At 41.9% G+C, this 121,896-nt stretch overlaps 3 protein-coding genes across 6 annotated transcripts; 2 read left to right on the forward strand and 1 right to left on the reverse strand.

Moving 5' to 3' along the window:
• Window positions 1-1,740: 1,740 nt before the first annotated feature.
• REG4 (regenerating family member 4) lies at window positions 1,741-15,987 on the forward strand (the record flags this gene model as incomplete). The annotated part of the gene is made up of 5 exons (XM_081308746.1): window positions 1,741-1,807; window positions 7,419-7,516; window positions 8,785-8,922; window positions 11,885-11,990; window positions 15,920-15,987. 5 exons carry the CDS (start codon window positions 1,741-1,743, stop codon window positions 15,985-15,987), a joined length of 477 nt encoding a protein of 158 aa, XP_081164872.1.
• A 27,336-nt stretch (window positions 15,988-43,323) lies between these two features.
• On the forward strand, window positions 43,324-64,729 carry HMGCS2 (3-hydroxy-3-methylglutaryl-CoA synthase 2). Its single transcript, XM_081306085.1, has 10 exons — window positions 43,324-43,493; window positions 50,058-50,512; window positions 53,404-53,529; window positions 54,093-54,257; window positions 55,928-56,090; window positions 58,552-58,722; window positions 59,905-60,011; window positions 60,573-60,698; window positions 62,143-62,251; window positions 64,253-64,729. Exons 1-9 carry the CDS (start codon window positions 43,390-43,392, stop codon window positions 62,247-62,249), a joined length of 1,524 nt encoding a protein of 507 aa, XP_081162211.1. The 5' UTR covers window positions 43,324-43,389; the 3' UTR covers window positions 62,250-62,251; window positions 64,253-64,729.
• A 3,480-nt stretch (window positions 64,730-68,209) lies between these two features.
• Window positions 68,210-120,610, reverse strand: PHGDH (phosphoglycerate dehydrogenase). 4 transcript variants are annotated; one of them, XM_081307446.1, is made up of 14 exons: window positions 103,736-103,799; window positions 102,691-102,769; window positions 95,601-95,752; window positions 91,194-91,259; window positions 91,031-91,093; window positions 89,920-89,974; window positions 89,728-89,826; window positions 80,141-80,273; window positions 79,497-79,645; window positions 77,649-77,801; window positions 73,560-73,692; window positions 72,249-72,379; window positions 69,341-69,581; window positions 68,210-68,528 (listed from the first exon to the last, which is right to left on the reverse strand). In XM_081307446.1, the coding sequence occupies exons 1-14, from the start codon at window positions 103,771-103,773 to the stop codon at window positions 68,374-68,376; spliced, it is 1,647 nt and encodes a 548-aa protein (XP_081163572.1). In that variant the 5' UTR covers window positions 103,774-103,799; the 3' UTR covers window positions 68,210-68,373. The 4 variants fall into 4 exon arrangements, with proteins under 4 accessions (XP_081163572.1, XP_081163574.1, XP_081163571.1 ...); XM_081307448.1 differs by lacking the exons at window positions 102,691-102,769; window positions 103,736-103,799 and adding an exon at window positions 120,473-120,610; XM_081307445.1 differs by lacking the exon at window positions 103,736-103,799 and having other exon boundaries at window positions 102,691-103,628.
• Window positions 120,611-121,896: the final 1,286 nt, after the last annotated feature.

Consider the following 121,896-nt stretch of genomic DNA (forward strand, 5'->3'; position numbering starts at 1 on the left):
GACCATGTGTCCTGACTTTTTACCATAAATTATGGTCAAATAAAAACTGAATGGGTCATTCACTTAAATAATTATTTGACAAAGAAAATCTAGAACCCAGTTTCAGACTTACACTAACATAAAGCCTAGATAGATGAAAAAGAAGGGAATAAGGATGACTATTTTAAACTTATGCAACAGTGACGGTCAGATAGTCTGATATAAATTCCAAAAATTCTAAGGGAGATCATACATAGGACAATGTAATTTTTTGAAAATTTTAGAATGGTAAAAAAATATGAACCAGAGAAAAATAGAAACTGGGAAACACTGTTAATAGCATATAAAAGACATACAAAAAGGTCTCACAAATCATGATCAAAAAGAAGGATGAATGCACAGTGGCGTACGCCTGTAATCCCAGCAGCTCTGGAAGTTGAGGCAGGAGGATCGCGAGTTCAAAGCCAGCCTCGGCAAAATTAAGGTGCTAAGTAACTCAGTGAAACCCTGTCTCTAAACAAAATACAAAATAGGACTGGGATGTGGCTTGGTGGTCAAGTACCACCTCCAAAAAATGATGAAATAGAAAAATATTAAAAACTGTCCACTTAAAATTCACAAAAGAAAAACAAAAAGCTAATCATTATAAAAAAGATGATTTTATTAGCAACTTTAATATAGTGACAAAATACTGATGTTTTCTTTAATATACCTAAATTAGGGGGAAAAAAAGTTGGTGGGGGGTGTGGGATTTTGGTGTAGAGGTTGGAGAAACCAACATCCCTGAAAACTACTGGTGGAATACTTGGTAAAACCTTTCAGAAGGAATTTTAGCAGAGTTTCAAAACAAAAATGTGCACACTCTGTTAAGTTGCAACCTGGCATAAGTGAACTGATATGAGAATCAAAACTGCATGAGGAAATGTGACTACAAGAACACCATTAAAATCGATCTGTTTCTGAGAAACAAAATCATAATAATGAAATTTATATAAAATTGTACAAAGAGATTCATAGAAAAATGTCTGTAAGGCTATTCACTGAATAGTTTAGTTCTGAGCAATGGTATTTAATTTTTATTTTCTGGTTTTGCATTGATGTTTTAATAACGTATACTTTTTGATAATGGAGGAAGATAACAAAGCTACTAAAAAGTGATGTCAACAAACTATAAAGGAAAAAGTGCTGGGTTGAAGTCAGATCTAGCTGTAACTAGTAAAAATGAGACTTCATAGCTATAGACCTCAGGTTTTTTTACCTTTAAAATTTGAATGTTGGGCCTTATGTTTAGTTTGAACCTTAACATTAGTGTTGGAACCATTTGATTTGCTTTTCTTGACTTTAGAAAGCCCATCACTATCTAGTTGAGAAAGCTCTCCCTCTGCTGGCTCTCCTGAAAATAACAGAAACCGGCTTTCCTGTAGTTATTAATTGCCTTCTCCATTTAGACTATTAAACTGTTCAGACTGCTGTAGTTAGGTCTCAGGCACTGGTCCAGAATGCCTTGCAGGAAAGAACAAAATCGTTTAAATTAAGTTTTCCTATCTCTACATTAACTTGATATTCTCTTCATTGCAAAATCTGGATTTCACCAGAAAAATATTATTTTCCTCCATTAAATTCCTAGGTCCTTTACATTGGTGCAAATGTGTTCTGATTGCAGATCTAGGAAAATCTAGGAGTTGCAAAGAAAAACTAACAAGGACTCTGAGATTCTTGGAGTTGAAGTATCAAAAGTACTGTCCTCAGGGGAAGAGGAAGATGGCATCCAGAAGTATGCGACTGCTCCTGCTGCTGAGCTGTGTGCTCAGCCCTGAAGTCCTAGGTGGTGAGTAAGGCCATTGAGTGGGACCTGAGCCCATGGTTGATCCCACAATGCTCATGATACAGTCATGGACTTTCCCTCTCCTGCCCCCACCTCCAAAGAGCACTGCAGGAAATACATATTAAAGGTGCAAATGAACAACAATGTGCTAAAAAGTTCAAGGGCTCTCAAATCAAACCAACCCTAGATGGTTGTAAGCCAGACTTAAATAGAATAAATTTTGAAAGTTTATTGTGAAGGATATAGAAACTGTTGAAAACACCATACACCTAGCAGACCGCCAATAAATGATAGCTATCGTCAGAACTTTGTAATATTTAGGCAATGTTTTCTTAGAGTTCCACTGAGCAGGAACTCCAGTTTGCAAGAAATCTGCAACCTATTTGTAGAGATGACTCTTCCACACTTACAGGCCAGGAGTCAAGTACAAAGTAGCATGTCAACAAAATGGGAAGCAATGCTATAGAATCTACCAATGGAGAAAGTGGGGGATGGGGAACTGAGTGTGCTAAGAATAAATATCATGGAATATCTGAAATCTTCCATTTCCATAAAATGTGGGTTTATGTGATGTAACTCTTTTGTTCTACTTATGAGAAAAATGAGGTCCAGAGAAATGTGGAGACTTGCCCAAGATCACACAACAAGATGATGTTTTCCTCTGGCTGGCTCCTGGCCCTAAGTGTCTGGTATCATACCATGTGGCCTTCTGGGAGTTGTATGTGGAAGAGTGAAGAATCCTGACTTGAGCATCACTTCTGTTGAGAAGAAGGGCTTCTAAGGGATCCTTAACTTAGCATTGTTCCCACTTACCTTGTGAAGGAAATCTGAAGGAAAGCAAGCATTCTTGGGTACCATGTTGGCCCCCACAGTTGAAATCTGTGGACCTTGCTATCTTCTACTCTTTATACGTCCTTGTACTATGTGGTTCTCTGTCCTCAACCTCACAACTATTTCTAGCTACTAATTCTTTCAACCATTTATGGGTGTTCAGATTCTGGGAACTCAGTCATCTTTTCTCTTCTTTCTTTCTTTCTTTCTTTTTTTTTTAGAGAGAGAGAGAGAGAATTCTTTAATATTTATTTATTTTTTTTAGTTTTCGGTGGACATATATCTTTATTTTATTTTTATGTGGTGTTGAGGATCGAACCCAGTGCCCCATGCATGCTGGGCAAGCACGTTACTGCTTGAGCCACATCCCCAGCCCTTCCTAATATTTCTTATTGGTGCATTATAATTACACAGAATGGTGAAATTCATTGTTAAATATTTATATACGCACATGATACATCAGTATAATTTGGCCAATAGCATTCCTTATTATTTTCCCTTTTCCTCCCCTCTTTCCTCCTCCTAATCCTTTTCCTCTACTCCACTGATATCCCTTTAATTTTCATGAGATCGTCCCCCCCCCCACTACCTTTCCTTTCCTTTTTCCTCTGTGGCTTCCGTACATGACAGAAACATCCAACCCTTAACTTTACAAGTCTGGCTTATTTCACTTAACACAATGTTTTCAACTTCCATTCCTTTTCTTGCAAATGGCATAATTCTATTCTTCTTTATGGTTGAATAAAACCCCATTGTGTATACATTTTCTTTGTCCATTCATCCATTGATGGGCATCAGCCACTTTTCTGAACTGGGCAAGAGTATGCAGGACTGCCCTGAACGCCCCTGCACGGTTACCTTCGTGGCCATTTCTACATGGACAGGTGGTTTCTTGCTGCTCTGGTGCTGGGCTGACCTCAGACTGGGGCTTGGCATTTGCATCTGCTATCTCCTGGGGAATAATAAGCAAACCCATATTTCAGATTTCACCAACCTCTCTAGTTTCCCTCTTTAGGAGCCTATGTTGTAAATATGTCATATAGAGAGTCTGTATACTCTCTGTGCTATGGCTTACGGGAAAAGTCTGATCTTGCACTTAAAGGAAGTATGGAGAACTTAGAAATGAATTTTCTCTCTCAACAGGACCTATGGTCATGATTGTAACTCTTATTGTTTCTGCAATGATTTCTTTGTTCTGGACTGTGTCTGTCCTTCACCTTGGAGCAATGCACAGGACCAATTCAATGGTTAGAGAGCCATAGAGCATCATGATTCAGAGACAACAAAAAAAGGCTTCATCTGGTTAATATTTTCAACAATATCACACTGACTACAGTAATAATGATGATTTTAATAGCAGTGATTCTATCAGCTAGTATTTATTGAACAATTACAATACACTAGGTTCTGTGCTAATCATCGTATATTCGTTAAACTAATTAATCCTCCCAGGAACTCTCTGAAGAAGATATATATTGTTAACCCCACTCTGCAGACAAGAAAACAAGACCAGAGGAGGTTAAACAATGTTCCTAACATTGCTCCTCTGGCAAGAGAAGCAGTGCCTCAGCATAACACTTCTGGTAAAGAAGTTGGTCTCTGGTGGAGAAAGACGGTCAGAGAAGTACAGACCAGATGTCAACAGCTGAGACTTCTTGTCACTGCATGCATATAATGGGGAGCTCTAGCATCATGAGAGGTGGGATCTGGGGTCTAGGGCTGCTGGAAAAACATTGATCCCTTCCTGAGGGTCCACTACACTCCCCATCTGGTGACTTCAGAGGGTCTTTCTGAGGAGGTCTCTTCATCTGTACAATGAAATACCCATCCCTATGTCTCAGGGAGGGTCTGGTACTTAGGGCATTCTGAAAAAAATGTGGTTGGTTTTAAAACAAATAGCTTCAGAATAGTGACTAAGATGACAGGAGCTTCTCCTTGGAGTCAGACTCTCTGGGGTGAAATCTTGTCTCTGTCTTTGCTCTGTGATCCTAGGACATGACCATTTCATTTTCTCATCTGGATCATGGGGATGAGTATCTAACTCATAGGGTTATTGTGGGGATGATTGGAATATATGTAGATCATCTGGAACAGTACCTGGTACACAGCAAATGCTCCATGAATGTGTGGAGCAGTAGGAGGCACAGCAGTGCCTCAGCAGAGCAGCAGTTGGTTGCATTTTCTAGGAGCTGAAATGTCTCCACCAGGGGGCACATGGCCAGAGCTGCACTCCTGCGGGGCCGAGGGGAGAGGAGGGGAAGATGGAGAAAGAACAGAAGGCGAATACAGAATTGCAGATAAAGAGAGACATACAAGCCCTTGTCATTAGGAGGGAAAGTAGCTAAGTCATCTTTAAAGAGTAATAATGAAGAATCTTGCTTTAAAAAAAAAAAAGAGTGACACACAGAGCACAGAGACAAAAGAGAAAGAGAGAGAGAGAGAGAGAGAGAGAGAGAGAGAGAGAGAGACATGGAAACAGAGAAAGAGAAAACAACACTTAGAAAGACCTGGAGATGCACAGAGACAGAATGGGGAAAATAACTGAGATGGTCAGAGATGGAGAGAAACCCTCAAAGAAACAGACACAGAGAAAGGAATGAGGGGAGAAGAGATTACTGATTGTCTGGCCTGAAATGTAACATTAGGTCTCCTTTTCCCGACCCCCCCACACACACTCTGGATCCTCTGCCTGCGCCCCTGGGATCTCTGCTGTCACTACCCAGAGTCAGGAGAAGAAAAGGCCACCGCGGTGGAGGTTCTGTCCTGACCCATTTGCCCACAGAACCCCAAGGATTCTGGCATTTCAGGATTAATGAGAAATTCCGATCCAACTGCACCAAGAATATTTGGTGTGAGGTCAGGGCTCTTTGTCCTCAGACTTAGGGTGGAAGACTTGGGCTCTTCTTGACCCTTCTTTCAGGATATCCCCACCAATACTAAGACAGAAGCTTTGCTTCTGAATGTGTCTTCAGGCTGCCCCTTTCAGACATCAGAGCCCAGTTCATCAGCTCTGTCTTTACGGATGATGATCAATGGTCAGCCTCCTTCTTAAGAAGATCAGCTTTAACTTCAAGGGTCAAGGATCTTCTTTGCTTTCTTTCCTCCTGATGTCGTAAGCGAGGCATCCCAACCTGCTGATCATTTCTGTTACTAAATTCCTAATTTCTAATTATGTCATATTTATTGAAGGTTGTGAGAGTTAGTGGCGGGAACATGGAATTTTAAGTCTTAGAACTGAATCTGAAAAGCAGCTTTTCCACGTTACTGTGTGACCCTGAGCAGGTGACCACCTCAGCCTGTTTCCTCATCTCCCTAAATTATTCTGATAAAAACATAATATGGATAAGCCCCTTTGCCTAGTACCTGGCACCAAGTAAATGATTCCTATGTAGAATTTGGTGATAGTGGTGACAGCATTAGGAGCAGAAGTGGTATAAAGTTTTTCTTTTTCACGTAACATAAAATTTTGTCCAATTTTCTAGAGGTAGTTGAACACAAGGCATTTAAATAAATGAATATCTTTGCTGCTTTGTCTCAGTGCATTTCTGGTACCCCTCAGCACTTTTCCTTCTTAGCTGGGTGATCATTACCCATCATTCATAGACACAAGAGCACATGAGAAGAATCTAAATCTATCATGAGCATCTTGTTCTAAGCCACAGCTGGGACTGCAGTACAGGAAGATGTGGCTGGATACTAGATTGAGAAAGTCCTTATATGCTAATGAACAAGAGTTTATGTGAAAGCAGTGGGGAGCACCTGGAGATGAAACAGATCAGAAGGGCAGGGCAAACCAATGACAACAGTGTCAACTGATTGGGAAGAGAAGAATGTTACTATGATAACTAGTCCGTGGACAGCCACTGTGGGAGGAAAGACCCTTGTACCCATCCATCCAGGGTGTCAGAGCGTAGCCACATTATCACAAAGCCCAGACTGCTAGCTTGACATTGCCTTTGTTACCTAGCCCCCTCTGCACTTCCATCCATATCCCCTTCATAAACTTCCAAGTCAAGTGATGTGGCCCATTCACCAGTTGGTGAACAGAAAGAGTGTGAGTTGCCCTGAATCATGGCTTTCTTTGCCTCAAGGCCTCTTCTGCCCAACCCATCCCCTTTTCTTAACATGTCCCCTCCCCTTGCAACAGAAGCACAGCCCACCTGTGCCTGCTTCCAGCCAAGTTGCCTTTGAACCTGTTCCATGTATCTCCACCTAAAGGTTTCTTTCCTCTCACTGATACCTAAACCCACCACTTTATACCCCTCCTCCAGGCCTGTGCTGCCTGAATCATAGTTGTTTGGTCTCAGATACCAACGTGGTTTTCTGCCAGATGTTGAGTATGTTTACCCAGTTATGCATTTTAGATCTGAGGAAATGACCACAGTTGGTTAGGGGACCCACTGTGAGACAGACCTGAGCCAAAATTCCATTGTTCACCTGACCTCTATAAGCCCCACTCTTGACGGCTAGGCCCCAGTATCATTTTGGGTCTCCTAGAATTAGTGTCAGTTCAGAGTCAGGGTCCAGCAGTCCCAGAAAGCTCTGACTATTTTCTTTTCTCCACTGCACAGCTCTTCTGGTAAAAGGCCACCAGTCCCTTTGAAGAAGGCTGAGGGAAAGATTAACAGTGTACATTTTTAGCAATGCAGCAGGGTCCTTCTGAAGAAAGGACTCTTCTATCTTTTCATTCAAAGGGTTCTCAATCTATAAGCTGCATCAAGTCTGGGCTTGATTATTTTTGCTGTCATGACTTTAAATTTTTCTTACTTTTGTTTTTGAACAGATATCATCATGAGACCCAGCTGTGCTACCGGATGGTTTTACTACAGGTCCAATTGCTATGGATACTTCCGGAAGCTGAGAAACTGGTCTGATGCTGAGGTAAGGGATTTGAGCATTTGGCTTCTCTCAAGCAAGGGGTCGTCCAGAGCCCCAGATCTCATTTGATTCAGAATGAGGAAGAGATCTCCCTTGGCATTTTGAGGAGAAGCCACCTGGATGGTGAAATATAGAGAAGAGGGTTACTGTGTTCAACTCATTCCATATTGTGAGTACTGATAAAGCAGATAGGATATGCTCAGGCCCTGGATGGGCTGCAAGGACACAAGAATGAATAGGAAACAGCCCCTGACCTCAACATAGAACAAAGGAGAATGAAAAGACCAGGAGCTTGCAGGAAAAATTAATTGAATTCTTGAGTGAGGTTTACCAGAAAGAGAGTAATATGTAGAAAGGCATGGAACAGAGGCCTCGGAACTGCCTAAAGAAATGGAAGTAATCCCAATAAATGGGAGGTTTCATTGCTCTACACAACCCCAAAATGTACTGATGTTGTTTCATTGAGACTTTGTGTGCAGCATCCCCAAATAACCAGTCCCAGTAAGTGGAGATTCACTGTTGCCTCTGAATGTGGTTTATTGAAGCGACTGGCTGGGGAGGCCATGGGGGGTGTGATGTGGCATGATCTGGTCTCAGAGTCCCTGCACATAACTTAAAAGAAATAAAGCAAGGGTGCAGCACTTACCACGTGATAGCTACTGAGGACTCCAAAAGTAATCTATGGCTTTAAAAAGTACAGGATGAGTGAGGATTGTGACATTTGAACAGAAAATGCCAACACAGCATGAGCATAGATGACTTTTCTAAGATTATACCAAAAATGACTAATAGGGAAAACCCAGGGAAGTCTGCAGTAATGCAGTGCTTTCCTGAGCTGCGTCCTGAATAACCAGAGAGAGAGAGTGTGTGTGTGTGTGTGTGCGCACGCATGCAATGGAGGGAAGGAGGGAGAGAAAGAATGTGTGAGAGAGCATTAAGCAAAGGAATTTCCCAAACTGCAATTTTGAGGAAACTGTACCTCAGAGAGGTGAAGTAACTTGTCAAGGTCACAAGCACTAACAAAAGGCAAGACCAGGTCCTCAGGCACTTCCTCTGCTTCACCTTGCGGTGCCTGTTCCTCACAGACCTGACTCTGTGGCATTGTTTTTTCCCACGGTGACAGGAGTCTCCTCTGGGATTTAGGTCTTAGTTGCTGGAGGAGTAAGAGGGGGCTACGTGAGTCCCTTCTGCTTGGCACACTAAGGTTCCAAGGAGAGGGCTGTGCTTTGGGACGTCAAGGCATCATTAATGGGACCTCTCCTTGTGTGCAGCTTGAGTGTCAGTCTTATGGAAACGGAGCCCACTTGGCATCTATCCTGAATCTAAAGGAAGCCAGCGTCATAGCAGAGTACATAAGTGGCTATCAAAGAACCCAGCCTGTATGGATTGGCCTGCATGACCCACAGAAGGTAACCCCAGACATGGCTCACAAATGCCTTTTGAAAAAGCCAGGAAGATAGCCCCTTTCTGGGAAATGGCCTCATGGCCCACTAATAGGGGCACAGGTAGTGGCTCTTCTGTCAGGTGCCTCTAACCGATAAAAGCCAAGACATCAGGGTCAGGAACCCAGATCTGGCCTACAGTGGAGGATATAATTTAAATAGTATCATTTTACAAACTTCTATCTAATTAAGGTCCTCTTGAATCTGAAAATGTGAAATTATCAGCTTTCTAGACCCTTTCAAAAAAGAAATTAGGTTGGTGTCAGTATGTGTGTGTCTGTCTGTGTGTGTGCGCGTGTGTGTGCGCGTGTGTGTGTGTGCGCGCGTGTGTGTGTGTGTGTGTGTGTGTGTGTGCAGGGAGACTTATCATGAAACTCAGATTTATTACATCTTCATTAGATCTAGAATGAAAATTGAAAACTCTTTGCTGATCTTTTTCTCAGATGCTGTTATTTCTTTTCATTATCCTTGAGTTTTTTCCCACTGAACTCTGGCTGTACCTTCCATCAATACTTCATTGTAAGACATGCCGTGTGAGGTCTCCGAAAGGTTGCTGAGGTCTGCAGTTTATAGATATTTTGTGGAGCTTTGGTTCTTAACTCATAGGGACACAGGAGAAAACCCCAAAACTTTGTTTCTTGGTCACATTGCAAGAGATACCAGACATTCATATCACATCTGTGGTGAATGCATATTTATCCTTTAGAATGTACCATAAATATCTTCCTGTTTTTTCTCCTCTTGAATAGTATGAGAAAACCAGTAACCTTTGGTCATAGTTGCTACAAATATTTTATACAGTTACTCATCCTTTAATGATGTTTCTTTGATTATCATAAATTTTACATTTTTATCTATTCATAATTGCTGTTAAATAGAATTCTGCTCTTCAGAGATAGGATAAATATTTACATCTATTTCTAGAAGAGCTTTGTAGTTTAATGTTTTATATTTGTGACCCAGAAAAATAAGTGACAAATAAACATTTTAAAAATTGAGTAATGTCTCTTGCAGTCAAATAATGTAAATTAAGATAATATAATTTAACTTGTTAGATTGTCTAATTTTTGCTTTGTCTTGATGAATATTTTAAAGTATATTGAGAAATTGTTCTTATGCCGGGTTTGTAAGCATGTACTTCTACAACTGAACTATTTTGAAACATACTTTGTCAATTCATATCAATAATCTCAAAATATTCATACCCTTTAACCCATTAATTCTACTTCTGAAATTCTATCATAAGGAAATAATTTAAAATATGAAACGGCTTTATGAACTATTCATAAAGTATTTAGAGCAGTATTCTTTATAATAATTTAATTTGGAAATAATATAAATGTCAATAGAAGAAAATAAAGGGAAATTATTGTACATTTTTGCCATTAAAATATTTGGAAAGCAAGTTACAAATTGAATATATATTTTAATTTATTGAATATATATTTACAACATTGGGAAAATACTTCAAAACAATGATATGGGAAAAGTTGTTGTTTTTTTTTTTTTGGATAGGACCCAAAAAAGCAAAGGCAAAAATAGAGGAATAATCTCTGAAGAGTAAAGTTCTGTTTAATAGTAATTATGAATAGATAAAAATATAAAATTTATAATAGTCAAATAATCATCAAACTAACAAGCTTCCCTGTAGCAAAAGAAACCATCAACAGAATGAAGAGACAGCCTGCAGAATGGGAGGACATATTTACAAACTATTCATCTGACAAGGGATTAATATCCAGAATATATGAGGAACTCAACAAACTTAACAAAAAAATCTAATTAAAAAATGGGCTAAAAATCTGAATAGATGTTTTTCAAAAGAAGACATGCAAATGATCGATGAGTGCTGGAAAATATTCAGCATCACAAATCATCAGGGAAATGCAAATCAAAACCACCTGTCACCTCACCGCCATGAGAATGGACATTATCAAATAGAACCAATAATAAAGGCAACGGTTAGGATCTGGGGGAAGAGGGAACCCTGGAACACTGTTAATGGGAATACAAATTAGTACAGCCATTATGGAAAACAGTATGGGGGTTCCTTTGCAATTAAAAATTGAGTTATGATAGGGCCCAGAAATCCCACTATTGGGTATTTAGCCAAAGGAAAAGAAACTATTATGTCAAGGAGATACCTGTACTCTCAAGTTTATTGCAGCACTATTCAAGTTATGGAATCAACCTAAGGATCAATAGATAAGGAAAACGTGGCCCTGTATACAATGGAATTTTATTTATCCATAAGAAAATAAAATCCTCCCGTGTGCAGCAACATAGTTGGAACTGGAGATTGCTAGGTTAAGTGAAATAAGACAGACACAGAAAAATGCCACACCTTCTCACTCCTCTGTAGAAGCTGTGAAGAATGGAGTGGAACAGTGGTCACTAGAGACAGGAAAAAGCAAGTCTTCCTGCCCTCCAGGAGAGGGAAATGATTGAAAATTGGGCGCCAAAACACAGATTAGAGGAATTTTTTTCTGTCTTTCCATAGTACAATAGGGTGACTGTTGTCTACAGCAATCCCTGACATATTTCAAAATAACTTGAAGGTTATGAACATTCTGAACACATAGAGATGATTAATATTTGAAGACATGGAAGTGCCTTTACCCTAACCGATTATTACACATTATATATGTATGGATTTGATTATCACATTATAAGTATATACAAATATTATTTCTTTATGAGTAAACAGAGAAATGTAATGATCCATGAAAATATTCACTTCAGAAGTAAGTTTGCTGAAATAGCAGCATTTTTCTCCTCTCAGTGTTTGAGGGTAGTAGCTTTTCTATTTTTCATTCTTTACATATTCCTGTACTTCCCAGTTTTTACAGTGAAAACTACTTTCAAAAAGCCTACTAGGGTTCGGGCTTGGGAAGGTAGGCTGGCTAACTTCTGTCTCCTGTCATTGCAGAAGCAGCAGTGGCAGTGGATTGATGGGGCCTCATACCTGTACAGACCCTGGAGCGGAAGGTCCCTGGGTGGGAACAAGCACTGCACCGAGATGGGCTACAGAAACAGTAAGTGCACCTGCATTCTGTACCTCTCCCCAAAGCACGGCTCCTTCCCTTGATCTGTTGAGAGCAAAGATGGACATCGTCACATTTTCCCTGTCACACCAACAATTTTCTCCTACAGGACAATGGCATTGCCAAAGCAAATGTTTACCAAACTTCAGTCGTCTGTGACCACTGAACAATCTTTGTCATGCCAGTATACAAGCTGTTCAACAATTTACTCTGTATTTTCTTTAAATCCACTCATATATTTTCTTAAATATATTTATTTTAAAATCATACTGTATACCCTGAAGGGGACACATGTCCCGCTTTGGTAAATCCAGGCTGAATCTCAGCTGCAAACTGCATACACTCAGTCACTTGGGGTTCAGGCTTGCCTTTGCTTGCTTTCATTCTTCTCTCTTTATGATACTAAGTTATATTTTCCAACCTTAATACCAAGGACCAATGATGTGGAATGGAGATTCATTGTTGTGGGTGGGTGGGGGGGCGGCTATCCCGTATAATCTGGGAGGTTTAGTAGCACCCCTGGTCTCTCTAGTCCATAGATCCCATAAGCACCACTCTCCTTCCCAGGATGTGCCTACCAAAAAAATCTCTCCAGATATTGCTAAGTGTCCTCTCTGGGGTCAGATTCACTGGGCATTGAGAACCACAGCCAGTAAGTGAATGGAAGTTTTCAGTGGCAAAATAAGAACACAGAGTTTTAAAGGTGAAAGAATATGTATATTTGAGAACATCTTTGCGAGTCTAAAGATCACCATAAGTGACACCAGACCCCTCTCTTAGCCAAAACGTGGACTGGTGCAGGGACTGGGTCAAGTACTCAGCAACTGGGTCTAGGGTAGAAAATGGACCAGGTGCTTTGGTTCACTACTAACTGAGGGATGAAGCTCATAAGAACAACAACAAAAAAGAGTGAGGAAACTTTCTAACAGCAAAGGGGGGGAGGGTGGACATGAGGAGACAGACTTGAGGAAGACCCTCAGAGACAGAAAGCTGGAGAGGGGAATTTCACTGACCATCAGAGTCCATACTACTGTACAAGGCATCCGTCAGCTCAGCTGAAAGAAACACAGTCAGGACCCATCAGCAGAAGCTACCAAAATGTGGATGCCTACCCATATGAAGGAGAAAGCAGAGCTTTCAGCACCATCCAAACACACCACAGGCTCGCCCAGGAAGTTGTGATAAACCCATTGCTAGAGCCAACTAAGCAAAAGGTGGACATCATAGTTTTCATTGTAGTTGAAACATTCAGACTGTTTGACGAGAAGCTTAATGACACACAAAAGATCCACCAAGGAGCATATTAAACTACAAATTCCAGGTATTCATTTCAGATCTACAACATAAGACTCTCCGGGGCTGGAAGATGGACCAGCTTTGGGGAAGTGGTATACCAGATGCCTCCCAGAGTCCCTCGCAGACTCAGGTTTCTGAGGTTTCCACTGGTCAAAGTTCTCAAACAAAAAAAGTCTTTTCCCTGTCAGCCCTTGATCAGATGAGAAAAAAAAAAAATTCCATAGTGATGTCGCCTCAGGTTCTTGGGAGCATCTGGTCTGTTGCATCTCCTTCTTTCACTGTATTTACTTACCTCAACTTGACTCTTAGAGAACAGGCTCCCAGAAAGAAACTACAAGCAAGGAACCAAGGCTGAGTGAAAACCACGTGGAAGGTAGAATTGGAAAGGACATGGTCTTCAACCCCATCAGTGTCGTTTCCTATGTGGAAAATGGATTTTTGCCCCCAGATTCCCTTTCTAGTTTTTAATTTTAAAATTTAAAGTGTGTAATATTAATTCCCCAATTCATAGTGACATACACATTCTCCTCTCTCACTGACAAGGCTCATTCCTTTTTCTGATATCTATTTAGAAAAAAACAACAACAGAAAAAAAATAGGATATTTTATTCTGTGTGGCCTTTGGTCATCCTCTGGGACCTTCTGCTTTTATACCACGGTGTAACTGTTTTGTGACTCCCTGGTGGTGTTGTGTTTCCTGACTTTTCTTTGGTTCACTTTGAGACATTTAATAATGGTAACTACAATTTGCAGCTTATAAAGAAATTCCACATTCAATCTGGTTTGTGGTCAAGAGCAGGAGTTCTGTATTCTAAGTGCCCAGGTAGAATTCCAGCTCTTCCCATTCCTTTGTACCTCAGATGCCTGAAGGAAACAACAACTTCACCAACACATGAAGTGCTTCCACTGCAGTGCAGGCTGGGCTCAGACTCCTGTGCCCCAAAGTGGAGGAGTTTGATCTTTACCCCCCCCCCTTTCCCTGCACTTCCCCTCCCAGGATGGAGAAGGGAAGACAGATGTCTCTCTAGGTGGGTGCCTGGGGTGAGCTGGCTGCTCTTGGTTGCTTGAAGCTTCAGTTACAGTTTATTTATGGAATCTGTGGGTGTCAACTCAAAAGGACCCAGTAAGAACACCCTCCATCTCAAGCAGCACCCAAAGCATTTATGCTCCAAACCAGACTCAACCAGACCCCCTTGGGGTAAATTCCATGCTAGTGACCTCATGCACCATCTTTTTGCCCTGCACTGTGAAAATGCCCAATAAGCCTGCCATCCCCATTGCATTTACACTATGTGTCTCCAACTTTGGGCTACATGGATGCGAACATGGGCAGTCCCTTCTCTGTGCTTCCTGAGATCTTGGAATGGGAGAGGGAATGGAGCAACATCCCTCCCTCCTAGGCTTTCTCACACCCAAGAAACACACACACTGCCAACAAGATCATGTCTGCTGGCCAAAGCCCAAGCAGACTCCTAATTGGGGAAAGATGCGCATGCCTGTAGCAGAACACCCTGGAATGACAGGGGACTCTGAAGAGCTTGATTTGGGGGGAGTGAAATAGTTGAGCCTCTCCTCAAAAACATCTCAAGTCCTTCAAAAGGCTACCCGCTCCTGGCTCCATTCATCTTTATAAATGGGTAGCCTGGTGGGATGTGACTGGCTTCAGCAGCTTCCAGTTCTTTGAGAAGAAGCTTCTTAGAGATCAACTATGGACTTTACGAAGGAGCACCCCCAAGTCCTCACTGTACCCTTTGTCAAACATGAGACATTTTCAGTAGATTCATGTCAAGCCTTGCCTTCCTCCAAAACAGGATGGAATGGAGCTTTTGCAAGTGCGTGTAACCTTTAAATGGTTCTTCTTTCTGTTGGTATTTGCATTAGTAAGGGATCTCCAGAGAAACACAAATAAAAGGATGTATGTATATAGAGAGATTTATTTAAAGGAAGTGGCACATGCAATTGTGAGGACTGGTCAGTCTGAAGCATGCAGGGCAGGTTGGCAGACTGAAAATTCCTGCAAGAGTCAACACTTCATTCTCGAGCCTAATGACAGTCCAGAGGCAGAATTCCTTTTGCTTTAGGGGACCTTAGTCTTTCCTCTTAAAACCTTCAACTTATTAGATAAGGTTCACCCACATTATGGAGGGTAACTTGCTTTACTCAAAGTCTACTAATTTAAATGTCTGTCGTAACCAAAAAAAAATACTGTCACCACAGCATCTAGACAGCTAGACAACTAGCAACTGCTAGACATCTGGACCAAAAAACTGGACCTCATATCCCGGCCAAGTTGATACATAAAATAGATATAATTAGCCAGGTGCAGTGGCGCATGCCTGTAATCCCAGTGGCTTGGGGGGCTGAGGCAGGAAGATCACAAGTTCAAAGCCAATCTCAGCAATTTAGTGAAACCCTGTCTATAAATAAAATGCAAAAAAAAAAAAAAAAAGGACTGGGGATGTGGCTGTTTAGTTAAATTCTCTGATACCAAAAATACAAAAATAGAAAAATAGCCATCACTGGGCTTTCCCCATGACTAAAAGCAAAACAACAAGACAACATGGGAAAGCTCTGTACTGAACTGGATTGATGATTGATTTAAATGTCTGTTTATTCTCTTACAGACTTTGTAACTTGGAACAAAAATGAATGCAGCAAGCGTCAACACTTCTTGTGCAAGTACCGACCATAGGGCAAGAATCAAGATTCTGCCAGCCCTTTCACAGACTTCTTGCTCTTCCTTCTCTGCCCTGCTGTCTAAATCTGATCATTGTCTCAGACAGTAGACATAGCCACTAAGGTGGATAAGGTCTCTGGTGCATAAATTTTATTAGGCCTAGAGACAGAGATCTCAGGATTGGTATGCCAGTGGCTTCTAGCACTAAATGCTCACCCCACAATCTCTTTCCATTTTACTCTTTTTTCCTCCTCCCCTCTCTCTGATTGTCTCAAGCAGGCTAGGGGTGTGCATCCCCAACTGAGGAAACAGCTAGGTCTTTGGCTGTGAGTGTAAAGATTCAAAGACAGCAGAAAGACAAGAATGAGCTTCTACCCACTTCAGCTTCTCCACCCTCTCCATAGCTCATGCCCACTCCATCAGCCATCCGCCTATTCTTCCTTTTACCGTGAAAACGTTCATCACTAGAGTCCCTGGTAGACTGAGCTGGGCTATGAATTCTTTTAATAAATAGTTACATACGTAGGAAGCTTCTGTGTTCCAATCCAGTGAGTGGAAAGGTAATAATAGACTCAGAAATACTCCCAAGCATTTCTTCATTTTCCTCCTTTGAGTCTCTGCCTCTCACCTGCTCAGCAGTAGCCCTGGTTTGAATAGGGGAGAAAAGGAGGTGACATGCCTGCCAACCTGAGCAGGGATGAGTGAGTGGGGGGTCGTTGGATTATGGGTACTTCAGATCTGGGAGCTGAGAAGACAATCACAGATAGTGCAGCCTAGTGGGCCTAGGAGTCACCTACATGGCCTTTCTCAATTCTCTTTTGCTTTGACAGTTGAAATTATTGTGTGGTTACTTCAATTATGAGGAAGTAATTGTACCCTCAAACAGACTACGTCCCCTAGATCATAAATCTGCATAGCAATCTAAGAAGAAATAAAAAGGACTTGATTATAGAAAGTTTTTCTTTGGCAGGATCACATTCATATTTCTTAGAGGCAAAAGCAATGGGACGGTCTTGGAGCCCCACCTTGCAGTCAGGCTGGGAGAAGGCAGCTGCTACCTCTACTGGCACAGCAGCCAGTAAACATGCAGACTCTGCTACCCTAATTTGAAAACACTCCTTATCACCTCAGCAGTCCAAGACCACCCGCTGAGTGCTGGCTGAAAGAAGGGTTCAGGGAAGAAAGGACCATACTCTTCCTTGTCAAAGAAGAAAACATCAAAAGAAATGAATTATTCCTCTGAAGCATTAGAAAGGATAGTCCATATAAAAGATAAATCTGTTAATAGTGAGATTTCAGATGAGATGATAGGCAGGTGGCAAAGGGTCATCCTTTGGAAGAATAGAGTTAGTTTTAGCAAAATAGCAACTACCAGTTCCTAAAAGGTCCCGAGTAGGTTGCCGCTGGGGAAAGAAAAGTACCAGATTCTTGGATAAAGAAAATAGATAAATTCAGACTGTCAGACTGATGTGAGCCAGAGAAGCCTGCCGAGTTAAATGCCACATATGTCAAGGAAATATGGGTGAAAATATCCCCTCAAAGTAGGTCTCATTTTTTTTTTCCTAAGACACATACCAAGAGATAAAAGAAAATATGGCCCACCTTCCCTTCTTAATTTATTTACATTTCCAGGAGAAATAATGCCTCATGATAGTAAAAGTAAGGATGAGCAACTTGAAAAGCCCAAAAATAATAGTACATACATCAAAATAAAGTAAAATCTGTTATTCTGTAAATATACTAAAAATATTTAAAATATATTTTACACCAATGAAAACTCAAAACCAAAAAAAAAGCTAATAAAATAAAATTGAAAAAAATATTTTAAAGTAATTCCAATTGAAAAGCATGGCCACCTTAACAGTCTTGGTGATGTAATAATAATACAGCACTCTCCCTGGAATTGCTGAAATGCCAAAGAAGATCTGCATGTACACATTGGGATCCCCATGACATTGCTAAGAATTGACAAGTAGTCACCTTTCTTACTATAAGGAGGCTTGGGCTGGAGGTATAGCTCAGTGGTGGAACACTTGCCTACAATATGTGAGGTCCTGGGTTCAATCCTTAGTACCACAAAAAAGAAAAAGAGAAAGAGCACTAGGCTAGTCCATGGTTAACTCTAGAACTGTGATGATTTTCACGTATGCATATGAAATTTCAGTTATCCTTAGTGATTCACTGAGTAGTTACATCATTCAGCAAAAATTTATTTAATACAAATTGTGTACAAGAACTCGTTTTCGGGGCTGAGAATCCAGCACTGAACAAAACAGATAAAATTCTTTGTTAACATGGAGCACACATTTCAGCAGGAGAGGAGAGTAGAAGCAGACAAGTACTAAACTAAATAAAAAATACAGTATGAGAAGATGGAAGGTTCTATAGTGAAAATATAAGGCCAAGACAGGGTGCAGGAAATAGAAATGTGTTCGGGTATGTATGGAATAGCTTATGATAACCAAATGAGAAGAAAATTTATTGGTTTATGCTATTTCACATTCTATAAACAGATGGGAGATTCTGGTATAACTTGACCAATGGCTCAATAGAATCACCAGGATAGGTTTTGTTTTTTGTTTTTCAAAGAGAGTAAAATTTGGGGGGGAGCTAATTAGGATTGTAAACAGAAAAAAACAGATTCAAGTAGTTTGAAAATGTGCTGAGGTTTCACAAATTAGCAGATGTATATATAGCTTTAAACCACAGGAGCATTGGAAATTACATCTCTTAAATGTTTTTTTTTCCTGGTGCATTATAATTATACATAATAGTGGGATGCATTGTGACATATTTTACATGCACATAACATAATTTGGCCAATTCCATTCCCTAGTACCTCTCCTTTCCCCTCACCTCCTCCCTTCCCTGGTCTCTTTCCTCTATTCAACTAGTTTTCCTTCTGTTTTCAAAAGATTCCTTCATACCCTCTTCCCTCTTTGTTCACCCTAGCTTCCACATAATGAGAAAAAACATACAACACCCAACTTTCTGAGTCTGGCTACTTTAAAAAATTTTTATTTTTATTTACTTATATGTTTTTTATTTGTTTGTTTTTTATTCAAATTTGTTATACATGACAGCAGAATGCATTATAATTCATATTAATATAGAGAGCACAAATTTTCATATCTCTGGTTGTATACAAAGTATATATTCACTCCATTCATGTCTTCATACATGTGCTTAGTTAGAGTAATGCTGTCCATCTCATTCTACCATCTTTTTTACTCCCATGCCTCCTTCCTTCCCCTCCCACCCCTTTGCCCTATCTAGAGTTCGTCTGGCTACTTTTTCTTAACATAATGCTGTCAAGTTCAAGGTTAAGGTTTTCTATGTTCATTTTTTGGTCATTTTTGCTGGGAATTGGCTTCATTATCAGGCTCCATCTAGTTGCAAGATGGCTATAGCAGCTCCAGCACTCATCCCTACCAGAAGAGAGGTCCTTGTCCCTCACACAAAAGCCTCCAAATGAAGTCTCATTAGCCAGGAATAGCCTGACCTGAGTTATGTGTCATTCCCCCAACCAATCACCACAGCCAGGAAGATAGAATGTGATGATTAAGTTAGCCAAGTTATACCACATGTAACTCCTGTACAGCTCAGAAATCTACTCGGCTTACCTGGAAAGAGAGGACCACTCCTAGCCCACATGATGACTTGGTAGAAATTGAGAAGAGATCACTCCTTATTTTCATGGGAAAAAACAAACCCATGGGCTCATAGGACCAAAGCAGACTGGATTTTAGCCACCATTTGCCCTCTTAGCCATGTATTCTTGTATTGTGTACAAAGTCCACAGCCCTATTCTGGGACTTTGCTGACATACATGGGCTGAGAGTGGGTCAGAGTGATTCTTTACCCAAATAGCCAAGAGTCCTTTGAGAAATTCTATCCTAGCTTTCCACTACAAGACCTGAGACTTGGGAGTCTAAACTAAAACTGGAGAAGCACCTGATGTGAGAAAGAGAAAATTCAGGTAGGTGTGATTTCATGAGATGGGTCCAGTTACGTAAGAGTCCCATCTCAACCCATGGGAGTGAATTACAGTAGGAAGAACAGAGGATCTGTCTGGATCTGTCTGACATCCTCAAACTGGTTGTGTGACCTAGAGCTTCATTTCTCGATATTTGTCTTCTTTTCTCAGGGATTTGTGCATTAAATTAGTTAAGATATGAGAAGAGTTTGGAATGAGGACAAACATTATTGTCCTCTATGGAAGTCACAGGAGCAGTCATAATTAGCTGCTAGACCACAGCAGCTGGCGAACTATAATCAAGCCCCCTCTACTGGAGTATGGGAGGACTGCAACAGGAAAACCGTGGGCTCCAGCAGGCTCTGTGGACAGAGGGGGCAGTATAGACACAAGACAGCCGAAGAAAGGGAAGACTGAGCATTATCTCAAAAGTACAATGAGCACTTCCACCAGATTTATTTATGTGAAGTCTTTGAATCAATAAGTACAAAGTAACCTGATCACATCAAGACAGTCACAAACCATTGATTTTTAGATTAAAAATGGGTGAAAATTTGTGTGTGATCTCAGGTGACATTTCTTAGGACACAAAAAGCACAAGGCATAAAAGAAAAAAAAATTGATAAATTTGGCTTTGAAATGTAAATCTTTGCTCTTAAAATACACTGTGAAAAATCTGAAAGACAAGCTGGAGAATGGGGGTGGAAAACAGTTGTACCACACATGTCCGGTAAAGGACTGTGACCAACAAGGGAAAAAAAAAACAACACTTCAGGTTTAAATCTATCTATTGACAAAAGCCCACCCTGATCATGTTGCGTACCCCTCATCCTCATCCCTTGTCAGAATAATTGTTTTGTTTTTATTAGTGCATATAGTTACACATGATCTGGGGGATTGTTTTGGCACAATCATATCTGCATGGGATAAAATTTGCTGTCCTCAGGACTTCCCTCATCAGAACTCATTATTTTCCTTTTATTTATTTATTTATTTATTTTATTGGTTGTTCACAACATTACAAAGCTCTTGACATATCATATTTCATACATTAGATTGAAGTGGGTTATGAACCCCCAATTTTATCCCAAATGCAGATTGCAGAATCACGTCGGTTACACATCCACAATTTTACATAATGCCCTATTAGTAATTGTTGTATTCTGGCTGGAGTCTTACTTAAGTGGGCTCTTCTCAGGAAGTAACTCCTATCCACAGAGTGTACACAAGGAGGGCAGGGATGTACACTCTGTGGATAGGAGTTACTTCCTGAGAAGAGCCCACTTAAGTAAGACTCCAGCCAGGGCCTACTGCAGTTTATTACAGTAGGAGGAGCAAAGGGTTTGGAGTTAAGCTGTTCTGGATCTGACAGTCCCAGACTAGCTGTGTGACCTTGTGCCTACTTTCTTAACCAAAATACCAAGGCACTTAACCTTGGCAACTTCTCAAAGAGCCCCGGTGAAGTGAAATGAGAAACCCATGGATTAATCACCCTTTCTCCTTTAAAACACATCATGACTTGTAGTGGAAATCCCCAGAACTCCTCCAACTGCTATTGCCGATGAAGTGTCCCACCCCCTCTAGGCACCTATACTGCTTCTGCTAGCCTGTTTCTCTTAGCTGCTAGAGCACAGGGCCTCTAACTATTTAATTGTCATTTCTGATATATGACTCTTTCCCAAACCTCAGTGTCATTATCTGTAAAATGAGGTCCTTGATCTAAACTCCAGCACTTATAGGGTCTTAGGTGTGAATAAGTGTAGTGCTCTGGTGTCAGGTAATTAGGATTGGGAAGCTAGCATTAAAATTTATTTCTTTCAACTAGGTGTGATCCAAACACAGTGGGTGTGTTGCACTTTGCCCCTGAGGGTAAGTTGATAACCCTGGAATGAACAATCCCTCTGGCTCCAATGCTCTCTTGTTCATTTGTATCATGAACATGTCATAGCATTCCCTGTCCAGGATCAGTCTCTGAAGTCATTAGGAACTTTTATAAAAGTAACCGTGACCATAAAATAAAAGAACATATACCTTAATGAAGGATTGATATGTTTTATTAGCAGTCAATCCAGGCTATGTTGCAAACAACACAGCACAGGTGAACAGATTATGAAAGCAGAAGTTTATGACCAGGCTTAAGGCCCTACCCTGCAGCCTGAGGGCCCCATGCAGGCAATTGGAAAGGAAGATTTAGGGATAAAGTTCAGGCAAAAAGGAAGCTGAGGTGGAAGCCTAGATTTGAGAGTATTGCTTTGAATTTAAGGCTGTTTAAGATTCTAGAATATAGTGCTACACCACAGTAAATACATAGTAAATACCTGATTGATTGCATCTAATTAAAACCCTTATTGCTTCAAAAATTTCCGAGGATGACACTCAGACAAGGAACGGGTCTAGAATCTAATAACCTAGAATGGTATGTTATAGGCAATGCATAGATTTTCTTTGAAACACAATTTTTTTCTACATTAATAATTAAAATGAAATCATCACAACACCTATGAGTAATTTATTGCAAAAGAAAAGAGGAAGGCTGGGGATATAATTCAGTTGATAGAGTGCTTGTCCCGCATGTACAAAGCCCTGGATTCAATCCCCAGGACCACAAAAAAAGAAAAAAAAAAGTGAAGAAGAGATTATTAACCTGGAGGGTAAAAAAAAAAAATCTATCCCAAGAGGAATTGCTTAAGGAGGAAACAAGGATAAATCAAAATAAATAATTCCACATTTATTCAAATAAATTACAGATAATATGTTAAGAACTCCATGACTAACTCTCAAAAAGAGATCGAAAGAGAAATACAAGAGAATTCTAGGAAAAGAAAGAAAGAAAGAAAGTGCTATAGTTTGGTCCTTAAATATTCCCCAAAGGCTCATGTGTTTGGAAGCCAGATCCTTAGTGTGATCCTTTTTGGAAGATGATATAACATTTAAAAGGTGAGGCCTAGTGGGAAATCTTCAGTTTATTGAGGGTATGCCCTCTAAGGGGATTATGGGTCCTCAGTCTCTTCTTCTTTCTCTTTTCTTTTTGCTACCCAACCATGAGGTAAACAGTTTTACCCTGCCTTATGCTCCTACCATGATATGCCACCAAAGGCTCAAAGCTTTGGGGGTTCAATCAATCATGCACTAAAACCTCTAAAACTGTGAATCAAAGTAAACCTTTTCTCTTTGTAAATTTTTTTTCTTAGATATTTGTAATCATAATGGAAAGTTGACTCACACAGAATGAATGTAGCACTAAGATGAGAGCTAGAGTAGCAACGATTAAAAGGAGAAAAATATTTCTAAGAAAATGACGTAGCATGGTGACTTGGCTAGAGGAAATCACATAAAGAAAAGAAAAATATCCTCACATATTTAAGTGTTAGAGAAAAGGTGACAGGTATGGAAAACATAAAAGAATAAATGTGTGATTTTTTTGTTCCTGAAGAAGAGACCAGAACATACAGAACAGAAAAAAAAATTTCAAAGATAAACTACAAGAAAATTTAAACTCCAGAATAGAATCTGCTCACTGAAAAGACACAAATGTTCCCTTGAAAAGATGATCCAATTTTTACTTCTCAGGTCTGAGGATTAAAAAAAAAAATCCCAGTGGATATGCAGGCAAAAATAAAGTCAAATGTATAAAATACATTGCTAATCTCCAACTTCTTGACAGCAATGCTCAATGTCAAAATTCATTGAAGTTAAAATGCCTATAGTCCAGACATTCAAGAGGCGAAGTCAGCAGGATCACTTGAGCCCAGGAGTTGGAGACCAGTCTGGGCAAGGTAGTGAGACCCTATATATAAAAAAAAAAAAAATCAGTGAAGTAACACTTAAAAACTTGTGGAGGAAAGAAATATAGCCAATAGTTGTATACACAAAGTAAAAAAGGTACTAAACACTGAAGCATGCAAAATCTCAGGAGATCCAGACCCTATGAGCCTCTTTCCTGGAAAGAATATCCAGTAATGAAATATAAAAAATCAAAAGAGAAAACAAAATAAAGAGCTCAGCAATGGAAAAAAACATAATTCAAAATAACAGTAGTGATTAATTAAAATCAAGATTGTCACTATTGGTACTCATTGACTCCATAAAACTAGGACTGAGCAACTATGTGAATTATGGTAATTGAATGGTATGCAAGTGTTTTTAACCTCAACAACATGAAAAACATTAATATAATATTAGAAATATGAAGGGGAGGAAATGAAGTACAAATGTATAAATTATCTCATTTTTTTTTAGTAAGGAGCTAATATGTACTCTCTAGAATTGAAATGTGTATTTCTTACAATAAAAGTTGTTAGGGTTCTCAAGATTGTTTTAAAATTATTCTTCAGATAGTAATATTTTCTATCAGAAAGAACATTTATCCAAACTTGAATTCCTTTAATTTCACTGTGCAGTTATTTCTTTTCTATAAAAACCAAACTTGACACTTTTGTTTAAAATGTTGTATTTGGTATGATCTCATATCTGTAAAATTATTTCCCTCCCCTTCCATTTGCATGTTTGTAGAGAGATATTTAAAACCATGCTTATCATTAGCAATGTTTATTTTTGCAGTAGTGGGATTGAAGTACACTTTTAAAAAATTACTTTCTCTGTATTTTTTTTAGAATTAATTTTTATAACATGCTCATCTTTTTTTCCAACAAGGTAAAGCTTTTAGACTTTAATTTTAAAACATTTTAAAATTTGAATTATGTTCAGATTTTATAGAGAGGAAAAATTTTGTAGATCTCCAGTATATGAGAAAATCATCTTCTTATGTTAAAAATAGGCAATCATGAAACTAAGAAATATATCCTTGAAGCTTGTGGCTCTTATAAAACCAAAAAATGACATAGTAAGGAGGAATAAACTACATTTCTAGTAAATTTCAAACTCACATCAATTTGATTTAGAGGATGTGAGTTTGCTGTAACTAAACTTGGCTTATGAAAGGAGCCTAGAATGTCTTGCTCTGGCTCAGGTTCTCTTGGAGTTCAACAATCACTCTGGCTCAAACATCAGTTTATTTTTCTCTATCCAGACCATGTGGGGTTTTCATTCTCCATGACCTCTACATCACAACACTTGGGAAGTGAGCTATTCAAGTAGAGTATTCAAGTAAACACTTGGGAAGTGAGCTATTCAAGTGAGTATTCAAGTAAGATACATCACTTGGCGCCAGGGAATCTCATCATAAATGCAAAACAGCATGAAAATCTCTGGAAATTACTCAGAAAGTAATCAAAGTAACCAAAGTAATCTAGAAATTTCCTTTGTTTCCCCCCCACCCACATTATCAGTAAAATGAAAATAGACTTAAAAAGGGGCAGAAGGGGCACATTGGGAGACAATGTACAACTTTGTTACATTGATTAGCATGATGGTTTTTCTTTAAACACATCAAGTTGTACATACAAAAAAAATATATAGTATTTTATGTCAATAATACCTCAAGCACTTTTTAAATATAATTTTTTAAAGATTATTTTTCCCCAGAAAATCAGCAGCAAACACAAAATATTCCTACAGAACACAAGGTTTTGCAAAACACCATTCTTCGGTGTTTTAGGTTCGGAAGACAAGTCTCCATATTCTCTTCTTTCATGTCCATAGACAAGGAAAAAGAATGAATTTTGTAGTCAAACACACTTGGGTCCCCATCTCAGCTTTACCAACTGATGTCTGTGTGACTTTAAACAGTCTTTCTTTCCTATCTGGAAAATGCAAAAATATATGACTTTGTAAGGGGTCATCAAATAGATTTAATGAACTTGTTTATCAAGGCAGGTATTCAATGGGAACACGGTGACACCAACTGTGCTAGTTCGAGAGAACAAATCTGAAGGCTGTCCTCAAGGGTATGTTGCTCCAGGCAGTCTTTGTTCTAGGATAAGAATTTAACAGAAAGTTCTGAGACTTGATTAAAATTCCCGAGTCTCATTATGAAAAGTTGTTGCAGCAAAGAAGTGACTCTGCATCCGCAGCTCCAGCGCAGGGATAGTAGTATGCTCCAGAGAGTGGAGAATGGCCTCAGCCCAGCTTGCGACTGAGTCAGCCAGCTCCAGGAAAGTCGCTCTCTCAACACAGTGGTTGGGCTTCGGGTTCCTGGTAGAGCATGAGCAGGGAACCTGAGAGAGTGGTGAGCTTAGAGCCCACCCCTGAACCACCCTTGGCCAAGTCCCCTTCCCCAGAAGCGAACCCAATATGTCAACTGAATATGCCTAGCCATCCTCTTATAGGCTGAACAAAGTGAGACCAAGAGCAATGGCAGCAATAATCCAGAATTTAGCAGAGAGCTTCCCTGGGAAGGATTCACATGCAGGGGTGATGTGGAGGCTCAGAGCTACTGCACAGCTGGGGAAAAAAACTGTGGACTGTGATGAGATGGAGTTTAAAGGAACCTACTGGGAGACCATTTTAAATTGAGACAAATATAAAATGGTTTGCAAAATTATTCACAGAAAAGGCTAATAAAACTTAATTAGGATATTTATTTTTTTATTTCTGGTGTGGTAATAGAGGTGAAAAATAACTAGAAAGTGAACTTTTAAGATCCTAACTTCATCCAATTTTTTTTTTTTTAAGATGAATCCTCTTCTTGGGACATGAATACATATAATTGTGGCCTGAGTTGCAAAAGCATGCCTTTTGCCCAAACCGGGGACAACCAACAGACATGGGAGCTGGCAGGTGGACAGTCAGGATAAAAATTCACTCAGCTGAATGGAAATGCTGAGATGATAAGAAGAATGACCCCATCATCCTGTGATAGTAGGAGCAAATGTGACTCCATTTTGTTTTATGACTTCATCCTGTAAAACAACCATGCCAAGTAGAAGAGTCATGACTGGGGCAAGATGTTCTTTTCCTTTTGCTATAGAAACCTTTAAGAACACTGAACTACCTAATGGGGTATTGTTTCTGAACTAGGGTAACGGGGCTCTGTTTCTGTAACTGGGGTGACTGGGCTAACTGAGATTGGCTAGGCTTCCCTCCACTTGACTGCACTGTCCCGCTTCTGTAACCTGGCTTGCTTGCATTGGTTAGACCCCTGAACGTCCCTTTTGCGGTTTTCAGGCTTATAAGGAGTGCCCTTGCAATTGTTCGGGTCTGATCAGGGGAACAGCTTTATGTTCTGGTCAGCCGCCACCGGTGTGTTTCAATAAAGGCTTGATTCGATTATACATGAGTGGTGGAAGTCAGTTTATGAAACCGTGGGATGAAGCTTTAACTATAACAATCCCACTAACCCCCAAGAAAGAAATCCTTGCAACTTGACTGGAAAGAGCGCTGAAATGTTAGAGAAAGCAGATATCGGGGAGAACGAGAAGAGACTAACACAGTTCAGCCTCCGCAGCTGGAGGGCAGTTTTTGGAAACCCATCATGCAGAGCTGCCAAATAATTCTGTTAAACTTCTCATAGCAGAGATGAGAACCTCTCAGCCTTACAGTCTTTTGGAGGATTGCCTGAATTCATGATATAAATCTTTGACATACATGTTCAGTAAGGAAAGAAATTCATGTACTCTATTCCAACACAGCTGACTTTTGCAATGAGCCTGGAACCAGATCTTGTGAACCATGACCTGGTCATGTCAATGGGAAAATTGGGCTCTGCTGGATCAAGCCCTCCAGAAGGAATTTATGGAGGCATTATCGAAGAAACTTGCCTTCACCAGAGAATTGTTGGGCCATATGAATATTCACTTTTAGTGAAAACAATTCAAGAGGAATAAGAAAGCACAGCAGTATTGGCTGCCCTCAGATGATAAAAATCAGAATAAAGTGGAACTGGAGATGCCTCTGATGCCAGATCCTTGCCAGCAAGGTCCTAGGGGGTAAGGAGAAATAAGTCCTCATCTCTGGTCAAAAGGCCGCATGGAGAATTATATCGTTGTTAACAAATTACCACCAATTTATAGTGATTTCATTAGCTTCACATTTATTAATCTCAGGATTTCTGTGGGTCCAGAACCCACAGAAATGGCTTACCTGGGTCCTCTTGCTCAAGGTATCATGAGGCTGCAACCATGATGTTAGCAGGGCTGCCTTCTCATCTGGAGCTTGACATAAAAAGAATCCACTTCCAGAATTACTCTGAGTGTTGCCAGAATTTCTTTCCTGGTGGTTGCAGGTCTGAGGTCCCTGTTTTCTTGCTGGAGATCAGACCCAACTTCTAGAGGACAATGGCAGTTTTGTTCTATGATCTTCTCAGGTGTCTCAAACATGGCAGTCTGCTTCTTTCCAAGCAGCAGTAATCTTTCCCTGGTCTACTGTATGGAACGTAATCCCAGGAGTGACCAGCTTATCAATTCTGCCATATTCAGTTGGATAGAAGGAAGTCACAAGTTCCATACATACATCCATACATACATACATACATACTCAGGGGAGGGTTTATGCAAAGGCCATGACTCCTTGGGAGTCACTTCAGGGGATATCTGTCACACACTAATATACTTTATTGTATTGTGTGTGTGTGTGTGTGCACACTGGCATGTGCGTGTTACAGGTGAGGTAGTTCACCACTTTTGTTTCTAGTTCCCAGATTTGATTTGGACTCCGTAACAGAGAAGTTCAAGTGGAGCAGTTCTATTTGGGAGATGATCTAGGAGACATCTTCAAGGGATATAGGGGGTTGGAGAATTGAGATAGGGAAAGAAAGGCAACCCATAAAGGATTTCAACAAATTACAAATGATGGGCAACTTGAGCTTGAATTCCTCTGGGGAGCTCAGGAGCCCACATAATACAAGTTCCCTAGAGTATTATCCAAAGTATTATCCTCCGGCAAAGGAGCTGAGGTATTTACTGGCTTTTTGACTTTTTATTGAGGCAGGACTGAGAGGATCCAAAGCCCAGACAGATACTTCACACTCATGTCATAGATGTTATCACTAGACATGCACCCTTCATGCACCCTTTGGACTTAATGTCTAACTTCTCTGAGAGAAGGAAAGGAAGGAGCAGGAGGAAGTTTGGACTATAAATTAGTGGAATCTTGTCTAATCCATACCCTGAGAAGAGGATTCGTGAATCCAAAATTATGAATGTTTGCAAATGTGCTTTTTAGGTGAGGATGTGATGAGATGAAGAACATTTTATTCACGAAAACTATGAAAAAGCATAGGACAGAAGGTCAGGCAAGGTTGTTGTCTAAGAGACAATCAGAAGACCAGCCCCCTCTGGGGAGCTAGACAGGACAGGGCTGGTGGTGTGTGTGTAGCAGGAGCAGAGAAGCCACAGAAGGCTTCTGAGTACAAGGTAGGAGAGATGCTCAGGAGGGACTTTAGGAAGGGCAATAATGTCTGATAAAGTTTCTTTGACTTTTTTTTGTGTGTGTGTGTGTGGGGGGTACACTGGACACTCGACCACTGAGCCACATCCCCAAACCCTAGTTTGTATTTTATTTAGAGACACTGTCTCACTGAGTTGCTTAGCGCCTCCCTTTTGTCCAGGCTGGCTTTGAACTCACCATCCTCCTGCCTCAGCCTCCCGAGCCGCTGGTATTATAGGCATGTGCCACCACACCTGGCTTTTTGACTTTTTATTGATGTATATAATATACAAACAAAAGTGCATTTGTATAAAAAAAATTCACCCCTGGTACATTTTCACCAATAGAACACACACACAGAACTAGAGCTCTAGAAGCTGTCCTCTTTGTCCTCTTGCACTCAGGACCCCTCACATAGGGTAACCAGCATTGTGACTTAGAACAACATGGGTTAGTTTTGCCTGTTTTGTATTCCATGTAGAACCCTAGAGTAGGTGTTTGTTTTTGCCCAACTTCTTTGACTCAGTGTTGTTTGTGAGATCACCCATGCTGTTGTGCAATTGTACATCACTCACTCTCAGGCTGTGTAGCAATTCCATTCTGCACTTAACACTTATTTTGCTTGTTCATTTTACAGATGATGGGCATTGGGGTCATTTCTTAGCAGTATTTTAGTTTGTTTACTCTGGGCATGCAATAGTTTTCTTCTCTGTCTCAGTGCAGCATCTTTCTTTAAGGATGTGATACATGAGGGAGTTCTGCAAGGGATTGTGAAGCAGTGTCAAGTCCAGTCCTGGGTTGGTGTGGGAAAGGGGAGAAGCCATGTGAAAACCAGCCACATCAGGTTGAAATTTTTTGTTCTAATGTTTTAAGTTACTTATTAGATGGCTTTCAACAAAAGTGCATTGAATCTTAGGATGGCAGGAAGTGGGCAGATCTGGAGAAAGTCTGGTGGATATCTTGTGGTTTTTCTTCTTTGTTTCTCTTTTTGAGAAATTCTGTGCAGTCTACAGCTGCTGATTATAAAATCTCACTTGTTTCTCAATAGAATGGACATGTGACCTCAAAAGACCAATTGAATCTTCCTTTCCAGGGATTTTTCTTTTTCTTTTTCTTTCTTTCTTTTTTTTTTTTTTTAACAGATCCTGCCTCTGGATTTATTTGTACAAAAGCACAGGAGGACACCAGTCTGTAGACAGGGGCCCAGGGGTCACACCAGTCCTTCTGTCCTCATATTCACAGACAGAGGCTTTTATCATGGAGCCTTCGCAGGGACCTGGGCACCCTTGGGGGCCTGGGAACCTTTGGGAGCAAGAGCTGAAGCTGGAGCCAGAGCTGATACTGGATCTTGGGCTTGGGCTTTGGCCTTTAGCCGGCAGAGTCTATAACCCCTGGCCATGTGGGCACAAGCACACTTCCCAAGCTTAAGGTGGGCAAGGAAGGCAAGGCGATCAAGCTTTCTGCTGGTACCCTTTATCATTTGGGGCTTAATCTCCTTGGGCTTTACCAGGGCATGTGCACTCATCACCTTGGTTTGCCTGCATCTTGTTCAGGGCTTTCTTGTTATGCTTTTTGGCAAAACGCATATTTCTCAGGAATTTGGGGTGTACCCCCTTAAGAAATTCATATCTAACAGGGAGTGGTGGTGCACGATTGTAATCCCAGCAGCTTGGGGGTTAGGAGTTAGGCAGGAGAATCGAATCGCAAGTGCAAAACCAGCCTCAGCAACAGCGAGGCACTAAGCAGCTCAGTGAGAAACTGTCTCTATATAAAATATAAACTAGGGCTGGAGAGGTGGCTCAGTGGTCGAGTGCCCCTAAATTCAATCCCAAATACCCTCCCCCCGCCAAAATTTATATCTTTGTGATCAGGGTTTCTTGATGCCGTTTCTGTGCCATTTGGGGACTGGTTGTATGTGGTGTGGTTCCTGGACTTGGCCATGTCTGCACCATAAGCTGCTTCCTTCCCAGGGATTTTAATATTTAGAATTAAAATGTGTTTGGAACTGTGTTACCTAATGTGCACCCTCAACAGATGGTTCTTGAACTGTGTTTCTACAATTCCCTTTGGGTCCCTGGCTCCTACCCTTCCTAAGTCATGAACAGCCCTTTCTTCTAGTCTGCTTAGAGTTTAATTTGCCACCAAAGACCTGAATGATTAAAGCATCTCTGACCAAAAACCTCCCCCACCACACCCAGCCTGAAATCTTTTGAAATTCCCATATTAGTGATTCCTTAAGGAAGTTACACAGTGAAAATCAATGAAATACAGCTGTCATAGGAAAGCACTGAGAAAGGGAACTCTGTTAAGCTAAAATCAATTACTAAGTCATTAGTTGTCAAAGCTTTATATCAGCTTTCATTTAGGGCCATGAAGGAATAGAGAGTGGAAGGAGGTGCAGAAGACAACTACCCTTAACATCACAGCTTGCCTTAGTTCTCTGTAACTCCTGGCAGCTGGTCATGAGTGTCATCTCCTATCCAGAATAAATGGCTCAGGAAGAGCATTTTCTGGCTTTGCTCTATTCTGGTGGATGCTCATGTGCGGCAGGTTTGGAATCCAAAGAGTTAACATGACTTCTTATAATAACATTGCGTGGGATATTGCCCTGTGCTTTCTATTGCTCATTTTATATAACAGTTTTCCTGAATTTTTGGAAGGTGGTATGATTTAAAGTAGCTGTTGGAAGTTTTGCAGAGCTCCCTAATTCGTTTTGTTTTTGTATGGTGCTCAGAAATACAGTAGACGGTTCTCTGTGATTTCCTGGCTCTGTTCCACCCCTCTCAGATTTCCTGGCTCTGGCCCATTCTTTTTCCTTCTCTGTTTCATTCCCCAATAAGTAGAAAAGAAGGTTGAGATTCCTTTCCTTTGTTACGGTTGTCCTTATTCTGCTTTTTCGTCCTTCACCCTCAGTGGTTTCTGTGGCCAGTCATGGAAGAGAGCCCTGGTTCTTTCCATTGTTCACAGTGGGCTCCCACTTTACAAGAATCAATTGTATACAGCTCTTTTCAACTTTATGTTCATGTTGATAGCTGGCAGTTCACTATGATGACAGTGTTTACACTATAGAAATCAGCCAATGCTACCAATCAGACAGTTAAACAATAACCTGCACACCAGTGGTGGTGCTATTCCAGCCTGCAGGGCGTGGAGCCTCATTAGCAGTGGGTGGGTCAGATCACTCCCGGTGGGGGCTGCAGCTCCTCAGTGGGCTCTCACAGGCTCTTTAGAGGTTCTCCAGTTCTCAGATGCCTCAGACATACCATAGTGTCTGTCCTGTGCTTTCTCCCTCACAGATGCCACCACAGCTTTCATGGCTGTTGGTTTATGCTCACCCACTTGCATTTGGGGGATCATGGGGATATACTGTCAATCACATTATTGCAAATGTTTTTGAAATTCTGACATTCCTCTATTTATTTTTAAATGGGGATTCAAAGATTCAAAAATTATGCTACTGTCATCTTCCCAGAATCTATTAGTTGGATAACTTCTCAGATTCATTCCAGTTCTGAAATCAACTGGGTTCAGATCACTGAAATCTCTTTTGTCAAAGAGTGACTTGGACTTAGAGCTATCATTGGCCTCCCCTGTGGCCCCTGCGGGCCTCCTGGGGGCAAGGACTAAAGTACTACTGGCCTTTTTAGTGGGGGCCGGGGGGAGGGAGGGAACAGGCGGGTTCTAGGGATTCAACTCAAGGGCACTCAACCACTGAGCCACAGCCCCAGCCCTATTTTGTACTTTATTTCCAGACAGGGTCTTACTGAGTTGCTTAGTGCCTTGCCATTGCTGAGGCTGGCTTTGAACTCTCAATCCTCCTGTCTCAGCCTCCTGAGCTAAGTGGGATTACAGGCATGCACCACCGCACCCACCTGGTTAAACTTTTATAGAATGTACTTCCCCTTTTCTATGAGCTGTTGGGGTCTGGAGCTTTCTCCTTTGAACTTGTCAAACTTTTGCCTACTCCATACAGCCTCTGATTTTCCCCTTTCTGGTCACTGTTTAACTCATCAGATACCAAAGCAATTATAATAAAAATTTAAAAACAGGGTGTAAAACCATCACCTCCAAATAAATAGCCAATTTTCTGGAAATGTTCCCCCGCTGTTGTAGGGACAAACGAGGCAAGGCACCGAAGATAGCAGGAAACAGTTTTATTTGGCTGCAGCCAGGTCCAGAGGGCACAGATTTTGCTGTAATCAATTAATCCCCTGAACCCCGAGTTCAGGGAGTTTCAGAGTTTTATACCCAGCATGTAAGGGGAGGGGCTCAGAAGTTCACAGCCTGCAGAAGTTCACATAAAAGCAGCTTTTTCTTTCACTGTTCTGGACATGTTAACCCTTCAAGGACAACACCTGAGAAGGGGAGAGCTTCTTCTCCCCTTTCTTTCCTCCCCCTGCCAGCTGTTACCATGGAGCCCATTTGTAACTTATCTTAAAAATGTAGACATCTCTGTGAAGCCCAGCTCAAAGCCAGAGGCCTTGTTTACACATTCCTTCAAAGTACTATACTGGATACATTTGTGAAAAACTAGTAAGGGGATGTCCAGCACCTGGAGTGCTTGTATCTTCTCGGCCAGTAGCCACGTAAACAGGGTGACAGGAAAATAAGAAGTTTATCTACATTGTACTCTTTTGCTGACAGTCCTAAAATCAGCCAGGGTGAAGAGGGCTTTTCTGTGGAGAAAGCGGGTTCCACCACTTCACCACCAGAAAAAGAAATAAAGGTTCTAGGACTGTGGTTTCAGGAGATTTCTGTTAGAAGACTTAATGTCAGTTTCTTACTTTGCAAATAAAATAATTTTCCACAGGACTGAATGAGACAGGGAGTGAAAATATCTTGAATATAACAGAAAAGCATCAAGATGTAATTTTTAAATAATGATACAAATTACTGTACTAGTCAGGGCTTTCCAGAGAAACAGAACCAACAGGGCGTGTGTGGGGGGGGGTTATTTTAAGGAACTGGCTTACACAATTATTGAGATTCACAAGTCAAAAGGTCTGCAAACAGCAAACTGGAGACTGGGGGGAGATAGTGCTAGAGTTCTGGTTGGCATCTGAAGGCCTGAGAACCAGGGGAGCTGTTAAGATGGCTCCAGTCCAAAGGTAGTAAGCTTGAAACCTAGAAAGAGATTACTTCTCTGAGTTCAAAGGCAAGGAAAGGCTGATGTTCCAGGATGAAGGTTGTCAGGTAGGAGGAGTTGCCTCTCACTCAATAGAACTTTTAGTTCTGCTCAAATCTTCAAGTGATGGGATGAGGCTCACCATGTTAGATAGGTCAATCTGCGTTATTTAGTCTATTGATTAAAATGTTAAACATGCTGGATTCTGTGATCCATGCCTGTGATCCCAGTGATTCAGGAGACTGAGCCAAGTCGACTGCAAGCTGGAGACCAACCTGGGCAACTTAGCAAGACCCCGTCTCAAAATGAAAAATAAAAAGCACTGGAAATGTGGCTCAGTGATGGAGTGCTTGCTCAGCAGGCACAGGCCTTGGGTTCAATTCCTAATACTGAAAAAAAGTTAAACTCATCCAAAAATATCCTCACAGAAACACCCATAATACTATTTGGTCATATGTTTGGGAACCTCATAGTCCAGTGCACATAAAATTAACCATCACAGTTAACCCGTACTTGTTGAATATTTTTCAAGTATGTTACTTGTAAATTAACTCATTTAACCCTCACAACAAATTTAAATATTTTAATTTTATTATTCCAGTAAAAAGGAAGTTAACATTTGGGAGGTTAAAGCTTGGGAGGTTAACTAAACCGACTGAGATGGTACAGAGAGTAAATAGCACAAATCCAACTCCAGGATATTTAATCCTTTCTCCCTTTATCTCCCTCCCTTCCTTTCTCCCCTCCTTTCCTCCTTCATTTCTTTCTTTCCATTTTCTATATTTCTTTTCTTTTTTTTCATCAGACACCATTGCCTGAAGAAATTAGCTGATCTTCCTTCACAGAAGGAAACAGCTCTTTGTGTACTGATTTCTATAAGATGAGGATGAGCACTTTCAATAGGATTAGAAAGAGGAGTATGTCTAATAAAATCTCTCAGCCCATACTGAGATGGTAGCAGGAGAGGAAGTGTGAGGGAGACGGTATTGTTTTGTGGGGATTCCAGAATTGGTGAATTGGGACTAGGGGCTACTGAAGAACACAGTTCTGCCTTGAACAATCAATTCCTGAAGTCAGAGAACAGAGACATCAGTGTCAGCATGATGAATCATCTGGAAGGTGCCAGTGGACCCATCTGGAGGATGGGTGGATTTGTATTGATGACAGAATACTTGGGAAGCACACCATAAACAGTTTAGCAGTGTAAAAACAGAAAGTGAAGAAAAAGTGGCTTTTAAATTAGAATGAAAAAAAATCATAAGAATAAAACAAACAAACAAACAAAAATAGCCAGACATGGAGGAACACACTTGTCATTCCGGAAACTCTGGAGGCAGAGGCGGGAGGATCGCAAGTTCAAAGCCAGACTCAGCAATTTAGGGAGGCCCTAAACAATTTAGTGAGACCTTGTGTCAGAAAGGGGCAGGGGAACAGCAGGGGATCTGGGGATGTAGCTCAGTGGTTAAGTGTCCCTGGGTTCAATGCTTGGTACCCAAACAAAAACAAAACAAAACCCCAAAACAGCAGCAACAAAACACCCTGTACTGCAAAGAGGGATATCTGATATAAATTCTCCAGCCCCCTATCAGCTTCAAATTTTCTGCATTGATGTTACATTTTTTTTTTCAACTTTAATGTATCTGTTCAGGAACCGTCCATAAACACATGAAAGTGTTAATCACGTCCTTATAGAATCATGGTATGTTTTTTGTTTGCTTGTTTGCATTTTGCTGAAATGAGTGTTTTGTCTTTATATGGAGAAGAGAACAACTAAGGAAACTGACTTTGGGGGGAAATATTACATTTGTTCATGTTTTTATTAGGAAATACAAGCATTTAATAATAATTTTGCAGGCTGCAAAGTTTTCCGCAGGAGTCGGAGTCCAAAGTCCAGGCATCACCACTGCCCCAGCAGTGAACACACGAGCAAAGCATTTGTTTTCTGAGCATTCTGTCCAAAGGCTTTAACACTGACTTCTCCTCTACATCCTGCCCACCCCCATGCCCAAACACGGACTGGTTTCAAAAGGAAGGAGGGAAAATGTGTTCAAGTTTTAAAAGTTTTTCTGTAGAAATCTTGCACAGATCTTGGTCAAACTAATGTCTCAATGCTATCCATTTTGTTTCCATCGTTCATTCACGTTCATCTTATTTCCTAATCGGTGAATGCTCACACAGGGAAACCCAATTGACATTCTCTCTGGCAAGTCTGATGAATCATCTTTCCCTTTTTCGCTCTTACATATTGATGTTTTTGTTATCACTCCTCAAAAATATTCCTACTCACGAATGATTTTTAGTTCTGTCCATCCTATAATATTCCTCATCTAGCACATATTTTATTTCAACATTATGCCTAATTAGTTACATACATAATTCTTAGTTATGATTTCTTTTTTCGTTTGAAAAAAGTTTTGAAAGTGTGAAAGTTTTCTTTGTCTTCTGAAGTACACCTAGAGTGATTTTCCTGAATTCCTGTTTTGTCTGTTTCAAGACTTCTGTTTCAGAGGGTACACGCTGTGCTCTCTCACTCCTCTAGTCCTCAGGCGTTGTTATTTTGGCATGAGAGTTTGTGTTTGGGGCCGGGAGTAATGGCTGTTCTCCCCAGTGCTGTGTATTTACATGGGGGCGGTGGAAGTGGGTGCGGAAGGGGGTGGGGATAAGCACTTCCCTGGTGAAGAGCTCCAGACCCTGCAGAACCATTGTGGACAATCGGTTTGCTGCCACCTCACCAGGAGATGCCCAGGTTTAGCATTTAAGCTGCTAGGAAGCAACAGTCCTGGGAGAAGATACCAGTGTGAGGATTTAGAAATGAAAGTGACATTTTTGGAGTATGATTAGTCGATCTGTGGCTCTTTTTATCCACTAGGCACCACAATGGGGTTTTTATGACGTTTTCTCTCCTACACCCCTCCCCAGCCATCCTCCACCCCAGGCTCCAGCTATTTCCCCTCCCCTGCCCTGCCTCTGCCCTGATATATTTATACTGGGCATCCTGCAGATGCTTCAAGAATTTTTCAAGATTTTTTTTTTTTCTTTTAGTATGGGGTTTTAGTAGGAGCACTTAACCACTGAGCCACATCCCCAGCCCTTTTTTGTATTTTGTTTAGAGTCAGGGTCTCATTGAGTTGTGTAGGCCCTCACTAATTGCTGAGTCTGTCTTTGAACTCACGATCCTCCTGCTTCAGCTTGCCTAGCCTCTGAGATTACAGGCATGTGCCACTGTGCCCAGCTCATGAATTTTTAAAGTACCTTTTCTTCAAATTTATACTTTTCCCCTTGTTCAGGTGCTTTTCAGGTAGATTTAGGAAGAAGCATTCAACACTCTATGGCAATCACCATATTGCCAGGCAGTAAGTTTGACATGATCAAATCTTTGCAAATGTAAGTTGTGATGATAACTAGAACAAATACTGCTAATTATCTATGAATAAAACTCCAAAAACTTTAAAGAGAGAGAGAAAGAAAGAAAAGGGGAAAGGAAGAAAAAGAAATTACTCTTGCCAGTTGGGCATTTTTGTGACTTATTATTTGTTATTGACATAAAATGGTTGTGAAAACAGAAAAACATTTTTTTTAAACTGTTTAAAGGTATGTGGAGGTGAATGCTTGACAATAGATGCTGGAGAAAAGATGACACAGGACACCCTCACTTATGATCATGGGCAACTTCACCACCTCTAACTAGGTTCCCCCTGCCCCATGCAGATGCCAAGTCACTCCCACTTGAGACCCCATATCATCTTGCTAGGTCTGTCCCCTGGAGGGTGTATAACATACACAAGGACACACATGGCACGGGGAAGCAGACACTAGCACTCCTTGTTATTATGAGACACTTCCTTCCAGCCCATGCCCTTTCCCCTACTTTTCTCAGCAACTCTGACTCAATGAGATAGGAATCTAAACACACTACCCACAGGGCTCAACACTCCTTCATCACCAAACTCTGCAGGGTTTGGAATCAAAGGTCTGTATTTCACCCCAGGCGTCATAAAAAGTAAGAAGTGGCAAATAAGAGATTGGCCTAACCAGCAGCAAAATCACAAATATTGTTGGCTTTCTCCTTTCCACAACAGAACCCATATGTGGGTAAAAATGAAAGAGCCCTAGATTTGCAGCTGTGGCAGTTTAGATCCATTTTCAGCCACTGTCACTCTTCACACACCCCATAGGCAGGTAATTTAATCTCTCAAAGCCTCAATGTTCGTGTCTTCTGAAAGGGACATTTCTAATTCAGGTCAGCTTCACGGAGCTGTTGTAAGTACAGACCATGTGCATTTGGAAACTGAAAGAGCACCAGGTATACTTGCTCTGGATTAGTATCATTATGAAATAAACAATTAATATCCAAAAATATGACATTAAAATGTAACACCAAACATATAACATCTCCCTAGGTCTACATTTGCTATAGATATAGCTTTTGTACCCACTTTCTGATACCTAGAATTCCAAAAGCTTTTTTTCCCTTTTGGCTGAAGTTAAAAGTGCCAATCTGCATAGAGGAGATTACTTCGATTGATCAGTCATGGGAACCTTGGGAAAGTGCATTTTCAGGGCCTTTGTTAAAAGGACTATGGCTTTCTGAGGTACAAGAAACAGAACTTTTGTGGGCAAAAAGAGGAAAAATCTAGATGCTTGGGAACTCTGTTTATGATTTTGCTCTCCTAAACCAATTTTCTTAGCAGCATTGCTTAAAAAACAAACACTGGTTTTGCAATATCTTGCCCTAGATGTCTAAACTTTTTAATCCCTATAATCAATTTCTCTGACTCTTAATGTTTATAAAATACCTAACACACATTTTTGATTAATCCTACTTTTCATTAATACTCCATAGGAGTTGAAGGAGCTCAAAATCTCAAAGCAAAAATGAAAAGTCTTTTCCTTTAAGAAGTATCAAAATAAATGTGGATTCACTTAGGAATTGGAGAGGTGGTGTCTTCTTTAGATGCAACAATTATGATGCATTCTTTTCAAAAGTGCATATCACGTGCTTGGTGGCACATGCCTGTAAACTCAGCAGCTTGGGAGGCTGAGGCAGGAGGATTGCAGGTTCAAAACTAAGCTTCAGCAACTTAGCAAGCTGCTGTCTCAAAATTAAAAATAAAAAGGGCTGGGGATGTGACTTAGTGGTTGAGTGCCCCGAGTTCAATCCCTCGTACAAACAAAAATGGGGGAAGGGCCTATCAAAGTGCCTGAATTATAATATACACTAAGTAAAGTTTGTATTAGAGTGGATGATTTTGATCTTCAAATTGACTCATTCTGTGCCCATAATCCTACGTGAATATTTATGTAAGAGCCTAAGGTTTCTAACCAGTTCTATCTATCACCTTAGTGAAAAAAAGAGCATGTGAGTATTACCTGGAAGGCAGCTTCAAGGATCGATCAGTGATTTAGAGGAAGACCATGGAACTGTAAGGTCTTGTGGGCTAAGTGGAAAAAAAAAGTGATTTGAGGCCAAGGGAGCACATCTTTGCTCCTGAGAGGTGTGGGAAAATAAAGGTTCAGGACCAACCATTGGATTTGGTGTAAAGGTAATCATTGTTGACTTTGATAAGAGGTATTTCAATGGAGCACTGGGAAACAAAGTCTAACTGGTTGTTTAAAGACAGGATATGAAATAAGGACACACTTTTTTTTTTTGTACTTGGGGCTAAACCCAGAAACACTTTACTACTGAGCTCCATCCCCAGTCTTTTTTTATTTTTTAATTTGATAGAGGGTCTTGCTAAGTTGCTGAGGATCTCATTAAGTTGCCCAGGCTGGACTGGAACTTGTAATCCTCTGGCCTCAGTCTCCCAATTTGCTGGGATTATATGCATGTGGCCACCAGCTGAAGACAGACATTTTAATAAATTTTGCTATACAAGGGGACATAAAGTTGGTGGTACACTCAATAAGACATATTGGGCCAAGAGAGTTTTTAAAGATGGGATGATCCAAGAACAATAAGATAAAAATAACCTAGTAGAAAGGGAAAATTGAACACAAGAAAGAGGGAGAATAACTGTAGGACAGACCTTATGCAGAAAAGAGGCAAGTAATCACTGTATAAGTGTGACTTTGGCCCTGCACCAAAACGGGGCTGGTTCCTCTCTGTAGAAACAGAGAGAAGGTAGAGTAGGGACTGCAAATAAAGGCAGGTTGCTGAACTTGTTAATGGGAATTGGAGTAGCCCTTTTCTGATTGCTGCTATGTTCTCAATGAAACAAAGGTCAAAGTGATCAGCTGAGAACAAGCAGAGAGGGGATCAAGACAAAGGGACATTGTTACTAGCCCTCTTGGGATTGAAAAAATGCAGTAGAATGACCAGGCCATGCTAAGGGTCTGTCCACTTGAGGAGCATGTTTGTAAATTTAAAGCTTAGCAGTTAATATGACATTGTGTTCTAATTCGCCCGTGTTAGGTGCTCAGCTGCAAGTTTAGAATAGATCAGGAGCTGGGTTTATACACAGAAGAAGGTTTGCTGGGTCAAAGAGAATGAATGGCAAAATGTATCCAAGGAATTATTTATGATATGCACCATGGCTAACCTGAGCTGAGTAAGGAAAGAAAAGATGTTATGAGCTATGATAAAGGGTGCAAAACTAGGAGAATCAATGGTGGTCCCAGGGGAAGCAAAGATGAAGGTATTTTAAAAGTGAGCTGGAAAAGTAGAAGTTGTTAGAAATTGGGATGCATGAAAATGAAATTTTGGAGGTGGTATGGGTACTGTAATAATAAGTTAAGCTTATCACCGAGGAGGGAGAAGCTGAAGTCATGGCAGGATAAGAACATGGAAAGGAGAGCTTTACCAAATGGCCAAGGTGGATGAGAGGACTGATGGTGGAGAGGAAGGCTTGATCCATGTGCTTAACTCTTTATGAATGGGGGAAGTAGACTATAAGAACAAAGGTGCCCTTGGTTGCCAGACTGATGGTGTGTGCTTTAAGTCAGTGGGGATTTTTGAGAACATGAAGAGCAAAAATATTCTGAAGTATCAACAGAGAGCAAAAAGGATACATACCTTTTTCTAAGCGCTGAAATGCACTGAGTGTTTGTGGCCAGGGTGTGGGGCTTGGGAGGAAACAAAGCACACACCATTTGAAAGAGCTTCGAGTTGACATAGACAAGAAACAATGGGCATTTCAGAGAAGGGATAGGCAATAAAGTGGTTTCTTGATGATAGAACTTTGCAAAAGGCTCATTGGAGTGACAGAATGAGGTGGGAGTCTGAGTTAGAATAGTAATGAACCAAAATGCATGGAGACAAGAACCTAAAGATGATAGAAGACCTAGGGGTCTCAGACTTTTGGGGATGCCTAGAAGTTCTCTGTTTTCAGGAAACTCTGTCTCCCTAATATAAAAATCACTTTCGATCTTCTGTGTCCTCCCTAGTGTTATATTAGAGAAGAGTGGTTAGCTGAATGAACTAATAAGTGAATACATGACCCCCATAAAAGATAGAGGAAGGGCTGGTGATGTAGCTCAGTGGTAGAACACGTGGCTAGTATGCATAAGACCCTGAGTTTGATTCCCAGTACTGCAAGAGGGGGAGAGGGAGATTGATGCTATGAGAGATTTACTTAGAATATCAGCAGGAAACTTTGTATTGAGAAGTAGAAGAGCAACATGGAAAGACTAGAATCTAAAGTCAAAAGATAAGGTTGAGCCCTACTCTGCAACTCACTAGCTGTAAGTTTTGGGGAGAAAAAAATCACATCTTTCTACATATTTCTGATATCATTTTAAAAAAATATTTTTATAGTAGATGAACACAATACCTATATTTTATTTTTATATGGTGCTGGCTGAGGATTGAACCGAGTGCCTCACATATGCTAGGCAAGCACTCTAACAACCAGCTATATCATTTTTAAAATAAGTCTTTTTTCCTTAGGAGAGCTTGAGCATCAAATGACAGTAACCTCTTTGGGGAGTTCTATACATCTACTACAGCACTAATCACACCCCAAATGGAAATTGTGTTAGAACTATACAAACGAAATGATGGCAATAAAGGTAGAAGAATGTAACGAGTTCAATATAATCTTACACATAGTCCTTTGCCTCTGTGCCAATACCCACTCCCAACTACTTGAAGAGCTACTATTTTTTTTTTTTAGAGAAAGAGAGAGAATTTTTTGATATTTATTTTTCAGTTTTCGGTGGACACAACATTTTATTTTTATTTATTTTTTATGTGGTGCTGAGGATCGGACCTAGCACCCTGTGCATGCCAGGCGAGCGCGATACTGCTTGAGGCACATCCCCAGCCCTTGAAGAGTTACTATTAAAAGATTAATTCCCTTTAGTTTTGAAAGATTTTTCTTTTCTTTGTTTGTTTTTTTGTCTTTGTTTTAATACTGGAGATTAACTCCAGGGATGCTCTACCATTGAGCTGTGTCCCCAAACCTTTTTTTTTTTTTTTTTTTGAGACAGGAGCCCATTAAGTTGTCAAGTTCAGCCTTGAACTTGCAACCCTCCTGTCTCAGTCACCCGAGTTGCTGGGATTGCAAGCTCCATGCCTGAAAAACCTTTTAGTCATCGTACTTTATTTGAAAATTTTCTTATAATGCATAATACATGAAACCAGTAATAACTAACACCACCAAGAGGATTATGGACTATATATATATATATATATATATATATATATATATATATATATATATATATATATATCATCACTCAGATGAGGAGTCAGGGTCCAAGAAAGGCCAGTAGGGGTTTCCACAGATGTGTTAGAAGAAACATCAAAACCTCCCTATTAGGTAGCTGGACAAAACCAAAGCTCTCAGGAGAGACTGAGAAAGGAAGAACCATTCCCCCCCCACACACAGGAATAGGGTAACTGTGTCCATGTTGGACAGATGATGTTTTTCTTTGACTCACCCATGTTCTGAGGGAGACCTTTGGCCCAGTTTTAGAAGCAGGCTGAGCCAAGCTGAGGCGGGGCTTCCTGAGGCAGAAGTTCTAGGGCTCTATAAAGCCCAACCAATCTTTGCTGGGCATCTCTCCCAGGGACTGTGAATTGTTAGCTTGTCTGCTTGCTTCTCTGGAAATGCAGCGGCTGTTGACTCCAGTGAGGCGGGTCTTGCAGGTGGGAAGAGTGATGCAGGAGGCTTCCCTCACACCTGCTCGCCTGCTCCCAGCAGCCCACCAAAGGTGAGTCGCCTTCTCCCCAGGGTCTGAACAGATTACTGTTTGAGAAGTATCACAGACCAGTGAAAGATAGGCACAGGGCCTGCCAGAGGGAAAGCTCACTAGAATCCCAGTCAAAAGTTGGCAAGATTTGTGCACAGCCTTAGAGAAGCAACTTATCAGCGTTTCAGTTACCTCATCCTTAAACAGGTCCATTTCTACTCTAGAATTGGAGGACCCCAAACCCCTGACACATGCTGTTTGGGGACAATAGCATCGTTTACCCTGCCAGCTGCAACAAACAGCAAAATTATCAGTATCAGGATCCAGGTCTCTCTCTCCTCTCCTCTACTCTTTGACTACTACCCCTGTCCTGCTCCTGACAAGCCCCTCAGGATTATGCAACTACCATATTAGTAATACCACTGAATTTAAGTTGCTTCAGCAAAATGCAAAGTGGACTGAGGATAAGAAGCTGTGCTTCTTGGTGCTCTAATTTTATACAAGGGGGAAATGAAATGTAAAGATAAAGCATGTAACTTGTTTACTTGTGTGCATGCATGTGCTTGGGCAAGAAGAATACACATATTTCTTTTCTTTGTAAATATCTACTCAGTCTCTTCTAAGTGTCTGCAATCTCCTAGTGATGATGGTAACAGCTGTAGTTAGTGCCTTGGGCTCCCAGCCAACTGTGTGTTATTATCTAGTCCCCAAATCATCAACTACATCTCAGGACTATCCCTATCTTTTCTTGCATTTTTACTCAGCACTCCATAAATACTGAATGTGTAGAAAAAAGATTTTGTGCTAGTGTCTTCTCTTACCTGACACTGGGAACCTGCACACAGGGATATGGTGGGGGGAGAGGCTAATGCTCATTAGCCCCCTTATTTTCCTCATGACTTCATCATCATTTACATCCCTCCTATCCCACCTTTGCTAAACCACTACATACCCCAGCTCAGAATTTAACTTGTCTCTGTATTTGTAGAGAAGCAATTAGCATGGGTTTGCCTATTTCAATAAGCAACAGTTGGCCAGTAACCAAAAGACAAACCTCAGTCCTCAGTGTTCTGATATCTTTGAATCAAACTCTTAGAATCCTCATTTGCATCTAACTCCATTATCTGTGGTCTGAACTTATACCAAGAATGCTCATTATGGGTCACATTTTCTCCAAATGTCTAGCTCCTCTAATCCAACCTGTTCAGTTTTAAGTCCAACCCAAGAACTATTCCTGCCTTAGAATCTGCTTCTCTGCTTCTAAAGTTAAGCAATGGCATGGCCCCAACTGTCTTATGGTTCTCACTATTGTTCCCTCCTCCCCGACCCACCCTCCTCTCCAGGTTCCCTAGTCTGTTCCATCGCCCCTGCTGTGACAACAACCCTTTCATCTCCTTCCAACTCTTCATCAGCAGAAACTTCCCCATCCACCAGGGCTGATCTCAAATGCAGCCTCTCTCATGAAGCCTTTCCTTATCTTCCCACCCATGCAAATCTCTGCTTCCTTTGAACTGCAGGATTTTGCCCATATCTTTTTTTTGTGGTCCTCACCACATTCCACCTGGTAGTTGGGTTATGCACCTGCTCATCTCATTTCTTGCCCTGATAAAGGACATCATCATGAACCTTGCCCTCTTTTTTACACAACCCCTTCACCCCCAGGCCAGCAGAGTACCTGGTCTGTGATAGTTCATTTTGAAGGAGGCAAGATGGAGTAAAGGCAGAAAGGTTTGGTGCACGTTCTTGAAGGAAGTGAAACCAGAACAAACCGATTTTAAATTAGAGTGATTATTTCGCAGAGAAAATGCAAGATTAGAAGGACACTCTTCACTCCAATGCCCTGATGCTTCTGGAAACCTTGAAATAATCCTTGTTTTCAAGCCTCTGAAATCCATGTCCAGAAATTTGTCCTACTAAGACAATTACAAAGATACCAAGTGACTGGTTCTTGGAAACTCTCCTTGAGCCACAGATTTCTAGTTGGGAAAAGAGGAAGGAAGTCAGCCTAGGAGAGGCAGAGTGAGAAGGAAGCTGGGGAAAGCCAGCCAGGTTGGCAGCTTCAAGGGCTGGCTAACCATTAGCTCCTAGGTACTGGGAAGCTCCTCCATAAATATTTGAAAGTACAAACTCCATTTATTTGGGGGGCACCAAATAAATAGGGCAGATAAATGAACTGCAAACCTCCCCTGACAGATATTGATGAGCATGTTATCACTTTGCCTGCTCTCTTGTGATCACAGGATCCAGCTTTGCCTCCCAGCAGTCCCTGAAAGTGACCTTCCTGAATCTGGTGCTTCCAGAGGCACAGAATCCTGAAATGAGGAAATAGAACCATTTAATATAAGCTACAGCTCTTATGGCATAGGGATAAGGTTATAAGTCAGGAACCCAAGGAAGTGAAGGGATGGAATATTTCTAACACATGAAAAACTATGACATTCCCCTGAGCACATGATTTCACCAAGGAGTGCCCTGATTTCACCATCTGTACAGTAAAGAGCGTCACTGAAGCGTCCAGTGCTCAAGTGCTTTCCCCACTGGAGCCTATGGGAAGTGGAATTGGTGAGCTCTACCCTTGCAGCTGGGAGGAGAAACTTCAGATTTTTTTACCAAGAGAATTGGAGCATCAGGTTGAAGAGAAATGTACTGGGTCCAGAAAGGAAATAGATTCTCTTCCCTCTTCTACTGACCCCCATTTTTCTCTCTGCCCTCTGTGATCTTGCAGGTGGCTTGCTCCACTATGTGTTGATCTGTGGCAATGTCTGCCTCTTCCTGGGCACAAAGGATGTCTGGTTCACTATTGTCTGTCAGCCCTGGGTTGAGTGTCCCCAAAAGCAGAAAGGATGGAATAAGCAGAAAATGTCCTTAAAGAGCAGGAAAATGGTGATTATGTTCTTGAGTGGGAAAAAGAAAAAAAGGAGGAAAGGGGGAAGTAATAAGAGTGACATTTTGAAAACCGAGTGACGTTGTTCTCTTTTGGAGTTTTGATAAAATTTAATGGTGAAGCCAAGTATGGCTTTTTTATTTGTTAGGAGACTTTTTACTACTTATTCATCCTTATTACTTGTAATTGGTTTCTTCGGGTTTTCTTTGTCCACATGGTTCAATTTTAGCAGGTTGTATGTGTCCAGAAATTTGTCAGTTTGTTCTAGGTTTTCCAGTTTGTTGACCTGTAGATGTTCATAATAATCCCTAATGATCCTTTGTAATCCTATGTGTGGTGTTCAATGTGATATCTTCTTTTTCATCTCTGATTTTATTTATTTGGGTCTTCTCTATTTTTTCTTGGTTAGTCTAGCTAAAGGTTTGTGAATCTTATTTTTCTTTTCAAAAAACCAACTCTATGTTTTATTCATCTTTTGTATTTTTTTAAAGTCTTTATTTCACTTGTTTCTGCTCTCGATATCTAATTTGGGGTTTGGTTTGTTCTTGCCTCCACAATTTCTTCAGTTGTGTCATTGGGTTGTTCATTTGGAATATTTCTGTTGGTTTGATGTAGGCATTTATTGCTGTAAACGTTATCCTTAGTACCACTCTTGCTGTATATTTTCATTTTCATTTGTTTCAAGAAATTTTAAAATTTCCCTTTTGATTTCTTCATTGACCTACTGCTCATTCAAGAGAATGTTGTTTAATTTCCATGTAGTTGTACAATTTCTAAGGAGCCTCCTACTGTTGATTTCTAGTATTATCCCATGTGGTTAGAGAAGATACGTGCTATGATTTCAAGTTTTTTGAATTCATTAAGAATGATTTTGTTTGCTTATAATACAGGTCTATCCTGGAGAATGTGCCAGATACTGATGTGAAGAATGTGTATTCTGCAGCCAAAATATCCTATAAATGTCTCTTAAATTTATTTGGGCCATAGTCTAGTTTTAACTCTGTTGTTTCTTTGTTCCCTTTTTTTGTCTGGGTCATTTGTCCATGGATGAATGTGGGGAGGTGAAGTTGCCCATTATTGTTGTGTTATAGTCTATTTCTCCTTTTTGATCTAATAATGTTTGCTTTATACAACTGAGTGCTCCTGAATTGGGTTCATATATATTCAAAATTATCTCCTCTTATTGAATTGATTCCCTTATTATATAGTGAGCCTCTATAGCACTTTCTACAAATTTTGACTTATAGTCAGTTCTATCTGGTAATTTTGGTTTCCTGATTAGTTTTGGTTTCCATTTACATTGTACATCTTTTTCTATGCTTTCACAGTCAGTTGATTTGTGTATTTCCTGGTGAAGAGAGTTTCTTATACAGAGCATATCAATGGATTTTGTTTTTGTTAAATTTATTCAGCCTGTCTATATCTTTTAATTTAGAAATTAAATATTTCCATTCAAGGTTACTGTTGATAAGCAAAAGCATTTTGTTAATTTTTCCTGGTCATTTTGTCTATTGTTTGATGTTTTTTCCATATTGATAGGGTTTTATTCTCTTTTGTGTATCTGCTCTACTATGAAGTTTTTGTACTTCTGGATATTTTCATAGTAGTGGTTATCACTTCACTTCTAGTGTAGGACTCTCTTCAGTATTTTTGATGGGGCTAATCTGGTGGTGATGAATACACTCAAGTTTTGTTGTTGTTTGGAAAGACTTTATTTTTTTTCCTTTTGAAGGATACCTTTGCTGGTTATAGTATTCTTGGTTGGCAACTTAGCAGATTTCTCTAGCTCATGTTTCTGCTGAGAAATATATTTTTGGTCTAATGGAGATTGCCTTATATGTAACTTGACACATTTCTCTTGCTGTTTTTTTTTTTTTTTTTTTTTTTTGTGTGTGTGTGTGTGTGTGTGTGTGTTTTCGTCCAATCCACTAGGGGTGCTTTGAGTTTTCTGAATCTGAACATTCACATGTTTTCCAAGATTTTGTCAGTTTCATTTTATTGAATAGATTTCCTGGGTCATTTCTTGTCTCTTATCCTGGAACACCCATAATGCAAAAGTTTGCTGGCATATACATCACATAAGTCTCAAAGGTTTTCTTCATTATTTTTTGTTTCTCCTCCTCCTCCTCCTCCTCCTCCTCCTCCTCCTCCTCCTCCTCCTCCTCCTCCTCTTCCTTCTCTTCCTTCTTCTTCTCATCCTCCTCCTCTTCCTCCTCCTCCTTCTTCTTCTCATCCTCCTCCTCTTCCTCCCCCTCCTTCTTCTTCTCTGTGTTATTTTAAAAGACATGTATTTTCAGGTTCAGAAATTATTACATTATTTCTTCTCACTATTATGCTGTTGAGCCATTGGTATTTGTGCATCTGGTGGATCGAGAAACTGTGACTTTCATGGTAAAAGACTTTCTCCTCATTATGTGTCACATGGTATTGGTTAGATATGCTGAACTGGGTTGGTTCCAGGTAGGCACTTTAATGTAGTGACTATTGTAGCTTCATCAGCTGTAATTAACGTCAGTGATATCATTGGGCTATAGCAGTTACAGGATCATATCATTAGATGGAATGCTGCTTTCTTAGGCAAGGAGCAGCTCTAGGTTTGGTGCTGTGTGTGTGTGTGTGGTGGTGTCGGGGGCTTCTGTTAGTTTCCACAGATGATGTGGGGACAAGTTCACTCTGCAGGGCCGAGGCATGTGTGGCACTGCATGTTCAGAAGTGAGGTGGGTTGCTTGCCAATATCTGAGGGCTACACAAGACCTGAGCGGTACCAGTGAGCCCAGACAGGGCACCTGTAAGGGGCTAAAGGCTATGGATGTCATGATGTGATCTCCAATCTGCTTATCTGCTTCTCAGGGTTTTAGTGAGCTCTGCTGAGCTTCTCAACTATTTCTTGAGGGCTTCAGGAAGATAGGTAGGGCCACCTGGCTGCTTCCCAGGGCCTTTGTGCTCCTGAATTGGGTTCATATATATGAACCACTTAGGGATGACTATTTACCCATCTGCTTCCTAGGGCTGAAAGTGGGTAAACGGGGCCTCACAGCTGTTTAACTGGATTGGGCTGGCCAAGCTGATGGGGGAGTTGCCCAGCAGTTTCATAGAACCTGAATTGGGCAGGATCTCAAGGTAACACTATGCAGCAGGAGCATGGGTGAGGGAAGGCACTGTGTAAATTGGGATCTTTCTTTGGGGTAATATAGGAGTGTAATAAACCAGCAATGCCATGCACTTGGCTACAGACTTTTCCAATAGCAAATATCATAAGATGAGTTAGGATTTCTGGTTGCCTCCTGCTTACCCTTTCCCCACTGAGTAAAAGCCCTCTTTGTTCAGGGTGGATAGAAAGATAGGTGCTATTGTTTAGTTCCCTTCTTCATAAAGTTATCATGTATCTCCATGCTCTGCAATGTCTTTGCCACATTCCCATTTCACACTAGCATTCTTCTATCTAAAATATGCCCATAAAATTGCTATAGTTTTTCCTTGTAGAGGGAAGCACCCATGTACTTCTAGTCAACCATCTTGATGATGTCACCTCCTTAGTAGAAGTATTAATTCAACAGAAAAAATACTAAACTTTTACTCGTTTGATACCATAGCTTCAAAACATATTAAAACATGAATTTAATGGTTGCTATAATACTATTTCTTAAGGAAAATTGGGCCACAGACTATTAGAGGAATTTTGATTGCTGTCTTCACCACAGGTTTGCCAGTCTCTCTGCCGTCCCCCTGGCCAAAACAGATACTTGGCCAAAAGATGTGGGCATCCTTGCCATGGAGGTCTACTTCCCAGCCCAATACGTGGACCAGACTGACTTGGAGAAGTACAACAATGTGGAGGCAGGGAAGTACACAGTGGGCTTGGGCCAAACTCATATGGGCTTTTGCTCAGTCCAGGAGGACATCAACTCCCTCTGTCTGACAGTGGTACAGCGGCTGATGGAGCGCACACAGCTCCCGTGGGATGCTGTGGGCCGGCTGGAAGTGGGCACGGAGACCATCATTGACAAGTCCAAGGCTGTCAAGACAGTGCTCATGGAACTCTTCCAGGATTCTGGCAACACTGACATTGAGGGCATAGATACCACCAATGCATGCTATGGTGGCACTGCCTCCCTCTTCAATGCTGCCAACTGGATGGAGTCCAGCTATTGGGATGGTAAGTACTGCCAGGGGCATTATGTAAGAAAGGAGCTTGGGTTGGAGGCTGAATCTTATTAGATTTGTTCTTAATTCCTCAGGGGGCTTCATCCCAGGATGGAAAGACAACTCATTCACATAGCTGCTGCTATCATCCAACAGCCACAGTGTAAATAACCACTTAGACGTGGATAGCTTTATACAGTTAGTCAGGTAGCATGTTCACATAGCTGTTCATTTACTCCTTACAGCAGAGGAGGATGTGGGTGTTACATCTCAGACAATAAAATGAAAGATCCGATAGCTAACCCGCAGCGAGTGCAGAGGCAAGACACAAGTCAAATCCAATATATTTCTCCCTTTACTGTACCTATTTCTCTTAAATATTTCCTAAGTCTCTGAGAGATTGGTGATGGTAAAAGGTTCATACAAATTTATGTAGTAAAGAAAAATTTCTATGGCAGAGAATCACAGGAAAAACTGTTTGCATAATATTTTGCTCTTTCTCTCTTGCTTGACTCCTAGGATATTGATTTTGCTTAATGTATTAACAATACCTTGTGTCTTATTTATATCTTCCCTCAAAGCTATAATGGAGGGATACCATCAGTTGTGATGGGACAAAGATGACAAAGGGAAAGAATACAAGATGAAAGTTGGAAACCCTAGCTCTCTCAGTAATTGCTGACAAATCCTTTAACCTCTTGGAACCTCAGGGTTCTTATTTGCCTATCTGCCTTGCAGGGCTGGTAAAAAACTTTGAATAAAATAATCCAAATGTATATAAAACACAGTAACTTGCCCATCAAGGTACTCTGTTTGCTGAGCTTAAAACTAGAACTAAAGTCCTTGAGATCCATTGTAAACATTAATTATTATAAGAATAATCATAAAATGTTAATGTTGATGGGAGTTTAGAAATTTCTCTTTTGAAGCAGGGCGGGGGGTGGTTACTGGGAACTAAACTCAGGGGCACTCGACCACTGAGCCACATCCCGAGCCCTATTTTGTATTTTATTTAGAGACAGGGTCTCACTGAGTTGCTTAGTGCCTCACTGTTGCCGAGGCTGGCTTTGAACTCACCATTCTCCTGCCTCAGCCTCCCAAGCTGCTGGGATCACAGGCTTGCACCACTGTGCCTGGCTGCATCGTTTTTTAAAAAGCTACATATTATATTCTATTGATGGATATGGCAAACTTTATTTAATTCATTTTATACTGATGGATATTTAGATTTTTAAATTTTGGCAATTATAAGTAAAGTTTTTGAACACTTTACAATAGCTTTACATGCCAGCAGAAATATGGTATAAAAATAGAATTCCAAAAGTTGAATTGTGGGATATGTCTATTTAAAGGTTTGTTTAAAATGTACCAAATTGATCTACAAAATATTGGGTTAAACTGCATTTCTACAATACATGTTTTCAAGCCTTTTCATCTTTGTCAATTTAATAATTAAAATCATAGTGATTTCTATTTGCTTTTCTCTTATTATAAGATACCTTGAATATTTTTTACAGTTTCTACAGGCCATTGTTATAAGACCTTTATAAATGAAGGAAAATAGGTATTGTTGTTTGTAAATCTTGTAAATATTTTACAAGTTATTTTCTTTTTACTTTGTTCCTGATAGAAGGTATTGCTTTTTAGGTAGTCAGATTCTAGTGTTTTTCTGAATTGTTTCTAAGTTTTTCCCTATAGTTTCTCAATTTTGCACAATGTGTGTGGAAAAATATATATACATGAATACATATGTGTGTGTAAACACATATACACACACATGTACACACACCACTCAGGGGGAAAAGCAAAACTTTTTGTTGGGATCGTTTTGATTCTTAAGAGAAGGTCCTTGGACTTCACAAATTTGGGTAGGTATCCTCACTCTGAATCTTTATCTTACCATTTAGCTATGTGGTTTTGGACAAGTGACTGAAGTTCTTAGGGCCTCAGTTTCTTCACCTATAAAGAGGAGTTTATTATATCTGCTACATAGGATTATCGTGAGGTTTAAATTATATGAAAATCTTGTTTCCAACACAGGATTGGGGTGAATGTTGGGGGCTTACTCATGGGTCAGATAGAACACTAAAATCACTAACATGTTTGTCCTATAGTTTTGATTTTTTTTTTTTTTGTGGTGCTGGGGATTGAACCCACAGCTTTGTGAATGCAAGGCAAGCACTCTTATCAGCTGAGCTATATTCCCATCCCTAGGTTTCACTTTTGATGACAGTACTTCTATTGGATAAGAGTGGAATGAATAATAGTCTGTCACAGAGTTAGGTACTGTGAATCATTTGCAGGAATTGTGGTTATTCAACATAAACTCTTCAGGGTACATGGTTTTAGGATCTAGTCATAATTTGGTTTGACTCTTGAATTCTATATATGTGACCTGAGTCAAATTTTTTAATGTTTTTGGAGTGCAACATCTTCATGCATGAATGTAGATATTAACCGCCTCATTAGGCGTTTTGAAGAACTGTTTAAAGGTAACTTTTGTCTAGCTGGTATTTTAAATGTTAGTGTCCCTCCCTATTTCTTGGCCTTCCTTCTATGATTTGGGAGGTAGTTCAGGATTGTGGAGGGCTATAAGGTGATTGATATGAACCTAAGTTGTCTCCACAAGTGCCAGCAAATAATTTTTTTATTAAATTCAGGAGCAGAATTCTGAATAAATGAGCGTTCAGCAGCTAGAATGCAAGGCCACTGAGTTTTGACTTTGCATTTCAAATCCATCATGAGTTTTGCAACAGCATAAACTTCATGGGACTGGGAATTTTTTGTTTTGTTTTGTTTTGTTTCCTCTATTTCCAGTTCCTAAATTTGTGCCTGGCACATGATAGGCACTGAGTCCATTCTAGATTTGTCAGTGATAAAATGATTTCTTGCCTTTCTTTGCAGGTCGCTATGCACTGGTGGTCTGTGGAGACATCGCTGTCTATCCCAATGGCAATGCTCGCCCCACAGGTGGGGCTGGAGCTGTGGCAATGCTGATTGGGCCCAAGGCCCCTCTAGCCCTGGAGCAAGGTTTGTAGGAACCTGTAACCAAGAGGCTGTGCATGGCATAGCCAAACCCATAGATCCTAATCCCAAATTGCTACTCGGGGATGTGGTATGGGTTTGAGGATGGTGTCGCTTGCCTTCAAAATTCTGTTCTTGGGAGCAGAAGGTGGGGAGGAAGAGAAAAGGGGAATCAGAGAGGTTTCTTCTTCTGCATCATCGTGCATTAGGATAATGATGCATGCAATGAGTGGTGCAGATGCTGATGAAGAAAACCTAGGGAACTAAACTGGTATTGGCAAGGAAAGAAGAGAACTGGATATGAAGTAAGTCTTCCTTTGAGAATTCTGACTTCTATTCCAGGTTTTCTTAAGCCCACATAGATGGAGTGAGAGAACTGTAAACCTCATTTATGTAAAGACAACCGGTCTTTCAGCTCCTTTGGAATATGTAAGAGATTTGAATAGGCGTGGTCTTGGCAGGGGAGACAAATAAAACACAGGCAGCTCCTTTCACACGGTTCTCCCATCCTTTCTGTGTAAGGTAACCTGCACTGTGTGGTCTCTGAAGCCCTCTGTGTGCCTTTACAGGGCTTAGGGGAACCCATATGGAGAATGCATATGACTTCTACAAGCCGAATTTGGCCTCAGAGTACCCGATGGTGGACGGGAAACTGTCCATCCAGTGCTACTTGAGGGCCTTGGATCGATGTTACACATCATACCGCCAGAAAATCCAGAAACAGTGGAAGCAAGGTAAGGGATTCAGAGAGCAGAAAGCAGAGGGTTCTATTTCCATGGGCCGAGAGTGTGTAATAAGCTGAAGATTAGGTTTCTTTTCTCTTTCCCTGAAAATGATGTCAAGAAAAATATTTTAAATTCCCTTCTAGACTCTTCCTGGGTCTGTGCTAAAATCCATTTGAAGGTCATTCAAATTCAAGTACAAAATTGCCTATAACTTAAGGTTAAAAAATTAACAAAATAAGCAATCCAGGGCTAAAGCCACAAATATGAAACCAGTGCGTCCCCTATCTGGGAAGATACTCGTAAGAAAGAGTGGCCACATCCTTCTGGGATTGGGATTTAGCCCATCCAGTGTAAAATTGCTGTTGACTAATTGCTCTCACCTCTTTTAAGTTGCTCAGGGCCTTACTAAATTGCTGAGGCTGGCTTTGAATTTATAATCCTCCTGCCTCAGCCTCCTGAGCTGCTGGGATTATAGACATGCGCCACTGTGCCTGGTTTGGTTTCTAGTTTGTAGTATGATTGATGTTGAAAAGTCTTACTTACATTTTAAAAATATTAAGTGTTACCAATGATTCTTCTCTGGAGGATGACATTACAGGTTGATTTTTTTTTTATATTCACCTGAATAGTTTCTGAATTTTCCTGTTAAAAATATGCACTTGCTTTGATAATCAGAAAATGAGTTATTTTTTTAAATGCAGAAAAATCCACTTTTTGAAAAAGTATTATTACCAGTTTAGTTATAGCTAAATGGGCATTGGAAAACAGTTTTAAGGTGAGAGAAGACATGAACTTAAGCATCAGAGTGCAACCTCTTTTTTGTTCCTTTCCACTGACCTGGATGGGTACAGCCTACCAGAGGTGATACCCATGGGTAAGGAGTTGACTCGTCTTTACCTTTGCCCATCCACTATAAAATTGCTGTTGACTAATTGCTCTCATCTCTTTTAGATTCTTATGGCATTTTAATTTTGCTCCTTGTTCTTATAAGAAGTTTGAATGGATGCTGCTTTGAATCATAGCACTGAACCTTAAACTTCCTTAAGGGGCAGAAGTTGCATTATTCTCCTATTTAGAATAAGAGGGACAGACTGTAGTATACAAGCTGAGATACCTGAGCCAGAATTCAAAACCAACCTTTTTCCAGTGGAGTGGCCCTGGACATATCACTTAATAACTTAAGAGACTGTTTTTCTGGAAAATGATACAACACAGAGTTGATTTAGTGACAGCATCTGCCATAGAGGTTAGCAATAGTAGACACAAAGACCTTTCTTTCCCTTCTTTCACATAATAATACATGTAAGATGAGCGAATAGCTGAATGCAGTGGTGCACACCTATAATCCCAGTGACTCAGGGGCTGAGGCAAGAAGATTGCAAGTTTGAGGGCAGCCTAAGCAATTTAGTGAGGCCGTAAGCAATTTAGAGAGACCCTGTTTCAAATTTAAAAAAATAAAAAGGGCTGGGGATGTGACTGAGTGGTAAAGCGCCCCTGGGTTCAATCCCTGGTAATAAAATAATAATAATAATAATAGAACAAACTTTATGTGCATGTACTGGAGGTAGGAGCTAGTTCCCCGGGAGGCTTAGAGTCCTTTGGCACAGTTAGAGCTCAGAGAGTAGATCTAAGTCGTGCATCAACATGTCACCTCCTTGCTGTCACATTTACTTTTCCAGCTGGCATCGACCGGCCTTTCACCCTGGATGATTTACAGTATATGATCTTTCACACACCCTTTTGCAAGATGGTCCAGAAATCTCTGGCTCGCCTGATGTTCAATGACTTCCGATCATCCAGTGGTGACACCCAGGCTTTATATCAGGGGCTGGAGGCCTTTAGGTAAGCCCTTTATGGGGAGCCAGGAGGCTGGCAAGGGGTGAGCCAAGGGGAGGATTCCCCACTCCCTGAGTCTGGACTACAGGTATTATTGTGGGGGAGCAAATGGCAATCCTACAGTGCTACAGAGAGGATGTCAAGCTCTGATGTGGAGAGAAAGGTGGGCTAAATCTGCATGGGGCCCTCCTTGTGTTATCTGAGGGGAGCATGCAGGGTTTACCTGCACCTCTGCATCTATTGATTAAAAGAAGCCAAAGAGAATAAGAAAAGGGGATGGGGGAAACGGAGTGTGGCCATTTCATTCAATTGATAGATATTTTCTGAACATGTGATATGTGCTAGGCATTGTACTTACTGTGACTCCATGATCCTTTCCTAGGAGGGATCTCATAGTCTATATAGACACAGATGCACAGAAGCAAATAATCATAGTACAGGATGGTAAGCCAGGTGTAGGGTCCCATTCTCATTTGTCTTAATGTCTTGCTTGTGCCTCAATTTCTCATCTACAAAATGAACATAATTCAGCTCACCCCCTGAGATGTCAAAAAGCAAGAAAAATGCTATTTATTGGCACACTACTCTAAGGTATTTAGAAAAGACGTATCTGTGGTATAATAATTCTCACTGAGGAGGGAATCTTTCTCTTCTTGGTGTCTGTTTATTTCAAGTTTTGAACTACCCACATCTTCCTCGGTTGCTTACTACTACAAACCCTGACACTAAAATATCATAATTAGCACAAGCACTACCTATGAGACCAGTCCTATCAAAACAAAGTGTCACATATGCAAAAGAGAATGGCTTAATATCTTTAATATATAAAGATCTCATCAATAATAAGGTAAATTCTCTAGTGGAGAATGAGCAAAAGATATGAACAAGAAATTTCCTTAAAGAAGAAAAGCATATCATCATATTTTAAAATGTTTAAGCTCAATAGTAAAAAAAAATGTAAGCAGGTTACCATAGTGTTTAAAAAATCTGAATACCTAGAACTCATGAGGCTGTAGGAAAACGAATAACAGTGAATTGAAAACTGATACAATATTTTGAGGAGTAATGGAAAACATGGAGCAAAAAGTCTTATAGATGTGCATAGTTGTTGTCTTATTATATTAATTCCATATGTTAAAGAGCATGTAGCTATTCACTGTAATATTTTAACTAGTGAGGAACAGGAACAGGGAGATTGGTTAAAGTAGGATATACCTTGTTATGGACCCTGCAATGCTTAAAAATAATGTTAGAGGGCTGGAGGTATAGCTCAGTGTGCTTAGCATATGCAAGGCCCTTTGTTCAATCTCCAGCTCCAAATAATAGCAACAAGAATAATAATAATGATAATGTTATAGAAGGTGATTTAATGCCATGGAGATACACACACACACATACACACACACACACATACACACATATATAAATAAATTAAATCTATCTATCTATCTATCTATCTATATATATATATATATGTCAATCCATACCTGTCTATATGTATATATCTATATTATAAATATCTAAATCTATATAACAATTTCCTCCCCTGGAAAATGATACAACACAGATTGATTTAGAGAATGCATCTGTCATAGAGGTTGGCCACAGTATATATAAAGATGTTCTTTCCCTTCTTTCCCTGTATATGAAGATACTTAGTAAATGTACAAAAATGAACGGACAGAGCTTATGATTGTTGGCTAACTACATATGCTGAGTTAAGAAGGCTTGCTAAACAGAATGTGTCATATGATTTTATTCCTGATTTTCTAATAGACTTTTATGAAAGGAGAAATTGATTCCACAAGAAAAATCAGCCATAAATTCTATGAATAGTAGAACTGTTAGTGCTGTATTTTCTTTGAGATTTTCTGTATGTCTGAGTATTGCAATAAATATAAAGAGAGCAACTAAGAACAGAACAGGAAGGAAGAGCATGAGGAAAAGACTAACAGTAAACAAAGACGAATGGGGGGAGAGAAAGGGAGAGAGAAGAGAAAGCATATGGAAATGGTAGGAGACCTTCAATGATACACAAAATTATAAGAGGTTATGAGGGGCAAGGGGGAAGGGGGGAAAAAAGGGGAGAGAATTGAACAACAGCAGAGGAGGTAGAGAGGGAAGATGGGAAGGGAGGGGAGGGGAGGGGGGATAGTAGGGGATAGGAAAGGTAGCAGAATACAACAGTCACTAATATGCCATTATGTAATAATGTGAGTATGTAACAGTTGTGATTCTGCAATCTGTATTTGGGGTAAAAATGGGAGTTCAAAACCCAATTGAGTCTAATGTATGAAAGATGATATATCATGAGCTCTGTAATGTTTTGAACAATCAATAAAAAAAAACTAAAAATAAATATTAAAAAAATACGTACCCCAAAGCCTCCTTTCCAGGTGCTGTTTCTTTCCCCCTTGTACCCTCTCCCCTCCTGTGACCTCTGAACTGCTACCTCTGCTCCCTACAGGGAGCTAAAGCTGGAAGACACCTACACCAACAAGGATCTGGACAAAGCACTTCTAAAGGCCTCTCTGGACACATTCAACAAGAAAACCAAGGCCTCCCTCTACCTTTCCACACACAACGGGAACATGTACACCTCGTCCCTGTACGGGTGCCTGGCCTCACTTCTGTCCCAGTGAGTACTTCTTCTGACCCACCTCACACTCTCCTCTCCCATGGTCTGAGGAGACAACCAAATCCGGTTCCTCTTCTGGTTCAGGCTTAAAAGGAAGGAAGGGAGAGAAGTGGGAGGAAAGGAAGAAGGAAAGAAGATGAAAGAAACTTGCTTTGAAGGTGTCTGCATAGGCAGACTTACTATTTGTGTTAAATAGTGATCTCCAACGTGTATTGCAGGGGAAAGCTATATAAGATCTCCTTGGGCATAGCACAAAAATAGTAGAAGTTGGGTACATATTTTCATTTCATTTACTTATGTACTCTGTATTTAGGAGAAATTCTGGGCTAATAGGCTCTAGCTTTAGAGCCCACAACCTGGATTCAAATCTAGAAACTTCGACCTTGAAAACAATACTTAACCTGGGTCAGGCATGATGACTTATTCCTAAAGTTCGAGCTACTTGCAATACTGAGGCAGGAGGATTGCTTGAGCCCAGGAGTTCAAGGCCAGCTTGGGCAATGTAGAGACCTTGTTTCAAAAAAAGCAGCAAAAACAACCAAAAAAGTAATACTGTATATGTCTCACTTTCCATACCTGTGAAATACATGTATAACAATACCTGCTTTTAAAGTTTGAATGAGAATGAAAACTACATTTTTTTTGGGGGGGGTCTAAAAACAAAAGTACAATTCTCAGCAGACTCAAATGTTAGCTCTTTTTCTTTTCTATTTTATGAAGTTTATAGGAAAACATTGCATATGACATAGAAAAAAATATTTATGGGGGAACTTGATCAAGTTTTTACTGATGGGGGGGGGTCAAAAATCTGAGTCCATTACCAGTCAACTGGGAGCCTTAAGGGTGAGTCTAGGGGCCTGCTTCCACCTGGATGCACCTTCACTGAATACTGCTTGCCATCATGATAGGGGAGTAGTTCCTTTTATACCTGAAATTCTGTTGTGCTCCTTGTGCCTTATATGTTTTGGATTTTGCTTGCTCTCCTTTTGGCAAGGTTTCCTACATCTGGGCCTGTCCCCAGGATCTACCAAAAGGCCCTCTTTGTGTGCAGCTCTAGGAGTGCATTTCTAGTTGCATGAGGTACACGGGGACAAGATTGGGCTGATAGGCAGATGGTTTTTTTATTTGAAGTGTCAAATATAATGCTGGCGTGTCATTTGTTTTAATTTCTTTCCCCTGTAGTCACTCTGCTCAGGACTTGGCTGGCTCCAGGATTGGTGCCTTCTCCTATGGCTCTGGCTTAGCAGCAAGTTTTTTTTCATTTCGAGTGTCCCAAGATGCTTCTCCAGGTGAGTCTTCGATCTTTATCAGCCATTCCTGACAAGATTCATCTCATGAAAGAAGCCATCTTCTGCCTCACCTCTGCTGGAGGCTGTTATGTTTTGATTAAAACCAAATAAAAGACCATTGAAGATATTTAAGCAAGGGAATAAGTTTGTGTAGTTTATGTATTTACAGCACTTCCCTAGCTACTATTTAGAGACTAGGTTGAGGAAGAATAAAGGTGGATATAGGGAGACCAGTTAGAGTATTCCTGTGCAATAGTCTAGGCGAGAGTTAATAGTGGTTTAGTTGCAACTAGCTAGAGACAAGTTGATGGATTTGAGATTTCCAGTAAGTGTTTGTTGATTACTTTATGATTTGGTATAATCCAGGACACACATCCAAGCACATCTAAGATCTAACCTAAACTAAGTGAGTTTGTCTGCCTGTGTGTTGTTTATCGTTTCCTGATAGTCAAAGGGACACTAAGACACTTCCCCCAGGGTGCAAGCTACCACAGAACCTAGCACTGTCCTAGTGTATGATGACAGTAAACAAGGTCTAACAATCTTGCTTTGGCTCCCCAGGTTCCCCACTAGACACACTGGTGAATAGCATATCAGACCTGCCAAAACGCCTTGCCTCTCGGAAACGCATGTCTCCCGAGGAATTCACAGAAATTATGAACCAAAGAGAGCAATTCTTCCACAAGGGTAAGGAAGAGGGCAGAAGAGACGAGGAGGAGGAGAGGCAAGTCCTCTCGTGTTCCAGGCCAATAGCTGGGGATCCAGGATTCACCAGAAATCTAGCTTATCCTGGGCCACAGTCCAGACTTTTGTGACATATGATTAGGACAAGATATGTTGTTAAAAGGAGTAAAAACTCCCCCCCCCCAGGGGAAGCAGAAGACAGAGTTGGGAAAAAGAAGGAGGCAGCATGATGCTTCTCAGCTTGGAATATAGCTATGCACACTTCACATACCAGTCAGTGCTGTCCCAGGAAAGCTATGATAGTCTTTGAAAATGTTCCTGTTTAAATGTTACAAGATCCCAGACTTTAAAGCAAGATATCTAAATCTAAACTTGAGCTGTGTCATTTACTATCTCTTTGTCTTTTGGGAAAAAAAATTATTGAACTTTTCTCAGATGTCACATTTCTAAAATCACACTAACTGCAGGATTTTCAAAGAGATTCAATAAATTAATGGACTTAAATAAATTATCAGTAAATATCAACAAACATTATTATCTCCTCCCAATGGACCCCTTTCTCCATCAAACATAAAAAACAAACAAAAAAGCTCCCCAAAAGCAATAGATGAAAAGAAAAACAAAACTGGAGAGATTAGATGGAGATTTTCAAACAATGGTAACTAGATATTATCAAGCAAAACTTGAAGCATATGATCTTCAGAGTGGTCTAAAAAGGAGAAAGAATATATGGAACTGGGAATGTTCCAATGACCTTGAACGAGTGGTCGTTGATCTCATCTGGAACAGGGACATATTAGAGTGAAGAAAAACAATAAAAATAAAAATTGTCTCCTCTGAGATGCCCATTAATGGAAAAAGCACTAAAGCACTATAATGAACCAGAGCCAGAGCTCTTACAACCAGGAAGGTAGTACTTATTAGGGAATAGGATGTTCTGAGATACACATCAACCTACATACCACTGGCAAAGGGATGGATATGTGAAGATTTTAGTGGATTAAGGGCAAAATGTTAAACTCATATGATGAAATTGTTAATAGCTGGGTAGCCTGAAGTACCTGGTCCAAGATGACGCTTCTTTGGTTCTGTGTTCTGTTCTTTTTTGGTACTAGGGATTGAACCCAGAAGGGCTTTATGGCTAAGCTACATCTCCAGGCCTTTTTATTTTTTATTTTGAGATAAGAGTCTTACTAACTTGCTGAGGGGTCTTGCTACATCTCTGAGGCTTGCCTTGAATTTGTGATCCTCCTTTCTCAGCCTCCCAAGACCTTGGGATTACAAGAGTGACCACCTTGCCAGGCTGGTCCAGTGTTCTATTTGCTGTATTGAAGGTGACCCTGAGTCGGGATCACTTAATTGTGAACCTGTAGGCATTCCTATTAATATTCCTATTAATATTATCTCTTCCTCTTTGTGAGTCTTGTCCCTTTTCTTCATTCCACAGTAAATTTCTCACCACCTGGAGATACAAACAACCTTTTCCCAGGTACTTGGTACCTAGAGCGAGTGGATGAAATGTATCGCCGAAAGTATGCCCGGCGTCCCATCTAAAGGTGATGAGTGAGAGCTTGCAGGGTTGGTGGTGATGCCTTCCTCTGGTGACATATGAAGTTCTGTTACCAGGAGAGAGAAGATTCATAGCTTCTGTCTGATATTATGGGTGGGGAGGGGTGGGTTGTACTAGTTGGGAAAATGAAAACTCTAGGAGCTGTTTGCCTTGGAAGGGCAAAAGAGAGGGACATGTTCTGAAATCTTGAATATGAAGAAAAAACAATTCAGACTTGTTTAACTCAAAAAAGAGCCTTAGATAGAGCCTCCTCTAGAGCCTTGATAGAAACAAACTTAGCATCTGTAAGAGGAAGTTGGCAGTGACCCTGAGCCTAAGGAACTCATTGCTCCAAGGAGACAAAAATCAGGGACAAAGATGATGGCTTCAGAAAGGCAATCCATTAATGTGTTGGGGACAGTCACAAAGGAGCTGGGGGACTGTGGGTTTCTCTAGAGCCAGAAGCCTTGGTGGGAGGGAGCTTTAGGTTACAACTATGTGACAATTCTTGGGTGTTACAAGATTCTTTCAGGGGAGAAGAAGTGAGACTTGGGACATTGGTGGGATGAGTGTAGGGAGAAAAGAGAGTTTACTCGAAGAGGATTGGGGTGAAAGGAAAAGTGAAAGAATTATTTATTTATGGCATTCAAGTACTCAAAATTGCAATCTTGTAGTCCATGTACCCAATGTGTCTGCTTCCGTGTATCTATCAAATAGATACACAGAATGAAAAAACAAGAAGCAACTTCTTTTACAACCCCAAATCTCAATGAATACAATCGCCATACCCAAGTTTTAAAATTATTTTTTTCTGTTCCTTTGGTAAATGAAGTGGGAAGAATAAGAAGGTATGTCAAGGGTAGAGCAAGGAGCAGGAGGAGGAAAGGAAGGAATCCGTGGATAAGGGAGAGGCACAGATAAGCTTCATGAGAAGAGGCAAGAAAAGTGCAGGACAAGGTCCCCTCAGTTTGACCCTAACCCCTGGAGCATTCTCTGTTGCTTAGCCTCCTCAGCTAGGCTGCTGAGGTTCTGTAGCTCAGATGTGAGGGACTGGGCAAAGTGGACAGGGGGGCTGACAGGCCAGGGCTGCAGGATGAGGCTGAGAATCAGCTCAGAAGACTTCGGTATAACCAGAGAGTTTGAAATAGAGTTCTTTGGGGACAAATCAATCAGTGGCAAAGAGGCAGCTATTAAATGTGTTTAACTAGTTCAGTAGCCAAGAGACAAGAGACAGAGAGAAATTGCTTGTCCCTCTTCCATTCTGCTTATCTATTGGGGTTTTCAAAGGAGAATTCCTTTTTTTTAAAATTTGTTCTTATTAGTTTACATGACAGTAGAATGCATTATATATACACGTACATACATCATACATAAATGGAGTGCAACTTCTCCTTTTTCAGATTGTACATGATGTAGATTCACAAAGGGTTGTGTAGTCACATATGCACATAGGGTAATAATGTCTGATTCATTCTACTGTCATTTCTACCCCCATACCCCCTCCCCTTTCTTCTCTCCCCTCTGCCTAATGCAAAGTACCTCCAAGGAGAATTTCTAAATCAGGCTCCTTACTTCACATGTGTCTAGATGGCGTTGTGCCTATAAAGAGAAAACTGGGGCTCTTGTACTTTTCTTGTGCTGATTATTCACATGAGCAATGAACTCACGGTAATGAGATTTTAGCTAAAATGAAGGTCTTACGTCAGTGTGGAGCTCTGTGGATTTTTTCCTGCACTGTTCCAGCCTGCCTAGGCTGTTCTTGTATCACAAGCAGAGCTTATAAGGGGGGACCACCACCCCCCCTCCAGACTTGGCTCCTGCAGCTATGGATGCTAGGTCCCTCAGGCGTTTAGGATTGAAGCTAAACTGGCAGTTAGAGCACCCTAGAACTCAGGATGCTGCTAGGGGAGCACCTTTGCACAGCTGTGCCTCAGCCAAGGCATAGGTACAGGGAGTCAGGGTGCCTAGGATGAGACTCACAATTGAATCTTTTTTTTTGTTTCTACAGAATCGTGGACTGGTTCCTGGGGAAAGTATGCTAGCAGCGCTTCTGCCCACGAATCATATATTTCAAATTCCACCCTTAGCTGGTAAATAAATCAGAAATGACACAGTAGCCCCCATAAGCATTGACCCTGTAGTGAGGGACCATCCTTGGCAGGTTCTTCTACCTTTTCCTGCTGCAGTCACTATCACAGGCTCATGGTGCTATGGACCAGGGCCCCTTTTTGAAAGAGGGAGATGGAGGAAAGGGGAGGAGGCCTCTTCCTGAATCCCTGGCCTCCAAGAAATGTGGCAGATCAGTTGTCTCCTTCAAGATCCAGATCAAGCTCATTTGTTACAGCTTTGTTATTATTATTATTATTATTATTAAACCTCTGTGCTGTTATATTTTTGCTCATTTCTTAAGGTTTCCCATGAATTTCTCAATTTTGTATCTTGTTCTGAGATAATATATGGCAATTAAAAAAGTAAGAAGGAGGAAGTGACTCTTGTGTTTTCTGGAACCTAAAACACAAAACACAAACAAGCCAATAGGTACGTCAGCCCACCGGAATAGTCTCGTCCCCTCTATTTCCTTTCCAATGCCAATTTAATTCTGTCATGTGTTGAGTACCATGGAAAACACAAGGTAGATAAATATGGTGACACATAGCTTCCCCCAATTATCTGCTCTACAATCGTCATCCAGGCAAGGGCCAGTTGGAGCTGTGGATCAGACCTCCATGCCATACCTGGCCAGTGTTAGCTACCATGATCAAAAAAAGAAAATGAAAAAAAATTTTTTTTTATAGGTTTGATGCCTAGCAGGAAAATTTCCCCCTCTTGGATGACGACACTCCTTTTTCTAGGGTCTTCATAACAAAGGTTCAGGGAGGCAGGGGTTGAACTGAGTAGGGGAAAGAGAGGGACAGGAAGGGGGAGAACAGGGGAGACAGGTTCTGTTGGTGCAAAGCCAGCTGGCTGGGGAGTCTGAGGGGTCCACATGGAAATGAGATGCTGGGCCTTTGCTGTTTTGCTCAAGACTGATCATGTCACACAGTCACCGGCAAATCCATGATAGACATGTTTGAGTAGCTAATCCAGCATCAACTGTTACTGCCCAGGCCTTGTCAGGTGCTCTTGGAAGACTCTTTAACCAGCTCAGCTGGTTAGCAGCAGCTCCTCATACTCCCTACTGCCTGTATCCCCTCAGAAAGTTGCTCAGGGGCTCTCAATCCTCGTGCCATCTCTGGCAGAACAATTACGGCCCTTCCTAAGATCTCTGAAGTAGCGTCTGTCTTCAAGGGAGAAAAGTCCATGTTACCTTAGTTCTGAGATGGACAAAATTTAGCCTGACCTTCCATCCAGGCTGGGGCTCTCTGTAGGTTGTTGGTGTTTGGAAAGGCCTCCCTAGTTCTTAGCAACAGGACTTCCCCATTACTCAGTGCTAGGGCCAGGTCTGCCTCCACTATGGATCATTTGAACACAACCAAAAATGATCTTAAGAATATTTAGGAACCAGAATATCAGGGCACTGGCCCATCAGGGAACAGAATATCAGTGGACACTGCCTTGGTACACCAGATGAATATCAGCCTTGGATCACATGCAGGGCACTCAGGATGGCCTTGGTCATCACTGTTGGTCACCACCATTGTACCACACATATCTTTGGTCCCCCTCCACTCACCTTTCTAACCATCTCTTATACTGAGCCCTAAGCCTTCCTCCAACAATTCTAGGATCCATTTCATTAAAACTGGCATCTGCCGGGTGTGGTGGCATACACTTGTAATCCCAGCTACTCCAGAAACTCAGGAAAGAGGATCACAAGTTCAAGGTCAGCCTGGGCAACTTAGACCCTGTCTAAAAATAAAATAAAAATATGTCTGAGTTTTATTTCATGAGTTTCCAATCCATGTGCACCCAAAGATCTGCTGATACCCGGCAGACAAAAGAACTTGCCTGTGTGGGCAAAGCATCACTCAGGAGTGACCTACAGCAAGATGTACAAGAGGATGGAGTATTAGACTAGAATGCTCATCTTAAATGAAAATGCTCAAATGTTATATGTAGACAGATGTGAAGAATGGGCCCAATCCAGTGTCCATGAGGCAACTTCAGGTATCTAAGGGGATGCACTGTGCACACATATAGCTATTTCTGAATCTCAGAGCCTCAGGAGTCAGTTATTTTGAAACCAGTTCCCTTGTGTCCTTCCAGCATTTGCTCTGACTCCATTATTAAACTTCTGGAAATTTCTGCTTTCCAGCCAACATATACAAGAGTGAAACTCCATTTTAAAGTTAGGTGGTACAGAGATGCCACAAGCCAGAGTAACACAAAAGAGTTAATGGCATCCTCCATGTAGCACCAGCTGGATTTCAAAATTAATCCTGGTGCTTGGCATAGGGCTCCACAGTAGGGTGTTTGCCCAACATGCATAAGGCCCTGGGTTCCATTCTAGCATGGTGCACAGCGGGGATAAATCAATGTCTTTTAAACGTAGGAGAGGTTATGTGAACAGCCAGGTGATGCAATGAAATTGCCCATGCACTCTTGTGTGATTCATGATCCAGAAGACATTTTGAGATGCTCAAGTCATTTGGATTTCTAGAATTGTCCTGACCACCTTCGTGTGCACTGTGGTTTATCTAGGGATTTTCAGCAAGGAGACTAAGGGGTTGAAAATTTAGCTCAATTTAACTGAATGATGATCTTGACCATCTTAGCCTGTTTTTCCAGTCATCAGTGAGAGTGTGTGACCTTGACAGATGCCATGTGAAGCACAGATATTTTTCCAATAGGAGGAAGTGGGTTGTCTGATGGTAGGACACCCAGTGTCTAGATGGGCCAGATGCCATCACCATGAGGGCCTGTGGAAGGCTCTTTGGTCTGTGGGGTTCCATGTAAGATTGAGACCTGCTTGTCTATTGTCAGGAAGGCATAGGAATGAAGAAACCAATGTTTACCATGTGTCCCAGGCACCCACATACTACTTCTTAACCCATCAATCTGTCACTGCAGCTTTGAAAGCCTTGTTATCCCTCCTACAGATAAAGAAACAGGCTTGGGAGAATTAACACTATGTTCCAGGTCAAGGAACTGCACAGAGCTGACCTTCTGTTCTTGTGTGGGCTCATCACTTCAAGGTTTGCTACATTAAGGCCACAGTGTACATTCCAAGCTCACTGAAGATGCCAGCAGAGCCTTTGTGGTTGGTATTCAATCCTGTGGAACTAAGGAGGCTAAAGTGGTGAATTTGCTTCCTTTGAACCCAGGCAGTTGCCCAGTGCCAGGCCTTCTCAGCAGGCAGCCTGGGAATGAACTACTGGGGCAGAAAAGCTCTCAAGAGGAAAATTTTTGCATGAAGAAGCCCATACTCTTCGTGAAAATCACTTTAAAAAAAAAAAAAAAAAACTATTCTGAGTTCTCTTTGTGAGCTTGCCAAATATCCACATGCCCCCAAACCTTTACACACACTTTGTTCCCCTTGTGGAATTCTTCCAAACACCTGCCCTGAGACACCAACATCCTCCAAAGTGCCTTCTTCTTGGGACTCAAGGTCATCTCCCACACAACTGCATAGGTCCAGTGAGCTGCAGGCTGTGCCCCTCCCACCAGAAGATTTCTATGGGGGTTTTGATTTCTCTTAAAGCAAAGCTGGGTTAGGAACTAATCCAGTTCCTAGCACATAGTGCGACATTTGTTTGATGAATTTTATTCATTAATGTGCACAGATATTTCCAGAAGGAAGGGATCTGAAATACCATGGGAATCTGAAATATCCTGAGCTTTGTTCCTGTGGAAACACCTTTGAATAACCTTAAATAGGAGAGGGATATATTCAGAATACCACAGCAATGCATTTGTCCACTGCAAACTTCTTCCACACCTGCTACCCTTTGGCAGCCAAAACCAAGCCCTATAGCTAGCCACGGATGCCCTCTGGTGGCTCTTAAGAATAACAACACCAAAAAGATACATGGAGAACTTGGGGGAGGCTCTTTATTAGATGCTACATTGCAGGGGTCAGAGGATTGCAGCAATGTCAGCCCTAGGAATGTGGATCTCCCTTCCTAATGGTTCACAGTGAGTAGTTTTCTTTAGAGAAGCCTCAGAGGCCAGAACCAGGGAGCCCCAGGGTTAGAAGTAGAACTGGAAAGCCTCAGACACATGCTGCTTCCATGGTTCCAGGCTGGGCAGCAGGGAGGAGATGCCCATGACGTGCCAGGTCTCCCCATCAGATACCATCGAGGTCTGGTAGGAGAGCAGCTGCACACCTGCCTCCTCCAGGAGGCCTAGAAGTAAAAGAAACCCTTGTTGGCATAGAGCGTTGGGGAAAGTGAGGAACTGGGAGCAGTCAGAAGTCAGGCTTCTATGATCAAAGTTGCAATGGGAGGATGCTGGTCTCAGTACTGAGGAGCCTAGATGGAAGGAGCAACAGAACATCTGCCCAGCCTCCCTTGATTATTTCGGAGATTCTTCAGGCACACTCTGACCATCAGGCATATCAGCAAAGAACTATATAGCTCTTGACTTGCTGTTTGCCAGGCCAACAGCAAGGGAGAAAAACAGGGAAAGTTCCTCTGGGCAGTTGGCAAGAATGATGAAATTAGAAAGCCCTGGACATGCTCAAAACCCCAGGAGTACAGGCCCCAGGAGACTGAGGTAGGTCTGAGATGCCCCAAGTATAGGACAGGATGCCCAGATAGGTTTTGCTGTGGCTAGGCTGGCCACCAGGGCTTATAGGCACGAAGGAAATCTCTACTCAAAAGCTCTGAACTCATGGGACATGGCTCTGCAGGCAGGTGCAAGCAGGTGCTTAATATGGCAATCTTGGGACTCATGGCCAGGATGGAGATGGGCATTCTGGTCCCAACCCTGCCACACTGCTCTGAGGCTTAGATAAAGCATTTTCTCTCTCTGAACTTTGTATCTGCCCTAACTGTTCTATAAATTGGCAAGATAGATCCTCTGTATGGTAGAGAGCCAGACATTCCCTAATGCATGGAGAAGGATCAAAAGAAGATCTGCAGGGCCCAATCACAGGGCAGACCTCACCTCTGCCTTAAGAACCCTGGCGAACCCCACCACCCAAATCCCTCCTCACCAATCATGGTAGGCAGCATTGCAGGGTTGGAGGGCTGAGCTCGGAACATGAGCAGGGGCAGGCCCCGGCGGAGAGGCACTTCTGGTTTGAAGACTGAGCCATTGAGCACCTGCAGCACAGGTGTGGTGCCCTGGACGGAGCCCACAGCCTGATACGGAGCACCAGCCAGGATTACAGTCAGGAGGCATTCTCCTCCGCTGCCCTGCTCCCCAGCTGCAGCTGGGCTGTGGGAGGTGGTGACCTGCAGAGAGAATGCAAGGAGGCACAATTACTTTTCCTGATTGCATCATACCCAACATTTCTCTTTCAATCTAATCATCCATTTGCAGGGCTCCAGCCTGGCCAAAAGGCTCAGCAATTCAGGGGTAGGGGCAAATAGGGGTAAAGCTTGTGCCCCTGAGCATTAGCGTCCTAGAACAGTTAATGACCACTCCAAAGGAAGGGCAAAGAGATTTACCAGGTGCAGGGTTTTAGTAGAGGGGTGGGAATTGGGGAGAGGGAGGAAGGCAGGGCTGTGAGGACCCAGCTGACCCAGGATGACTCTCCTGCTCTGACTCCTTCATTCCTGGGGTATAGAAGTGGAGGGAAGAAGCCGGGAGGGATCACAGAAGCTCTACTCCCTGCCAGCTCCCACCAGCTGAGAAACAGACTTTGATCTGAAAAGAGAAGCAGAGGGGAAGATGCCAAAGGAAAGTTGTGAGAAGCAGCAAACGATGCCTGCCCCAAGAATTTGCAAGCTAATCAAGAAATGGGTGCTATCCAATAACCTCAAAACAAACAAAACAAACCTATGAGTAAATCTAACCAAGAAGACAAAAGACCTCTTTAATAAAAAAAATATAGAACACTGAAGAAGAAAAAAGGTAAAGACCTCAAAAGATGGAAAGACTTCCCATGTTCATGGATAGGCAGAATTAATATAGAAAAAATGGCCATGCTATGGAAAGCAATATACAGATTCACTGCAATCCCCATCAAAACACCAATAACATTCTTTATAGAACTAGCAGGGAAAAAAAAAAGTCTTAAAAAGTCATTTGGAAGAATAAAAGACCCAGAATAGTCAAAGCAATTCTAAGCCAAAAAAGCAATGCTGTAGGCATCATAATACCCGACTTCAAATTATACTACAGAGCTATATTAACAAAAACTGCATGGGATTGGCATAAAACTGACCAACGGTACAGAATAAAAAAGCCAGAGACAAACCCACACATCTGATGTTTGACAAAGGTACCAAAAGCATACACTGAAGAAAAGACAGCCTTTTTAACAAATTGGTTAGGACACCTGGTTATCTATATGTAGAAAAACGAAACTAGACCCTTATCTCTCACCCTGCACAAAAATCAACTCTAATTGGATCAAAGACCTCAGTATTAGACCAGAAACTATGCAACTCCTAGAAGAGAATATAGGGTCAATACTCCAGCTTTTAAGCACTAGCAATGACTTTCTCAATAGGACCCCTAAAGCTCAGGAAATAATGCCAAGAACTAATAAATGGGATGGCATCAAATTAAAAAGCTTCTACACAGCCAAGAAAATAAGTAGGGATGTGAAGAGAGAATCTACAGAATAGGAGAAAATATTTGCTAGGTACTCTTCTGACAGAGGATTATTATCTAGAGTAAAGAACTCAAACAACTTTAAACTCCAAAAATATCAAATAACCTAATTAATTAATGGGCAAACAAATTAAACAGACACTTCTCAAAAGAAAAACAAATGGCCAACAAATATATGAAAAAAAATATTCATCATTAGTAATCGAGGAAATGCAAATCAAAACTACACCAGATTTCATCTCATACCAGTAAGAATGGTAGTCATCAAGAATACAAATAATAAATGCTGAAGAAGATGTGAAGAAAAAGGAACACTTTTACACAGCTGGTTGGATTATATATTAGTGCAATCATTACGGAAATCAGTATGCAGGTCCCTCAAAAGACTAGGCATGAAACCACCATATGACCCTGATATATACCACTCCTTGGGATTTATCCTAAAGAATTAAAGTCATCTTACTACAGTGATACACCCATTCCCATGTTAATAGCAGCACAATTCACAATAGCCAAACTATAGAGCCAGCCTAGGTGTCCAACAATGGAGGAATGGATTAAGAAAAACATGGTATGTATACACAGTGGAGTTTTATTCAGCCGCAAACAAAACTATAATTACATCGTTAGCAGGAAAATGAATGGAACTAGAGACCATTATGTTAAGCAAAGTAAGTCAAACTCATAAGGTCAAGGGGCATGTTTTCTTTCATATGCAGAAGCTAGAGTAGAAAAAGGAAAAGAAAGGTGTGAGCAGATATCATGAACATCGGGGAGATCAGTAAAGGAAAGGGACCAGGGTTGGGAGGGATGACAAGAGGAGGTTAGTGCCGGGGAATGATATTGGTCAAATTATATTGTTCTACTGTGTGCATTCACAAATATGTAACAACAAATCCATTATACACAGCTGTACTGCACCAATACCAAAAAAAAAAAAATGTGGGAGGAAAAAAAAAACAACAACAAAAAAAACCACAATGGGTGCTATGGTATAAGGTGCACCGGATGGAATCTGAGTTGGAACACACTGGGCCATCTTTAAGCCTCCATTCAGATTCAGCCCAGCTTCTCATTTTCCTGAGCTGTGAAACATGGGTAGCAAACTTTCTCCAATTCACAGAGCTCTTATTTATTGATCCCTGAGTCTCAGCTCCTTCAGCAATGCTTAGAGGCAGATGGTAGCTCCTCTTAAGAGGCAGATGAAGGAATCATGGCCACCCCTCACAGGTAAGGGTGAAGGCAGCACTTCCACCCCAGGAGTTCAGTTGTGAGTAAGTTCTAGAAAGGTGGGGTCGAAGAGCAGTGCTGGCAGGGAATGTGGAGAGAGGGGGACGCACATTGAGGCCGGCCTCTTTCACCAGCAGCTTGGCGTTCACCAAGTTCACATCCACCTGCTTGGAAGCTTCTTTCAGGAGGCCGACAATGACTGCAGGGCTTAGGCAGTTCCCAGCATTCTTCAGAGATGTTCCTAGGGACAGAGGAAAGCGATGCTAAGTCCTTGTTCGATAAGCATCACAGGAGGGAGCAGGAGGCCACAACAGGACCTTGAACTACAACAGGATCCTCCTTGCCCTGAGGACCCCCAATGCAGCCTGCACTAGATAGTTCTGCCTCTCCTGCAGAGATCACTCAGAGCCAGCAAGGCAGACATACCTGGGTCTGAGGCAGGAAACCAGGACTTTGGCCAGTTTGAGAAACTCCTCTCCAAAATACAGCCCAACTCCACTGGCCACCCTGGCCTGCCTATGGGTCTCCCAGGAGACTTGGAAAATTCCCGACTCCTACATCATTTGGTACTCAGACCCTCACAAGCCTCAAGAAATGAGCAGAAAGGGGCAACTACTTTGTTTCCTCTGGGGTCTGGCTGGGGATCCCCTGGCTCTCTTTCCCTGGTGTTTTTGCCAATGCTCTGGGTCTAACTCCCCCAACTCCATAATTTCACCTTAAGTGTCAGGTGCCCAACAGTTTGTGAGGGAAAACAACCCTTTGCAGCGTCAAGGGAATTGGAGCCCTTCCTGGCCACTCAACCATATCTGTACAGCAGTGGAGCTGCTAGAAAGCCAGCCGGAGCCTGGGGGTGGACAGACTGACAGCAGTGTTCTCATTCCCTCTCCACAGCTAAGCAAACACCCCGCCCAGGACCCTCAGACTGCACAAGAGCCCACCTTGGTGAGTCACACCACACAGAATATCCCCATTGCCTCACCAGGCACAACCACCTGGACTCCCACTTCACTGTGGAAAAAAAATCAAGGCTCAAAGGAAGGAGTCACCCAGCAGATAAGCAACAGGTCAAAACCAGAACCAAATGGTACTGTTGCTTAATCTGGGACTCCTTGTACCGGGTCCCACATTTTCTCTTGCATTAAATCATCTCTGTGGAGGTCTCTCTTGTACCCAAAACATTTTCTGTCCTAAAATTACTACATAAACTTAATTTATCAAAATTAAATCTATTTTCCCAATGAATTTTGGTACTGCCCACCCTTCTCCCCTACCCTTTATACTAAGTGACCTGTACTGAGAGGAGGGCCCAAGTCACCTGAGTCTCCCATCACCTCTGAGGCTAGTGGCAGATACACCCAATAGGGATGGGTCTGTGCCACTCCATACCCATGCTTCTCCAATGCCTCCAGATCCTGACTCACCCTGTGTTACCACCTGAATGGTCCCTTTGGGGGAGCCAGCCCAGGCTCGCATCAGCGTCCCTAGAGCTTCTGCCAGACCAATCCAAGGCTTTGTGTGCGGAGAGAAGGCACTGGTAAGAGCCTGTGCATTTATCTGCAGAGAAAGGGGGTACAGGGGAAGTCACGAAGAGGCAGGTCAGGCACTCCTGCCCGACTCCGATACAAAATCGAGATTTTGTTGACTAGAGCCAGCTCTGCAGGGAGAAGAGGCGTAGGGCCATCCATGTTTGGATGGCTGGTGGGTGACAACTTCCATCAGCCACCAACTAGAAGACAATGACTTAACCCTATAGGTGAGGAGAGCTGTAGAGCTAGAAATGGAAACAAAAGGCTAAGACCCCACACAATGGACAGATGAGGAAAAGAGGCCCCTCTGCCTTCACCGAGTAGTTGGCCCTGTCCCTCTCCAGGGGAGACTTGTTTGTCCGATTCTGGGGAAGGATCTGGGCAGCACAATAAAGGTGGATTTTTGACATAAAACATATGGAATGGTCTGGGATTGTGGCTCAGTGGCAGAGCGGTTGCCTTGCACGTATGAGGCCCTGGGTTCAATCCTTAGCACCACATAAAAATAAATAAATAAAATAAAGGTATTGTGTCCAAGTACACCTAAAAAATTTTTAAACAAAATATATGGAGTCACAGATGACTTGAAAGTAGAATGGTGGTTCTCTCTGGAATGGCATTTCTAATTTGTCTTCCATTTAAAAATTTTCTATCTTGATTTTTCTTTAAAATGTCTATTTTATCACTAAATACCATGATAAATTATCCCAATCTATAAAGCTAGATTCATATTGTTGTGAGATCCTATCATGCTTTGAAAATTAGTGTGTGTCAAGCGCGTACTGCACAGTTGCGGGAGCCAGCCACAGAGTTCCAAATTGAGGGTCAGCCAGGTTGGGTCCCCAGCAGGGGCCTGATAACAAAGCCAGTTTGTCCTTGGAAGGAATTTCTATTCCATTTAGTGGTTCAAGGTGCTGAAGTTATGAGTTAGATAATTGCCACTTTTATGGAGGCAACCCGTGAAGAGAACCATCTGAGAACGATTGTATGAGAAACGCGGAGTTTGATGCAAATTGAATAGGCAACTACAAGATGTAAAGAGATGAAAACATGATGGTTTTATGTGTTTTCATAAAGATGACACTGGAAGAGTAGCCAAGCACAGTGGTGCACACCTGCAATCCCAGTGACTCAGGATGCTGAAACAGGAGGATGGCAAGTTCAAGGTCAGTCTTGGCAACTTAGTGAGACCTATCTCAAAAAAGAGATGGGGTGGGGCTGGGGATGTGGCTCAAGCGGTAGCGCGCTCGCCTGGCGTGCGTGCGGCCCGGGTTCGATCCTCAGCACCACATACAAACAAAGATGTTGTGTCCGCCGATAAAATAAAAAAATAAATAAATATTAAAAAATTCTCTCTCTCTCTCCCTCTCTCACTCTCTCTTTAAAAAAAAAAAAAAAAAAAAAGAGATGGGGTAGCTCAATAGCAGAGTGATTCTGGGTCCCATTCCTAGTACACATGCACACACAATATATCATTAGAAGAGTGTGACAGTCTCAGGTTTGAAAGTGACACTGGAGACCCATCTGGGTGGGAGGCAACCTGGTATGAGGGCTCCCTGCTACAGGACTTTTCTTTATCCTCTCTGCAGAGACACAAGAAGAGCAATGGGTGAGAAAGTGGAACCAGAGACTGAGCAGCTCCTGAAGAGGGCCAGAAAACTATGCAACAGTCGGGCCAGGAGCCCATGGCTGGAATAGGAACTGGATGCCACCAAGAAGCCCCCCAAAACAGACACCATGCCTCATTCCTCTGTCCTCTATGTGGGGCCCACACAGCCCAGCCCTGGGAAGGTGCTCATTGCAGATCTATGAAATAACAGGACAGTCCTCAATCTCTAGAGAACAAGCAGGATACCAGGGAAGAGACAGGTGTCTCTGGACACCAACCTGACCCTAGCATTCATCTCTGCTAAGATGAGGGCAGAACTGAACTGGAGATGATACAGTGAAGAATTAGGGAGAAAATACCTCCTATGCAACAAAAATGTCGCTTTCCAAATGCCTAAATTGCTGAGGCTGGATTTGAACTTGTGATCCTCCTGTCTTAGTCTCCTGAGCTAAGCCACTACGCCTGGCTACAAATGCCTTCTTAAAACTAATCAGCCACTTTGGGTGGATAGTTATATGTGCTGATGTTTAACTAGGTTTTCACTGCTAGGTTTAGATGGAGATATTGTGTGGTTCCATTTGGTGGAGTTAAGGGAGTCCCAGGGAGGAAAAGCCATGGAATGTCACCACTCCCTACTGATAAGGTAAGTATCTCACAAGGGCTGCAACGGGGAGGGCAGACAAGTGCTTTATAAAAGATCTAAGAGGGTCAGGCCTCACCCAGATTGCCTGGCAATGGACATGGAACCATGCCCCAGCCTGTGTCCCAATCAGGGTCACCTGGGAAGAATGAACCTGCTCAGAAGCCTAGTAGGTAGGTAAGAAGGTGGGTAAGTGTGCTCCAGCCTGAGGAGCCAATACAATATGGGAGGAGACGGAACAAGGGCAGGTCTAGTGTGTTAGTTGACCCCCATGCTGTGTCCACCACAGGCTTTCCAGCCTCTACCATCACATCTGTAATAACTGGCCTAAGAATCCCTCCTGATTTCCACAGAATGAATGGGCAGGAGGTTTGCCAGATGGCAGAAGTACCCTAATTCTCTCAGGACATAGAGGGCTGGGTGGCTTAGCGAGTCGGGCTACCTAGAAAAGAGGGTGCCCTTCCTACAGTCCTCACCAGCAAACATCACCAGGCTGAGGGTCAACCAGGAAGGCCAGGAACCCCTCACTCCCACCCATACTAAGTCTCATCCACTGCCTTTTTCCAAGTTTTGTTATATGCTCTGGGCCCACCTATATAAGCTGCAGAGAAACTTAAGTCAGGTTTTTTTGGTCCTCAGGGAACTTCAGATTTATTAAAAGTAAAGATACAAGCTGGATGCCGTGGTGCATGCCTGTAATCCAGTGATTCGGGAGGCTAAGGAGGAGGATCACATGTTCAAGGTCAAATTCAGCAACTTAGTGACATCCTCAGCAATTTAGGAAGACCCTGTCCCAAAATAAAAAATAAAAGAGACTGAGGACATAGCTCAGTGGTCAAGCACCCCTGGGTTCAATCCCCAGTATCCGCCCCACCAAAAATTAATTAACAAACAAACTTAAACCCACAAACATATAAATTTGTGAAGCTTTAGAACAAAAGAGAATGTAATTAATGAAAGAATTGAGGTGGTGCTGGAAAGGCCAAGCAGGTTTGGGCGAAGGAGAGGTGAGCCCCTTAAAGGAGCTATGCTTTCCTCATTCAAGCAAGTCCTCCAAGGGCTATGGCAGTATTTGGTATTCACCAGAACTGAAGGAATATCCAGACACACTTGCTATGAGCCAGGAGAGGCTTGGGGGTAGAAACGTATGCCAGGAAGGGCCCGACTGAGCAAAGAAGTGGGGATGTTGTGCCACTATTTGGGGAAATCAAGGGGCCAGCTGGCAGGGAGGGTTCCTACTGGTAGCTGAGGAGAGCAGTTGTCACAGCAGGGTGAGACTCTGGTCCTGGGCACGATGCAGAGTGCTCTGGGGAGTTTACAGGGTGCCAGCTCCCCACAGGGACTTTCTGGGCAGGCTCCCCCCACCTCCATCCCTCACCACCCACTGCGTACAGCTATGTCACCCTAACAACACTGGTGTTCCCAAGGCATGTGGAGAACAAAGGCTCTTTCTCTGGAGGCTGAGCCCTGGGAAGGGCCACAATCTGCAGCAGGGTTACAATATAACAGCACTAACTGGGCTCCCTGCTCCAAGGTCTCAACTCTCAAGGTTGCAGATAGGCAGCTCCTGCCCACCCTGTCCCGATGAGAGCAGACTCAAGCGAATTCCCTCCTCTGCAGCCCCCAGGGACGAATCTGTTCACCCCCACCCCAACCCTGCTGTCACCCCCACCATGACTCTCTCCGGGTCTCCTCCCTCTGCCTCTAGGCCCCAGCCCCACGCAGTGATACTTACAACCCCTGTGAGAGACTTCCCCTTCACCATGTCCACAAACTGGACAGCGATCTCCTCCCCACAGCGGCTCTGGGCCTCCTTGGTGCTGGCACCCAGGTGGGGGCAGCTGATGACGTTCTCATGGTCCACCAAGGCTCGGTCCCGTGGTGGCTCCTGCTCAGAAAGAGATGCCTCTAGATTGGCCGCAATGGGCTGACCCTACCCCTTGGGGCTGCTCCTGGGCACAAGGGAAGCTGTAGGAGAGGAAAGCAGGGGCTGCACCACCTTCTACTTGTTTTGTCAGTGGCCCCTGGAGTCTTTACCAGCTTCCCCATGAATGTTACATCATAGCAGAGTGGGCAGGGCAGAAACTGTGGATTCCAATCTCACTTCCACCACTTCCCACCCAGGTGCCTTGGGGGGAAATCCTCCATCTCTTTACGCCTCAGTTTCCTTATCCATGAAATGGTTGAACACTATCTAGATCACATTGTTGTGGGGATTGAACACTAGAGGCTCTGATATTCCCAACCAGTGGAAGCAATCATTCTATTGTTGCTGGGTTTTTCCCTGTAACTCACCCCTACCTGGCATCCTTATAGCATTTAACCATCTGTGTGTTTTGCAGGGCTCTTAGCACAACGTCCTGCTCTTCACAGGCACCTTACACACGTAAGAGCATTGGTACTCACCAGGACAGGCTGCCCACTGGTACCATCCCAACCACTCACTCCTGTGCCCCTTCCACCCCTTCTAATCATTGAGCAGAATACTGCCCTTGGGAAAGTGACTTAGGGTTCTTCTTTTCTGGGCACTCTCCCTAGGGATCTGCTGTTTCCAGCCACCTAATAGCAGCTGGAACAAAGACATTGGAGACAGCAGAGGTACTACATTAAAGAGGATGGCCATACGAAGAGGGCCGCCTCCTCCATGGAGCCCACAATAGAGAGATGGATGGCCAGGAGTACAAATCCAAATGCACTGTGCACTCAAGGGTAGGAATAGTCAGTGAGTGCTACAGGGACTCAGAGAGGGTCAGTGATTTGCCAAAGCCACACAGCTAGTAACCTGTACACCACAAATGCCTGTTCCAAAGTACATGCTCTCTCTTGAGTCATAGTTAGGAGCCATGATACTATGGAAATGCACTCTTTTGCATTCAACCTGCTGAGGTTGAGCTTCTGCTTCTGGTGGGAGAGCAACTCATCACAGGTACCCTGAGGGAATACTGCCACTGTCCTTGGGCTTCTGTTCCTCTCTGGGAAAGAGGAAAGGAAGAGGAATGCCAATGGATACAGGGTGAACTGTTTTCTTGGCCACAGGACTGCACTTAAATCAGGGACCTGTAACAATACATTAAGCTGTTCTCTCCCTTCCCCAAATCCTCAACCTCACTGATTTGACATGGTCTTTCCTCCCAGTTATCAATATGACAGCAGGCAAAGAAGTCTGAGACCAGGACTTGGGTCCTATTTAAAACAGGAGTTTTTGCTGGGTGGAACATGCCTGTAATCAAGTTTGAGGCCAGCCTCAGAAATTTAGAGAAACCCTAATTCAAAATAAGAAATAAAAGGGCTGGAGATGTAGTTCAGTGGTAGAGTGACACGAGGTTCAGTACCTAGTACCAAAACAAAATAAAACCAAACAACAAAAAACTAACATTGTGTTCTGCAGAAGACAGAATGGCTGCTCCTTAGCAAGTTCCTCAAACCAGACAGGTGTATTCTTGGTGACACAGTTTCTCTCATTTACCATTAATGCCAGACACTCTGTGCTAGACTTCCTGAAAAATGCTGGGCTCTCTCTGGCCCTGGCCTCTCGGCTCCTTGTCTCGCTTCCTCCCGTGAGACCTGGGTTGCAAGCACTTACTTCTGTAAACACGTCCAGTGCGGCTCCCGCACACTGACCAGACTGCAGGGCCCGGAGCAGGGCACCTTCATCCACAATCCCTCCTCGAGCACAGTTCACCACACGCACACCCTTCTTGCACTGGGCGAAGGTACTGTCATTCAGCAAGCCTGGAAGAAAGAGAGGACCCTGCCTGCTGTGACGATGTGGGGTCTCATGTGAGGCACAATTGCAGAGGCCTTGGCTCCCCTGAACCAGCTCTTTCCCCAGAGGCCTCTCTTCCTGATGTAAAGCTCCCTCTGTCTTCTCACCTCTTCCTAGATGTGGAATCCCTGTCCTGGACCCAGTTTAGAAATATTCTAGGAGTTCTTGAGCTATTGGTGCTTCAAGTGCATGTAAGAATCAGAATGGCCTGCAGGGGCCTTATGGGAAATCCACACGGGTCACTAGTTGCTCATACAATCAGCTTACCCAGACACCTGTACATTTCCAGCTACCTCACCCCTCCTTCATCTCATCAGGAGCAGCTGACAAATGCTCTGCATAACCATGTTCTGCAGGACCTGGTGGGCCCCTTCCCAAACCGGCTCAGCAGCATCTGCAGAGGGTCCACTCTATCTGGTCTGTGGCTTCTGTGGCCAACCCATAAGATAGAGGCACGCTACCTGTCGTGGAGGGTAGGAGAGGTGTGTGAACAGTGATGAAATCGCAGAGAGGCCAGATCTCCTCCAGGGGCAGCTGCTGGACACCGAAGGAAGCTGAGACTTCTGGAGAAATGATGGGATCGTACCCTATAGTCTGATCAGAAGTGAGAGAGATGAAGGAAGCGTCATTATCAAATCTGGATACTGACATTATTAATAACAGCTACCATTTATTGAGCATTTGCTACATACAAAACGTCCTCCAGTTTAATTCTGATGACAACTCAACGAGCCTGGTGCTACTTTAGCACCATGGGAAGCAGGACTGTGCAGCTAGGAGGGGGCACAGCCAGAGAAAAGCTCCAACTACAAGCAGTTACTAGAGCATTCCAGGTGTGGCTGGGCAAGGTGGAGCTTGGAAACCCTGAAACAGGGACCCTAAGTGAGGGACCACGATCACGTGGGGAGCCATGAGGTCATCACAGGGTGTACCAGGCAAGGAAAGGGCGGCCGCAGATGGAAGGCATACAGGTCCAGGAAACAGACAGATGCACTTAGGATTCAGACAGGGAGGAAGAAGTGAGGGAGGAGGGCATCACTGGTGCAGACAGGATCAGGAATGACACCAAGATGTGTCACTGGGGACATGGTTGAAATATCAGAGCTGACAGCAGCAGAGAAAAAACAGTACCTTTCTTTGAAATTTCTTTTAGTAGGGCTTTATGGCACAATTTGTATCACTTGGCATCTAAGACAACACGGAGGTATAAATGACTAATGGCAAGTTCTTTAACAGGGCAGGTTTGATTGGGATGGGGAGCAAGGACATCTGGGGGAGGAAAGTTTGAGACACAAAAGCACCAGGGATAGGGAAGCCTGAGACAACCTTGGTCTAGGCTGGCCAGGGAAGATGTGGAACCCCCCAAAGAGGATCCTACCTGGGGCCGCTGAAATGGAACGTGGACTCCCAGGAAGTAGGGGCAGGTAGGAAATTCAGGTGTCAACTACAGCAGCCTCATGAAATTGGCACCAGATGTCAGTGGTGGGACAACGGAAAGCTCAGATGGGAAAAAGGGCACATGCTCCTGGCTAATACACACAAATATTTGTATTAAGCTCTCACTGGGGTTTTCACCTACCTCATTCCTGATGGGCTAGGGCCTGTTATTTCCCATTTTACAAGGGAGAAAATGAGGCAGAGAGGTGACAGCTGATGCAGAACACAAGCCAGGCATTCTGACTCCAGAAGCCTGCCCTCCTCGTGTAAGTGGCTGGAAGCTGGGCAAACAGAAGAGGTGGGCAAAGGGCACAGGACAACACGAGGACTTGGGGAGTGGTGACAGGAGCCCAGTGTCTGTCATGGGAGATAGCAGCAAGGTTCCCCTCAGCACAGGGAACCCACAGAAGGCACTCTCCCTGAATCTGAGCCATCAGAGGGCTATCACCCTATGTGAGAAAGCAAAGGTGAAGCCAGGTGAAAACGTGTCTCCTGCATCTTGGGTGCCCAACATGCCAGCCTCAGCAAGGGTCATGCTTTCAAGGTTACCAAGCCAGGGCAAGCAGCCAGGCAGAGTCAGCAACCAGGTATCAAGTTCTACCTCTCACAACAGCAAAGATCTATCCACTTTCTACTTGATCTACCCAAGAGGCCTTTCCAGGGCTCCCTCCAGGAGCTCAGACCCTGTCTGCAATACCAACTGGGGGAAAAGAGGTAGAGGAGCCATAAGAGTCTGAAAGGCATCCACATCCAAGAAGGCAGGGGGACGACATGCCAGGGGAGGCCTGCAGCACCCCAGGGATGTATTTGTAATCCAGAGCCCTGCCTCAGAGGCACCAACCACATATCAAAGCAAGTGTTAGGCCCCTCTGGACCTAGGTCCTCAATCCCAAATAAGAGTGGGTGAATGACTTCAGCCACCCGCTGCTTTAATACTCAATCCTTTAAAGTTTCTTGTAAAAAAAAAAAAATTCCCCTTAACACTGAGAGGAGAATGTTCAGAGCTAATCTAGTATTAAAAAAACAGGAAAAAGAAAAACAAAACAAAAAACAGCATAGTACTTGATCTCCCTGGGTGGAGGAATTAGGTCCCTCCTTTGCTCTTTTGAGTTCTCAACTATACGGGTTTGTAGATTCCTTTTGGAATTAGGGGAACATAAGAATTATTTTACAATACAGTGGAAAAGAAGACTTTCATTTCCAATGCAGAACAGCTGGGGAAGAAAATAAAAATGCTTATGCATACGTCAAAGCCTTTGGATTCCACATTTCATTATTTGCCTTGTGGAATGAGCCGAGCAAAGCCATACAGCCCCAACCCAACCACTGCTGTCCATTTGAGGCTGCTTCCTGGGGCCTACCAGGACCATGGCCACAGGGCACCAAGGGCATACAAGTTCTGGACCCCTAATCAGATACTGCCATTCCCTTTTATGTGAAACCTCCTCATTTCTGGTGCGGAGAAGGAAGTGGGGAGGAGGGAGGATCCCTGTCTTCACCCTGACAAGTCTTCTTTGTCTGCTGACACTGAACAACATCCCCATTCATCTCTAATCCAGATGTATTTTTTCCTTCATGTGGAGGCAGGAGAAGAAAAGGACAGCCTCACGGAAGGAGCTCACAGCAACCTATTGGCCTGTTCTGTTCTCAGGAGCCAAGACTGGGAGGAGGAAGGAACCTGCAGTGCTGGCCTGGCCCAGTGCCTCTGCTAAGCCAGCAGGTGCCTGAAGCTGCTGGGAGCAGCCTGGGAGAGGAGCAGATAAGCATCTTCCTAGTGGTTGGCAAGGCACCACTCAGTTTCTTTCTCACAGAGACAATATCTCATTTATTTGCAGATAAATAACTACGGGGAACAAATTTGGTTGAAAAAAAGCCTTGTTCTCATTTTTCCCATGAGATAACTAGAACAGAAAGTAGCTGAACTCAGTTAGGGTTCCTACACAGGAGAGAATAGCCTAGCATATGTTTGGGGAGTTGAAAAAATGACATCAGGTCCAGAAGTCATGTGCTTGCCCAGTGTCCTATCTATCCTGGAAAAGGTGAGATGTCCTACAGGATGCAGAAGTTGGAGCACTTTCAAGTACATGCCTTTCAAAGATTATTCCCAGAGAGGATCCTTGGGGAGAAATAAGAAGGATTCCCCCACCTCAGTGGCAGCCCCAGCCCTGGCCCCAGCATAGACTCTTAATGTTAGAGCAACAGAGGAGGAAACCACCTTTTCTAAGCAGTTCTCCAGGGGTATTTCAGGACACCCTGGGAGGCTCTTCTTCTAGTTCTAGGGTGCTGCTGGCTCAGCACAGGATGGAGGAAAGAAAAAAGCCTTCAAATTCAAGGGGCTCTAATGGAGAACTACAATGGTCACACTCCCTTCTATCCCATATCCCTTCTATTCCAAAACTTAAATTAAAAAAAAAAAAAGGTTCAGTGCTCACTTAGGCAGCACATATACTAAAACTGGAACGATACAAAGCAGGTTAGTATGGCCCCTGCACAAAGATGACATGCAAATTCATGAAACATTCCATAGTTTGGGAATCCTTATATAGCATTCATGAGGTTATAAATTAGTGCATCCACGATGGAGTAGTTATCTCAGAAGACTAGGACTGGAACTACCATATGACCCAGCTATTCCACTCCTTGGCATTTATCCCAAAGAATTAAAGTCAGTGTTCTGTAGCGATACACGCATGCCCATGTTTATAGCAGTGCAATTCACAAGAGTCAAATTATGGAACCAGCCTAGGTGTCTGTCAACGGATGAATGGATAAAGAAAATGAGGTATATATAATGGAATTTTATTCAGCCATAAAGAAGAACAATTGTGTCATAAGCAGGAAAATGAGGGAATTTGAGAGTACAATGTTAACTAAAATAAGCCAAACTCGGAAAGTTAAGGATTATATGTTTTTTCTGATGTGGAATGTAGAGAGAAAAAAAAAGGGGGAAGAAATGGGGGAGGGGAGAATCTCAGGAAAATAGAAGGGAGACCATTTCAGTAGAGGAAAGAAACCAGGGGGTGGGAAAAGAGAAGTACTGGAGAATAAAATTGATCAAATTATGTTATGTGCATGTATGAGCCTACTATGGGCAATTATACTACACCAATTAAAAAAAAAAAAAAGACCTTAAAGGAAAAAATAACTAATAAAGCCAGGCACAGTGGTGCACACCTGTAATCCCTGCCACTTGGAAGCTGAGTCAGGAGGACCACAAGTTTGAGGTCAGTCTCAACCACTGAATGCAATCCTGTCTCAAAATAAAAAATTAGAATAGCTAGGGATGTCGCTGAGTGGTACAGCATCCCAGTTCAATCCCCAGTGCTGAGAAAAACAAAACAAACAACAACAACAAAAAAAAATCAGATCAGTTCAAAGCTGCTTAGATAAAGATCCAAAGTCCAATACCTACTGTCTCCTGGAGCCTCCTCTTTGCTCCTACCTGTGTCCCTAGGACATCCTTCCAGAACCTGAGGATCTGGGAAGTTCTAAAAGCACTGCTTTAAGGCAGTAAGAATTCCAGGTACCAAGCTGAGATGAGAGCTGCCTATCCCAGAGAGTATCTGTCCTCTGAATAGCTGAGCACAGTGACATGGTACAGGAACTACATTAAACTAGTAGAGGTCACCAGTGAAGCCAGTGGTGGTCCTGGGCCAAGAGCACAGGCAGAGTGAAGGAGACTGCTCCTCTGTCTAGTCCTATCACCTGGAGCTTATCAGATGACCTTGCTGGGACTCAGTTTTCTTATCTGTAAACCTGGGGTAATATGTTCAGGCGGTAGGCAGGGTGGTTGTGAGCAGAGTGACCGACACAGCAGACATCAGTAAATATTAGCTGAGTCTGATGATATCAGGTCCAGAAGTCATGTGTAACAACTGGTGGCTCAGGTTCAAGGTCCATCCTTCTGGGCTAAAGTCAGATCCATCCCAACACTGGCCACAAAGAAACTGTTAAGGGATGTTGATCCCTCCCTCTGGAAAACTTGGATAAGAAAGCACAAAGCTTAGTTCCAAACTGGCTTGGGTCTGTTAACACATTGTAGGGAACAGACTAGCACAAACTAGCTGAGTTTTTATTCGGCAACACTATTGAGAAAAATGTCTAAGGAAGAGGAGTATTAAGTATAAGACCTTATGGCTCACACCACCAGCAGGCTGCAGGCTGATTAGTACAGAGTGTGTGGAATTACACCTCCCTTGCTCTGGAATCTGTACTTCTTTTAATGCTGCCAAAAGTCATATTATCTTTTTTATCACATTAATCACACTGCTCTTTTGTCAACCAAAGCCATCCTCTCCCAAGGAAAGGTTATCACAAACGCTTCTCCATGCAAAACTTGTCTAGTTGGGCCGGGGTTGTGGCTCAGCAGTAGAGTGCTCCCCTAGCATGTGAGAAGTACTGGGTTCAATCTTCAACACCACGCAAAAATAAATAAATAAAATAAAGGTATTGTGTCCAATTACAACTAAAAAATAAATATTAAAAAAAAAAAAACCTTGTCTAGTTGTTTTTCGGACACACAAAAAAAGGAAATGATTCTAGCTAAATTTCCTGGTAGGATGCCTAATTATGTGAGCTTTCTTATGTCTTTTAGGACCTGATTCTGCATTAAATTCTGATTCTGTATTAAATTCCTTTCCTTGCTTCCTCTCATCCACAAATGACACATGGTCCAGGCTTTTAGGAGACAAAGTAGACCCCTATTCGTGGACAATCTTCCTCCAGGTGGACAGCGTCAATTCTTCAACCTGTTACTAATCACTTTAACAGTGGAAGCACCACCAAGCTCAGGGGCTCTATCTTAGCCCCAAGAGATCATGAAAAAGACCTAAAGTCTACATTTGCAAACAATCTATCATCGAAGGTATGGCAAAAAAAGAAAAAAAAGGCAATTTATCCATACAATGGAATTCCATACAAGAGTTTTAAAATGTGGTAAATCTAGCCAGTCTAAAACCTATAGTTTTATCACCTTCTTTCCATACTTGGAATTGAACCCAGGCACAATCCACCATTAAGCCACATCCCCAGTCCTATTTATTTTTTATTTTGAGACAGGGTCTCACTAAGTTGTCCAGATTGGCCTTGAACTTGTGATCTTTAATCTCCCAAATTGCTTGGGATTACAGAAATGCATCACTTCACCAGGCAACATTTTTATTTTAATACCACACACAATATGTGTTCTCTACCACCACAGACCCATAAAACTGTATGCATTTTATATCAATGCACAGAAAAAAAAAATTTGTGCATTTAGGTAATACATGCCAAACAGACTAGGATTGGGAAACTAGATAAGGTTTTTTTTTTAAAAAAAATCTATATCCTAATTTTTTCTGAGAATGAATTCATTTATTATATGACTAAAATATATTACTTTCACCGATTATACCCCATCATTCTATATATGGGATATCCATAAAAAACCTAAACTGAACAATAAATGTAGTACTTATGGTTGCTTTGAACTAAATATTGTCTTTAAGTTCTGCTCTTGTGAGAAAAGTAATTGGTACACTTGAAAATAGATATACATATATTTTCAAAAGTATTAATATATTTCTAGATGTATTTATGAAAATTTGTGTGTGTACATAAATAGATATGTAAAGGCTATATATGCACTAGATTATGATTTCTAACATATTTTAATGCACCTGTGTAGATTTCATTGAAATATCTGCAGAATTTAAAACTTTGGACTTACTGGTTTAAACAGTCCAGATAAATGATATTTTCCATGCTCTACCAGTTCAATAATAGTTTCCAAAGAGAACAAGGCTAGTTTGAAACAGCCAGTGTTTAATAAACATCAATCATTGTTTCCTCTCTGGACACTCATAAACTATCTTTTTCTTAATTTGTTAGAGAATCTTCCTTCCTTTATAAAGGAGTCTTGCTCTCCGTGACTGCTAGACAATGGATAGAAGTTTGGATGATGAGATTGGGCTCTCTCTGCCCTAAAACAAAACTCATCAGGACACAGAAGTGTATTATTAGAGAACATGGCCAAGTTGAGCAGCCAAGAAAGAGAGGCCCATTTGGACCACTCACAAATGACCGGGGCCAGGCAGCTCTGGAGGGGCCGAGGTGGGAGGGGGACATTCCAGAAGTTTACAAAGAGTGTATTTCAAAATCAAGACAGCTGTGAGTGACCTTCCAGATACTCTCGGACAGAAGATTTCCCAGGGGAAGCATGTGCACTCTCAAGGCCGTGGTGGGAATAAAACATTTGAGAAAATATGTTGTGGGTGATCTGCTGGAAACATGGGAAATGAAATCCGCAGGCTCCAGACATCTCTCTGAATAAACACGTGCCTGAGAGGTATCAATCATTTCCTGACGTTGACACTCAAGGTTCCAAATGCCCATGCACCTCAAAAGCAGCAGATGAACAAGCTTCACTACCATTGCCACTATCAGGAAACGAAGTGGGGTTTACCGGCTGGACTCAGTCACCGTCATGATCTCCTTGAGGACAAATGTTCCTGAGCTAGAAGAGTCTGGTGGGTGGTGGTACACCAGGAAGGGGAGAGGGAATTAGGGACTGGCTGCTGGCATCTGTCTCCAAGTCACTGCATCATCAATGAAGCACTCATCTGGTTGGCTTCATGTGCTCTTAGTGCTATTTAACCCCTGATGTTGTGGTTTGGATATGAGGTTCCCCCAATAAAAAAAGCTCATATTAAATAATGGAGCAATGTTCAGAGGTGAGAAGATTATATGATGAAGCTGTAAGTTAATCAGTGTACTAATCCATTTGATTTGGAAGGACTACTGCACTGGGTGATAACTATTGGCAGGTGGGGCATGGCTGGAGGAAGTAGGTCACAAGAGGCATGTCTTTAGGGTTCATGTTTGGTCCCTGAAGCGTCAATCTTTCTGATTCCTGACTGTCATAATCAGAGCAGCCTTCTTCCACCATGATGTTCTGCCTCACTTGGGCCCACAGCAATGGGATCTAACCATGAACTGAGCCTCTGAAACTAGGAGCACAACATCAACCTCTCCTCCTCTGAGTTGTTCTTGTCAGGTATCTTGGTCACTGTGATGAAAATCCAACTACCATACCTGATCTTAGGTTTTAGAAGATCAGAATTCTCCATGGGCTATTGGTTGACCTTGATTCTCACAAAACATAAAGGAGGAGAAAGTGTTGTTGATGGCTCATGGCATCCCTCTACCCCTACACACAGAGCAAGGATGTGGTTTGTTTTCATGATCAAAAGATCCTGCTGGGCCATGCCCACCTTTCTCAGGGATCTAGAAAAATCTCTCTCCTTCCCGTTGCTGAGATTTATGAAAGAAATCTGACTTAAATAAATAGGGTGAAGAATGGAGGCAGGAAGCAGAGGAAGATATTCAATGTGGTATAATGGGATGCCCATATGGGTTCTAGGCTGCCATCCATTTCTGAGTTCTTAGGCAATGACTTACAAATCTGGAAATCAATATTGAGTTAAGGGTTGACCTATAACATCCCTTCTAGCTCTAAGAAGGTAGGAGGGATAGAGATGAAGAGAAAGAGCAAGGGAGAACGGGAAAGTTCCAAAGCAGCTCTATGTAAACATGTTCTAGACCCACGATGGTCTGATTATTGTTAAGACAATTTTCCTTAATGTTTAACTAAAGGCTTCCTGGCTGTAGTTTGACCCATAACCCCTGTAACTCCTTCAACAACCATGGTGAACTCGGGGATGTCTGCTGGCATTCTTAGCCACCTCCATCTCTCCAGCCTGTCTGGGTAACACTGCAGGACCCTTCTCAATTGACTGGTCTCCCTGTTGGCATGGTCTGTTGGATTAGCCTGAGGGGATGTCACTACTGTTGATCACAGTTTTCCCTTGACCAGAAGCCTTCTGAGCTCCCAGAGTAGGAAAAAGTATGGGCCAGGCAGGATTTCTGAGACATCTTCTGGCCACTATGGGCTCTATAATTCTACCACAGTGTGCATACAAGCACCTTTAAATCCGCTTTTTTTTTTTTTTTTTTATACTGGAGATTGAACCCAGAGGTGTTTTACCATTGAGTTACACATCAGCCCTTTTTATTTTGAGAGAGGGTCTTGCTAAGTTGCTGAGGGTAGCCTCAAACTTGGGATTCTCCTGCTTCAATGTCCAGAGTTACTGGGATTACAGGTATGTGCCACCAGGCTTAGTAGACAAAGCAGACCCCTATTCATGGACACCCCACACACTTTTTAATCTTTTCTGGAATATGAAGAGAAACAAAAAGTACAGGACAACTGTAGTACTAAAAATATTTGATGCTATTTTATAAAGTATTGCAGGAGAGAAGAGACAGCAAACCAGGAGTCCTCATAGCCAGACAGGACAGGATGGACAGAGAGCTAAAACCCTCTCCAGCTCACTGGGACTCAGGGCTATTGACTCACTGGAGAGCTGATGGTCCTTCATCAAGTATTCCCAGCTTTTGAGTTCAAATGTCCTGGATAGCATGTCAGTGTTCCCTCCATCCCTGGCTTTCATGTGTAGTCAGGAGCTCTAAGGACCCATTTAAGACAAAGGCTCTGGCTTCTCCCAAGCTAAACTGTATCTTCCAAAATGTACAGAAAGCCCCATGTCCAAGGGGTCTGGCAACCTCTTACCTTCATCCCAAAGGACTGCATCCGGGTGGCCACCTCTCTCCCAATCCTGCCCAAGCCAAGAATTCCCAAGGTCTTTCCATTCAGCTCGATTCCCATGAACTGCAAAGGGCAAAAGGCAGAGAAGTTGATTCAATACTGAGTGTGGAGCTCGGGCACTGAGCCCCGGTCGGATGAGGCCAGGCCACTGCTCACCTTCTTCCGCTCCCACTTCCCATTCTTCATGGAAGCTGTCGCCTGGGGAATCTGCCTGCAAGGACAGAAACAGTTTCAGTAGGCCCACCAAGGCTCCCACCAACCCAGGAAGGAAGTACCAAGACAGACCTGCACAGCCTCCACCCTCCGATGGTCATTCTACTAGAAATAAGGGGACCCTTGGCAACTCTTGACTTAGGAATCCTGGGACCAGGAAACCTGGACCAGGATCTCACAGAGTTTCCCAGGCTGGCCTTGAACTTGTGATCCTTCTGCCTCAACCTCCCCAAGTAACTGGGATTATAGGAATATTCCATCATCTCTGGATGGGAAAAGGGTAAATTTTGGATCCTAGCAGGTTTCAAGCATGAGTAAAGAGACCTGGCTACCTGGACCCCTGGTTTAAGGATCCAAGAATCTTCAAAGGAACCTAGAACAGCTTCCTGTCTTGTTTGAGAGCTTTTTCCTTCCTGTTGATCACAGAAATTCATGAAATGCCTATTCAACAGAAGTACATCATTTTTGCCAAATGAGTACCAAACACAATAAACACAATGGGACTCATGAACATTATGTGCCACATCCAATCCGATCATTGGACTGTCCCCTCTACTCAAGTGGTTCACACCCTCCAGGATCCCTGCTGGAAGAGTAAGAGATTTGAGCATTTGGGTTTGGTTTTGTTATGAATCCACAGGTGGGCACAGGAATCTGGAGCAGGTGTGGATTCCATGCTATTACACTACATATTTATCAGGGCAGTGACAGGTAAGCCCTGGGGGATATGAGAATCAGCCAGGGCCCAGGTAGGGAAACCAAAGGGAGCTTCATGAATGAATTATGACATTTGAGATAAATTTTAAAATCTTGAGTTTAAATAAGCTAAAAAATAAGAAGCAGTACCTAGACAAAGGTGGTAGACATTCCAGGCAGCAGGGTATGGAAAACATGCAAGGATTAGAGGTTAGAGAGTCACAGCCCATGAAGGTATAGAGAGAGGCAAATGAGTAAGAAGAAAGAGAAGGAAGATCACACTATGCACACTCTCTCAATGAGCTCTTTATCCACCCCTTCCCCATGAGCACTCACTAGCACCCTTAGCAGCCATAACCTCTGTGTGCTGAGAACAGGGGTACTGAGTAGAGGACTGATGGACTCAAACGTTCTCGGCAGTCTACAGGTTGCCAGGATGAAAAGTCATCTTAAGTTTCTCTCCATCAGTTTGCTTGACGAGTCACAACAATGACCTTCTTTCTGAGAAGCCAAATGCTTACCTTGCCAGGCACATGATCATCCCACAGGTGAGCTCTGCAGCACTGAGGCTGTTTCCATTGGGGGTGCTAAAACCCAAAGAAAAGAGGGGACATTAGTAGGCCCAGAATCAGCATTCCTCTGTCCCAACCCCAGACCCCTGTCCTGGATTCTCCAATGTACTCCTGCCCCAAGCCCACGACTGGCAGGAAGGAAGCTGCCTTGTCCTGGCCTACTGTTCCTATGCAGAGGGACCTTCATCAGAGAAACGCTTGGCCCTTCTACCCAATACCTCACTTCTCCCAGGGCAGAGAAGGACTCCACGTGATTAGGAGACGTGTAAGTGGCTCAGCCCTTTCATATCTACCTGCCTACAGAAAGCACAAATCCCCTGCTGCTCCATGCCGTCAATCTTACCAAGGCTGTGTCGGTGATGGCTGAGCCAGTCTACTGAATTCACATGTCAGGCCATTGTCCAGAGACCTTCTTTAGGTTACACAACCTGGTTTTTATTAGCATTCTGGTTTGGATATGAGGTGTCCCCCAAAAGCTCCTGTGTTAATGCTGAAGGTAAGATGATTAGATCATAGGAACCATAATCTAATCAGTGGATTTTAAATTGTTTCATGAGTTAGTAACTTAAATGGATTGTTGGATGGTAACTATAGGCAGATGGGGCATAGCTGGAGGAAGTGGGTGTCTTGAGACTTGCCTTGGGGATTATATATTTTGTCTCTTCTCTGGCTCCTCTCTGCCTGCCTCTCTCTCTCTCTCTCTCTCTCTCTCTCTCTCTCTGATTCCTGGCTGCCATGAGCTAACATCTTATATCCTCTGCCATGATGCTCTGCCTCACTTCAGTCCCAGAGCAAGAGCCGACTGACAACAGACTGAAGTCTCTGAAACCATGAGCCAAAACAGACTTTTCCTCCTCTAAGTTCTTCTTGTTGGGTATTTTGGTCACAGTGATCAAAAGCTGACGAACACAATTAATCTCAAAGCTTTTTATCTTTACTTGTTTGGCAAGAATGCCTCCTCCACAGGGAGCACTGCTGACTTTGACCATTTTCCAGAAAGGAGACTAGAGGAGGAAACTTACAGAACTATTTTTCTTTTTTTAAAAGTCTTTTTTATGTTTTTTGAAAGAATTCAACACATATGGTTCACCCTCCTTCTTCCCCTACTAGTTTGGATCCTTTCATCTCTAGAAATAAAGGAGGAAAAGTCAAGAGATTCTGAAAGAGATAAAGGAACTCCCAGAGTCTGTCTTCTACAAAACTACCCACTACCCATTCTCCTCCAATGAACAGGCTGTCCAGGGAGGGGAAAGAGGTGAGGGTTGGTGCTGGCCGCCTCTGGGTCTAGGGCCAGTGTGAGTTAGCATTTAACATTTCTACCCACAGATATTGACCTCAGTGAATCCTTGGGTAAATTAACCCCTACCCTCCAGGTGGAAGGGGAGGGCAGTGGAAGGGAAAGGTCTAAAGGACAATGGATCCTTGAGGGATAAGAAAGGGCCTAAGGTCAGGGAATAGGGCTGGGGGTGGCCCTGTACACTCTCTAAAGTGCCTGAATAGATGTGGTGCAGCACTGACATGCTGACAATGAACTTTGCCCATAGCTTTCTGCAAACACCACCATAAAGGAGACTCTTCTCCTCTTGGGCCTAAGAAACTGAGGCCTAATTTCCAGAAGGGAAGGGAAGAGAAAGGATGGAGTTATTCTGTAATGCCAGATTCGTCCGGACCTCAATAGACCTCCAGGAGCTGAATCTGATGCAATCACACAAGAGTCTTTATTGCAAGCTCGAGCCTGTCTCACCACCGTTCCCGATGCAGTGGTCCCAGGGAGTGAGCCCCAGTCCTTTGTTCAGTGAGATTTTATAGGTTTTGGGGGATACTCTATGCATCACAACATCACACAAGCAAATCATTCCACACCGCGGGAAAGTCAAACAACTCTTAACACTGATTAGCACATTCACTGGCAGGAACAAGTTGGGTAGGGGTGATTGGTTAGTACAAGAGGGGGATTCCTTTGAACTGATTGGTTTAAGCCACGAGGGGAGTATGTGCTAAACTACGTGGTTTCCCAACATGTTATCAACCACCATAAACTACTAGGGGGTCATCTGGCATCCCAGGTATTTTCCCTGTCTCATGCTGATTGGTGGTTGCTAGGGGGTTACTATAGGTCCTCACCTAGCCTAACTGAGTCAGGGGCACCTGGAACTGCAGATCTCTCCTGTTATTTGTAGACAAAACAACTCAGCAGGGTATGTGCTTAGGAGTGCTCTGTGGGTTTTTCCAAGGACAAGGGTCACGCCCCCTTCCTTGGACAGGCTTTGCTCTGAGGTAGAGGCTGGTTTCTCAAGGAGTCACATCAGTTTCTCAATTCCACTAGGAAAGTTTGTGGACTGTATGAGGTTAAGTATGGCAAAGCCAACAAAAACCAGCCCTGACAACAAAACAGGCAGGTAGACCAATAGTACAGAATAGAGGACACAGAGACTAACCCACAAAACTACAATTATCTTATATTAGACAAAGGTGCCAAAAATATGCACTGGAGAAAAGATAGCACCTTCAACAAATGGTGCTGGGAAAACTGGAAATCCATATGCAACAAAATGAAATTAAGCCCCTATCTCTCACCATGCACAAAACTCAACACAAAATGGGTTAAGGACTAGGAATTAAACCAGAAACTCTACATCTAATAGAAGAAAAAGTAGGCCCTAATCTTCATCATGTGGGATTAGACCCTAACTCCTTAATAAGACTCCTATAGCATAAGAATTAAAACCAAGAATCAATAAATGGGATGGAAACAAACTAAAAAGTTTCTTCTCAGCAAAAGAAACAATCTGTGAGGTGAACAGAGAGCCTACATCTTGGGAGCAAATTTTTACCCCTCACACATCAGACAGAGCACCAATCTCTAGGGTATATAAAGAACTCAAAAAGCTAAGTACTAAAAAACCAAATAACCCAATCAACAAATGGGCTAAGGACTTTAATAGACAATTCTCAGAAGAGGATATACAATGAATCAACAAATATATGAAAAAATGTTCATCATCTCTAGCAATTAGAGAAATGCAAATCAAAACTACCCTTAGACATCATCTCACTGCAGTCAGAATGGCAGCTATTATGAAGACAAACAACAAGTGTTGGCAAGGATGTGGGGGAAAAGGTACACTCATACATTGCTGGTGGGACTGCAAATTAGTGCAGCCAATATGGAAAGCAGTATGGAGATTCCTTGGAAATCTGGGAATGGAACCACCATTTGCCCCAGCTATTCCTCTTCTCCGTTTATACCCCAAAGACTTAAAATCAGCATGCTACAGGAACACAGCCACATCAGTGTTTTTGGCAGCACAATTCATAATAGCTAAACTGTGGAAACAACCTAGATGCCCTTCAGTGGATGAAAGGATAAAAAAAAAAAATGTGGCATATATACACAATGGAATTTTATTCAGCAATAAAAGAGAATAAAATCATGGCATTTGCAAGTAAATAGATAGCGTTGGAGAAGATAATGCTAAGTGAAGTTAGCCAATCCTCAAAAAACAAATGCTGAATGTTTTCTCTGATATAAGGAGGCTGACTCAGTGGGGTAGGGAGGGGGAGCATGGGAGGAATGGGTGAATTCTAGATAGAGCAGAGAGGTGAGAGGGAAAAGGAGAGGGCAGAGGATTAGTAAGGATGGTGGATTATGACAGACATCATCATCCAAAGTACATGTATGAGACACAAATTGGTGTAAACATACTTTATTTACAACCAGAGATATGAAAAATTGTACTGTACACATTTAATAAGAATTGTAATGCATTCTAAATCAATAAAAAATAAAAATAAAATAATAATAATAATAATAATAATAATAATAATAATAATAATAATTACAGCCCTGAATAGAACAATAGAAGGGGAAGGGCCAAGCAGATAAACTCACTAATGTTCTTATTTCCAAGCCAGGCTACAGATGTGCATGCAGTACACATAGGTGAGTATGTGAAACACTGAGATTACAGAGAGCCTCAACCTCACACACCTCGGAAACACTATGCTATAGGTTGTTGATGGTCCATAGGGACTCAGGGCCTGGACCAGGCATCCCTCTGGAAGCCCTTCTAACTCTGACTCAGCTTTCTCTAAATAAAGTTTTTTTTTTTTTTTTTTTAAATTTTATTCTATTCCATTCTATGGTACTGTGGATTGAACCCAGGGGTGCTTTACTACAAAGCTACATCCTCAGCCCTTTTTATTTTCTAGTTTGAGACAGGGTCTTTATAAGTTGCTAAGAGTCTCACTAAATTGCTGGGATTATAGGAGTGCACATCATACCTGGTCTCTAAGCAAAATTTCCCCCATCCCTCTGTCAGTCTCCGTACCCACCTCTCAGCCTCCATGACTTACTTCATGACAAGGATGCCCTTTCTTGTTGCAGCCTCCAGATCCACATTATCCACACCTGTGCCAGCCCTGCCAACTACCTGGAGCTTCTCAGCTGCATTGATGACATCAGCAGTGACCTTAGTGGCTGAGCGAACGATAAGGCCTTCACAGTCCTACAGAGAAGAAGAAAAAATTGGGGACACCAAGTCATTCTATAAGACCTCCTGAGGTTTCAGAGTAAGAAATGTGTTCCCAAAGCCACACAATTGGCAATGCATGTCCACTCTTAGGCAACTTAGATATCCTCACTGAAAACTACAGGGAGATATGGACCAGAAATCAGTAATTTTCCATTATAGTTAAGGAGAACTAGGCACAGTGGTGCATGCCTATAATCATAGCAACTCAGGAGACTGAGGCAAGAGGATCGCAAGTTCAAGACCAGCCTCAGCAACTTAGTGAGACCCTGCCTCAAAATAAAAAAATAACAAGAACTGGAGATGTTGCTCAGTTGGAAAGCACCCTTGGGTTCAATCCCCAGTACTGCAAAATCAAATAAATAAATAAATTTTAAAATTAAAACCCCTATCTTTCACCCAGACAAGTCCCCTGACTCCTCACCCCTAGTCTCCATCTATAAATGGAAAGGGTTTGATCCATTTTCCCCACAAGAGGTCTCAGCTGAATTCCATGAAACCTCCTTTAGAAAAGCCTTGAGAATCTGGATCCCAGCAGGGTGGTGGTGGCACATGCCTGTAACCCCAGCTACCTGGGAGGTGGTAGCAGCAGGATTGTAAATTCCAGGCTAATCGGGAACATCTTAGTCAAACAACTTAGTGAGACCCTGCCTCAAAATAAAAAATAAAATGGGCTGGTGGAGCACACCTAGGTTCAATCCCCACTACTACAAAACCACATCATTAGGCACAAGCCTAGAGTTTAGGAACACACTTGGACAGAGCAGTTAACTGCAGAGAGAGATATTTATCTTCCCTGAGGAGAGAAAAGGAATGAAGCTTATGCTGTAGCATAGAATATTTAGATCTGGAGAGCGTCTAAGCACTGTACTTGTATACTCATACAAGAGTGGTGGTAGAACTTTCTGTCTAGAGGTGGTTGCACTTACACATCCTCACTGGCTGGGGCTGTGTCTGCCAGCAGAGAGCCCCATGCAGGCAGCTTGAAAGGCACTCCAACCCCTTTTGTGTTTGTGGTTCTGAAAGAGAACCTCAAAGTAGGAGATTCCAAGAAACATTCATGAACATCTGGCCCACGCCCATTTTGCAGAGGAGAAACTGAAGCCCTAGAGAGGATTTTGTATTAACACACTTTCTGTATCTGTATTCCCTATCTCCACAGTACCAGTCTCACCAGGCTTGGGGCTGTGCTGGTAAAGTATCGACTGAGCATGTACCGAGTGTAGGCATTACACCAGGTGCTTTGCATTATTCCTATCACAACTCCAAAGAGAAGGGGCATAATCATCCTCATTTTTCAGGTGAAAAACAGGGTTTGAGAGGTAAGCTGCCCGAAGTCACTCTTACAGATTGAAAACCAGCCCTAAAAACTGGAAAGTCGTTGCTGTTGGCAAGCTCAGACTATATAAAAGCTTCAAAGGCAGCAGAATACAACAGACACTAGAATGGCAATATGTAAATCAATGGAAGTGTAACTGATGTGATTCTGCAATCTGTATACGGGGTAAAAATGGGAGTTCATAACCCACTTGAATCAAAGTGTGAAATATGATATGTCAAGAGCTATGTAATGTTTTGAACAACCAACAATAAAATAAATAAATAAATAAATAAAAGCTTCTCAAGATGATATGTCAAGAGCTTTGTAATGTTGTGAACAACCAATAAAAAAAAAAAAAAAAAAAAAAAGATGTCCAAACGATAAGGTCAGAGTCAGGGTCACGGCCAGTTATGAGTGAAATCTAAACTGTAAAATCCCTTGGAGGGATTTACTAGTAGTAAGAGCTAACATTTTTTTGAGCAAGCCCCTTACATCAGGCACTGTGCTTCACAGTAATACTGACACAGATAGTATAATGATCCCCATATTGCAGACAAGTTCACTGACACTTAAAGAATTTAGGTAACTTCTTGAAGTCACTCAGCTAGGATATAGCAGAAGCTGGAATCAAGCACTTTACCACTGAACCACATCCTCAGTACTTTTTATTTTTCTTATTTTGAGACAGGGTCTCTTTAAGTTGCTGAGGCTGGCTTTGAACTTGTGATCCTCCTGCCTCAGCCTCCTAAATCACTGGGATTAGAGGCAGGCACCACTGTGCCAGACCAAGTCCAAGTTGTTTGAGGGTCTAAGTCTAAGATCTTACAAATATAGGATTTAAAAACACCTGAACCAAGAGAGACACTGGCAGAAATATGTGGCTCCTGTGACATGGCCTCTAGGATCCCCAATAAAGGTCCCAGATCTTCTGGCTACCTACTCCTTCCAGTCAGCCTGCCCATGGGGAGCCACAGACAGCTTTGAATAGCTCTAACTACAAGAGCAAATTGAATCTGGGTTGCAGGCTGGTGCATATTAATAACCATACTAAACACCCCTAGTGAATGAATGAGCTCAGTGATTTGAGGCCCACAGAAACCCGCACCTACTGCCTTCCCCCAATTAAACACCAGAAACCCCCTCCCTTGACTGTGATAACAAGGCATGTCATCCACCTGTGACAGTGCTGAAGGATTTTCAGGAATTTTTTGAAAAGGGAGAACAAGTTGAAAGAGAGCACAAGAAACATATTTAGAAATGGATCAACAGAACCAAATAGGCACTAGACAAAAAGACCTATGAACACGTGGGAATTTAGAAAATAAAGTCAGAATTCAAATTGACAGGGATAGGAAGGACTAAACAATGTATAGAGTTAGGAAAATTCAAGAGGAAAAATATTTAAATTACTAGCTCACTTCAAATTTTTAAAACTTCAAATGAATTAAAGAATTAAAAAAAAAAAGCATTTGGGAAAAAAAAAAACATGTATAATCAGGAGAGTCATGAATTTGAGCCAGCCTTGGAAATTTAGCATGACTCTTACCTCAAAAAAGAAAAAGAAAAAAAGAGAAATGCAAATTTCAAATATGTTTTCAGCCATCATACTGGCAAAATGAAAATTGATAAAATTCTGTGTTGGCAGACATGTAGGGAAATGGGAGTGTGTCTTGTATAGTCTTTTTGGAGGGCAACTGGAACAATGAGTAAAAACAGGGTTTGCTCATTTTTAGTGTATTCCTTCAAGGCCAGTAATTACCCCTTAGGTAGCTGGTTACACACTGAGGAATTAAACCGCCTTTGGAAATGGTCAACCCAGGACCCAAGGTCAAAGTTCCACTGACAAGGTGGGGAGATGGAAGATATGAAGTAGGGATGTATCCCTTGTATCAGTTCCAGGCCTACATCCTTCCCTGAGAACTGTTCCCAATATTCTACTCAGTCATTCCCTTGGGCCTCCTTCAGTGCTTCCTCCAAAGCTGTCATCACACTCCCCAAGCTCTGAAAATCTGCTGCCCACAAGAAAAACCAACAGTAAAGGATGCAGATTCCCCAAGAATCCACCTGTTCTTGCATCACCCAAGAACAAGCAGAGAAACAGCACAATTTTTCCTTTCAAAAGCACCTCTTTGGATGGATCTCTTTATGGAATCTCTCTATCTTTTCCCAAGCCAGCCTTCTTTGACACCAACGAGCCAGAAGCACCCCCAATCCAATGGGAACTAGTGTGCATTTGGTGCTGGCCTGTCCCAAGTACCAGTTGGCCTTTGGAGACTGTATTCAGGAGACCTTGGTTCCATATTAGAATGGCACTGGTCAAAGTTATCTAGCTTCCAAGACCTCCCACAACCTCACCAGCCACCTTTTCCCTATTCATTCCATCAGTACAATTCACTGAGAGCCTGACAGCCAACCTACTTTCAAGGGAACTCTCAAAGTAACACTCCTTCCCTCCAAAATTGCTCCAGGTTGCTCACTCCTTTCTTCTACTTGTGCAAACTATGGCCCCATCCAAAGATCCAAAAGAGCTTTCTTCTCAATACACCAGCCCTCCTTTTTAACACCCCTCCCTACCATCTTGGGAATCAAGCATCTCAATGCAAATACACTCTGCTGTTTACTGCTCTTGGCTGTGGTTTCTGTATCAGAGTTGCAGCTGGAACAGGCACACCCAGGGCTTCCCTGCACATTGCCACTCCCCCTCTCCTTAGGTGGAAAACAGCAAGCCACAGATCAGTTTGATTCATGAATGTTCCAGACAAACTATGCTAAGTCAGCAGTGGAAACCAAGTCCCATTCCTCAAGTTCACACATGCTTCCTTTCCCAGGAGGGCAGACTTGATCTTGCAGGTAGTTCAGGGTTGCTCTTGCCTCTGACTTAAATCATAGGGCAAATCAATGAAGCTCTCCTGGTCTTGTTCCCCAACAATAGGGAATACAGGAATACTCTATTTTGCACTCTATGTATGATCCTGATTAACTAGGTGGTTATTTAACACATGCAAACCAAATCCCAGTGTAATGTTTATTTTTAAAAAGCTTTTGAAATGGTGGATTCTTGCATAGAAAAATTTATTCCTTCTTAATCTTTCTGAAAATTCTGAGATAAAATATAAATGTGCTTCAGTAGATTAGATGCATTACCAGTGTTCAATTTAATGGTACTGACCAGCATTGCTATTTAATGAATAGAAGAAAATATCAGAATGCATCTTATGTAGTATTATTTCATAAACTTACATATGTCTAGGTGCACACATGTGGATGAGAGTATTGAGTTAAGGTGTAATGGTGGCACATGGTCATAGTTTGAAAGTTCCTGAAACATGATAAGATTATTTAAACATTTTCCTGCATGTCTGGTTTATTTAAGACATGAGTTGCATAGATGCTTTATTTTTCTAATTTAATGTTTTCTAAATTATTTTTTTGTTTGTTTGTTCATTTGCAGTGCTGGGGATTGAACCCTGGGCTTCACATAGGCTAGGCCAGAAATCTACTCCAGAGCTACATCCCTAACTCCTTCCAAACTTTATTTTTTTTTTAAACTGAGAAACACAGTTTTAAGTTGTGATTTCATACTAAGGCACCACACCTACACATATAACTGAAACAAAGTGAATGAAATAATATCCTTGCTATCTGCATTGCTCTCTGATTATCTATTTTGTTTTTTAAAATGCTGACCCATTAAACTAACTTCATTACCCACTAATGAGCTATGATTCTGTTCAAGTCTACGATGCACTACTAGGAGAGAGAGGGGATGATTACACTTCTTGATCAGGGATGAGGGAGTGCAAATAGCGCCTGCTCAGAATACAAAGCAGTGAAGCTAAAGTAGGAAGACCAGTTCTGTCACTGGTGCTAAAGCTTGCTCCAGCATTGAAAAGATTTAAATGGCAGAGGGCAGGAGACACTCTACCAGACCCCTCTCCTTGCAGAATAAAATGTGGAAAGGAGAGCCCTTCAGGGGCTGCCCAAGAGATTAATTGGCATTCCGAACTATTTTACCAAGACAGACATGAAGGCTGAGCACTCAAACAACCCAACAATGCCCACAGTCAAGTGAGCCAACAAACACCCCTCTCTTCCTGCCAAGAATTCTCTGAGCCTTGAAAGTGTTCTCGGCTTCAGCACAGACTCCCACCCCCACCATGCAACTTCCGGACTTCATGGAAGCCCTCCCTGCTTCCTGAAGAGGCTTTCCCTTCTCAATCCTGCTTCATTAGGATATAGGATTTCTCACTTCCACTGCAAAGTTGTCAAGCCTCCAGTTGCAGCCACTGGTGCTCTGGTAGAGGTGAAGGTGAGACGCTGGTCATCTCCCAGAGCCAAGGCCACTGATACCATTTATACAAAAAAGGAGGTGACAAGTGTGAGGAGCCTACCATCCAACCAAGCACCAGTGCTTCGAGGGTCGGGTCCTGAGCCCTTGCCCACCAATTCAATCTGTGATGATCAACCTCTCTCTGCACTCTTCCCGTGGGAAAGTGAGCATCAGCTAGGCTAGGCTGCTGGGCATTCTAACTTGAAATTTGAGCACCAAGCACCATGTCACCGGATCAATTGTCTCCTGTGTGTCCTCTGTGCTCCCTAACTAGCCTACAAGCTTCTCTGCGAGTGTAGGGGATAGGAAAAACAGCTCGATGGGGTAAGGCAGATAGAGACTGGGCGGCTGGGTGGAATGTAGAGGCAGGAAACGCAGCAACTAGAGGAAAAAAAGTCCCCAAACTTGACAGGACTTTTTCAAAGAAGGTAGATAAAGATTTGGAGTCGGTTTCATTAATTATATATAACAATCGGAAGATCTGATAAGAATAAAGTTACCACGGGCGATTGGAATCAGATTCTAGTCTAGTCCGGTCACCCTTAATCAGGGATGAGGCCAAAGGTGGAGATCAACCCGCGACCACTGTGGCGGCGACCGCGTGGGCGGCCCGGGGATCTCGCCGCGCCCCCAGCCCGCCCCATTTCCTCAGGCGCTCGCAGGAGGCGGAGGAGCGGTGAAAGCTCGCGGAGGTCTTGCGTCAGACGAAAGGCGATTCGCAGCAGCAGCTCCGGGAGGGCCGCCTTCCCCTGAAGCTTCCCCAACAACCACGCGACTGGCTGGGACTCGCCAGCGCCCCCCGGCGAAGGCCGAACGCGACCAGGAGGGCCAGCACCTTGTTGGGGAAGGCCAGTAGCTGGGCTCCACTCAGGGAGGCCACTTTGGCGCCCCTCCCCTCGATGCTCCGGTGAGAAGGAGTGGAATGGGGAGGTGGCGCCTGGCAACCAGAGCCACTAGGCACTAAAGTGCAGGAGCCGCGCTGGCATCTCACGGGCCGCCGGCAGGACCAGTTGGAGCAGCCTGCGCTTTGCAGTGCTCGCGGGAGGCAAGCCAACGCGAACACGCGGCTGCAAATTGGACGGATAGTTTGCACTGTACAGCTCACAGTTCCTCCCGCTTCTCCCTCTCCCCGCTAGTTGCCAATCTCAGGAGGCCGAGAATCTGATATGCGGGGCCGGGAAGGGGGCGCGCAGGCCTGGGCTCAGTCAGCCTATTTCAGCGGAGGATGCCCCAGAGACCTCGCTTTTCTCGGATTCACCTTACCTGCAGCTCGGCTATCAGCTCCTCTTTGCTCAGGTTCTGCTTCTCCACCACCATTAACCCTCCATCTTCCAGGATCTTCCTGCAGCAAGGGTCCAGACTGTCACTGATGAGCACTTTCCGCAGATTTGCGAAGGCCATTGTGGAGCAGGCCAAAGAATCCTACACTCTCGGTGGGCAGAAGCACTTAAGCCAAGAAGCTGCAGCTCGCACTGGCTGGCTCCTGTAACTGGGCAGGATTCTTGATCTCCCGCTCCCCCTTTATCTCCCCCTCCGCCTCCTACCATCTCATTTTGATTGGACAGAAATGCTCAAACTTTCTGTGACTCCACCTCCTCAAGGTTTTGAGCCTTCTATGTCTCCGCCCACTTTATTATTCTGCCTGTGATGAATTTCTCAAGCTCAGCGGAAGATTTTGCCTACACCTGGTGAATATTAAAAGCACGATTTTCGCTGACTAGCTGATTCATATCTGAAATACACATGGAAATACACATTCTCACGGAGAAATTTTTTATCTTAACTTCTTTCTTCCTAAAAACTCATTTATTAATTCCTTAACTAGTATTATTATTTTTTTAAGGTGTAAAGTGCAAGGGGCTGTGTTAGACTTGTAGGGAGCTAAAACATCAAAAAGTTCCCTTCCTCTGGGGGCCTAACATACAAGAGTACAAACACAGACATGGAAAGTTAAATAATTAAAAGACATCTAAAACTATTTCTGAGATATCACAAAACTGTGATTAGTTCGAAATGAATGATACAATGAGAAATACTAGTTTAAAAGAGAAATACTAGTTTAAAAGAGAGCGAGGACCTGGTGCATTTAGACTAGCAAGACTTTTTGTTCAAGTTCTCTATTCTCTTCCTCCCCTACTCCTCTGATTCTGAAAAAAAAAATGAGATCAGTCTGGCCTAATTTATATATTAACCAAGGAGGCATTTGCCACCTCTAATTCCTTTATATTTAAACCCCATGGAAAGCACGCTGTTTCAATCAGCTTTTTCACTGCAGTGACTTAAAGGAAAAGTTTTATTTTGGACTCACAGTTTCAGAGATTTCAGTCCATAGAAATCCACCTCCATTCCTTTAGGCTCCAGGTGAGACTGAACAACGTGGTGGAAGAGTGTGGCAGAGGGAAGCAGCTCACATGATGATCAGTAATTAGAGAGAGACTCAGCTCACACATACAAAATATATACCCTCACAGCCTCAATGCCCACCTCCTCCAGTCATACTCTACCTACCTGCAGTTACTACTCAATTAGTCCCAATTAGGGGATAAATTCACTGATTGGGTTAAGGTTCTCATAACCTAATAATTTCACCTCTGAATGTTCTTGCCTTGTCTCATGCATGAGCTTTTGGGGAATGCATCACATCCAAACCATGACACATGACCTTCCATGCCCTATTTGGATTGTTTATATAGAGTCACCCAGGATCAAAATCAGAATCAAGGATGCTCATAATCAAATTGGAATTCAGCTTTAGAAACATACCCACTCTGGCTAACCTGTTAGCCAGAGTGGGTATGTTTATATGTTTAACCATTGAACATTGTGTGCCCTTGTTCTGAGCTAGCCACAGAATTCAAGTGCCAAGTCCTCCTGCAGAATTATCAATCCTATAAAGTAAGGAACTTTTATACTAATGATTCCTAGGTACAAATCAGATTTTAGGCACAATGTTCTCATTGAAAAGAAGATAATTTGTCAACCCTGTTTACTTGTTTGGATGATTTGGAGTTTCTGAATTCTAGCACCCACGAGTATTCCATTTCTCTGCCTCTCAGGGGGTTCCCATCATCTCCAGGAGTCTTGCAGATGAACAGTAGATATATCCCAGGAAGTTAATGGAGGGACTTGGGAAGCACCTATTTTTACCAGTTGCCTTAAATTCCCTCTGGGGCTCACCATCTTCTTCCTTTCAGTGTAGATTTAAACCCTGATATTAATCCCACCCCTTAACACCAAAACAAGGCAACCTTGCTTGGAGACCTTTCTGCACCCCAACGTGGTGATTTCTCCTTGCTCTCAAAGCACTCCAATACACCAGTTTGTAATTTTTTTTCTTTCAATGCTGGAGATATTGAACACAGGGCCTCACATGCACTAAGCAAAAGCTCTACTACTATGCTACACCCAAACCCTGCTTATAATCCTTAAGCTATACTTTAAATGTTTTTCTTTCTGAGGGAAGAGACTGTGACTATGCATCACCAATATCCCCAGTGTTAAGTCACCATACCTAGCACACAGTAGGTACTCAATAAATTAAATTTTCAATGAAATCTCTTCCAAATGTCTTCAATATGGAAAGTACTCTTAGCATAATTGGGGTGGAGATATAAAAACATGTCTCTGGTCTTTATGAAATGAGAGCCCAGAAAGAAACAAGACATGAAATGTTAGCATACATATTATACAAGACTATGTGAGGTAACTTGAAAACAATTAATTGCATTGAAATTTAAAAGAGGGAGGAAGGAACATTTCTGACTAATTTGTGGTTGTGATTATTATATACTGTCCTTTTGACCTGGACATTAATTATTACCTGTTAACTATTTTCTTAATGAATTTAGAATTGTCTTTTACTGTGTGGCTTGAGTCTGTTTGCTTATTTATTTATTTTTCTTTTGAAACAGGGTCTCATTAAGTTGCTGAGGCTGGCCTCAAACTTGTAATCCTCCCAAGTCTCTAGGATTATAGGTGTGTGCCACCACACCTAACTGGAGTCTTAAAGTCAGTGGGGCATAGAAAAGAGAGAAAATAAAGGTCAGGTGATCAGGTATGGAAGCCCTCTGGGCTGTGAATTCAGACAGTGTCCAGCAAAGTTGATTTTTGAAATCCATTCAAGGAAGTCACTCTGAGCAACCCAAGGACACAAGGACATATAAAACAATCCGACTTCAAACTGTTCGTGGCTAACTCCCTAATCCTGAGGGTTGCCCAGGAAGTAGCCAGGTAGAAAAGAAATGACACAAAGACTGGGAAATATGAGAAACTGCAAAATGCTCAGTTTCTCCACCATAGCTGTGGAGACCAGGAGGTGAGGCTGTAGAGGACCTGGAGCTGTTCGTGAATAGCCTTTACCTGAAAAGGAGTTGAAATTTGGCTGTAAAGCTAGTATAGGCCTGGAGTGTGGTGGTGCACATCTGTAGTCCCAGATCCTTGGGAGGCCTAGGCAGGAGTTTGAGGTCAACCATTTTTTTTTAAATGGGGCAACATAGCAATGCCCCATTTCAAAAAAAGATGCACATATTTTATGGTTTGCTGGGATCTTGATAGCATCTGAAGTTATTCTAATAATTTAAGTATACTTTAAGTACATAAAGAGTGTTACATACTTAATGTACATAAATAGTGATATAAAGGCATTGAGTCTTTTTTTAGGTCTAAATCACAAAGCATTTAGGTCTAAATCACAAAGGGTCTTACCTTTCATGATACCATGTTTAATGTTTTTTTTTTTTCTTTTAACTATATTTTTCCTTAATTTTTTTCTTTACCTAGAAATCAGTGGCATTCAGGAAAAATCCTTGGCATACAGAGATTTCAGTTGAGTAGCTATAATGGTCAAAGCTCCCAAACTAAGCCTCCTTTCCTAGTGTTCTGTATGATTTTAAACTTAACCTCAATTAAACTGAGTGCCTCAGTTTCCACAGCTGTTGATACAGTGACACTCACTAGACAGGGCTTTTAATGATTAGCACTATGGAAATCCTGTGGGATTCCATTATATGTGTTGAAGGGGCATGTAACTGGCTACACAACAGGTTAGTTGTCTTAAATTTGGTCTTTATGCTGGAGCTATGAAGCCCAGAGCATTATTTGAACCATGAACTGTTCACATATGTTTACGAGCTAGTATAATAGGTTAATAGGCGGAAAGAAGCTCTTTAACTGCTACTTAACTTGAGCATAATTTGAGATTAATGAGAATGAAGTGAAGTGAAAGTGAGCAATAAATTAACCGTAGTTTCTCCAGTGTCTGTGCATATCAGAAAACACCTTTCAAGAATAAAACTCAATTATTTATTCTTCAAATATAAATGAATGATATAGGAATACAGAATAATTTTTAGAAGCGATTTGATTAGATTTATGGGTTTAATTGAGCCCTGATATTGTTAATATAGAAAATATCTTCTAATGCTCTACTCCGCAGTCTACAATATCAGAAGAAATTTGATTTGGGTGCAATGGTACATGCCTGTAATCCTAGTGGCTCAGAAGGTTGAGGCAGGAGGATTATCAATTCGAAGCTAGTCTCAGCAAATTAGTGAGGCCTTAAGCAACTTATAGAGACCCTATCTCAAAAATAAAAAATAAAAGGGCTGGGGATATAGCTCAGTGGTAAAGAGCCTGTGGGTTCAATCTTCAGTACCAAAAAAAAAAAAAAAAAGTTGTGGGGAGGGTGGGGAGTTAAGTGTACCTCTTTATAATTCAATGCTGGAGATTGGGAAATTTCTCCCTCTGTTACTGTCTCCATCCGTAAGACAGGAACTTTGGCCTCCATGGAAGTATTATGAAAATAAATAGTTCTGCCCTTTTCTCTAGACCCCTCATTCCCTCCCTCCCTCCCCTGGCCCCATCCCCTTGGGAAGAGAGACTCTTCTGATTAGTGAAGTTTGGGGAAAAGGTTCTAGTGCATACCCAGGCCAGCCCCTTCTTGGCTATCTGCTTTGGAGCTGGAAGCCTACCGAAAATGTGCACTTTCCTGCTTTCTTGTGTAGTGAACCCTTCAGATCAGGCCCTACCCCATGTCCCTGGGGTTTCAGGGGCTGCAGCTAGCCAGCTTCTCTGACGGTGGCTCTGAGGATAAGACCAACAGGGTTAGTGGGGGTGAGGACAGGAGCAGGAAACTCATTTTTCTACTTGGAATTCAGTTGTGATCTCCAGACTTGCATTACAAAAAATAAAGCAGATATTTTGAGGGATAGAAAGTGTATGGAACGTCTGGATTTAAATTCTAATTTCTCAAATTACTACCAAACATGACTTTGGGTAAATTGCTTCTCTAAGAGTTTTCTTCTCTAAAATGAAATTAATAGTATGATAAAGTGAATTAATAATATGATAGTTGTTTATTTCATAAGGTTATTGTAAAGATTAGATAAAGTAAAGCATACAAAAGATTATATTTCTGAATGGGCAACGTGGCACATGTCTGTAATCCCAGGGACTCAGGAGGCTGAGACAGGAGGATCTCATGTTTGAGGACAGGCTCAGCAACTTAAAAAGACACTGAATAGCTGGGCACGGTGGCTCACAGGGTCTTGTGCGGCGGAGGCACATAAGGATTGCAAGTTCAAAGCCAGCCTCAGCTTAACAAGGCCTTAAGCAATTTAGCAAGACCCTGTTTCAAAAAAATAAAAAGGGATGAGGATGTGGTTCAGTGGTTCAGCAACCCTGGGTTTGAGCCCTGGTACCCCCCCACCCCTGAGCCAAAAAAAGAAAAGGAAGAAAGAAAGAAAGGCCCTAAGCAACTTAGAACCTGTCTCAAATAAAAACAAACAAAAGGGCTATGGGTGTAGCTCAGTGGTGAAGTGCCCCTGAGTTAAATTTCCAGTGTGAGGGGGCACAATTAGAATCAGTACTGCTTGATTGTCACTCACTCATTCATTCAATCAATCAATCAGTGTCTATTACTGACACCCTCTCATGAGCCAGGCACTCCTAAAGGTGCTGAAAATGACGTTCTGAGAAAAATCTCTGTTCTTATGTTCTTGTATTCTGATGGGACAAAAAAAAAAAAAGCAAAAAAATTGAACATGATAATCTCAGGACTTGATAAAAAAAGATGAAGAATATAAAACAGGACAATGTGCTAGATCCAGTGGAACCCACCCATAATCCTAGCAATTTTCGAGGCTGAGACCAGCTGGGGTAACTCAGCAAGACCCTGTCTCAAGCCTGGTCACAACGCTATTCAGGCCTTGGTTTAGTTCAGTGTACAGTATGGTTTTTAGCATGTGCGAGGACCTAGGTTTGGTCCCTGGCACCATAAAATAAATAAATATATATATATATATATATATATATATATATATATATATATATATATATATATATATTAGTTCAAAGAAAAAAAGGAATGTATTGACTTAGATGTCTGAGGAGATCTAGTGTGGACTGAAGTATCCTCTGGTGTCCCTGGGTAATCTGTATCTCTATTTTCCTTGGGGTTTGATTCATTTCCATAAAGGCAAAATGAGGAAAGAATGTTGCACGTTAGCAAAGAATATAAGAGTCAGCTGTATATACTAGCAGTTTAGCAATCCTAGAAGTTTGCATTAGATTTTTTCTTTCTTTCTTTCTTCTTTTTTTAATGGTGCTGGGAATTGAACCCTGGGTCTCCTGCCAGCTAGGCAAGTGTGGTTAGTTATAAGAAGGGGACTAGTATTATCCCTTTTCTTAAAAAGAGAGTTTCAGCCTGGGTGTAGTGGTGCATGCCTGTAATTCCAGCAACTCAAGAGACTTTGGCCACAAGTTCAAAGGCCAGATTCAACAACTGAAGGTGTCACTACACCCTCAGAACCTTAGAAAGATCTTGTCTCAAAATGAAAAATCCAAAGAACTAGGGATGTAGCTTATGTGTACATTAGCTTAGTGGTAGAGAACCCTGGATTCAATCACAAGTATCAAGGGTTGGGGAAAAAAAAAGATGGATCTATTAACATACACACACACAACTCCTCTTTACAGAGCTGTTTTTAATTATCCTTATGGTGATAATGATGACAATAATGATAGTAATTAGCAGGGAGGTGGATTCTTCTGGTTGACATAGGAAGTCATTTAGTAATGAAAAGGCAACTGTGACAGAAAACCTAGAACCAATCAATGAATAATGAATGAACTACCTGAGAAAGTCACCACGCTGAGAGAAAGTGAATACCTGAAAAGAGAGTTTTGGGAAATACCAATTTAAATTAAGGTAAGAAGAATACTGTTTCATCAAAATGCACCTGATGGTTAAAAAAGAAAAAAGCGGGCTGGGTGAAGTACTGTCAAACATGTGCGGGGGGGGGGGGGGGGTGGCCCTGGGTTCAATCCCCAGCACTCCAAAAACAGAAAAAAAAGAAAAGAAAAATCCTGTAACATAATCAATTATATTATTTCTTTTCTGCAGAAAGAATTCATGAATAGAAAGAGCATGTTCAAAAAGATGAGCTAAGGTGGGTCTTGCAGTAATACTCCAAGAGAAAGAGGGAAAGACTGTACATGTGCATTAGTGAGGCTGCTTTGATATGGTACAGGGACAAGTCATTACATTTTATCATAGTCCATATACAAACATCTCTTCTAATTGTATACCTGGATTTCTTTACCATTGTTCTGAGTAAGTAATTTATTTTCCAGATACCCTGATGCCTGTAAGAAGCTACCAAGTGGTCCTGTTTTCTATAGGTTGACAGCCCTGTCAATCATGCTCAGGCACCTCCATCAGGAAAATGAATAAGGAAAACAGGTATTTTATTTCATTGATTTACTTATTTTGGTGCTGGAGATTGAACACAGGAGCACCCAACCACTGAGCCACAACCCCAGTCCTAGTTTGTATTTTATTTAGAGACAGGGTCTCACTGAGTTGCTCAGTGCCTCACTTTTGCTGAGGCTGGTTTTGAACTCAAAATCCTCCTGTTTCAGCCTCTCGAGCTGCTGCGATTACAGGCATGTACCACTGCGCCCGGTGGAACAAATATTTTAGTTACTAGACAAACAATCCCTGGCATTCTGGTTTGCTCACTGATTTTTTTTATTAATTAGGATCTTGATGGTCTCTGAAACTCTGATTAATAGTAGGGCTCTTATAAAATCACATTTTTTCCTTGGGAGCCTCCTGCCCAACCCTTGAGTAGCTGGAATTACAGGTGTATGCCTCCAGGCCTGTTTATAACTTCTTTAAGTGTCTAGTTAAATTTCTAATAGTGCTGTCTTTTGAGACTTCCAAAATGAAATCTAAGGTCCTCCAATTTATTTTATTATTATTATTAGTTTATTTTTGCAGTGCTGAAGATTGAACCCAGGAATGCTCTACCCCTAAGCTACATCCCCAGCTCTTTACTATCTTTCTTTCTTTCTTTTTTTTTTTTCAGGCCAGGATGGCCTTGAGTTATGATCCTCCAGAGATGCAGGGATTACGGGAGTACACCACCATACTTGGTTTAAAATTATTTATTTATTTATTTATTTATTTATTTATTTATTTATTTATTTATTTATCTATCTATCTATCTACCTATCTATCTATCTATCTGCCTATTTGGGCCTTGTGCAAGCTTAACAAATGTTCTACCACTGGGCTACAACCCTAACTATTAACAAGCACATTTTAAATGTATTGACTAGAGGTTAGAACCAGAGTTTTTTTGCTACCTTGCAAGTTTACTAATCAGAGAACTTCCCTCAGATATCTCAAGTCTTTAATTTCAACTACCTGTGTCTTGAAACTCTATAAGAATCTGAAAAGCTACAAGCTCTCTCACCTTCTAAGCTTGCACGTAATTTAAATGATTCATGCACCTCCTGAAGCCAATTCATGACCCTTTTAGGATCCCATGAACCTTTTTATGAAAACCTGTATTTTACATGGATTAGGCATGGTGATAAAATACAAACTAGCTATAATAACAATACAAATATTTGCTGATCAATTTTAAGTGCTAGGTGAGTATAACTCAACAGATCTTTACAATATTTCTATGGGATAAGTAGCATAATTGTTCTCATTTCATTGATGGTAAATCTGAGATGCATTGTTGTATTTATTCCTACTTTGTAATTTAGAGAAGTAAAATGATTTACTGAAGGTTATATGGCAATAAGTGGATAAATTTGAGTTCATAGCCCCTTTTGTTTCTTTCTCTTTCTCTGTGCTGGGGGTGTCAGGGGAGGGGATTGTAACCAGGGCCTAAGCACATGCTAAGCAAGTGCTCTGCCACTGAGCTACATCCCAGCACTTTTTACCTTATCTTTTTTTATTTTTTATTATTTTTTATTTTTTTTAATTGTTGGTCGTTCAAAACATTACATAGTTCTTAATATATCATATTTCACAATTTGATTCAAGTGGGTTGTGAACTCCCATTTTTACCCCGTATACAGATTGCTGTATCACATCAGTTACACTTCCATTGATTTACATATTGCCATTCTAGTGTCTGATGTATTCTGCTGTCTATCCTATTCTCTACTATCCCCCCTCCCCTTCCCTCCCCTCCCCTCCCCTCTTCTCTCTCTACCCCCTCTACTGTAAATCATTTCTTCCACTTGTATTATTCTTCTCTTACCCCTCATTTCCTCTTATATGTAATTTTGTATAACCCTGAGGATCACCTTCCATTTCGATGCAATTTCCCTTCTCTCTCCCTTTCCCTCCCACCTCTCATCCCTGTTTAATGTTAATCTTCTTCTCAAGCTCTTCGTCCCTACCCTGTCCTTGGTTACTCTCCTTATATCAAAGAAGTCATTTGGCATTTGTTTTTTAAGGATTGGCTAGCTTCGCTTAGCATAATCTGCTCTAATGCCATCCATTTCCCTCCAAATTCTATGATTTTGTCATTTCTTAATGCAGAGTAATACTCCATTGTGTATAAATGCCACATTTTTTTATCCATTCATCTATTGAAGGGCATCTAGGTTGGTTCCACAATCTTGCTATCGTGAATTGTGCTGCTATGAACATTGATGTAGCAGTGTCCCTGTAGCATGCTCTTATTAGGTCTTTAGGGAATAGACCGAGAAGGGGAATAGCTGGGTCAAATGGTGTTTCCATTCCCAGCTTTCCAAGAAATCTCCATACTGCTTTCCAAATTGGCTGCACCAATTTGCAGTCCCACCAACAATGAACAAGTGTACCCTTTTCCCTGCATCCTCTCCAGCACTTGTTGTTGTTGGACTTCATAATGGCTGCCAATCTTACTGGAGTGAGATGGTATCTTAGGGTGGTTTTGATTTGCATTTCTCTGACTGCTAGAGATGGTGAGCATTTTTTCATGTACTTATTGATTGATTGTATGTCCTCCTCTGAGAAGTGTCTGTTCAGGTCCTTGGCCCATTTGTTGATTGGGTTATTCGTTATCTTATTGTCTAAATTTTGAGTTCTTTGTATACCCTGGATATTAGGGCTCTATCTGAAGTGTGTGGAGTAAAGATTTGTTCCCAGGATGTAGGCTCCCTATTTACCTCTCCTATTGTTTCTTTTGCTGAGAAAAAACTTTTTAGTTTGAGTAAGTCCCATTTGTTGATTCTAGTTGTTAACTCTTGCGCTATGGGTGTCCTATTGAGAAATTTGGAGCCCGACCCCACAGTATGTAGATCATAGCCAACTTTTTCTTCTATCAGACGCAGAGTCTCTGATTTGATATCAAGCTCCTTGATCCATTTTGAGTTAACTTTTGTGCATGGTGAGAGAAAGGGATTCAGTTTCATTTTGATGCAAATGGATTTCCAATTTTCCCAGCACCATTTGTTGAAGATGCTATCCTTCCTCCATTGCATGCTTTTAGCCCCTTTATCAAATATAAGATAGTTGTAGTTTTGTGGATTGGTTACTGTGTCCTCTATTCTGTACCATTGGTCCACCCGCCTGTTTTTGTACCAGTACCATGCTGTTTTTGTTACTATTGCTCTGTAGTATAGTTTGAAGTCTGGTATCGCTATACCGCCTGATTCACACTTCCTGCTTAGCATTGTTTTTGCTATTCTGGGTCTTTTATTATTCCATATAAATTTCATGATTGTTTTATCTATTTCTACAAGAAATGCTGTTGGGATTTTGATTGGCATTGCATTGAACTTATAGAGGACTTTTGGTAATATCGCCATTTTGATGATGTTAGTTCTGCCTATCCATGAACAGGGTATATTTACCTTATCTTGAGACAGGATCTTGCTGAGGTTTCCAGGACGGCCTTGAACTGAAACAGCTCCTGAATGTTGTCATGCTAAGAAAAAAATTACCCCCTCGCCTGCATGGTACCAAGAAAGCTGAAACTGACATGTTCTCTGGCCAGCATAGCCTAAGTAAATCTACATATTTCTATTACCTGGCTTTTGTTTCTGGAAATTGTAACCACTTCTGTAGGATTAGCAGAGAAGTAATGAAGCTGCTTCTCCTCAGTTTGGCCAAACTGCATGAAATTCATTTTCCCTTTTAATGTTAATTGCTTATTTCCAATGTGGGTGGACAGCTGAATTTAACCAGCTGGAATCCAAACAGGGTCCTTGACTTGGCTGGAGTAACAGAATTTGTGATCCTCGTGCCTCCACCTCTTAAATAGCTGGGATTACATGTGTGTGCCTCCAGGCCTGGTTTATGGATTCTTTAAATGTCTAATTAAACTTTTAATGTGCTGTCTTTTGTACTTTTAAAAATGAAAGTGAAATTTAAGGTCCTCCAGTTTATTTTCTTCTCATCTTTATTTTATCTATCTATCTATTTATTTTTGCAGTACTGAAGGTTGAACCTGGGTGTGTGCTCTGTCCTATAGCCTCAGCTCTTTTTATTGTTTATTTATTTTGAGTGATGGGGAGATTGAACCTAGAGATGCTCTACTACTGAGCTACACCCCTAGTTCTTTTTATTTTTTATTTTGAGACAGGGTCTCCCAAAATTGCGTAGGCTGGCCTTGAACTTGTAATCCTCCTGCCTCAGTCTCCTGAGTCTCTGGGATTATAGGCATGTGCCACCATGAGAAGTTTAAGGTCCTTCAATTCCTTAACTCATTATATTCAATTCAGAAACAATGCAAAAGGCTTGGGTGTTACAATAACTATTAGGGATGATAAAGGAATTTGGGGCTACAGAGAAATAAAAACATATAAGTCTCAAAAGAAAAGCACCCATAAACCATTGAGATACAGGAAATACCCATGAACCCTTGGAATGCAAAACAAGCAATTTCTAAGCAACCCAGCCTGCACCCTGGGGCCCCTTTAGGCCCGCAAAAAGTAACACCATAAGAGTGATTAATTTGGGGCTGGGGATGTGGCTCAAGCGGTAGCGCGCTCGCCTGGCATGCGTGCGGCCCAGGTTCGATCCTCAGCACCACATACAAACAAAGATGTTGAGTTTGCCGAAAACTAAAAAATAAATATTAAAATTCTCTCTCTCTCTCTCTCTCTCTCTCTCTCTCTCTCTCTCTCTCTCAAAAAATCTAAAAATAAATAAATCTTATAAAAAAAAGACTGATTAATTTGTACAGCAGCAATAGGAAACTAATATACTTGGAAACCAGGAAAAATTAAAAGAACCAATTTCATTAAGGAGAGAGAGATTAAGTAGCAGTGAAATAAAAAGCAAGTTTAGATGATAGGTGGGCTAGAGGGAGCATTAATGGACCCCTTCCCTATTGCTTCTAATTAACTAGGAAATTTACTTTAAAAATACCAACAGGGCTGGGTTGCAGCTCAGTGGGAGAGCATATGCTAGCATAGTCCTGGATTTTATCCTAGGCATTGGAAAAATAGCAATAACAAAAACCCAGTAGTTCCCACTAACCCTGAAGATGAGATAGGCTGAATGGGACCTAGAGAACTTGTCTCACCTCTGGTCCCCAGTCCTCAAGCATCTGTTTCCTGCAGTGAGTGGTTAAGGATATCTGGGGCCAGAGAGAAGGACACAGGAAGTGCTGTCCATCCCCCAAACAGTCCAAAGGGCTGGATTTTGAGTCTGTGGAATGTGGCACTGTAGGCAAAATCTGGAGGAGGTATTTAAGGGAGGTGACCCTAGGTCACAGGGAATGCCACTTTAGGGCCCTTGGGTGGCAGAGGGAGAAAGGAGAGGGGATTCACTCATTCATTTCCCACTCCTCATTCAGTCTTTCCCTAAACCTGACATAACTGATACTGAGACAAGTTGGGGGTGGTACTGAGGTCCTTGCATTCATGGAGTTTACTTCTAGTGGAGGTAACAAGCATCAAATAATCACATAAATAAGGGAATAATTATAACCTAGCATAAGCAGACTGTAGAACTGGTTCTTTGAGAGTCTTTAACAAAAGAACTTAATTAAGACTTGTGGGGTGAGGAAGAAGGGGAGAAGGAAGGTTTCTTTGAGAGAGAGAAGCTCCATATGAAACCTCAAGATGGCACAGAGGTTAACTTGGCCCTTTGATCCTTTCAGGGGAAGAGAGAAAAAGAGGAAAGAATGTTCCAAGCAGAGGAAGCAGTGAGTGCAGAACCTTTGGTGTGGAGATGAGGAGTGAGCATATTCATGAAACTTGAATAAGTCCAGAGATCAGGGCATGCTCAGAACATCATTCTAGAGCCCCCAGGCTGCATGATGGCAAAGATTATTGTATCATCACAGGAGCATCCATAGAACAGCAGAAGAGAGGCTAATTCTCACAGCAAGTGGGTCAAGAACCAGTATCCATTCCCTCTCTGCCATGATGCTCTGCCTCACCACAGGCCCATAGCAATGAAGTCAGCTGACTCTGGACTGAAACCTCCAAAACCATGAATCCAAATAAATCTTTCCTCCTTCTACATTGTTTTTCTCAGGCATTTGTCACAGTGACAAAAAGCTAACACAACCAGCAAATTTAGATGTGCACCATTAAGGTCACGTGAGAACCTGGAAGTGCATCCAAATGAAAAGGGCTTCTGCGGTTTGAGGTGTGGTTCTCTGTCACACATTGATGATTCAGCCCGTGTCACAATGCCTAGAGAAGGCATAGTTCGATCACTTCATGCCACTGGGGTCTTGGGCTGCAATGGATTGGAAGGGGACCCTGGCCCTGCCACTTCCTTCATGATTGCTATATACATACAAAGTGGAATTTTTTTAAAAAAGAGCATCTCTAGGAAGACACAAGACAGAAAGTTTCTTCCCATTTTATTTACAGTCATTTCCCAAAATGAAGTCATCTGTGGAGAACAGAGTTACTTTCCTGCAAAAGCCTTAAAAATTAGCATTCCCCTCCCCAACCCACAAACCATGGCTCTAAGATCAAGCTTCCTCAACAAATATCAAGCCCAAAAGTCGATACTACCAGTGGATTTCAGAGTACGAATGTACAGAACTGAGATGAATCTCATTTTACTCAATTTGCATTCACTAGACTGTTGACATTCATCTTTCGTCTTTCCATGTTCTTCCAACTTTATTTAGACAGCAAAACCCTATCCATATTCCTAACCCTGGAATCACTGTTCTGTTTTTTCTTAGTTTATTTTCTCATACTTTTAGGCCCGGGTTGCCCTCTGTTCAAGCCCTCCTGTCCTCCAAGAGGCAATATATCCTTTTCTACCTGGACTTCAGGTATCATTTCCTGACTTCTGATAGAAACATTGCATGTTAGGGAGATCTGAAATAATTGCTTGAGCTCAGGTTTATACTCCTACCTGGAATATCCAAAACAAGGGACAAACCACATATAACAATGGTTTTCAAGACACTAATCATCAGGTAACAAAAGAGTGATCTCTGAGAGACAACACCAGATAGAACAAGGTACATGGAAGCAGTTTGCCAGCAATAGTGCCCAGTGAGTGCCGCCATCATTATTATTATTATTGCATTTGTTTTGTGTCTGGCTCATAAGCAGCGTTTCCAATCCACTTGGATCATCAACAAACTATTACAGATAAATCTGTCCATACCATGTAGTGAGGCAGGAAATTCAACTGCGAGAACAGAAACACTGGTCTGTGAACAGCTCTAGAACAGAATACTGTGAATAGTCATGAGACTGGTGTAGAGCAAATGCAGAGAGCCACACGGAAAATTTGCAAATTGGAATGTTACCCAAACCCCGGAGGGTCAACAGGAGTCTACCAATCATTACCAGAGAGTGGAAAAACTGGCTTGTTGAAATTTGGGAACATTAATAATGCTCTGTTTCCCCAGTGATCCTTTCCCTTGGGGGAACTAGGAGAGCTTGGCAAGCAGCCTCATTACTCACAACCGTGCTTCTGCTGGGGTTGACAAGATTTGGAGGCATCGTTAAACACACCATCATACGGCAGTAGCAATCAAAGGTGTGGACAGTCTTCCCCAGGCCACCTTAAAAACAGGGTCTGTTTAATAGTTAAGAAATGTATAGAAAGTCTCTGTGTCCCTGGCTCATAGCAAATGCTCCATAAATTCTGGCCTCAGCTATTATAGCCCAGGGTCTGATTATAGTTAGTACACCATGATTTTTTTATAGTGGAAGGGATTTAGAAATAGATCTATCATGTCCCTGGGTTAGGCTTTCTACAATTATATGTTCCTTTGAGGCTCCCACAGCAGATTCTGCTAGCTCATTATCAATCCTGTTCTTTTCCAGGGCACTCTGCCCTGCCTTTCCCAGGCTTCTTTGAAGTTAGACGCTGTCACATGACTGAATTCCAGCCAACACACTGTAAGCAGAATTGATGAGAGCCAATTCTAGCTCTGAATCTTAAAATCTCCTTCACAGTTTCCATCTTCCATAATGATACAGTGAGATCCTATAGGACCAACTCTTTCAACTATTCAAGCTGGACACAGGACTGGGGATGCAGTTCAGTGGTAGAGTGCTCGCCTACCAAGCACAAGGACCCTAGTACTAAAAAAAAGCTGGACATAATACAAAAAAAGCAACAACCTAAATGTATTGGAAAACACTGGATAGTGAGGAGTATACTCTTTGCTTGTATCCACAATATGTAAAAAAAGTAAAGAACTCTTACAAATAAAATATGACAAACAACCACATTTTTAAAAATGGGCAAATGGTTTGAACAAGCACTTCACAACACACACACACGTACACACATATATAACCAATAAACACAAAAGAAGTTCACTAGTCATTGTGATCATGCAAGTGAAAAAGAATAATTTACTATGTATCCACTAAAATGGCTAAATTTTTTGCATGATTATACAATTTTATTGAGAGTTTCCTAGGTGCCAAATATTTACTTTTTAAGGTCTCAAAATATCAAGTCTTTTTTTTGGGGGGCGGGATATTGGGGATTAAGTGCTTTAACCATGAGATATATCCCAGCTACCCCCCTTTTTTTGTGACAGGGTCTCGCGTCTCACTAAGTTGCCCAGGCTGGCCTTGAACTTGTGATCCTCCTGCCTCAGCTTCCCAAGTTCAGAGATTACAGGTATGCCACCATGCTCAGCATTACAAGGGCAATTCTTTTTTTTTTTAATTTTTTTTATTGGTTGTTCAAAACATTACAAAGCTCTTGACATATCATATTTCATACATTAGATTCAAGTGGGTTATGAACTCCCATTTTTACCCCGTGTTTATCCGTGTTTTACAGCTAAGGAAACTGGGACATGAATGTTACACAGCTGGTTCCATATTTGGTGTTTTTGTTAAGAACAGTGCAATAAGTAAATGATAATGATCAACACAAGGTATTTTAAATATTTCAGAGAAGAGATAGATAATCCAGCCCAGGAATGAAGGGGAAGATGAAATGATTCCTTAATTGGGTCACAGAGAACAGGCAGAGGAATTAGCCAGATAAACGAACACGGAAAAAAATTCTAGGAATAGTGGAGGATGCAAATAGCACAGGAATGGAAAACATTATGGATGATCAGGAATCTGCAAGCATTTGGTGTTTTTATAGTATACAGTATGATACAGGTTGTGGAGATTTTTAGACAAGTTTCAGATTTAATTTTAAACATGTAGAGATGTAAATATTCAATCAATATTTGTTGGTTTTTTTGCATGTGTGTGTGTGTGTGTGTGTGTGTGTGTGTGTGCGCACATGCTTGCGCACACCTGTGTGCCAGGGATTGAACCCAGAGGGGCTTAATCACTAAGCCACATCCCTAGCCATTTTTTTAAGGTATTGGGGATTGAGTGCTTTAACCATGAGATACATCCCTAGATACCTCCTTTCTTTTTTAAGACAGGGTCTGGCTATGTTGCTGAGGCTGGCCTCAAATTTGTAATCCTCTCGCCTCAGACTCCTGGGATTACAGGCATGCACCACCATGCCTGGCTCTTCAACCAATATTTGCTAAGTGCCCAGTATATATTTGCCAGAAAGAAACTCAAGAAGAATAAGACATGGCTTCATGCTGAGTGAGGTGGCACATGCTTGTAATCCTAGCTACTTGGGAGACTGAGGCAGGAGGATTGCAAGTTCAAGGCTATCCTAGGCAATTTAGTGAAACTATGTCTCAAAATAAAAATAAGAAAATGGCTGGGGGTATAGCTTAGTGATAGAACACTAATGGATTCAGTCACCAGTACTACAGAAAACACAAACAAAGACAAAACATGACTCCATCCCAGAAATCTAGTCAATCAATATATACGGACCCTAGAAATATCTGTTTTTACAAAACAATATAAAATGGTGAAGATTAGCAACATGGACAATCCCATGGGTTAGTGAGAATGTAGAATGACCGGAACTCTCAGCTATTGCTGGTAACAATGCCAGATATAGTATAGCAGTTTTGGTAAACAGTATGGCAATATCTTATCAAGGTAAATATCCACTTGCCATGTGACATCGTGATCCTTCTTCTAGATATTTACCCAGGAGAAATTAAAGTACATAAATTCTATCAGTATTATTCATAACATCTAAAACCATTGGTGGAATGGGTTAACAAATTATAGTGTAGCCATACAATGGTTACTATATACAATAAATACTACACAGCAATAAAAAGCAATGGATGGTGCAAATACTATATTACTACTACTACTACTATTACTTCAATTATCACATGAATTTTGCTAAGTAAAGGAGGCATCACAAAAATAATATATATTATATACCATTTGTATGAAATTTGAGAACTAACAAACTTACCTATATCCACAGAAAGTTGTCAGGAGGTAGGAGTTGCAAAAGGGGATCAGACATAAAAAGGCATTAGGAACTTTTTAGGGTGTTGGAAAGTCTATATTTTGATTTTCATGGTGGTTATACAACTATACACACTTATAAATAGATCATCAAATTGCACCATTAAAATGGGTCATTTTTATTTTAAGAAACTCTCACATGAACTTCTCTTTCCTACTTATCTGCCAGCTAATGATTGTGCCCAGAGAGACCTTGGAAACCATGCAGTGAGATGGTGAAAGCCCTATCACTAGGGTCCCTTATGAATATGTGAGGCAGAGCTCTCTATCCCTGACATTGCTGATAAAGAACCTCATACTGGACTGTTAAATGACTGAGAAATAAATAGTTTTAATGCCATGCCCCTGAAATTTGAAAAAGCATAGAACAAGGATTTCCTTAACTAATATACATATCTCCCAAGTAAAACACACAATTATGACCATTTAAATTGTCTCTGCTCAATTCATCTCATTTAACTATAGAAAGATCACTGATAGTAAGGCATAGTGGTTCATGCTTGTCATCTCAGCAACTTGGGAGGCTAAGGCAGAAGGACTGCAAATTTGAGGCCAGCTTCAGCAAATGAGCAAGGCCCTAAGCCACTTAACAAGACCCTGTCTCAAAATAAAAAATAAAAATGAAATAAAAATAAAAAGGACTGGGAATATAGCTCAGATATAGATCAGTGATAAAGTGCTCCTGGGCTCAAGTTCCAGTACCGAGAAATAAAGAAAGAAAAAAAGAAAAAGAAAAATTATTGAGGGGCTGGGGCTGTGGCTCAGTGGTAGAGCGCTTGCCTGGAATGTGTGAGGAACTGGTTTGATCCTCAGCACCACATAAAAAATAAATTAATAAACAATTATTTGTCCTAAATTTTCTGAACATTTTGTTCTTTCTGTTCTTTTAGCATAGGCATTACAATAAGATATTTTGTTCTCTCTTGACCATGGGAAATCTAGGATAAAGGATATCTGCGGATTTAAAAACAAACTTTTATTTTCTCAAATTTTTCATTTTATGCATCCTCTCAATGGTAAGTTCGTCATTTTTCATGTATTTGACCATGACCCTTGGTGTAAAAGGAAATCTGAGGCAGCAAATAAAGGGAACTCTCTGTGGGCCTCCAGTGACATCGTGAGTCAGCAGAGCTTAGAATCATCACCTTGCATTTCAGCCTGCGGTGAAGCCTGGCTTACCAGTGACTTACCTTGAGGAAATCCCTGTAAAAAGCCCCATGACAGGGCAATGTGAACTCTGAGAGTAAAGCCAAAGCTGAATACCTCTGAAAATTAGAGATGCCAGGAATGTGGAATGCCTGTTTCAGACAACAAGCAGGGCCAGCCCAAGAGAGAGGCCATGTGGGCTGCAGCTTGCAAGGGAATAGG

Source organism: Spermophilus citellus, assembly GCF_964194105.1.
Source record: "Spermophilus citellus genome assembly, chromosome: 9".
Taxonomy (NCBI): Eukaryota; Metazoa; Chordata; class Mammalia; order Rodentia; family Sciuridae; genus Spermophilus; species Spermophilus citellus.

What these genes read in the sequence shown, in the direction of transcription:
- HMGCS2 (XM_081306085.1), top strand. Translation starts at nt 43,390, where the DNA reads ATGCAGCGGCTGTTGACTCCAGTGAGGCGGGTCTTGCAGGTGGGAAGA. An exon ending in CTGGCCTCACTTCTGTCCCA is followed by an intron (nt 58,723 to 59,904) that starts GTGAGTACTTCT and finishes TTTCCCCTGTAG; the next exon opens with TCACTCTGCTCAGGACTTGG. An exon ending in AGAGCAATTCTTCCACAAGG is followed by an intron (nt 60,699 to 62,142) that starts GTAAGGAAGAGG and finishes TTCATTCCACAG; the next exon opens with TAAATTTCTCACCACCTGGA.
- PHGDH (XM_081307445.1), bottom strand. Translation starts at nt 102,828, where the DNA reads ATGGCCTTCGCAAATCTGCGGAAAGTGCTCATCAGTGACAGTCTGGAC. An exon ending in GGAAGTGGGAGCGGAAGAAG is followed by an intron (nt 89,827 to 89,919) that starts GTGAGCAGTGGC and finishes TGCCCTTTGCAG; the next exon opens with TTCATGGGAATCGAGCTGAA. An exon ending in GGAAGTCTCTCACAGGGGTT is followed by an intron (nt 73,693 to 77,648) that starts GTAAGTATCACT and finishes CTTTCTCTGCAG; the next exon opens with ATAAATGCACAGGCTCTTAC.